The sequence below is a fragment of the Lineus longissimus genome, chromosome 17 (genome assembly GCF_910592395.1).
Source record: "Lineus longissimus chromosome 17, tnLinLong1.2, whole genome shotgun sequence".
Lineage (NCBI taxonomy): Eukaryota > Metazoa > Nemertea > Pilidiophora > Heteronemertea > Lineidae > Lineus > Lineus longissimus.
This window is the reverse complement of record NC_088324.1, coordinates 3,315,874-3,460,052: the sequence shown is the minus strand read 5'-3', so window position 1 is coordinate 3,460,052 and position 144,179 is coordinate 3,315,874. Positions and strand designations below refer to the sequence as shown.

At 41.4% G+C, this 144,179-nt stretch overlaps 6 protein-coding genes and 2 long non-coding RNA genes across 10 annotated transcripts; 3 read left to right on the top strand and 5 right to left on the bottom strand.

Annotated features, from left to right (window-relative positions):
- Window positions 1-1,393: 1,393 nt before the first annotated feature.
- LOC135501747 (uncharacterized) lies at window positions 1,394-2,186 on the bottom strand. The gene has a single exon (XM_064794021.1). It carries the CDS (start codon window positions 2,131-2,133, stop codon window positions 1,405-1,407), a length of 729 nt encoding a protein of 242 aa, XP_064650091.1. The 5' UTR covers window positions 2,134-2,186; the 3' UTR covers window positions 1,394-1,404.
- A 254-nt stretch (window positions 2,187-2,440) lies between these two features.
- On the top strand, window positions 2,441-5,386 carry LOC135501470 (uncharacterized). Its single transcript, XM_064793601.1, has 3 exons — window positions 2,441-3,004; window positions 3,268-3,457; window positions 3,569-5,386. Exons 1-3 carry the CDS (start codon window positions 2,737-2,739, stop codon window positions 4,020-4,022), a joined length of 912 nt encoding a protein of 303 aa, XP_064649671.1. The 5' UTR covers window positions 2,441-2,736; the 3' UTR covers window positions 4,023-5,386.
- A 22,861-nt stretch (window positions 5,387-28,247) lies between these two features.
- On the bottom strand, window positions 28,248-30,293 carry LOC135501677 (uncharacterized). The gene is made up of 3 exons (XR_010449624.1): window positions 30,161-30,293; window positions 29,775-29,897; window positions 28,248-29,167 (listed from the first exon to the last, which is right to left on the bottom strand). It is a non-coding gene; the product is annotated as an uncharacterized LOC135501677 (long non-coding RNA).
- Window positions 30,294-35,073: 4,780 nt separating this feature from the next.
- On the top strand, window positions 35,074-41,272 carry LOC135501577 (uncharacterized). Of its 2 annotated transcripts, none has more exons than XR_010449613.1 (5): window positions 35,074-35,170; window positions 38,038-38,106; window positions 39,787-39,827; window positions 40,237-40,390; window positions 40,912-41,272. It is a non-coding gene; the product is annotated as an uncharacterized LOC135501577 (long non-coding RNA). The 2 variants fall into 2 exon arrangements; XR_010449614.1 differs by lacking the exon at window positions 35,074-35,170 and adding an exon at window positions 37,612-37,694.
- A 2,319-nt stretch (window positions 41,273-43,591) lies between these two features.
- LOC135501780 (uncharacterized) lies at window positions 43,592-46,461 on the bottom strand. Of its 2 annotated transcripts, none has more exons than XM_064794084.1 (6): window positions 46,345-46,461; window positions 45,926-46,015; window positions 45,336-45,583; window positions 44,755-44,896; window positions 44,142-44,330; window positions 43,592-43,827 (listed from the first exon to the last, which is right to left on the bottom strand). In XM_064794084.1, the coding sequence occupies exons 3-6, from the start codon at window positions 45,375-45,377 to the stop codon at window positions 43,604-43,606; spliced, it is 597 nt and encodes a 198-aa protein (XP_064650154.1). In that variant the 5' UTR covers window positions 45,378-45,583; window positions 45,926-46,015; window positions 46,345-46,461; the 3' UTR covers window positions 43,592-43,603. The 2 variants fall into 2 exon arrangements, with proteins under 2 accessions (XP_064650154.1, XP_064650155.1); XM_064794085.1 differs by having other exon boundaries at window positions 45,421-45,583.
- Window positions 46,462-93,478: 47,017 nt separating this feature from the next.
- LOC135501820 (gastrin/cholecystokinin type B receptor-like) lies at window positions 93,479-120,091 on the bottom strand. The gene is made up of 10 exons (XM_064794148.1): window positions 119,960-120,091; window positions 111,916-111,968; window positions 110,936-111,421; window positions 105,628-105,749; window positions 104,111-104,235; window positions 99,062-99,185; window positions 98,329-98,579; window positions 97,503-97,554; window positions 96,773-97,005; window positions 93,479-96,298 (listed from the first exon to the last, which is right to left on the bottom strand). Exons 1-10 carry the CDS (start codon window positions 119,974-119,976, stop codon window positions 96,163-96,165), a joined length of 1,599 nt encoding a protein of 532 aa, XP_064650218.1. The 5' UTR covers window positions 119,977-120,091; the 3' UTR covers window positions 93,479-96,162.
- Window positions 100,262-101,703, bottom strand: LOC135501473 (uncharacterized). The gene is made up of 3 exons (XM_064793602.1): window positions 101,603-101,703; window positions 101,068-101,433; window positions 100,262-100,780 (listed from the first exon to the last, which is right to left on the bottom strand). Exons 2-3 carry the CDS (start codon window positions 101,373-101,375, stop codon window positions 100,738-100,740), a joined length of 351 nt encoding a protein of 116 aa, XP_064649672.1. The 5' UTR covers window positions 101,376-101,433; window positions 101,603-101,703; the 3' UTR covers window positions 100,262-100,737.
- An 11,414-nt stretch (window positions 120,092-131,505) lies between the features above and the next one.
- On the top strand, window positions 131,506-136,765 carry LOC135501287 (uncharacterized). Its single transcript, XM_064793319.1, has 4 exons — window positions 131,506-131,582; window positions 131,938-132,120; window positions 133,285-133,421; window positions 135,797-136,765. Exons 2-4 carry the CDS (start codon window positions 131,945-131,947, stop codon window positions 136,027-136,029), a joined length of 546 nt encoding a protein of 181 aa, XP_064649389.1. The 5' UTR covers window positions 131,506-131,582; window positions 131,938-131,944; the 3' UTR covers window positions 136,030-136,765.
- Window positions 136,766-144,179: the final 7,414 nt, after the last annotated feature.

Genomic DNA, 144,179 nt, shown 5'->3' with positions numbered 1-144,179 from the left:
GGCACATGTCAGTGGTAAATAATCCATGCCACAGTTACATAATGATGTTAGTTTCACTTGGTTTCCTGGTTGCACAGGTCTGGCACTTTGCCCATGTTGAAGAGAGGTTGAATTGGACTATGCGTAGATCTTTAGTGTAAGTCTGTCATCTGAGCAGTCATCATGGACGGAAAGGGGAAGAAACGCTTCCAGTGGACACTCGAGAAGAGGATGCAAACTCTTGAGTACATGATTGATCACCATGAGGCACTTTGTCGTGCCAAGAAGAATGCTCTGGTCCAGGAATTTTATGCAGCAGTAGGGAACCACGTTGGTACCCACGCCGAAGTGGTTGAAAATATGCTTAAGAACCTAGGGAAGGAATATCGAGATGCCATCAAGACACAGCAGGCTTCAGGGGCTGCAACAGATGATATGCACCCTGGTTTAAAACTCAAGGACTCTCGTGAATTATTTGAACTTTTTGACTCTTTCCATCGACTTTATTATCCGAAGGGCGGGGCAGCCAGACCTGCAATTGTTATGACACCAACCGGCATCACTAGGCCAGGATCTGCAACGAACTCCCGACCCCAAACCCCTAGCGATGAAAACTGCAGCATACCAGATGACCGCGGTGTTGTCATCAGCTCAGATAGGAGTACTCCATCCCCTTCGACATCAAGGTCTGGAACGCCAACTGTTCAGGCAGGAACCGATGCCAGTACCAGTGCCGGAAAAAAACGTCCTGCTTCACAAATGATGCCCCCGGTGACCACAGGAAAGAAGGCCAGGGACGAAAGTGATTTCATGAACTCTTCTGTGCAACATCAAGAGCAAACTTGTGACTTGATGAAAGAAATCAGGGATACGCTCCGTGAACTTGTGTACGAGATTCGTTTATTCCGTGCTGCTGTGTTGGAGGAGAGAGGAATAACCATTATTGAACAATTACCTGATACCGACTAAATTACAGTCCCTACTAACCCGCTCAATACCGGATTTTTCAAGCACCGAGTCCCGTCATACAGACAAGACTCTTTTTATGCAATTAATTACCATGATTGCTGAGTGAACAACATTTTATTGATGAAAACAGTTACAGAAACTGCGATTTGTCACGCTAACAGCAAGGAATTAGTTTTAGTTAATTTTATAGATGGCTCTTTATAGTGGTGGCTTGATCTATACTACACCCACAAAACAGAGAGGTACAATTGTTGTGTGATAACAGACTATTTTGTTTCTTCAGTTCTAGCCATGACTATTCCATAATATTTTTGGTTCAGGATTTGTTTACAAGTAGTGACATGCCACAGATTGGACAGCCAAGTAGGCTTCTCTTTCAGTTACTAAATTAAGGATACTAAGAAAAAGCAATCATTTTCAGTTATTTTACTTTTGTCTTTGTCTTTCACATATGGTTCAAGCCAAGAAATTGGTGTAAAGGTTGTGTAACACGCATGTTGCTACAGTGCATTTTGATGGAAAAACAGGGCCATATTTCGCAGCGTACCTATTCTCTTTTAGCTGATTGATCCTCCATATCAGTTCAGTACATCCGATAGACCTCTCAACTATTTGACGGAGTCGAGTGCATCTGTTGTTAAAATCTAGTTGTTCCTGTCGAAGATTATTTCCAGTAAAAGTAATCAGCACAGATCGGTGCAGGTTCCTGTAGGCAGGATCACCAAGCATAACATACTCCTCTGGAAGTTGATCAAGGAAGTCGAACAATTCTCGAGACCACTCGGCCGCTGTTTTGTCGTGCGTCGATCCAGGTACTCCGCTTATAACGTGTCTTACCCTGCCAAATCGATCTACAACGTACTGCACGTTGATGGAGTCGCAACATTTCCCCGGCCTCCCACAGTAATACGCATCACCAGCCCTATCAGGCTTTTGGATTTTCACAATAACGCCGTCTATGAAAAGAATCACTTGCCGCTCAACTCCGTCGATATCAACCAGAGGCTGGGCCAGTTGATCAAACTCATCCTGCTCAGGGAATGAAATATGACGCGCAGCTATGTCAAAGAAAAAGTCAGAAACCTCAGTCACATGTAATATTGCAGTTGGCTTAGCATAACCAACAGCATAACCGACCTGTCTGTGAAAGCCTCCTGAAGCGAGGTAGTGCAAAAAAGTTTTCATTCTTCTTGAAGATGTACTTGCGTTGACTTGGCCATTCCCCTGGTGATTAGCCTGCCTCCATCCATGAAAATAATCAACAAGGTGATCAAATTGTTCTTGGTTCAGCCTCATATGCCGCTCAATCGGTTCTCCACTGTAGGCAGGCGTTCGAATAAAGTTCTCTGCTCTTCTATTATGTCTTAGGGCAACAACTTGAAACATAGGAATCGCAAACATGGCTGCCTTTGTAACTCTGAGAATTGACCTCTCACAGGTGTTAACCTCCAGGGCCCATATTCATAAAAGTTCTTAACTTAAGTGCCAAAAAGTCCTAAGTTGTCCACTTGCCTAAGTCCCCTACCTAAAATGAGATTCATAAACCTGCTCAGTGCCCCACTTGGCCAGGTTGACCGCTTAAGTTTGAGTGCACCACTTATCTTTCTTGAAAAGACATTCCCAGGTACCCGTGTCACATTTCTTGTGGATTTGCGCTTGTTGTAACTGCATTGTTCATTGATCATGGGCATTCAAATGTGCATTCTGTAGGGCCTACACCATAGGAGATACAGATTAACAGGCAGACGAGACACATTTAGACAAAGTGCATGTACTTGCTCGTTAATTATGGGGAGGAAACCGAACTTTTCTGATGCGGAAAAAATCCGCCTCATTGAGGCGTACGATGCTCGGAAAGGGTTACTAGTGGGGAAGTTTTCGTCAAATGTTTCATCGAGGCGCAAACATGATGCTTGGCTTGAAATAACAGATAACGTAAATAGTCGAAATCCGCATGTTGTGCGAGAAATGACAGAACTACAGAAAAAGTGGCAGAATCTGACATCAGCTATGAAGGACGAATATAGGGAATACAAAAAAGCGCTAGGAAAGACAGGTTAGTAAATAACTGAATTTATTTCATTGAATACCTTTTCTATGCCAACTCTGCACACTCTCGCTATCCTAAAATTATGTATGTACATACATACAAACATAAAAACCATCGGCAAATTACCCGGTACTCTTATATGTGATGTCGTGAAAATTAAGATAAAAAATACCCCTTGATAAATGATCATAAATGAACACATTTTATGCTGAAAATCAAAATGGTGCCACAGGAATAACAATACATGACCGATTTCAAATTCATTTCAGGTGGTGGACCCCCTCCTAAGGAACCGTCGATAATTTCACAGAAAGTTGCAGCTGTTATTGGCGAAGATGATCCATCCGTGTATGGTATAGATGGCGGCTTTGATAGCGGTGCACCGAAACCTAAAATCGCTACATCAGTAAATACTGTCCCGCGCCTGAATATCACCCACAGCGTTGCAACCAACGACAGGTATGTGCAAAACGATTTTACACAGCAACTAATTCAATCAAACTTTAACATTTAGCCCATCTGCTTGAAATTAAGCATTATCGTTAGTAAAGTAAATGCATTTTCTTTCAGTTCTTTCAGCGAGAATGAGGAAGAGAATCAAACTGAGTCTTTTCTTCAAGAACCCAAGATGCGGACACAAAAACGAAAAGCTTCATCATCCCTTGGTTGTGCCTCGGCAGCCCTCGCCAGTACCTCAACTAAATTCCAAAGATTGGTGCAGCCTTCTCCTGTGAGGTCTTCATTGCCTAATCCTTGCCCACCGCTTCCCAAGAACACTGAAAAGGATAAAACCCTAAAGAATTTAGGAAATACGGACGAGATGGTAGTACTGCAGAAAGAACTGCTTGCTTCTGAGAAGGAAAGATGTGCGCTCGAGATGGATAAGCTTAAACTTGAAAAGGAAAAATTGGTTCTAGAAATTAAATTGTTGAAAATGAAAACAAGTAAGATGGAGAAGGAGATGGAAAATGCTTCTGTAAATTCATTTCAGGCAAACGATGAAAACATATTTACACAGTTGTAAATATTTGTCAAAAACCTTTGAAAACAAATAAATTGTGTGTATGAGCATATAATAGATACGTATTTGTTACACTTACTTGCCTTAGAAATGTTGCTGGACAATGTGATCTCTTGTAGCAGTTCCATTTACACCTGCAAATGCTACGATATTCCCTTCATCGTTCCCATCCTCATCGGGTTGTGGCCGATGTTCGATATCATCCATGTCTGCTGGATCGAAATCCGGTAGAGCTTTGTTGATAGCAATGTTTTGCAACATTGCACACGCAGTAATGATTGCACATGCTTTCTCCGGTGTATAACGCAGTTTTCCATGCAGACAGTGGAATCGCCTTTTCCATTGACCGATGCCCCTTTCAACCAAACACCGAGTTTTCTTGTGAGACCGATTGTATCGTCGTTGCCCGGGGGTGTTAGGGTTCAAAAATGGCGTCATCAGCCAAGGACTCAATGGATACCCACTGTCACCAAGGATGACCTCATCTCCTTGCCAACGTCTCATAATGTCGGTTACGGCGCTTTCTCGGAGCACAACGGAGTCATGGGTGCTACCGGGCCATCTAGCCACAACATTCATAAACCTAAAATGTGCATCAAAAACAACCTGTACATTGATGGAATACCAGTTTTTCCTGTTTACATATCTCCACTCATGAAACGAAGGTCCTAGAATCCAAATATGCGTTCCATCGACCACACCGATAACACCGGGAAATCGAGCTATCTCGTAAAAATCTGCAGATAATTGAGGTGTGTCCTCTTGTCTCGGAAATTTGATGATGTGTTTTAGAGAATTGTTCAGTGTGGTTGTTACCTCCGCGATCACTCGACTCATGGTTGGCTGCGAAATGTGGACAGTATCACCAGTAACCTGTTGGAATGATCCGCAAGCATAAAACCGAAGAGTCGCAAGCAACTTCAACTCAGCAGGCAGCGCGTAATTCCTCCTAGTTTTCGATTCTAGGTCATCCCTCACAAGATCAATCAATTGAAGAATTGTCTGCCGATCAAACCGATATCGCTGGTACAATTCCAAGTCATTGTAAGCGTCCAGTGGATGCAGCCGATCACGAAAAACCCTTTCCCTGCGAATTGCACGTCTGTGTGCAAATGCATGTTGCCAAGCTAACATCAACGCAGCCATCTCCGTTGAGCACCGTGCACAAAATGAACTGAAAGAACCAGTCCACTTAGAGCGGGACTTAGAGTTAAGACTGCTCCAGAGGTGTCTCAAATCTAAGACTCGATTTGAGTGGTCCACTTGACTTAAGTATGTTTACGAATATGACTTATTTTAAGTAAGTACCCCACTTAAACTTAAGATGCATATTAGGTGCCCCACTTTGACTTAAGTTGCTTTATGAATATGGGCCCAGGAGGTTAACACCTGATGTACACGATCTGTAATGCATTTTCTTAACACTTGGCCACTTCCTCAGATTAAGGGAACACCTGAGCGATCAAAGTGTTCCCTAGGTGTCTACCAAGTGTTAACTTAGTGTCAACTCGGTGTTAAGAAAGTGTTAACTAGGAGTCAAGTGAGGAGGTCAAATCTCGGGGTTTTGGAACACTTTCTTAACACCTGGTGTTAACACTTAGTAAACTCTGAGATTTGACCTCACCCATTGTCCTCCTGTAGGGACATCCTTCCCCTCCCTGAAGGACAATATTGTCCTTCCTAAGTAAGACGTCCTTTATGGCTATACAGACAAGCGTAGCTTGGGGTGTATTCAGAGAATTACCTTCTGTGTGAGGACACCTTTGAGAGAGGACAGCATTGTTTGGTCCCTTGGTCTAAATTGATATCGTATTATACCGCGGAGACACAATGTACCTCAAAAGTACGGCTCGCAGTATGTTTTGGCTAAACGATCGTACGTCTTGTGTTCGAGGACACAGGTGATCATAATCAGGACACCTCTTTATTTAGGACAGCGTCCCTGATGTCCTTGTTTGTATGCTCCCACCTGATATGACTGTTCACTAGAGGATCTAACAAATTTGCAATCAAATTACTGGAATGCCTACATTAATTTCAAACCTGGATGCCAACAAGACCAACCTCCACCCCACCCCACCCCCACCCCCAAGGTAGGAGAGGCCAAGACCACAGTAAACCCCCCACAAAATGCCCAACTTTTTTACATTAGACAATTAGATATAGGAAAGCTACCATCAGTAATAAACTTTGGGTGCAGGGAAACTGGACTCATGCAGTCATGATTAGCATGATCATCAAGTGAAAAATGAATTTTCAAACTTCATTTAAAATCTTGAGTGAAAAATTTAAATCTCAGTAGTATCAGAATGATGGTGTTTCACATTAGCATGAAACAAGCACGATTTAAAACTAGGTATATTGCATAGATCAACCCCCCAAGCTCCCTAGTGACCCCCTCGCAATGACCAATTCAATTTTTTGCTGTCACATCATTAAAACCTCCAATTTCGGCATGCAAGTGGACAAAGAAAAAAATGTTCCAAAACACCAGAAGCAGTGTTATTATGACTCTAGATGGTATTGCCCTCTCGCGGATCTATCGGCAACTAAAATATTATCGCTAGAAATGCCAGTTTTTGAGCCGTAAAAACGCCTCAAAGGCTTATTTTCCTGATTTTCCCTGTTTGAACTTCATCAATGCATGCAAAGCGGCGGTACAAAGGTGGACAAAGGATTTTTTTGACTAAATTCACTGAAATTTCGCACAGTATTAGCTAGACATTAGAGGAAACCAATGGGCTATCGGCAAAGTGAGTAATGCTCCCCACCGCCTGATTAACTCTGCTTTTGGAGATTGCCCTAAGCCAAGCGCACTACTGCGTTGATCAACCGAGATGGTAATTAGTGCGCATGCGCAAGTTCGAGGTCGGGGATTTCTGGTATTGGAAATACATTGTTTGGATCCAAGTTATCCTAGTCCCCAGCGCTTTTGAAGTACGGCGAATGAGTGGTCTACTGCATTGCGTATCAGCAGCGGGAACAAGGTTCTTTGACAGTGGGAGGCAAATAGAATGTCCGCAGGTGTGGCGCAAGGCATCATGGGCGGTTGTTCTAATTTACTCCCACTGAAACGATTGTCAAAATCTGTCGTCTGCTCCAAAATGTCGAGGCAACTGGACCATTTTGGAAACCGCACTCCCGCATTACCACTTGCCACAGAACGCAAGCGATCGGCAGAAACACCCCAGGCCCTTCCAAAAGATGCCAAGAAGGCATACGAGGAGACAAGACAGCGTTTAGTAAAGGATGATTGGAAAACGCACAATATTCACAAGTCAGATTAGCGTAAAACAGCCTACAAAACGCACGTGGTTTTGACTGGTCTTGGTAACATCTGCTTTTATATTAATTTCTCTTGGTCTAGCTCTGTTTGTGAATAAAAGATGATGTCACAATATGTAATAGGAAGATTTTGGCGCCAGTTCCCGTCAAAGCGGAGTAGAGTTGCTAAACTTTGTTTTCAAGTGGCAATATCTCGCAAGTTTTTATTCAAGACTAATATAAACTTATTGGTGTACTGTTACTTGATGTTAGTTTCAAATGAATAAATTGAAGAAAAACAGCATTCTCTCTATTTTTTCTTGTGATTCATTTATCATTTTCACCAGTTTCTGATAAATAAAGGCAAATAATAATGAAAGTAAGTCTTTTTTATTCATTTATTGAAATATCAACGCACGTTGGTCCGATGTGGGAAAAAGTTGCTATACATAGCTTCAAAACTGCTATACAAGTCAAGACCTTGTATAGCAACTTTGCTATACAAGTGAAAAAAAGTTATTTTGAGCCTTGTAATGGAAGTTTTGTTTTATTGAAATTGTTTCGCATGAAAGGTATCGCATGAATTGTATCGCATGAATTTTATGGCATGAATTGTATTGCATGATGTATTATCCGATGTAAGAATGATTTGAACGGGTACATAATGTGCCGTTCGGGCCTATTACGAAATTAGATTGTGTTAAGTTGGGTTTTTCTTGCCTTGGCCAGAACAACTTAAAGGGGTACTGACATCCCCAAAATGCTGATTATATTGCCCGATTCTTGTTTGTAACATTACTCTTGACAAAACTTATCAATTTCAGAGAGATCCCTCGGCCTAGTGCTAAGAAAAACGATGTTTTTGATTAGCTACCATTCAAAATTCCCGCCCTCGCGCACTTATCGCGTGACTTCACACCGGGAATCCGCGAGATAGCCAGTGCAATTATCATTACAATACAATCATCTCAATATCGTGAATTTCTATCAATTATGCCTCGGCGATGTGTCACAGTCTATTGTGGACACACGGATAATAGACTGTTCGAGTTTCCGAAGGATGTTGGAACGAGAAAACGTTGGATTTTGTTCGTGAAAGCCAAAAGAGCACAATGGGAAATCACAAAATCTAGCGTCTTGTACTACAAGCATTTCGAGGATGCGTGCTTTGAAAACTTGCTCGTTTTCCAACAACCATTTGCGAAAAAGTACGTCATTCCTTACAACCTCTGACTTCTTGTCTATCCGGGGTAAAATGTTGTGATCATATTTCGGCGCACTTATGCGCGATTAAGGCCTACAGGTAGGGCCCGTGTGGCGGCATGCACCACGGAGCCTGAGTTGACCTCATGCTCGCGATCAGCTGTTTCTTTGTTTTGATGATGGATGCATTGAGCTCCTTGCTAACATGGCTGATACTAAGTGATAGCCTAGGCCTCATGTCGTAGTGATGACGACAGATTGTGCTCAATTTGTAATTCTGTCCTTTGGATCCAGCCTATAAAATGTAGGCCTAGGCTACATGAAAGAATTGTCTTGGCCCCTTGCAGTCTTGGCAATTTGCCTTTTTGTATTCTATCTCGCGCTCATGATCTAATCCTAACGTTACACCAAAATGATTTGCCTAGGCCCATTTTTATGTATCATATTCATAGTATAGGGCCTACTATCTTTGAATGTTTTTATTTTTGTCTTCATAGGCTATTGTTGAAAAAGGATGCAGTCCCCACCATTCACGCACCAGCACCAAATGTGAAGGAAACGCCCTAACGGAAGTCGGGTGCTTATCAGAAGCGCGAAAGGCTAGTAAGCCCTCTTTTAACACCCCCTGCACGGATGGAACCTGATGTGCCAGCTGCTGCTCCTGAATCTGATGTAGATGATGACATTGACCTTGACATCGCACCTGAGAACTTCCCTGCAGCTGCAGAGGCAATGCCTGGCCCTTCTTTACCTCCGACAATGACAGAATCTAAAGGTAACAAAATTAGTTTCAGCTGCTCTCATGTCTACCGGTACTCTAATGCCGCGTTCACACTAGCGTTTTAATTCGCATTTAAACCGAATTTATTGCTTAATCCGGATTGAGCGTTCAGACTAGAGGCCCCTTAATGCGGATTATATGCGAATTAACAAATACGGTTTTAAATGCGTATTAATTAATTCGCACTTACTTAATCCGCATCAACATTTGCGGTATGAACGCCGTAGTGCGCATTAACGTGATTTACCGGGTAGTACAGCGTACGGGCATGCGCATTGCTGACTAGATCACTTCCTTCCGTTTTTTCCACTGGAGATCAGCACGAGGTTTCATCAGTCAATTCCAAAATTTCTGCCCCGATTTACATGATGAGTGATAACAGGTGATCATGGATGCAAAAACCATAGCGAACCCTTCATTTTCACGATTATTTGCGTTTACCTCATTCAGCAGATTATCATTTATGGGTGCAGCCATCTTGGAATGAATGACCTTGACCGCTAACTAGAGCAGTTTGATTCGTCTTTTGTAGATGGCGCTGTGGTAAATACGGACTAGTGAGATTATTGTCTGAACACGGCTAGTTCGGAATGAGGGCTTAATCCGCATTCCGAAGTGCGGACTACGGAATACGGTTTAAATCCGCATCTAGTGTGAACGCAGCATTAGTCAGTAGTTGTTAACTGTGCATCACTATGCCTAATTTATCATTTCTGGCATGTAACTATCATTGTCAAAATGTATGACAACATTGTTTATCCTTCATATGTTTTCAGCTGCACAAACGTAGCCGTGGGTGCCAGACACCGCTGATGCTGCAGTGCAGTGCACTGATGAAGATGAGCCTTTCCACAAAAAGTCAAAGATTGGCAATTCAGTTGGCGAGGTCCGACTTCGATGGAGATGAGGATGGCGAGATGGACTCTGATGATTCAGAGGAAGAATGGTTCGACGATCCAAAAGATGAAGATTATCGTCCATCAGAAGACCTCGACATTGGCGAAAGTGATGAGGAGGAGGAACTATCACACAAGGCTACATTTGATGAAATGAGGTAGGCATTGAACTCAATGAAGGGAGTCTAATGAGAGGAAATATGTGATGTTTCTTTCAGGCTGCTATCATCTTATCATATTGATAATCACTGTGTTTATCAGGATGAATTGCTTTGAAATACTGGTACCGTATTGCAAACATCCAAAAGATCATCTGTTTACAGTTTTGATGTTATCATTTTTCCAGAGCAGAGCCCAGAAAGTCCCCACTGGATGAAAACAAGTATATTGTTTTTGAGTCGGCAATCCTTGGGCTCCTTTCTGTTTGCATGAGATGTGGAGGGCCAAGCACATGCTTCAAGAGAGCGTTGGGCTCGATGCTGACAGTTCGGGCTGTATGTGACAAGTGTGGATGCACAAGGGACTGGGACAGCCAACCTAAAGTAGCAGGGAGGCCCATCTTCAATGTGCTGTTGAGTGGAGCCATCCTGTTCACAGGATCACTTCCAACCAAAGTCCTGCGAATGTTTCAGTAAGTAGAGAACCACATTTTCACTTGTGAATGTTATGAGTCTCAGATTGCTTTGGTTAATTGAGAAGAAATTTCAATTGTACTTGTCAACACATAATTCTTAGCAAATTTATGATTACCGGTAGTTTGAAACTTTCTGTTCTTCAGAACCCTCAAAATCCAGCGCCATGTCTCGAGGACATTCTACCGGCATCAAAAGAATCTGCTGCATGATGCCGTGCAGAAGACATGGGAGAAATGCCAGTCTGCCCTATTCGAGTCCATCAAAGATAGGGAATTGGTTATAGGAGGTGACGGGAGATGCGACTCCATGGGCAAAACAGCAAAGTTTGGATGCTATGTCATGATGGAGATGAACATGAATAAGGTTCTGTCAACGCAGCTTGTCCAGGTACTAAATCTGTTAGTTAGTATTCAATATAGAACTAGCTCTCTCATTTAGCATTCACAGTATTTCAACCTCTATTCATTTAAATTTCAGAAAAAATGAGGTTGCAAGTAGCTACCATATGGAGCTAGAAGGGTTGAAAAGAAGTGTTTCTTTGTTTGATGGCTACAACATCAAGGCCTTCATAACCGACCGGCACTCACAGATCCAGAAGTGGCTTCGTAAAACTGGGCTGTCACTCATTTGTTTGACTGTTGGCATGTTGTTAAAGGTAAGCTTTGTTTCATCATTCTCAGCTTATTTGCTGATTCCTTGCATAATGTACATTTCATACTAGAATACCTCTTTAAACATTTCATTGATTACAGGACTCTGCAAGAAATTGGATGAATTGGCCAAGAAGAAAGCCAGACGACCAATAAAGGATGGGATTAAAAGTATCCGTTATCATCTATACTGGTGCGTCATGTCATCTCGCTTTGGAGATAAGGAGGCGATCAAGAGGAAATGGTTGTCGTGTGTGGACCATATCCAAAACAAGCACGAGGGATGTAGCCATGGTCCACTAGAAAAACAGAAGGTGTGGTTACGAGAAGGTGAGCATCCATTGTTTTCATTTGGAGACAGCACTCTGACTACCAGGTACACCGACATGTAAATGACATGTTTTGTCTCGGGAGAATGATGCTTCTTATCTACTTTTTATTAATTACTTGTGCATCTGGGCAAAATTAATGTGTTCACTTTACTTTCCAGGTACAGAGGCATGTGACAAATGCGTGGATTTGTTGACAGAACCAAAACTGCTGAAGGACATAACAAAAATGTCCCCTCTTTGGCAGACCAGTGGTGTGGAATCCTTCAACAGCCTCCTGAATCATTTCGCAGCGAAGATGATTCACTTCTCCTACAATGGAATGATCAGTCGGTAGGTGCACATTCATTAAGTCAGTAGCAGTCTTCATTTCAAGGAGGCATTTCAGTTTGTTGCATGCAATTTCATTTCACTTTTCCTCACTGAATGGAATGCCCTTTTCTTTTAGGATACAACTTGCTGCTCTGCACTACAATGAAAATGCTGGCAGACTGCAAGCTGTTACTCAAGCCGGGAAGGAGCGGTACCGGATCGACTTTCCCAGAGGGAGATCGGGAAATTGCGTAGTACGGAAGATTCTAGTCGGAGCATCGTTTGGTGGGTACCTCAGTATAATGGGGGGGGGGGGGGGGCTGTATTGTAAAATTAAAAAAGAAAGTCAATTATGATTCATGTTGGAGCAGTTATAATTACATTGAAAATGTAAATACATTCCTTTCTTAACTTCTATTTCTAGGCTATGTCTCAGCGTGCTTCGAGAATCTAATGGAGGCTGTCGTTGCGAAAGAAAGCGGCACATCAAGGCGAGCTACACAGCCAGAACCGGTTTCCTCTCAATACGACAAACCATGCATCAAAGACGCTCTGAAAGGAATCCGGAGTAGATTTATTGTCTGTCCTCCAAGTGACGATTCGGACACAGAGTGTGTCACTTCTAATGATTCTACCAACATGACCGAGCCAGTAGACCTGGAGTTGGATGCAGCACCACAATCACAGCAAGGTGGTCACAGTTGCAAATGCAAGTCAGGGTGCACAACTATGCGTTGTGGATGCCGCCGCCAAGGACTTCAGTGTTCATTAGCTTGTTCCGGATGCAAGGGAGTTTGCCAAAATATCGTTTAGGACTTGAATGGCATGTGTACACAAAATGTTCTGTAGGGGCCATAAATAAAATATTGTACGTTCAACCCAACACTGGTGGTTTCTCTCATGGGGACTGAAAGTATGGGCATGCTCTAGTGACACAGGGTTATTGTGTGACTTTGATGTATACCAAGGAGGGACTGGAAAAAAACTGAACTGGGCATGGGTGGATATGTTGTGGTAAAACTCTGTGATACCCTTCCAAAACATGAAAACTACAAAGTCTTTGCTGATAACCTTTTCACCTCCATCGCTCTGGCAGAAAAGTTACTTCAGGATGGTATTCTGTATGTTGGGACTGTGCGAAAAAACCGTCTAGGGGGATGTCCCCTTGCTTCTGACAAGGCTATGGAAGCTAAGGGGCGTGGTTCCATTGATAGCTGTGTGGAGACCAAGTCAGATGCAGTGATTGTCAAGTGGTATGACAATAAGTCTGTTACATTACTATCAACCTACGCAGGAGAACAACCTATGGACACATGTACACGATGGGACAAAAAGAAAAAGGAAAAATTATAGTGGATCGTCCATTCATTGTAAAAGAATACAACCGTTTCATGGGCGGGATAGATCTGATAGATGCTTGTGTGGCAAGGTATAAGTACCATATGAGGTCACGGAGGTGGTACCTGTACTTATTTTGGCAAACAATCATCCTTGCCGTCGTAAATTCTTGGATGCTTTAGCGAAGGGCGTGTGCAAGTTTTGGAGTCAAAAAGGTCAAATCACAGCGCAAGTTTCAGGGTGAGATCGCTTCTAGCCTGATACTAATAAATGCAGCCCGGAGACCGGGACGGCCATCATTGGACTCTCCACCTGCTACACCAACACCAGCACCACCGAAGAGAGCGCGTGTTGCACCGCCTGCTGATGTTCAAAAGGATCAGTACGGACACTGGCCGGTAAAGAGTGAAAAGCGTGGCCGGTGCAAATTGTGCTCTGTGAACAATACGGACACACTCTGCGAGAAGTGTGATGTCCGCCTCTGCTTTACGCATGATCGCAATTGTTTCAAATCATACCATAACTAATTTTGCATCCAGAACAGTCAGTTGTGGTGAATAGAAGTATTCTAAAATCTGTGGGGAACCATCATTTGTGGTAGGGTTACCGTGGTTAGAGACATTCATAGATGTTGCCGTCTGCATGGAGGGACAGTAGTGAAGTATCCAGATCAATTCCACAGCATGATAAGACTAATTCTCAATGCATCAAAAGCTAATGAAGGGACCAGTTTCTCATACCTGAGAGCTCTGCTCAATGTTTTACCTAAGTTGTTTTCATGAATGATTACATCCATCAAAACCCGATGTTACATATGTGTAACAGGGTCCAAAAAGACCCCTTTTGATCAAAATAAAATGTTGATGCCAAAAATGTGTTTATTTATGTCCAAATAGCCAACACATTGCAGGAAATAATTTTAGGCAGGGTAAAAATACCCTTGGGTCTGAGAGGGTTATAAATTAGTAAGGGAGTATTGCTAAATTTGGTTTGTGGCAACTTGCCACAGGGGTTAAAAAAGGAGTACATCTGGTCGTATCACGCCATATTATATGTTGGTCAGAGCCAAGTCCTGATTGGGGTATTTTGGGGAAGATGGGATGACGTATGGTTGGTTACAAAGGGTGGTGGGCTTGTTGTGAAAAAGAGAGAGAGAGAGTTGGCTTGGCCCTGAATAGACATTCACCATCATCCACGAAAAGAAGACTAAGAGATATATTATATTCATCATAGTCACACAAATTCAGCTGTGGATCTTAGTTCTTATACTATTCAACCCCACATAGACCTAGGTAGGGCAAGCCTTACACGATCAACAATTTGGGCAACTCTTTTCGTCAAACTTTTTAATAAATTTTTTTAGAAGTCATTTCTCATTCTAAAATTACACTACAAGTTCAGCCAAACCGAATCGCCTCTCCACCTCAGATTTAACCAGTTAAGAGAAGAGACAAGCCACCCACAAAGAAGAGATTGGTGTTGGAAAAGCCAGAAACCGCGGCAGCGCAGAGAACCACCCTGTGCAAAAGGAGGACAACCCTGTTCAGTAAGGGATACGAGCTGTGGAGACGATGTCCAGAGGTGGAAGTCTTCGTAATGATAAAGTCTACCAACTGCAATGGAAAGACAAGTGTCCAGTACAGTGGGTCAGATAAATTAGTACACAAGTACGAACTTGAAGGCATAAAACGTGATTCTGGAAGTAAGCAAACTCTTGTTGACCTGTACGTCGGTCAACAAGACCAACTGTCGGACAGCATTCATATTGACGAGGCAACGATACCGAGTATATGTGCAGTTCCCTGCCCAAACAACTCCAGGCATACAAACCGATCGATGATTCACCTAGTAATAGGAAAATTACAGGGAAAAGGACAGTTAGCCCAGCAAAAGCCGGCCCAAAACGTGTTTTTTTAATTTTTTATACCTTCAGAAAGGCGACAGAGTCCAAACACAAGAAAATGCAAGATAAAATGTTTAAAAAGCATTGTTTTAGATAATTATGGTCCCACAGTCTCGTCAGAGCAGTGGGACCATATTGATATCACTCGGGTTCTGGTTTCTTTTTCTTCTTATAATACGCAAGAGGGAGGTGTAGAAAACAACCAGGGGTATGACTTAACATATGGGGGTGAAGATGATTTGATCATGCATTGCTAATTAGGTACCTTGGTTTCAGGGTCCCTTCAAAAGTCGCATTCTAACACCAGAAATATATTCTGGAACAAAAACTGGTCTGTTAAATCACAGATTAGCATTTGATCCATTTACAAAAAAAATACTATTAAAAAATAAGCAGTGGTTGAGGAGCAATCATTGACACAGGGTATTAAGCAAAAAAATCCAATATGGCTGCTGTTGCCATGGTAACAAGTTATATAATGATAAAAAACAGTATCTACTGAATGCTTAGTTCATATACTATTCAGATATTATAATGAATTCTGTCTGATTTAAGGAAAGTAGTTGGTATTTTAGTACATGTGGTCCCCTTTTTCTTGTTCCAACTTCAGGACCTTACCTATTGCCTCTCTGCAGCCATGGGAACCTTTTATGATAAGGAAGACCTGAGGAATTACAATTTATCGGGGGCTAATGGGAAGAAGAAATTGGATAACAGAATTATTTCTGCTATTGCTGGTAAGTACTGTATACTCTTGCAAAACATTTTTATGGAAGATCATCACATCTATCCCAAAATAAGCTGTTCAGACTGAGAGCAGTTCGTTAACCTTTTCAATCCTGGGCTGACCCTAACCAAGCACGTCTGCAAAACATCAGCGATTCAACTTATTCAACCATTTCAATTGCCCAGAGCGGGATACTATCCCGTATCTAGAGTTATCGAGGGTGGCGCCACAAGTCAGAACTTGAGTTAGCGATGCAGTATGTCATTCCGCTCAGGGCAGACCGGTCGGTATGAGATGAGGGATGTCGGATTGAAAAGGTTAACTGAAATGAATGCATATTATGTAAAGCATATCAGCTTGATATACCGCAAGCGCGACCTCTCTAGCTGGGTTTAGTAACTAATGAAGTGGGAAATAGTGTTAACAGAAGTAGGGCTTATTTCAAACACAGGTTTCAAAACCACACAGACCAATTTGAGCCATGACTTATACCTCATCAGAATTATCTGAGACCAAACATTTTTGAAGAAAAAAAATCTTTTCTATCTTCAGATACAGCCCATCATCTATTCCCAGAGGCGAAGGGAAAAGATGGAAAGCCCTTAACAGCTGCAAAAATTCGAAGCAGGTTGGTACAGAGGTGTCATGACACCAAGAAGGAAGAGAGAAAAGAGAGTAAAAAACCCAAAAAAAAAATTATCAAAACCAAGGAATATGTCATCGAGAGCGAGAGCGATGACAGTGTTGACAACAGGCACGACGAAGGAAATATCAGTGAAGCAGGGAGTGATGACGATAAAGTATCAACAAACTCTAAGGGGCATAGCTCCAGGGACTAAAAGTGCCTAAGCTTTTAACTGTTGAGGAGGCGCTCCGTTAAATATTTTTGGCAGAATAAAATTTGAAAAAAATTGCTAATGCGTCATTCAGTTTCATCCATTTTGCTTGTTTTTGGGCATCTAGGGTTCAGGCCACATCCAAGAATTGCCAAGAATACTTTCTTGCCAATTCTTGTGTTCATAGAAAAACCCAAGACACTTTCTTGGGTTCAGGACAAATCCAAGAATTGCCAAGATTTCTTTCTTGGCGAATCTTGGAATACAACCATCAATTCTTGCCAATTCTTGTGTTCATAGAAAGACCCAAGACGCTTTCTTGGGTTCATGACAAATCCAAGAATTGCCAAGAACTCTTTCTTGACAATTCTTGTGTTCATAGGAAGACCCAAGATACTGACCCGCACACAAGAATTTAAAAGAATTAACAAGAATTTGCAAGAGCCATCAAAGATATATTCTTGCAATTTCTTGTGTTTACTTTCGTACAATCCAAGAAATGCCAAGAATTATCCAAGAAAATACAAGACAAACAGAGGTCAATGGAATAAAATTTTCTAAGACAATACCAAGAAAACACAGGGATTTTTCGCTTCGCCAGGTGTTTTCTTGGGTATTAATACATTGATATACACAATTGTACAGGACCCAAGAAAACCCAAGATGCATGCAAGATTATGCAAGATGATCTTGGGTTTTTCTTGGATTTATTTTCCTAAGGGGAGAATACAAATGATGTGATTACAGGTCTGAGTGGGCAGCTGACACAAATCAGTGATTGCTTGGAGGACAGGTTTGGATCATTTAGGGAGGAGGTGTTCATGTCTAAGAGTTGGGTTGATCAGCTAATTGGAAAGATAGACCAGAGTCTGATCTCGTTGACATTGAGAAGCTTGCAGACTTCTTTCAGGAGCCCCTTCAGCACAGCTCTTTTGATAAGTCGAAGCTCCATCGTGAGTGGAAAGACTTCAGAATCTTGGCGCGCAACTTTTACAGTGGTTGCACATGTCGAGAACTTTGGAGGAAAGTCTTTCAGTTCCGACAAAAGTCGTTCCCAAACATCTGCATTCTTGCAGAACATGTCCTGTGCATTGGAGCCACCAATGGCCTAGTCGAGGCTGGCTTCAGTCACCTCACCGCTATGTTGTCTGATCGCCGCCTCAGCACCAGCCACAATACTATGGAAAACCTTCTCCTGATCAAAATCAATGATTTCAGTTGGTCTGACCAAGATAGGGATGAAATCATTGATTCTGCTCTGGAGAAGTACATGGAGAAAAGGCGGTTCCTGAGGACAGAGTCTTCCTCATTCAGCGCTGTAATGTCCAGGGGTTTTGTCTAAATTCCTTGTTCATAATATAATAAATTGCCATGCCCAACGTGCAGCATGACTTAGTCCTGCGACTTGCCCAGAAATTGTTTTACTCTGGAATTGTTTACAGGTGTCTCATGCAGCCGCAGGCGTGATCGCGCCCGTTTCATGGCAGTAGTTTGCGGGCGCAGGGGGCGTGATCACGGGGGCGGGCGTGATCACACCCGTTTACTGGCATGGCCCGCCCGCTGGACAGCTGGCGGGAGTGAAAAAAATAGTGCCCGTGGAAAGGGTTGCGGGAGTGACTGATGGTACCCATGGATTTTTCTCATGGCAGGCACTGATTTTTCATGTTGCCGTAAAAAATTAAAAGTGGCTCTATCTGCTGTAAACTTCCTCGCATTTTGCCCGAGGCAATAAGATCATGTTATGCAGCCATGATACCAATTGTTACCAGATCTAGGAATTTAGAGCTTGGGGGGTTAAGGGCCTAGCTTTATTTATTTTGGGTCATGTCAGGACATTGGTTCCGTACAGGGTAATTCAGTAGTAGGCCTATTTCCTTTGTGATTCTAATATTGGGTGTAGGCCTATGTGGGTTCTCCCTACCTGTGTTCTGGGCCATTTGACCAGTTCATGTCCGAGTGAGAGGTTTAAAATATATATCTATATCATTTACAGGTTAGTGCAGTTTCATTTGTTTTCTGTGTATTTTCATGTTTTGTCATCATTGTAAGTGCTTCATATTTTGTCATCATTGTAAAAGACATTTGACCAGTTTATGTCGGTGTGAGAGGTTTAAAATATATATCTATATCATTTACAGAAGTGTCATAAGTTATTGCTCTGAAGAAGAAAGTCTATTGTCATCCGGAAGAAGCAGTTTGTCTGTCCCCGGCTACACAATCATTGTGAAGGCTATTCATTTAAGGATCTATGTTTTATTTTTGAACTTTGGTACTGTTTCCATTTCCCCTGGTAAAAAATAATTTGCTCTATTTCACTCCTTGTTCAAGACATGGGGTGACAAGTAAACTGCTGACAGGCAATTGCTGCAGGCTATTTTGGAAATTTCAGATTAGGTTATCATAAGAAAAATTATTAAAATCTACTACTTTGGGTGCTATATATGCATAGCGAGAACATGACCTCAAAATACATTGATATGAAACGAAAGGGGTCAATCAACGCCATTTTTTGAAGACCTGTGGTCACCTGTGTGTGGGAGAGAGTCCTGTGCACTTAGGAAATATAATGCTATGTCGGTAATCATATCAAAATCTTCATTTGTATCTGACAGCAGAGATAGAAACAACAACAAGAACGCCGATGATAAAATTAAAGAAATTATGGACAAGATACGGAAACGCAAAGGAAACGTGAAATCAAGCTGTGGAAAAAAAGCGAGGGTAAGTTTGAGGAACCAACAACTTGTCTCTTAACAACTTGAAAATGATTGTTGAATTAACCCCTTGCCTACGGGGGCCCGTCATATGACGGCATGCATGGGAGTTTTAATAGAAAACGTGGCTCTCCGTGCTTTTAGTTATCTGGGCTTCTCGCAGATTGCTCTACTGGTCAGTGGTTTATAGTTTGCGTTGATCAATGTGCGCTCCAAGTTGATGCAAACCTGCAAGCTCCACCAGGTTTCAGTCGCAAGAGCCCTCCTTCAATGCTGTGGGACCTTGAAACCAACGCCATCTGCGAGGATAAGTTGTAATTATTTTAATGAAAATTTAATAAAGTATTTCAGTCACTAATGTGTACTGGTATCATACGAAATAATATTTAAAAGAAAAGAATTAGTTATGAGATGAATAGAACCAAGCGCGCCTCCGGCTGAACACCGAGAATACGCTGTCGTAAGTTTTTCGCCAGGATTGAATGCAGGCAGCAAAATTACACAGTGTTGCAGGGGATATTTATTTTTCTTCTCTTATTATTGCAGGAAGGCAGTGATGTGTCAGTCGAGGCAAGGATGACAAGGACAAAGAATCCCATTATCAGAGTTGGCTGGAAACATCACAAGCCCACTGGCTATAAGCAGGTATTTACATCTGATGGGGGCAAGGTGAGAAAAATTCCACAACATACGCTAGATTTGAGTGTGGAGGATATCATTGATGAAGCGAAGGTGTTGTTTTTTGAGGGTGGAAAATCAAAATTCGGATCACTTGCAGATATGGATTTAAGTCTGGGCGATAGGGAAGGAAACATACCGACTCACTTCGTGGACATTCAGTGTAACCCCTGTAATTATGGCCAATATCTTAAAGCACGTGGATTTTACACGACGGACTGTACACTTTATTTGATGTTAAGGAAAAAAGCTGTGGTTGAAGATGCCCCAATGACTAGTGCAAATCCCCCAACAGACCTTGGTGGCGCTTATTCAACTAAGTCCGAAGCCGGTGGTGAGGGTGTGCCAGCAACTGAGACCAGCAATGGAACGTCATTTGATAATCAGTCTCGAAAGGAACCATCTCGAACCGCGACCATGTACTCCAACAACTGGATTGTTCCTGATGATATTCTTCCAAAGAGACCCCGATTAATTGTCCAGCAGGACGCTGGTAAGGAAGATGAACAGGAGGCAGAAAGTAGCCAACGCGAAGCAGATCCAGAGAGATCAGGAGTAGAACGCGACGGTGAGGAGGATGAAGATATGGAAGACCAATGCCGTGGCAAATCGAGGTCAGAGAAAAAATGTTCCAAACACTTGGACAATGAGGGTAAAGACATTGATGAACGTTACGGAAGTGAGTCGGGGTCAAGGATGAAAGGTGCTGTAGACATAGGCAAGGACGGTGAATATATAGGAGAAGGTCGCATGGAGGGCAGGGCAACAAGAGAGGACAACAAAAGTCTACAAGAAGAAGACGTTGGTGAGGGCAGGAGATATCTTGGTTTTGCTGGAGGAAAAGGTGGGCTTGAGGGAGTTGCTAGAGAAGAGTTGTGGGCAAATAGACGGGAGGCTATTATAGGAGACAGAGATGAGGGATTGGAACAGATTGCAGATGACATTCCAATTAGTTATCAGACAGTAGAGGCTGCAATCGGAAAGGCCATTGACTTTGAACCTGAAATCCCCCAGCGAGCCACTTTTCGCATAACACAGGAACAGTGGGATACTATGCAAGAAGGGGCATCTAAAAACTACCTTAAAAGAGGAATGTGGTACAAATCGATCGTCAGGGGAATAAGGGAAAGTAACCCGTAATGTACCATCTGTTAACTGCACATCTCTATTGTGCGCGCTCTAAAACGGGGCTATGTTCAATCGACGCAGTCGTTAAACTCGATCGGAACCTAAATGTGAGGGTTATATACAGTGGAACAGTTTGTCACAAAATGCGTTGTATGGTTCCCATGGTACTAAGTACTCTTTAAATTTAGCGCCCAGTAGGTGCTGCCTCCTGGCGTTCTTTTATGTAACATACTTTGTACATGTGATTCAACGATGTTATGAACAATTGCTAGCCAATATAATAAGAAACTGAGAAACGTTGTTTAAATCCTTTATTTTCCCCACGAAACGAACCTGACGAGGCCGTAGACACTAAACATTGAGGAAGATCAATACATGCGTCAGTCCGTGGCCAAAAACGACGAGATCTCCAAAGAATTTTTGCATCTGGAGAGATGCCGCACAATGAATATCTTAAGCGCATCACTGAGAAGGGTGCAGACCTGTTGGAGGTGCATGGAAATTGTGATGATATTGGAAAGACTAGTCAGGTTTTCCGACAAATAGCACATGAGGCAAACATGCAACTTGCATTCGACAGAGATGAAATGACGAGTCTATTCAAGATGAAGTCCAAAATGGCGGCTGATAATAAAAATGCAAAAATACCTGGCTTCATTCAGTTAATCGCGTTAGACCCACAATTTGTCTTCTACTGGCGGGAAGATGGGATCCACCTTTTCCACGACCTAAGTCAGAGGGATGCAGCGGTAATCGATGCAACGGGGAAAGTAGCCCGAAAACCAAAGAAAGGGAAGAAGTATTTGTTCTATGAGGTTTGCATGCGGAATCCAGTGGCAGGCTCACCGCCAATCCCTCTGTTTTCAATGCTTAGCACAGTTCAATCTCTTCCCCTCATTCGATACTGGATATCAGAGTTCCGTCGGCATGAAACGTTGATATATGGTTATAATCGAGCAGCAATCCCATGTCAAATAAATATGGACAGGGCTATGGTGTTCATCTTGGCTATCCTCCAGGAGTTTAATGGAGAGACCCTAAAAGGGTTCCTTGAAAGATCATGGAGAATTGTTAAGGGGCAGGCAACAGGATAATGATTTGACGAAAAAAACACTTCCACACGCATGCTGCAGCCATGTCATGAAGGACGTCAAAGGTATATTCAAGAAATATTACTCAGAAGACATGGAATGTACTGCTTTAGCACCATATTAAATGCCGGTTTTCTTTATGAGGCTGAAGCAGCTTTGCTGGATTTGTTTATCATCGCACATGGAACTCACCTTACAACCACCGTCCGCGAGGCAGGCGAAAGAATGAGCAAAAGAATAAACAGCATCAAAAGAAGTGAAAAGAAACAAGCGGGGCAGAAATCTAAGGATACTTCAACCGATGAGTTCAGATCAGTTGATGAATTTCTTGTTGAATCGCTTGAAGACACTAATGATAGCGAAGAGGACTTCCTTAACTCTTTGACTGCCAAAGGACGTCGTTCGACGTTTTTGCTATAAATCACTTGACTGCCAAAGGACGTCGATCAACGTTTTTTTAGTTCAAGGTCTTATAGCAGATGGCGTGGCGATTTGAGCTCATAGAATCAATGTATGACTCATGTGGCATCAAGCAGACGATCGAAAGTGTGCGTAAGCATTACGAGGCGACGTCATTGGCCAAAAATGGCGGGCAGGAGAGGGAAAACTTTCACTGTGGAAGAAGTCGCTGAGATTTGCGCTGATTCTGGTTCGGAAAGCGATCCTTTTGGCGATGATTCAGACACTGAATATGATTGTGATGTTGAGGAAGGCCTTGATACAGGTGAGAGAGCTGTTGAGTCTGTTGATGGCGATTTTGGTGGCCCAGATGTTGACTCTGATAACGATAATGGTAGAGACAATGACTATGTGCCTGTGTATCAAAGTGACAGTGAAAGTGGCGATGCTCTCGGCAGTAATAGGCCTGATTTAGATATAGATATACATAGTGACGATGGTAGCACTGTTGATAATGAACCTTTACCAGGGCCTAGTACTACTACTAATGCAGCTAGGGGTCGTGGGGCTGTACGCCGTGGTGCTAGAATAAGGGCACGCCATGGCCATAGTCCAGCCCGCATGGACACTTCCGGGAGTGATGCAGGGAATGCCTCAGGTGATTCAGATAGTGATGGTGGGCCTCTAGCACCAGTTGCTACTCCTAGGGGACAGGGCAGGGGACGTAGACGAGGTAGAGGTCGACGAGGGAACCAAGGAAGGGGGAGAGGGGCCCAAGGTCAACAAAATCGAGGTAGAGGTCAACCAAATCATGCCCGGGGCCAACAGAATCGTGGAGGACCTGCAAGAGCCAGGAGAGGCAGAGGGAGACCACAAGTTCTTCCCCCTAATCCATTTGGGCCTGCTGGACGTCAGCCAGTGGTGCAGCCCTGTGACGGGAACCCTGGGCCTAGAGGGCCTGCACGCAACCTAGGGAATAACCCACTCGATCATTTCCGCCTGTTTTTTGATGACGATGTCTTGGAAGGTATCGTAAATGAAACAAACAGGTATGCAGATCAATACTTCACTGGTCTGAATGCTATTCCCTCCCCTCATTCACGAGTTCGAAAGTGGGATGCTATGACTATGGATGAGTTGAAAAAACTACTCGGGTTGCTCATGCTGACTGGTATCACGAAAAAGCCTGAGTTATCTATGTTCTGGTCTACTGATGAAGTGCTCGCCACCCCATTCTTCAATAACACTATGTCTAGAAACAGGTTTCAGCTGTTGATGAAGTTCCTGCATTTCAACGATAATGCAGCGATGCCTGCTGACAACGCAGACAAGCTTTATAAAATAAGGCCTGTCCTGGACGCATTACTTCCTAAGTTTCGTGCTTATTACACTCCGAATGAGCACATATCCATAGACGAAGGTATGCTCCGTTGGAAAGGGAGGCTAGCATTCAGGGTTTATAACCCTATGAAACCAATCAAGTACGGTATAAAGAGTTACATCCTTGCAGACTCTCATACAGCGTACTGCTGGAACTTGCAGATCTATGATGGAACTCGAAACACACTTCGGGAGATAGTAATGGCTCTTTGTGGCAGACTACTGGGACACTTCTTCTCACTCTATATGGATAACTTTTATAATTCAGTTGCTCTGAGTGAAACATTACTTGATAGGAACACCTATGTTGTTGGTACACTGAGGAAAAACCGTGGAGAGCCACTGGAGATTCGTGAAGCTGGGACTCGTGGACACGCTCTTCAGAAAGGAGATACTATTGCCAGAGACAATGGACGTTGCCTTATAATGGCTTGGCAGGACAATCGAACTGTGAGAGTTATAAGTACAAAGCATGACAATGCAATGAGAGAAATTCAGATCAGGGGAAGGGGTGGCGCTCGTACCAATGTGAACAAACCTGTGTGTGTCATAGATTATAATGAGAATATGAATGGGGTTGACCGCATTGACCAGATGCTTTCGTACTACCCCTCTGTGAGAAAAACAATCAAGTGGACCAAGAAACTTGTATTATATTTGTTAGAACTGTCCTTACACAATGCCCATGTCATTTACAATGACAATAACCCAAATGACAAGTTGTCATTACTGGACTTTCAGCTATCAATAATCAAAGAATTATGCAAAACTGATGAGGAAATGCCGTCCAGCTCAGATGATGAGAACCCCCCTCCAGCACCCCAACCACCCCGTAGAGCACCCATTCATGACCCCCAAGGTAGGCTCATTGGTGGGTTTAAAGTCCACAAGAAGGCTATGTTCCCTGCTGGGGAGGGAAAGAAGCATAAGCAGAAGAAATGTAGAGTATGTCAAAAAAAGGGAAAAAGGCGCGATTCTCGCTACTTTTGTGTAAAGTGCAAAGTTACCCTTTGTCCAGATGAATGTTTCAATGTATACCACTCAGAAAGAAAGTATTATTGAATTGTTTCATGAAGAGGAAGCATAGACAAAGAAAATAAGACATGTTTCATTGGTATATCTTCTTTATTTCTATTTCATTTTTATTTCACAAAAATGGTCAAAATACAGCAATTCCTGGCAAACTAGGGGTATTTATCGAAAAAATATCTGGCAGTGAAAGAGTTAATAGGGCAGAAGGAACTCGATTTACTGAGTGGGCTAAGGTCACAGTTCAAAAAAGGTGTGATATTGCCGGAGAAGATGAGGTCGTCGACGAACCGGAGAATGCCAGGTACAGCCCAAAGTTCATTGAGGAATTGGTAAGGCTCCTTTTACCAACAATCCCACTCTGGTCGGCACTCATGGTCGGTGATCTTTCACGACATGGAGTGTCTTATCCATACCAGGCTTGATGTCTTCTCTTCCAAATTGGAAGAAAGTACCAGAGTGCTTCACATGCTAACGATAAAGTCATGTCTGAAGGGAGCAGCAGGCAAAAAGGAAGACAAAACAACTAAACCTGTAGAGGAACAGTGGGATAAAAAGAGCAGGGAACCACCACAGGTGAAGGACAAGAAATTAGGAAAGTACCAGCAGCCTAAACATACCTAAAATCCGAATGTCGCAAGAAAAGGAGCCAGGTCCAAAAATTAAATCGCTGGCAAAGGATAAAAATGATGTTGGAAAGACAAGTGCCAAGCCTTTCAAGTTTTCTGACATGTCGGAAGAAAAGAAGCAAGTTCGAAACCTTAAAGCGAGGGCGAAGGCTACGACAGCGACCACACCAATCCGAGAGCCAGTGGTTAGACATGGTAGTGATTTCTTTTCAAGCCTTGGTATCAAACAGATGTTTAACCGCGATAATAACCGTTGGTTCAATGCAACAGTTCAGGCGGTTCTGGCTGTTCCGCCTGCAGTGAGAAAAAAAAATGATCGGATTTCCAGTAGAGCAGTTCAATGACATTGGTGAGGTACTACAGGAATTCCTGGACTATATGACCAGCAGTAAATGTCATAGTGTTTCTCACAACACACTAAAGAACAACTAAAAAAGGTGACCGAGAAATCAGGTGGCAGCCTCAGGTTTGGCTCACAAAATGATGCCCATGAGTTCATTTTGCAAGGCTTTGGGGCCATGATACAATCACTAGGGTTAAATGTGATGGTTACAGAGCAAGTGGTAAGGTGTGATGCCTGTGGGTTTGAAGGGCGACCAAAAATCATCGAAAATACCGAGGTTGTGGTGCCAGTCACTACAGCACCTACCATCAAATTGCAAGAGATACTTGACGAATATCCAAAGGAAGAATGGCTCACTGGATTTGAATGCCAGTGTCTGGATGATGTCAGCACGTACAAGCATACTGAAATACTCAGTCCACCAGACGTGCTTGTCTTTATCGTCTCAAGAAATCAAGGAAGTGGCATTGAAAAGATGCAAACACCAGTTGAACCATCTGACCAGCTTACGGTAACCGATAGAAAAGGCGTCACAACGTACACTCTGCGGTCTGCTATAGTTCACAAAACACATGCGAACAGACAACATCGGATTGGACACTTCGCTCTCCGTTTACGCAATCTGTTTACAGTCAAACCGCAAAGGTGCCCAAATGTTTTCTGTTTTATACTGTACGGGAAAACAATACACATAAATTTGGTGACCAATGGGGTGCTTGCCTGGGTCATATTTGATGTCTCAAAGTTTTTTTTCTCAATCAAATCTGTTTTTAACCCTTTCGCTGCACCGCTCAAAATTATTTCAATATTGATTCCTTGCTGCCCCCAAAATACTGTAAAAGCCAATTTTTACAGCCTGAAGGAGAAGAGATAGAGCTTTGGACTATTGGAAAAGGTTGTTGGGGACAGCATGGACTTTCAAATTATGCATTTGTCAATCACCTGAAATTATGTTAATTAACTAAATAACGCTAATTAGTAATCAACGAGGAGAAAAACACCATTTTTCATCTTGACCCAGGCTATCACTATCATCCCCCTCGGACCCTGAATCATGCACACTTTCAATCCCCATGCACGCTGTGTACATCGGCATTATGTTCAGAATCATAATCACTAATCAGACTCGTCTTCTAATGCCTCGAATTCACTATTTCATCAATTATTGATTCTGCAGTTCGTCGAACACGTGACTGAGGCATTTAAATTTGTTTACAAAACTTTGGACTCAAAATATCGCCTAAACTTTGAATAAAAACACCGAAGTTTTCACCTAGAAATCGGAAGTTTTAGCAGTAAACAACATGGCAGGACACCTAGCGACAAGTTCTTGTACTAATTTTCTATTGAAAACATCGTCTGATTCAGGTCTCTCCCAAGTCGCAGTTCTGCGTACATCCGCACAGATCGGAAATTTTTTTTGGTCGCAAAAATGCGTACATCCGCAGCAAAAGGGTTAATGTGTTTTGCGGAACATATTCCAAAGGGAAAAGGGTTTAAAAGTGTAAACTTCAGGGTTAACTCAACTCACAGTGGGAGGTCAAATTCAGGGATTAATGGAACTATTGTTAACAACTTGGCTTGCCACAGCTTTCTTTGATATTTGACCTCACCCAATGTAAGCCGTGATTGGGTTACAAGTACTCAATGAGAGGTACATTTGAAAAGCACAGTGATTGAGTAAATGTTTCTTCGGTCACATTGACCAAAACGTTTGTGAAGCTTTTAAATTGTAGAGTTGGCCTCCTTCACCATGAAAATTAGGTCTAGGTCAAAATGCTTCTTGCACAATGCTAGACTTGGTAAGAATAACTAAGGCCAGAGCCCTCTATTAAAACCTGTGTACATTACGTGTACATTGTTGTGCATAAGTTTTGGTAAACAAAAGTACACCTTGGACAATCCGCACAAAATTTTATATGTGTCAAGAAGAACCCTTTGCCAATAGCATAATGAAGTTTAAAAACATTCCAATACCCATTGCCTGAGAAAAAAAGATTTCCGTACACCATATCCATCAAAACGTCACTGGCGCATTGATATGGCCCTGTCAAAATACAAGTTCTAAACTGACCAGTGAGACCACATTTTCTTAAATATATTATCAAAAAGCATATTTCTGTGATGGCCTGACTCTGTAGATTAAGAATCAACCACAGATTGAGAATTAATTCCACTTTGGTCCATCCCAGCCATGTATTTACCACAACTTGACATTTTGATAAGCTCTATGTGCCACACTTCCGGTCGTGGATGAATACATGTCTCTGCCCTAAGGACATACAAGATGGCTACTTGTACTAGAGGGAAAAAGTCGATCAAATCGCAAAAAAAGATCAATACTAGGGTTTTGGTATTCTGCCCATAGCTACTACCATGCCATATTTCAGCCATCTAGCCCCAGCTGTTACATTTTGTGTTTTGCTAACGAAAGACGGAAGCCACATTATCGTCATATGTTCAAAGGCAGTATAATACCATAAGGTTCAGGATGCAGTATCATATAGGAAAGCTAAAGAGCTGTGTACATACATGAGTTCCTTGGATAATAAGTCCCATGATTCTCTGTCGATCGAATAAGTTTTTCCCAAGACATGAATATGGCAGCTTCGTGAGCAGCTGGGAGGCATGTCGTCCTTTTACTTCAGAAGGGAGGTCAATATCATTGGCAACGTCCGACTCGCTATCTTTATCTTCTTTTTCCTCCTCTGACTCTTCATCCTTATCTTCCACATCATCAACATAGCCTCTCCGACAATGTCTGCTGAGGTCAGTAACTTCTTTATCATCTTCTGAATGTGCTATACGACGACGTTTGCTTGATGCACGTGTCCATGGCTTATTGTCTACCTCCTCTTTTTCCTTGAACTCTCTCTTTTTAACCTAAAAATATGTCCAGTTTCAGGAAAATGGAATTTGCATTTACACTTCAAGCCCATGGCCATGGATAAGAATTCTACTAAGGATGAACTTACTCGCATCCAATCTTTCAAGATTGTATGCCCAGCTCTTTCTGATTACATATATATGTCAGAACTTGTGAATGAGGGAGTTGATACTCCACAAGTGGACGGCGGATCAAGATGGTCCGAATTTGCCAGCCAAAGGGTTAAGATTTAGCAGTGAACAGCTTTTTTAACACTTGACCTCATGCATTACCAGCTTCTTTATTGGTCTTTTACCATTCAAACATTTACAACTGCGGTTAGCTTATCCTAAAACATTGTCATGATCAATCTCATCGAAAATGCCCCGGATGTGTTTCATCCACCAAATCCAAGACTCCATGAACATGAGGAATACTGCTGCCTCAACTGACAGGAGACATTTTGCATTAGGATATGTTGACCAGACTTATTACGTTAACAATCAAAGTATATACATGTAGTTTGATGAAACGATGTTGTCAGTTTGACCTGTTCATACAGGTAACAAATGTATGCCTATATCCCGCTATATGTATCAGTCTCTGGTCTCATTGTCATCTTACCTCTGCCACAGTCACAACTGATATATACCAGGCTGGTTGTTAGTTTCCTGTGTCTTTTCACGGAGTAGATCAGGGATACTTTCAACTTTCTGCCCACATATCGCTGTAGTTGATCTTCCTTCACTGCAATAAACAAGCAATGGCACTTTTTAAAAATGCCTTTATTCTCATTCTCACACAATCAGAACAGTTGATACAATAAGAAAACCGATTGAGTGACCAGTCCGAGTCACCGGATCAGCACCACAATGCAAAAGACGCAAAAGAAAAAAATATCAGGAGCCAGACATGACGCAGAATCGTTGCTGGTTGACACTGTAAAATGTCAGATAGTTACAATAGATCACATTCACATAGATCTTCTTAGAATTCTAGAATGTACTTACTCAAATTGTATTCCAAAGATATCAGCCAACGACTGGAATAAACTGACAAAATTTCGTTCATTAGGTGCAATACCCATCGCTGAGCATCTCCGCAGCATCTTCTTCATTTGATCCAAAAATTTTATACTTCCGCCCATGCTGAAAAAAAAATTCATTTTAAAATTCATGATCTATCTCCTATTGGTAACAAATAACATGCTTTCCATTATCCTTATGATCATTGGTCATGTTGGTGTGGTCTAGATTACTCACTTTTCAGTGAACTGCAAAGTACGAAAAATGACCGATCAGTTTTTATTACCTCCTTATCTTTATACACCCAAATGTCATGAAATTTTCAAGAAAGGCGTCTTTGGTTTATTTATTTCGTTTGCGATTAATTTTGATGACTTTATATCCGACTTTAAACTTATTTTGATGACTTTATATCCGACTTTAATCTTGGTGGACGCTACTGGACACTGGTGCACGCTGTTTAGGATGACCGTTCAAAACCGACAAAAGTGTAGAACTTACCATGTATAGGCTACTAGTATGTTGTTAGGCTATCCGGGCCAAGTGAACCTGATCGAAGCATTGAGCGCTTACGAGTCACACTATGCAGTTGATCCGATAGAGACTTTTCAACTTGATCCAGGATGGACTTCTCATCTTCTTCAAGTTCAATACCGACAACATTTTTCGGACTCTCTAAAATTTCCATTGCAGTTTTAGAGGAGTTCCCAGCATGCCTTATGTCGAACAGAAACTGCCACGAGAAAACATCTTAGTTTCAGTTTCCTAAGGCTTGGTGGCAGAAACATTCCCATTTCATCGGCATTAATATCCGCAACTTTGAAAAATATATAGGGCCCAAGCGTAGTCCAAAAACATGTGAAAAATCCTTCAGTTTACAAAAATCATCAGGGACACATTTGCCGTCCAATACAGCAGGAGGAGTTAGATGTCCAGCATTGTCCAGTGGTCGCACTTTTCAAAACACTAATAGCACCGGTACTAGGCCTGCTAGTACTACATGAAGCGATATTACTGGCACTGGCAGTGCGGCTGCATACATGTGTATCATCATCCGGCGCAGGACGGCCATGTCCAGGAAATACACGAGGCTGCTGGACATGCACTGTAACTGTTGGGTGTGCTTTCAGAAATGGCCGGAGCCAAAGTATAAAAAAGCAGTATAGAATTTACATGTCTTTCTTTCCACCAAGAGCCACAGTGCGGCAATTTGACAGGGCTAACGGGTTTTCTTTCTTTACTGGCACTCTCATTTTCTTCGCAATAACCACTTGATTGAGACATTCTGTTCCTCAGCTCATCCTCAGTCCTGGATCCGCAAACCGAGCAGCCATGCACAACGATTTGGCAATTTACCGGTACCCGAAGTTTCATTGACTGTGTCGATGAATTGTATGTGGCTATTTTTAGCTCAGGCATCGTCAGAGGGATGTGTTGGGCGGGAAGTTTGAATTATTATAGTCTTCGCTAGTGCTTAAAGTGATGAAGACCACTGCCGTTTTTAGACGTTCCAATGAAATGTGGACGTTGCCGAGAGATATGCCTACGATAGGCGACATTACCAGGCCTACCCGGTATAAAACTAGGTAGGGCCTACCCTCTCAGATTCCACCGAAATTAACAGGGCCTAGGCCCTACCGGTAGATAAAACTATAGGTAACCAGATTCCATCGAAAGTAATCGAGACAAAGTCAAAATAAGCAGTAGGTCTATCGTAGGTTAAGGCCTATACACGGGGCTAGGGCCTACACTACTGTACACTACTGAGGTCTAGGCTACACTGGAGCTGGCCGGGCCTATTTCGTAACCATGGCTACTGAAATGAGCCAAATCGTCACCCCCCCCCCCCCCCCCCAATTCTTTGAAGAAATTGGCAAAGTAATTTATGCCAATTTGTGAAAACAAAGAGTAGGGGTATCCATTGCGGCCTTATGACGCCTTTTTTGAACCATAACATCCCCGGGCAACGATGATACAATTGTGTACAGAAAAAAAAAGATTTGTAATTTGCACTATTGAATAGGCCTACCCACGATCAATGAATGGTAGCAGAAATCAACAAGAAATATGACACGGGTACCTGATGTGCCTTTTGAAGAAAGATAAGTGTTACACTCAAACTTAAGCGGTCAAACTTAACCTGCATGGCTAAGTGGAGTGCTGAGTAGTTTTATGAATCCCATTTTAGGTGGGGAACTTTGGGAAGTTGACCACTTAGGATTTTATTGCACTTAAGTTAAGAACTTTTATGAATATTGCCCCAGTTTGAGACTTTTACTACACAAGGCACAGGAGGCGGCTGAGGACTTTCCTATCTCGTCATGGTGTGTATTCTTAACACTGGCGCCGACGGTCCTTTTGCGATCTTTAGGTCCATGTTTTGAGGTCTCTCTGTCTCGGCAACTGGCAGTGTGGTCCCTCAAAGACTGGAGTTGAGTCACCGGATCACATGCGATGTTGGCTTCTTTGGCTATGAATTTAGTATAAAATTCAGTGAACGGCGGGAATTTCGTTTCTCTTTCTAGTCTGCGACTATACGTGCCCAACGTGTCGCGATCCAATCGGGCAATTTTGTGAGTAACTTTCTGTTTTCTCGATCATCGTCCAGTAGGCCTATGCGTAATGTTCTATATTGGACCTCATGAGAGTTGCAAACTGACGAAGAAAGTCTGAGAGTTTTCGAAGGGCCTTCCCATCTCGTGGCGGTATACGGGGCCACGAGTCTAACTTGTCGCGAGATGCGTTTGACACGATAAAGGGATCTCCGAAACGCTTCTTAGCATCGTTGGCATGCGCAACCTACTTTTCGTTTTCTTTTCGTTGACTTTTCGTTTTCGTAAATCTTCCGATGTCCTTTCCAAGCCACCGTAGGAATGCAAAGTGTGTCCACGTGCGTTTATTTACATCACGTGACCTGCAATTATGGATTGAAAATAACATTGACCGTGGAAACCCACCTGTTCGCTGGTATTATTGCTCACAGTCTGCCGGTAAAGTCGAGGGGTTGGGACAGTGTCAGCAAATCACTGTCCGCCAAGCGCAAATTGTGCCTTAATTGTGTATTAATTCGGCAAAGAGCTACAAAAACACCGATTTATCTACTTTTTCAGGACAGCTTCATCAAACCTATCACTGAACAGGTGTGTTTCAGCTCTCATCTAGTAAAAGCAACCAGCAAATCAACGTCGAGTGTCATAGAACAGGAATATTCGCGGTTGAATCTGCCTGCTTTCAATTTATTTGCTGTCGTCTGGTAGCCCAACGTAGTCTCCTCCAAACAAACGTGGTATATGTACGATTGACATCTGGCCTTTATATCGTGGGCATTCTACAGCCAATCAGGAGTCCGTTATAGTGAAGGAGGTTAGGTTGTTGATCTTTTGTTTTAATATATGGTCACTGACCGCTCGTCCCCGCTCCCCGGGCGCCCGCCCGCCCCCCCCCCCCTCCGATTCCACCCTACCATAGACCCCGCATTTGCCCTACCCTTTTTACTGCAGGCAATGCTTTGAATTACCGAACATCTGGTTATGCGCTCCGACCGTGCGACCCGACCAGTACGAACTGCCGGTGTAAAAGTAGAAAATGTCCCCTGGAAAAAGTCTCCGGCCCTATTGTAGCCTATTCTGCTATAATAATAATATTTTTATGGTCCTATTATCTGGCATTACCAGCTATTGCGGGCCTAGCCAATTAAGCCAATTAGTGCACCTGCTTAATTGGTCCTGGCAAGCCTAATGGAAAATGCATAGGAAATATCAATAAAGTTGGCTTTTTGGGCGGGGTGTTAAAATAATCCCAACTCCCGACTTCTGACACAATTCTATATATGTCTAGGTATTTACTGGCAAAATTTGGAGTGATTTGGATGGAAATTCGATGTGTCCATCTATAGGTTGAAAATTTTGGTAAATCTGTAATGCTTCACTCGTAGCCCGTAGTGTAAATTCCTGAGAAAGTGGGTTTTGGGGGCTTTTCTAGCTGCGCTAGCTCCGAAACTATACATTTGATACAAACTCCCGACTTCAGACGTGGTTGATATAACTCTTAGGATTATCTTCCCAAGATTTCAGCTTTATTGGAGAAAAATTCATAGTGTCCATAGGGGGGTTGAAAATTGGAGGATTTTCAATTTTTTTCCCAACAAATATGCGAAAAATATTACTTTCCACCTAGAATTAATCAAAATTTCGCAAACTATCATAAAGTACTTCCTTGCAACAATCATTTGTGAAGCTTTCAAAACTTTTGGCTGATTTATTTGACCCTAAATCAGCAAAAACCAAACATTTTAGTGTTTGTATGCACCAATGCACAGGAGGCTAATTGCCAGATTAATTCACACCTTTCCAATCTCAAACAATAGGAATGATGGAGTCTCCCTCTATTCAAAACAGAGTGTGCTAGGCCCGCAATAGCTGGTAATGGTCTATCGAGACCATGACTAACAATGCAATAGCTCAGAGATTGAAGTGCATAATAGAATCCTTTGATTCCCGGACATTCTATCCTAGGACATTTTAAACTTCTACACCGGTCAAGTGTAATCGTTATTGTAGTCCTCTGAAGATATCAGCCCGAGTCAGCTTGCAAGCACAAGGAAAATAGTGGAAGAGTACCCTCCCCTGATCCCCACCCATAAACGTGCCCGCCCACGGACCCCAACCACCACCACGCCTTTGGCTGCACATTGATTTTTTTACTCTCTCCGCCTCACGTTTGATTGGAAATGCCCCCAAGCTCAGGATGATAGGCCTACTTTTTCCTATTCCGCTGGGTGATTAGTCAACCGAACGTAATCACGACGCCAACACTGTTGGCAACAGAGGTTCTACGAATGCATTGCGAAAGTGACGAAATCAGCGCCTCCAGTCTCAAGATTGCGAAATGCCCGGTTAGCAGAATTTCTTAAGAGTCGGACCTCAATTCATTTGTCGTAATATATCGCTTACCATCGGGACGAAATGGATTCTACCAGTAACAATAATGATACAGGTAATAGCATGGTTAATGAAGATTTAGCAGGTATCAATATTATTGTGAAGTTTTCTTTACATAATCGACATTGGCGGCGTTTGGCCAACCAAACCAGCCAGCCCCTTTCGGTACAGACTGCATACAATGTCAATAACATAGGCCTATGCACATGATGCATCGAATGTAACTGAAATGAAATGCATGAACAGCTGCTGTGCAGACTGACAGAGGTATAAAGTTATTTATGGACCCTTGACATTAATAAGCGGAATCTTGATTTGTTTGCTTGTTTCACCTATAGGAGATGGGTAGGCCTATTACTTAGTATTGGGATTATTGTTAATGTTATGTTAGGTGAGCACACTCACTGTTGACGCTCACACTCACGGGCCATCATGGCCATGGCCATGCAGACGCAGTGACAGTGTGGGCTATTATAAATCACATAAACTGTGAGATACAAACTTGTGATATCGCGATATGGGTAGGTAATCATTAAGTGCATCTCACGGTTTATTATTAGCCCACAGTGTGACGACAATCACAATTGAATAATGTCGATGCCAAAATCATGAAATGCGAGTATTGTATAGCGAGGCTATAGTTTTGTCCAAGTTGTTACGTAATCTTGGAAATCTGGACTTTTACTACAGCAAATACATTACACTTATTTACAGTCATAGGCTTACTCTGAAAAGGTTCCCCTCAAACTTGGTAAATGTGCAAACAAAATTGGCATTTGGATTGTGAAAAAAAAAGATGCAACTGTGACTCTTTCCCGTTTCCCTCTCTCTGCAACCAAACAATGGAGAGAATAAAGTTTTAATCCTTCTCGTATTGTTCTGGACACTCTCCACGCATGCGAGGAGTTTGGTCAGGGTCTTTCTCGAAACTGTCTATTGTACTGCCACATCGTGAGAAGATGATGGTATGGTACAAATGTAGATAGCCATGGTATCTAGCACTGCATTTACAGAAGCTTAGCAGCCCACCAGGCCAGGCGAGTGCGACTTTCATGCGAGTTGCGAGTTGCGAGTTACATTTGCGAGTTGCGAGTTACATCTGCGAGTTGCGAGTTGGATTTACCACAATTTGCTAATTTCAGCAGGCAACTAAGTTAGACATTCCTAGACCCAATCAATGACACTGGTAATGAACGACTGGTAATCAATGGCCAAAAAATGTTGAACTAGCCCAACTTGCAGAAAAGAAAACCCCCATGGTTATTCTTTTCTGCGAGTTGCCTGGCTGAAATTGCCAAATCATGGTAAATTCTGTTGAATTTGGTCATGTTTGGCCACACTGGTAGGATGCCTCATATCAGAGATGCCCTCTCTCATTTCAAGTGTCATTTATTGGGTCTAGAAATGCCTAACTAGCCCAACTCGCAGAAAAGAAAACCCCCAGGGTAATTCTTTTCTGCGAGTTGCCAGTTGAAATTGGCAATTTATGGTAAATTCTCTTGAATTTGGCTATGTTTGGCCACACTGATAGGCTGCCTCATATCAGAGATGCTTTCTGTTATTTCCAGTGTCATTTATTGGGTCTAGAAATGTTGCGCTAGTTTAACTCGCAGAAAAGAAAACCCCGGGGTAATTCTTTTCTGCGAGTTGCCTGCTGAAATTGGCAATTTATGGTAAATTCTCTTGAATTTGGCAGTGTTTGGCCACACTGGTAGGATGCCTCATATAAGAGATGCCCTCATTCATTCCCAGTACCATTCAATGGGCAAAACATGTTGAAATAGCCCAACTCGCAGAAAAGAAAATCCACAGGGGTAATTCTTTTCTGCGAGTTGTCTGCTGAAATTAGCCAACCATGGTAAATTTCAATTTCTAGACCCGATAAATGACATTGGAAATGAAAGAGGACATCTCTGCTATGAGGCTGCCTATCAGTGTGGCCATACATGACTAAATACAAGGGCATTTGGCCATGCTTTGCCAATTTCAGCTGGCAACTCGCAGAAAAGAATTACCCCAGGGTGTTTTCTTTTCTACGAGTTGGGCTAGTTAGCCATTTCTAGACCCGATAAATGACACTGGAAATGAGAGGGGGCATCTCTGATATGAGGCATCCTACCAGTGTGGCCATACATGACTAAATACAAGGGCATTTGGCCATGCTTTGCCAATTTCAGCTGGCAACTCGCAGAAAAGATTTACCCGGGGGTTTTCTTTTGCGATTTGGGCTAGTTTGACATTTTTAGACCCATTTAATGACACTGGAATTGAAAGAAGGCATCTGGCATTTTTAACTCGCAAATCCAACTCGCAACTCGCAAATGTAACTCACAACTCGCAAATCCAACTCGCAACTCGCAAATGTAACTCACAACTCGCAAATCCAACTCGCAACTCGCAACTCGCAGAAAAGAAACCCTCAGGCCAGGCCTACCGGTACATTAATTTAGTTAATGAATTATGAGTGACTTCCTCACGCACGCTGTTATTGTGACTGAACCACTGAGGACCAGGAATGGTTATTAAAAGTGGACCCACAATGATTATGATGACAGTACAGTACTGCCACTTTTTAAAGGGTAATTAAATTAGCGCCATGTCTGCATGACAGAAATAGTAAAATGGGGATACAAAGCAGACCTGGCGATATATTATCGTGCAATGTTAGCATCATTGGGAATTGCCATTCTAAATTTTAACTTCTTCATCTTTGCGAAAATTCTGGCTGCATAGCAGCCATCTTTGAAATCTTTTTTCCGATTCCATTGCCAATTGGTTGTATGCAGAGGTACAAATAATACCCAAAAGATTGAGAAGCAGATACACTGCCACTAAAAGTGACTGACAATAATCTTCAGATTGTCGCATGTGACCTCTTTGCTAGACCGTCTGACCCAGATGTGTTTGCCTTCTCTTTTACAGGCTGCACCAGCAAGTAGGCCTGAGGCAACTTCTCAACCTGTGAACAATGGGAAGTCAGTCAAAGCTAAGGTATGTGTGTGACCAAGTTTCCATCACCGAATTCTTTTTAGACCTTGAGATTGTTCAGACTTAACTTGTCATGTCCATCATGACTTTATGGGAAAACCTGTGGCATGTTTGTCAAGGTTCCGCAGCAAAACATCCCCATAGCATAATGCTGCCACCTCCGTGCTTCACAGTCGGTACGGTGTTCTTTGGATTACCACCCCCCCCCCCCCCCCCCGTTTTGCCAAACGTACTGCTGGTAGTTGTGGCCGAAGACTTCGCTTTTAGTCTCATCAGACCAAAGAACACTCCTCCAGAAGGCTCTGTATTTGCCCACATGTTCTCTCGCAAACTTCAGCCTTGCTTCCCGGTGGCGTTTTTGAAGTAAAGGCTTCTTTCTTGCCCTGCAGCCTCGTAGTCTACTACGATGCAAGACCTTCTGGACAGTGGACAGTGACACATTTGTCTCTGTAGCTTCTAATTCCTGGCAGAGGTGTTTCTTGGTCGTCTCAGGGTTAATGTGCACCTTTCTAACCAATGTGGGCTCATCTTTGGCTGTCAGCTTGCGCTTTCTTCCTGACCTTGGTAAGGCTGCTGTTGTCCCTGGGTCCCTGTACGTCCGCTTTATTGTCTGAACTGACGCCCGTGGCATATCAAGCTGCTTGAAAATGGCTCTAAGTGAAGTACCAGACTGGTTCAAGTGGACAGGCGACTCTATCAGATCTTGAGAGTACTCCTTTGACTTCCCCATGATGGCTCTAAGCTGGCAAATGACCTGAGCAGAAACCCAGTCCCTTTTATACTGCTACAGTGGCGCCACCTGAGCTATGACATAATCATGATGGTCAACAGGTAGTGGAGACAAGATAAAAGCCATTGCATAACATATTTGCCCACCTCAAGGCCAAACAACTAGTAGATAAGGTAGGTGTATGTAAACTTATGACACTCTGAAATATGCATTGTTCTCAAATAGAGCTCATAAAAACAATGAAATTAATGAAACAGAAGTATGTTTTTTAGTTGATGACGAGATGTGATGATAGACTTCCTGTAAACTATATACTATTCCCGCGTTCTGTAGTTGCAGAGAAAGAGACAAGGTTATATCATCCTTTGAATTGTATGTAAACTTTCGAGCACGACTGTACTCTCTAATTTTTGCCTTGGTCTCAAGAAATGATAGTGTATTTTCAAATTCTTTCTTACCAAACCTGAGTGTGTGTTATTATTGCACCACCAATATCCAATTTGATAACCAGTACGCATGTACCCAATGGTTTGGTTGTCTAATTTTCTAATTGTAATTTCTAATTCTAGTGTAAAAGTCAATAGTTCCCTTTTTTGTCATGGTAATGTTGTGGCATTTTCTATTCTTGGCTCACATGGGTGAGCTTATATCCTTACGATTTCATCTTGTCCAGCATTGTTGGCTTTGACTTTGTCTGTCGTTAAGCACTTTTATCATATACCCTAAGTGCAGTGATCTGGCAGACGTATATGATAAATAGAAAACTGCACGAGTGTCTGATCCGAGTATCCAGATTGCACTCGATGATTTTCTACGCAGGGTGAGAGCTTTTCAAGCCGTAGAAAATCATCTCGTGCAATCTGGATACTCGGATCAGACACTCGTGCGGTTTTCTTATTGTACATGTACATGTAAGAAGCACTATCAATGGAAACACGTACCACTTTTTTCAGAAAAGAAAAGCCCAGCAAGGGAAAAGCAAGCAAGGCGAAGGGTAAGAAATTTTTATTAGATTCAAGTTGCCGTGTTGGAAATAACAGTGGTCATAAGATATATAGAAAATGTAGCACTTGTCTTCATGGCATCATTGCATCACATCATCAGGAGGATAGGATTTTTGATAGAAATTTGCAACCATAAGCTGATTTAGAAATTTGCAACCATAAGCTGATTTAGAAATTTAATTTGCGGTGCAAAAACAAACAGTTATGTGATATTTCCATTGAAATAATGGACTCCTCGGAGTGCATGATGCAATGAGATTACAAAGAAACATTTAGCCAAATGTTCAGTTGTTGAAAGGTTTAATGAGGAACTGACCCCTGTATCCTCATATCCAATCGGGGGGGGGACAATTTGGTCGCATGGCCATCAAAATGAAATGTAATGGACTTATTTTGCAGGAGACTTATTGCGCAGCTGAGAGAATAGACAACTACGACCCCAAAAACAACACGTATTACATAAAGTGGCAAGGATATGATGCGTCCCACAACTCATGGGTGAAAGCGGAAGACGTAACTTCTCCTCTCATCTCTTCTTACAAAGAAAAATTAGGTAAATCATGATTGAAAGGATTATGGCTGTGTGCTCTATGCAGTTGATGTTGTAGTGGTTGTGAGTCAGGCTGATGCAGCAGTTTCTTAGAGGTAGTGCCCAATTCGAACAACTGTAGCTTATCACATAATTATCGTTTATCAGAATTGTGGAGTCAAAAGGAAGGATTGACAATCAATTTATTGAAATTCCTTCAGATGATACATTAAAAGATGTCATAAAACTCACCTGTCCATTCAAAAGGCTTTTGTATTGCAATTACAGAACGGTTTCTATTCAATAAAAACACTTCGCTGGTGAGAAAATTGTTGGGAACTCTTCAAAGCAGTGGAAGTCTTTGGTTCAAAGGCATCTCAAACTAGTATGAGGTTGCAGCATGAATGCAGTGTAATTGAGATTTGCTTGTTTTCTTCGCCTTAATTCCATATATTTTGGTAGTGTACCCTTGGAAGAAAATGATATGATGTCGTGTGATACTAATATCTGCATAATAGTGGTTCTTTTAATTTCCTCTATTTTAGGTTCAGGAACGCACAAGAAGTGATGCACCTCATGTCTTAGCCCTTTCGATTGTTGAAAAAATTTATGTGAATTTGTGCAAATCCTCCCACCTGTGTTTTTTTGTTCAGTGGAATTCACGTATTTCGGTATTCCTTCTTCACCTCCACGCATTATTCATTCTGACATAAACTCACATGATCACTTTTGATGAAAGATTACATAATGGATAATATTGAATTGGCACAAATATAGTAACAATGTAAACTTATCATATCTTTCAAAGGTCTCATTAAAAGTAAATGTAAGTTACATGTACATGTACTGTGGAATTATTGTTTTTTCAGACAATCTGTGGCTGTTGTATACATGTATCATTTAATAAACGTGGCGTTTTTCATACTATTAGATACATATAGTCTTGCCTTTATCTTTGCTACCTCACAGCGACTTGACTACATGTATTATAAGGGACCATCTCAAAAGTATTTTGAAGCCTAAAAGACTACGGGTAAGTCATTTAGTCTTTTTGAGTGTGGTCACACCCAAGACTAAGTGACTTGAGTCATTTTTGCTTCAAAAAACATGTACCTGCGAGATGGTCCCTGAATGCATACCTTGAGACAATATCCAGACCGGCACTTGATACCGAGTTTCTCTTGAATTGGCATCAATAGAGAAGTCTGGCTACATGTGCTAGGATTGCAAATTACAGCGTACTTTACATGTACATTGGACTTGGAGCCTCCCTCGGTGGATACCTCTCTAATAATTGTGGGTGGAATTCCACAACCAGGACGCCTTTCAATTGCGGACGATATTGGAGTGTCCTAACAGCAAGGTAACACTTTACTTTAGACAACGTCACGTCCAACAAGAATACACCTGCCACATACGGAAATACTGCCTTTGAAGACGTCATTCAGAATGTTTGGGTTACTTAAGGATTTGTCACACCCACCCAGAATATACACAAGATGTCATGGAAAATGCTTAAAAAAATGTCACATCCCACCTGAATACGCCGAACGTATGGAAATACCGTCTCTGAAGACATTATCCAGAATGGTCGGTTTACTTTCGACACAATGTCACATCCAACCTGAATAGGCCTGATCGTATGGAAATACCGTCTCTGAAGACGTCATCCAGAATGGTCGGTTTACTTTCAACACAATGTCACATCCAACCTGAATACGCCTGATCGTATGGAAATACCGTCTCTGAAGACGTCATCCAGAATGGTCGGTTTACTTTCGACACAATGTCACATCCAACCTGAATACGCCTGATCGTATGGAAATACCGTCTCTGAAGACATCATCCAGAATGGTCGGTTTACTTTCGACACAATGTCACATCCAACCTGAATACGCCTGATCGTATGGAAATACCGTCTCTGAAGACGTCATCCAGAATAGTCGGTTTACTTTCGACACAATGTCACATCCAACCTGAATACGCCTGATCGTATGGAAATACCGTCTCTGAAGACGTCATCCAGAATGGTCGGTTTACTTTCGACACAATGTCACATCCAACCTGAATACGCCTGATCGTATGGAAATAATGACTCTGATGATATCATTCAGAAGAGTTGGGTTTACCTACATGTACGATATAATGTCACTTCTAACCAAAATACTGCAGCTGCATATGGTATGTAATTCAGAATGATGGTTTACTTGAGACAATGTCACATCCAACCAGAATACACCTACCGCATACTGAAGTACGGTCTTTGAAGATGTCATTCAGAGTAGTTTGATTTTTCTCAGTAATCCAACAGCCCGCTACATGTATACATGTACATGCAGGACAATACAATGGTCAGACACTTCAAAGCGTGGCCTTCAGGGGATGACACAAGGACAAGGGCAACTTGAATACACAACCTTTCTCAGTCAAGATGAGGCAGATGCTACTTGACCATACACATCTTTGACACCTGTCTGCTAATTTCCGGCAAAAATTGATGTTTCTTTATACATGTAGGCAGCCTGATAGTATCAGCTGTGTTCACCCAAGGTGAGCAACAATGAAAACAAGTGCATGTATTTTGATGCAAGAATCATTTTATTGCTGCTGAAATTCACATTCAGCCAGTAATACAAATCTGCTTATACATAATTGGTGGATTCACAATATATCAGATTACACAAAAGGCATTTTCCAAGGTCCCTAGTGGTCCGGCAATAATTCTAAGTCGTTTTGGGAGTTGCAGGACATCAGCCTAGCCCCCTGTGGTCAGATAAAAAAATTAACCAGCAGCAGGTACCCCCCCCCCCTCATGGTTAAGTTCGTCCCGAGGGCCGGAACATCGCTGTATCGTCGAACAGTTGGCAGATTCCTGAGCGCCAGACGAGCAAAAAAAAACTCTCACTGAACAGTTTTGCCTCAGTTGACACTTTTTGCCATATGACGTCATTTTAGGGTCGTCACAACACCTGATTTGTGGCGTAGTTTCCCAATAAACTGCATTGGAAGTTCGAACTTTCACCAGAAAAAGTCACCTTATTCACAAACATGCTTCTTGAGAACCTCTGCAAGGGCCTTAAGAGATGCCACAGAGTTCCGAAAACATTAGCATCTCGTGGCATACTTTGTTAGCTTCGAGTGACATTTGGGGACACTATACCCTTTTAGACAAACTTAGACCAAATCAAGTCGAAAAATATCGGGATTTCTGAGATAAATCCGGCTTCAAAGGGTTAATTACACGTACTCAATGCCAATGTCATCACAATCCTCCTCCTCCTCAGAGCTAGACGCATCCTCCTCCGAATTTGATTCTTCACCAGGTTGCACCTCCCCTTCCTCAAAATCCACCACGATCTCTATGTCAGTGTCTATACATTCAAATACATCTGTTGCTTCTAGGAGAAGGTCTGTGTAGAATTCCTTTGATTCCAGCAGCAACATCACCAATCCATGGTTTTCTTAAATAGAAGGAGAGCTGGACATTAAAATTCGGAAGTCATCAACAAAGGTAATGCACATACATCTGCAAACCAATAGTTTATGTCTGTCCAGTTAGATTAATGAAAGGCATTCGGTTTGAATTAATTCAAAGCAGGGCGTAGTACATTTGTATTAGTAAACTGAACCTGAGCTGGGAAAGAACGAAGTTGCAATCAGATCCTGATCTGCATCCACAGCCCAGGTTAATTCAGAGGTAGTGCCACAGCAAGACAAGTACATGTATGCATCAACCACCACAAATGTTGGGTAAAAATAATTGCATGGCCACTACCTTGGTTTTTGATGGCCTCATTGTTCACGGTGTTGATTCTGTCTTCCAAGGTGTTGATTTTTTTCTTGAAGAAAAGAACAGTTGATACCATCTCTTGAATGAGCACAGGCAATTCCTCGATGTACCTGGTCATGTGTTCATGTATATCAACTATTTTCTTCTTCAAAGCAAATGTTTCTCCCTTGTTCCCTGAATTGAAGAAACAAATATTAGGACTACAGGCTAAAAGTTTCTTGCTCCATCCCTCCTACATGTACATACGAAACTCTGGTAAAAATACATGCTGGATATGTCAGAAATGTGACTATAAGATTGAGGCGCAACTTAACATTTTACTTGCAACCAATGCTACATTGCAACCAAATTGTGTTAAATGTACAAGGTAGAATGTACTTTACATCACTTGAAGACCAATGTACCAGTAAGCCTAGAGCAAAATGCCGACCCAGGCTTTAAACCTCAAATTGCTTGATAAACAACAGCTGGATCAATTTCTCTGAACAATCGAAAATGACTGCAGGACATTACCACTTGGAGTTATTTGTGTCCTGGACTTTGTGTTACATGTACTAAGTGAAGTTTGTGGGTAAATGAATATGAAGTGAATGCCAACCTGCAGGATTATGCCAAGGCAACAAATAGTCCTCTTGCGTGACTTCGTCCAAAGAAACATGACAGCAGACTAACACAATGCTGAAGTTGCTTTCTCTCCTTTTCAAGACACTTTCGTAGAGAAGCCCGACTCTTTGAAGCATCTGAAATGAAAATGATAAACTTTTAAACTGATCGATATAGCAGTGAACTCGACATGCATCGTAACTGCACAAACTGCTAATATGAAGAAAGCCCCTTTAATACTGTCGTGTTAATTGCTCTCTTTCAAATCATGTCATGTTATTTAAACCAATGAACTTTATAAGAATCTGAAAAGAATGAAAGTGTGTATATAATTAAATTGAAAAACTCCCGAAGATAGGGCAGAAGGCTGGAAAACCTGGTCAACAAACTGGGTTGACCATGGCACAAGGGAAAACCGTGGTGTTCTTGCAGCTTCTATCTTCAGCTCCAGACTCTGAATCACATTCTAGAGAAGAAATTGTGTTTTGAATAAATAGCTGTGTTCCTTCAGTTATTTTTAGTGCCTGTTACATGTACACTTTGAAAACAAATTTATCTCCTACAAATATGTCATACCTGATAACAGCTGACGACGCACATGAGACACAAACTGCACATGATGAACTACCGGGTATGTTTTCCCATTTTCCTAAGTATTGACCTCAATACTGGCTCCCGCACCTCCTCCCAACTCTCCTCTTGTCTTTGCTTCCGGTCAGCATGCGCAACAAAATGCCTTTTCTTCCATTCAGATTCAGTGCCTGGCACTTCAGTACTATTGGAAGCCCGAATCCCATTCAGAAGCTCCATAAGTTCAGCTCTCACTGTAAATTAAAAGTGCATTGATAAATACTACCGGGAAAGAAAAAAAAAGTTCCTAAGTGTTGATTCGAAAATACCATTATTTGCCTTAATCAGCAGCCAGTGTTGCCCAATTAACCTTTAAAAAAGAATAAATCATTTGCAAACTATAACCTGACTTGTGATCAACACAAAATTCAAAATTTAGATGAATCAGTTCACGTCGTTTGACCTCTGCAGCCGTAAAAAGTATGGTAGGTCAAATCGGAAACTTACTCCTTATAAAATACACAACTTGATTTGTGTCTTGGAATAGAGCCAACTAGCTGATGAATAAAAAGACCTTAAAAAGACAAATCACAAACCTTGCTGGAACACTTGAAAATCGAAAGGTGCATCGATTTCTACTTCATGATTACTTGGTAGCAATTCCTCAGGAATGTCCTTTAGTTTCTCTGGAAAAACAAGCAATTTTGAAATTACGGCCAAATGCAGATTACGCCAGAAAAGATGCAATTTCTTCCATGGAATTTCTTACATAAAAAGGGTGGAAAAGACTAATTTTTCTGGTTTGATTTTAAAGATTGGTGAGAAATTTTAAAGAGGTATAGCAGTGATAGGGTTGGATTTGTAGGCATAAACCATTTGTCCAGAACATGAAATTATCAGTTAATTGCACTAATGTAAGCCTAGTCTAGCAGCAATATTTTTCCATGTTTAAAGCCTAATTGAATATTGATGGCTCAGACGAGGTGAAGGCATTTGTCAACCAAAAACCATCTACCTGTCGTTGAGGTTTTCTTCCCTTTTCTTTCTCTTCTGGGAACTGATGGACCATCTATAGCACCATTGATGTCCCTGGATGGAGCCTTATCATATGGCTAAGTTCTTTTTAGGATAGGTGTTCCTCTTTCTCCTGCGATAGGAGGCAGCCAACTCTTTGATTCGTGCATAATGCCCTGCATTCTCACCAGAAGGATTGTCATCATTACCATTGGATGATGCTGAAAAACAAACACATAAAGTGCAAAAAATACTAATAGTCAAAACTATGAATTAGCATAGACAAAATACAGCCTCCATGCAGGCTACACTCGATCTATGATTTTAACGAACACGAGGCTTCAGAAGGCCTTAAGACAACTTCAGACAATGCCAATAGTTAAAGGGGAGGCGCCTGATTGGCCACATCCTTGCCAATGAACCTACATGTGGTGGCAAAACAGGAAGACACAAGGTTGGCCTCGGGATGAGCAGAGCCTAATCAACGATAGCCCATTTGAATACTCTCGATGTTCTACGCTCCAATCCGCCATTGAGTCGAGTATCTGCGCCAATCAAGGTAGGGAATTCCTGCGCAACGAGTTTAAGCTTACTACTATGCAGATACGGTCTATCACAGTGCTATTTTTAGGAATATCTAACGTCAGGGCTGTAGACGGGGGGGGGGGGATCAGGGGGGTTCGAACCAACCCCAGCTTGAGAAAAGGATCCGCTGAGGGCAGTCAAAAATACTTTTCTACTGAGTTTTGTAACACCATGATTCTATCCAAATGGGCCATTGTACGATAGAGTGACAGGCCTTTCAATAACGTGGAGACCTCTACACCCTGTATTTTTTTATCCTATTTTGGGGGACATGTTTTTTTGCTTTTTGGCTTAATTTGGAGACATTTTTTTTTTAAGAAGCACTTCTCTGAATGATGTTTTCGGTTTTGAACGGGGTGGCACCTTGATCAGGCTCATGGAAAGGCGCCGCCTATAAATGCTTTTCATTCATTCATTCATCACGCCAATTTGCCTGAACAGCGATGTCATAAATCAAAGTTAGTGACTGATATCACCACATACACCAGAAAAATCATAATTTTAGGGGAAAACTTTAAAATGAGGCCATTTGGATGAGATTTGGTTATGTTAGGGGTCAAAAAACGCTTCAGGGGGGTCATATTTAAAAAAAAAAGAAAAAAACCCACCTAATTTGGGGACATCCTGTACGGTAACGGTGTAGGAATCATGTAATTGAGAGGCCTGAGTGACCTTATACAGTCCTTCGTAACTTGGAGTGCTGACCTGCCAGATTTCGGTCTCATGTTCACGGGCTTAGCACTAGGCCTACCATTACATCAATGTGATATGTCAATGATTGATGACAAATAATGATGAAGATGTCCACGCATCGAGCATTTACATACATTTACGGCAGCAGCATGGGGATGCATCTCATTTATCAATACAGGTGGTAGGCCTAGCTTGGCACGTGCCCTGCTGGGCCTGGGCCGGGGCTGGGCGACGGCCATGCTTTTTTCTCAGATCGATTTAGGACAATTAGGTGACAAAAAAACAACACCTTTGGCGACCATCTGGCTATACTTACCACCAAATTCCATGGTCATGATATTTGATGCGGTCCTAACTATGACATGGTCTACGTTTCATAGCCTACCGGTACTTCAAACCGTAAATTAGCAATGGAATTGAGCAAAACTGAAATACTACAACACCATCCGATAAATCGAATGTCGCACGTTCTGTATCCCGCGAGATCTCGAAACTACTGCGCACAGGCGCGAGAAATTATATAATAGCTCAATTGCCCCCTACCCCTTCAATTCAGCTCAGGCCCCTCGACTGACTACCCCCAAATGTAAAATGATATCGTTTTTAGATTTGCTGTCGGTGTAGTTGGGGTTTGTTTGTCAGTCAAGGGGGCAACTATATGATTACTACAAACCTAATGCAAATCTAAAACATTTATAGGGGCTGGTTTTGCGAATAGATGGATACCTTTCTTTACAAAATGATGTCACTCTGACGTCACGCATACCTTAAAAGATACTTCGTTGCTATAGTTCATCATTATCCCACTGTAGCGCAATGTCTGTTTAGTTCCACCCCTAGCTGAAAGGTGGGGCAGCCTGATTTGGATCGTGGGATATGTACGTTATAAGCCACTAATACCAATCGTAGATATACCACTATTGTTTGCGGAGAATGCACTGGTACTGTAATCCTACACATCATGACATGGATGCCGAGTGAATGTCAGAGTCGATACATGTTTCACAGACATCAGGCAAATTATAGGCTCAAAATGCGCAATGCCTGTCGTGAAACAGAACGCATCGGAAGTACCACAGATTCTACGCTCTACGTCATCAATTTTGTGGTCACGTGCGTCTTGAATATGGTCACGTGAGTCTTGAATATATTTTGTTCAAGGTTGAATATATTTTGTTCAAGGTTGAATATATTTTGTTCAAGGTTGGACATATTTTATTCAAGGTTGAACATATTTTAGTCTTGAACATATATTTCCTTCTTGAACTTATATTTAACTTCTTGAATGGTAATTCTAAAGTCTTGAATAAATTCCGCTTTGGCTTGCCATACACGCCGATCTCGAAAGCCAACAGCGGGGGAATTCCAACGTTATGACGTACACAAGAGAGTAATGAATATGAAGTGAAGTGCAATCTGGTTACAATTATTGCATCGCTGATTACGCCCTATTGCTCGTGCAGTTATTCTTTCAAACTTTCTCCACATTTTATGTTTAAAAAATGTTTATTTTATTTTATTTTATATCCCACATTTTATGTTTAAAACATTAGTTTAAATGAGATTTTAACCCTTAAAGCACCGAATTAACGAAAATGAACCTTTCCAAGCGCACAATTAACGGGAGCAAAAATTCAAAAAGTGTAAAATGTGAGAGAACATGTTTTGTGATGATTTTACAATGTTATAATGTATATAAAACCTGGTCAGAATGGGCCAAACTGGTCATGTGTACAAAAACAATTTAAAAAAAAATCGAATTATGATTTTAATCACACCTTTCTAACAAAAACCCATAATTTTGCATAAATTCTCAACTACATGTGTCAAATTTACTGAAGGAGGAAAAAAATAACTGAACTGGTGCTTAATTTATATCAGCAGATAATTCATAGCAGTTAATATATAACAGTGCTTATTAGTCGAATAATATGGCCACAACAGCGTGACTCAGATGCCGTAACTCGACACTCTGCTAAGTGAAAAGTGTACGTGAAAAATCCTGGAAAATTGCTGGCAACAGGGAATTCTAAAATCAACTCCGCCTGCGGAAAGATCCTTCGACAACTTTCTGGTATTATTGTGAAATGCCGGCGTGATTTGTTGGGTACTGAAGAATGCATTTTCGCCGGTGTAGAAGTTTAAAATGTCCTAGGATAAAATATCCGGGAACAAAGGATTATATTATGCGCTGAGCTTTTGACGGTCATTGCCTCTATAGAACCATATGCCAAAATCTGTCAGAATACAATAGGCCCGGACACTTTTTCTAGGGGGGACACTTTTTACTTTTACACCGGGTTTAAGTTGGACTGTTGCCTCGGTGAATCGAGCTAGGCAAGATAGCAATTCAGGTCACCTATCACTCCTCATAGACTCCCTCAACATGTTCCAACTCGTCAATGCTCCGACCCACTTCACTTCTCACAACCAATCCCTCATTGATCCAATAATTGTAGGTCAGCCAGATTTCTTCTCCGATGTAAACGTCCTCCCTCAGGGCATCAGCGACCACTGTCCCGTGGTAGTCGACATACTCCAAACCAACCCCAAAGCAGCATTCAAGCGCCCGATCTGGTGGTTCAGCAAGGCAAACTGGAACAACCTCAGACAAGAAATGTCAAGCGTGGATTGGGACAACCTTCTACACACGGCCAACCTCAATGTAGCGGTAGAAGTCTTCACCACCACCCTACTTATGACAAGTAAAAGATACATCCCCTTCCAGCGGATAAAATTCTCTTCAAACGACAAGAACTGGATAACCGCCGAGATCAAAATAGAAATCAACAAAAGAAACAAGCTCTTTGGAAAAGCAAAGAAATCCGGTTCTAACATCGATTATGATATCTTCAAAAAACAACGCAACCACGTTATCTCACTGATCAAGAAGGCAAAGTATTCCCACCTTTCGTCGATAACGGACAAATTGAAGAATGGAAGAAAGGATAAAGACTGGTGGAAACTCGCCAAAAGCATCTGCGGTTCAAGCAAAGACAACACGACTCCTTCACTAAATGTCAATGGCTTGTCCGTAGACGACCCTACAACCAAGGCCAACATCCTCAACGCTCAGTTTGCCAAAATCTGCAACGTAGATGAGACCAACATACCCGCCCAAGGAGAACTCCCAAACCTCACCAACAACGAGCTCAACGACATCATAATCACAGAGCAGGATATCACCGATCAAATCGCCATCATGGACACTAACAAGGCCATCGGCCCAGGCGGCATCAGCCCTCGCATAGTTCATTCATTGAAGCTCCAATTGACCAAACCGCTCCACATCCTGTTCAAAGGATCTCTGAATGAAAACATATTCCTAGAAACATGGAAAAAAGCAAACATTACCCCCATATTCAAGAAGGTGACAGGCACGATAAATCCAACTACAGACCCATTTCCCTCCTCAATGTCATTGGAAAACTTTTCGAAAAAATTGTCCACATAAATGTCTACAACCATATCCGTTTGCTCATCTCGAAGAACCAATCTGGATTCCTGGCTAACCACTCGAAATAAACCATCAAATACTAATGGACCTCGATGAACAGAAGGAAGTTTTCTCACTATTCTGTGACATTTCCAAAGCTTTTGACAAGACTTCTCATAAAGGCATCGCATCGAAACTTTACCAGTTTGGCATCAGAGGAAACCTGCTATCATGGTTCAAGAGCTACCTCCAAGACAGGCAATAACGGGTAGTAATCAACGGAAAATCCTCAGAGTGGCTTCGAGTCAACGCTGGCGTCCCCCAAGGATCTATCCTAGGCCCACTGATGTTCCTGATCTACATAAACGACGTCACGGAGGAAACCAACGGCAGAACGAGACTGTTTGCCGACGACACTTCAAACGCATTCGCATCACGAAACCTCATAGCAAACACGCCCGAAATCCAGCAGGGTATAAACAATCTTTACGCATGGGCAATGAAATGGGCCATCACCTACAACGCAACAAAAACGCTGTATCTGATTACGAGCAGGCGGAGTCAGCCCTCTGTTATCCACTGTCATCTCAACAACGTCGCAATTGATCAAGCCAAGTCACACAAGCACCTCGGATTAACTTTCAACGACAAAGGAACCTGGGACGACCATATCCAGTCAATCGTTACGACCGCAAACCGCAGGCTTGGCATACTACAAAACATCAAATACAAAACGGATAAACAAACTTTACTAACGCTCTACAAGACATTTGTCAGAAGCAAGCTCGAATACGCAGACGTAGTATGGGACGGACTCCCCCAGAACTTAACAGCAAAACTGGAAAAAACTCAAATCAATGCAATGCGATGTATAACAGGATTAACAATCAGCTCTCACCACCGCGACCTTTACAGAGAATCTGGCCTTCTACCACTCGAAAAGCGCAGGAAATTCCATCGCCTCGTGATGTTCTACAAAATTTTAAACGGACTTGCACCAACCTACCTCAAAGACCTCATTCCAGAACTAACCGTCGATAGTCACTACCATAACACACGTTTAGCTACAAACAACAATATAACACCTTTCATTTGCCGCACTAATAGCGTCTACTCAAGCTTCTTCCCTTCTACAATCCGCGACTGGAATGCGACCTTTCTATACGTGCGAAACCAACTCTAAACTCTTACAAATATTCCCTAACCAAACTGCCAGAATTCTCTATCAAACCAATCCCCTCCTGGCTAAACATCGGCCCTCGCCCACTTAACATCATTCTCACACGTATGCGAAACAACTGCAGCGGACTAACATTTGACCTATACCTAAACCACGTTTCTGAAAACCCCACTTGCCTCATGTGCCCTATGCATGTTCCGGAAACCTCTTCACACTTTCTTCTCGACTGTCCTAAGTACGAAAACCAACGCAACTCCCTAATCGCCAATACCCTTCAAATAACACACTTCCATAATGCAACTCTAAACTCAAACATCCTTCTCAACGGCCATCCATCTTTCTCCAACCTCGAAAATGCTCTCCTTATCAAATCAACCCTAAAATTCATATCATCCACAAATCGTTTTCCAATCTAACTCAAAGAAAAATATCTAACCCCCCTCTTTTCCGTTTCCGCCAACCCCAAACTCGTATGATCATTCCTAACTCTGGCACCCCCGTCCCTCTGCACTTTCCGAACTATCTATCCTTTTTTTCTCATTTTTACAAAATTTACTACATTTCAACTTCACATGTTTTTCAATTATATATTTTGTATATCTCTCCAAATTATCGTTAAAAAACTTATGGCACTATTCGTATCTTTATAAACTTATGTAACTATTTGTATATATTTATATTTTGCAGTAGTTTAAGCCATTGGCTTTTAACTGTAAAATACATGTACAATATAAACCGAATAAACTCTTTGTAAAAAAAAAAAATCGTTTATTGGGCAGAGACATGTATTCATCCACGACCGGACGTGTGGCACATAGAGCTTATCAAAATGTCAAGTTGTGGTAAATACATGGCTGGGATGGACCAAAGTGGAATTAATTCTCAATCTGTGGTTGATTCTTAATCTACAGAATCAGGCCATCACAGAAATATGCTTTTTGATGATATATTTAAGAAAATGTGGTCTCACTGGTCAGTTTAGAACTTGTACTTTGACAGGGCCATATCAATGCGCCAGTGACGTTTTGATGGATATGGTGTACGGAAATCTCTTTTTCTGAGGCAATCGGTATTGGAATGTTTTTAAACTTTATTATGCTATTGGCAAAGGGTTCTTCTTGACACATATAAAATTTTGTGCAGATTGATTGGTCCAATGAGTACTTTTTTTACCAAAACTTATGCACAACAATGTACACGTAATGTACACAGGTTTTAATAGAGGACTCTGGCCTATTCCGCATTGTGGTCTACTACTAAGTAAAATGGTACCAGTAGTTCACTGACTCCAGCTAGATGTGCCGAAATAGACGTTTTAACGTTTTAAAATTCAAGAATACCATGTATACAGAATATACAATATCTTTGCATAGCGATATATGCTGAGCATCCGACTCGGTGCAGAAAAATATCATCACAGTTTTGTAACAGCAACCGTCCATTTGCTAATCTATACCCACTAAATACCTTTGAGCTTTTAGAAAACACAAATTTTCACCCACCCTGAGGAGGTTTCTTCGGAAAGGAAAAAAAACATTGGAGGATTTCACAGGCTGTAGGTCTTTCAGGGTTTTTTTTTCTTCACTTCTCTGAGAAACATCTACGAGGTGCCTATATAATTGTACCGGCTGAAAAACCTAAACGATTTTGAAAAGCAACAAATAACAACTTATTTTCAAGGGTGTGTGAACATTTGCATATTTTTTGGTTCTTTCTACCAAAATAAAGAAGCGAAAATTTGTCGTCTAAACTCAATCCCGTATAATTAATTAATCCGGGACGAAAATACTTATTAGTACTAATCATAAACTAGATTTCTTGGTATCACTTAACAAATAGCCACGGTTATGTTAAAATAATTCCTTTTCCCCAGCACAAGTTTTTGGAAATCATCAAAATATATTAATATGTTAAAACATGTGTGCACATTTGCATGCATAACATGTTCTTTTCATTATATATTTACCCTTCCGGCGTTTACTCTCTCCAAAACTGAAGAACTCCCGGTCCACCTATAACACTCCAAAACATAGAACACTCTCTGCCTACCCGTTTTTGAGAGACAATGCATGATTTTATTTTCATTGTTTTCCGATCCACTTTATACCGCTACAGCGAATACAGCCTACATGCGATTGATTAGCAAGCTCAATATGCGCGCAGTGACTAGCGTGCGGGTGTAGGGTTTTCATCATATTAAAATTGTAAGCTGCTCCATAGGTGTTGTTTGTTTCGGCAAATTCTTTGGGTTGGTGCAACTATCTTCCGGAAGGGAATGAGGTGAGTTCAGGAATATTCTAGTTACACTTGGAGTAAAAAATGATATCTCATGATTTTTGTTTCTGAAAATGCAATCCTTCCAAATGCCAGGTGACTTACATCAGGTGCACATCTCATCAGAGATCTTATACGTGTGCGGGGCTCAAATAGCATTCCGCGACGTTACTATTTATAGCTCACAAGGTCATTTGAATAAGATATTCATGACGTTTTAGTCACGTGACAGTCGGACATCGACACTTATTTCTAGGCATTTGAGCTTATTTTAAAGTCAATTATCTTTGACCCTGCATTGTTTTTAGCATGAATGATACCATAGAGTCAGAGAGAGAAATATTCAGAACAATTATGTAGTATTTCCAACACTCCGACATGTGCCAGATTGAATCTAACTGCCCTAGTTAGAAAGCCTGAATCCATTACGAAACCGCATGTTTGTCCGACATTGCCTGTAATTCAGCGATGGGGAAATAGAGGGCAGCAGCTGCAGTGACGTCATCATCGCGGAATGCTATTTGCCTATTTTTATTCATTGACTTCAACTTTAGTTTGGCGTACATCTCTCAACGATAATAACTACCAATTTCATAGGCCTATGGTGCGTTCTGCGGCTCAGCAAAACCGACTAAAGGGTGGTAAAATTACCAGTATTACCAGCGCGGTGGTAATAATTTCCACCGTGGTGGTAATTCGAGAAGAAATATCCATGACAAAAGGTAAAATGGGGTAATTGTAGCCCCTGACAATGTTTTTGATTTATATTCCGGTAACCATGGAATTATTCAGCCAACCCAAGCATGGATATGAAAGAATCACGACATAAATAGTTCTGGATTATGCAACATGTTACGTAAGAGCTTTGTCTATAAGAAGTAAACAACGCTGACACATGCACAAACAAGTTGGGATCGAACTTTTTGCAGGTCCGAACTTTCCACACTTTCAGAGCATTGATGTATTTGAAAATTGGTTTAGGTGATCCGTATTGAGTGTAGAGAATGTTGTATGCAGCATTTTATGTCATTATCAAAAGTAAATTGTTCAGAGATACTTTTCTGACCAAGGTACCCTCGGGGTATTTGTAGCCCATATAAGAAGCTCAATATATCCAGTCATGAATCGTGAAGATGCTTGGTTTCTTCATTCTGATACCTGAATTATATTTTTTGATCATAAATCTATTATTTAGATCCAATAGATACAATGGAAACTCTTTATGTACCAACAATGATACGTTGGAGGTTTCCTACTAGTTTTTCTCATATTATTTCAAAATAAAACATTTTCAAAGTTACTGGTATCTCTAGTTAAAGCCACAGCATTGACTAAATAGCAGCACTTTCATGGTACATGTACATTGCATTACCATTAAGTGTGCCAGCTATAATTGGGGTCGATACATGACCCATTAACTGAAACTAAAGTTTCTAACGGCGCACAACAAGACCGTCAGTCAATTCAGAATATCACAAGCTGTTGTCTGACACAAGGCAGGTACAACAGAGGGGATAAATAGGACTTTGTGTTTTTACACCAATTTAAGATCAGTCTGATTTGCGACGATATTCTTTAAATTGCTGGTAAGTGATTGATCGAACATCACTTAAAATGTGTTCAATAAATATCGTTTGATACCAGCAAAATCACGTCGTCAACCTAGATTGTAGTAATACTAAATGTTTTATTACCAATAAAGACAAAACACCTGTGAAAAAGTGTTCTTATGCATAAAAGACAGGTTATTTGAAATTTCCGTCAGGGGCTACACTTACCCCAAAGCCATGGGGTAATTGTAGCTCCTGACCACAAGTCTTGTATTGTCTCTCGGAAGCATTGTTTTAGATACGATGCTATGAATTACAAGCAATATTATTGGATCAGGTGCCACTACAAGATCCAGGCCGGTTTTTTGTGAATCTGCAGGGAAATCTCTTGCGTAACCTAAGTTATTGCTGAAAAAGGGGCTATAATTACCCCATTTTACCCTACATGTGTACAGGCCACCGTACGTTTACGTGTCAATGTTCACCAAACAATGAAGGGGACACAGGGGTTGTGAGAACTTGGTATACTCAAATATTGCAGCGGGTTTAATGCTTGCTTGCGGTGCTGGTGAGTGTGTAATTAGTCATTCTCAAGTATGCGATGTATTGATGATCACAGTATATTATATTTACAATGGTTTAACCCATAAAATGGATAACAGTATGTGAACAGCCCAGGTGCATGCATCGAAAAAACTGCCGCTGGTATTAGAATAAAAATTGAGGTATTGGGAAAACCTCAACCGTACTTCATCATGAGAGAAATATACCCAACAGTCTACTTTGCTTGCAAAGTGCGTTTTACACGAGTTCTGAAAAACGTGTGATCGTTTTGAAGTAATTGACCATTGCGCCAAAAAAATTGTTTCGGAGCTTCTGAAGCCAACATGAATAAGTATGAAAACCAAGATAGGGGCGTTTGATCATAATAACACAGTGGTGGGAGGGACTATCAGTGTAGTTCAGAACTATACACTAGGCAATCACAACTTGATGAATAAAAACAACCCAACGGCAAATGAAGCAGTTAATGAATTGAAACTTGATCTCGATCTTCATGATCCTTGGCGAGATAAAAACCCTGACACTCGCATGTACTCATGGCATAAACTCTAGGAATCAACTTAGTCGTCTTGATTACTTCCTCATATCAGACAGCATAAAAGTTAAAGGAGATAATGTTTGCATAAAACATGGCTATAGATCCGACCATTCAGTGGTGGAATTGACACTGACATTGACAACTCATTACTAAAGAATGAAGAATACACAGCGGAAATTAAAAAGATCATAAACGACGTTGCAGTACAAAACAATCATTTAAGCGGTCAAATTGCCTTCGAATTTCTAAATACCAATATAAGGGGAAAAACTATAGCATACTCAACTGCTAAAAAAAGGGAACGAGAAAAACAGGATAAATAATATTGGACAACAAAATGGACATATTATACATGAAGTATAATGCTAATCATAATGCAGAAAACTTAAAATTTAATGAAGTACAAAACAAACTAAAGACTTTTAAAGATAAAAAGATAGATGGAATTGTAACAAGAGCAAAAGCAAGATGGCAACTAGAGGGCGAGAAAAACTCGAAATATTTCTGCAATTGAAAAACAGACACTACGAAGAAAAAGCCTTTACTGCACTGATAGACAAAGACGGAAATGAGCTTAATGTAATAAAGGTCATTTAAAACAACAGCAGACATTCTATGAAAATCTTTACAAGCGTAAACAAACAATTACCACTAAGGAAAACTTGAGGACACAATACAGAAATTAACGGACGAACAAGCAATCGAACTAGAAAATGATATAAGTGAAGCAGAATGTGAAGCTGTGTTGAAGACAATGAAACTAAATAAATCGCCTGGCTCAGATGGTTTTACTGTGGAATTTGACATAATAATAGTATTAAAATAAACAACTAAACAATCTTCTACAATGATTGGTTCTTAATTACATGGCGTTTATTTAAATGATCTGGTGGATGAAGCTGGGAACTTCTATACATTGGGGCAATTCTCAAGAAAATATGGTATTCAAACGCGGACCTTTCAAACTAGTAGCTGTGCTACACGCAGTATCAAAAACTGGAAGAAAAGAATAAAGAATGTGAGTTCGAATTTGACAGAAGTTGTCAGTCTAAACATAAAAAAGATTAAAAATCTTTTAAAAAACCGGAATTTTTTTATTGGGCAAAATAGAAAAAGCACAAGCAAAAACCAGAAAAATCAGAAAACAAATGGGTGACTTTAACTGAATACAACCTCAATGATGATACTTGGAGTGGCATGTACTGCCTCCCACACCAGCCAACAATGGACACACAACTTAGAATGTTGCAATTCAAAATTTTACATGGAATATTACCTGGCTATACAAATGTGGCCTCACAAACACCAATACATGTAGTTTTTGTTTTATACATAATGAAACAAATACATACAACATTTATTTTGGGAATATAACATCACCAATACTCTCTGACTAACCCTCTGTCAGCAATTAAATATCCCACACTTTAACATCAAAGAAATCATTTTTGGAAATCCGTGGTAATCTTTTGCAATAGAACATACACTGTTGGGCAAAATGGTTGTCACCCCTATAGAAAATTGTGGGTTTCAGGTTTATATCCATATTTCTCCACAATCATGGTCAGGTTTCTTTCATTCTTAGATTGAAATTGACATGAGTGACCTAATTCAATTTCGTCACAGGGTATGGCAGTCGTGTGATGTAATAAGACACTGGAGTGTTTCTGCTGACCATGTACTTTCGGTCCTATGCCTAGTCCACAGCCGACTAGGTGTTGTGCATTCTCCTGGTTAACCAACGCAATCCTATTTGATTTTCTTGACCAGCCAATTCAGAACTTGTCATGCCCGGCCCGTACACCCAAATTCAGCGAGGTGAGGCCATTGGAAGGTGGCGCAGCAGGCAAGGTCCTGGCGCCATCGCCGAAGTGATGGGACTTTCGAAAAGGACGGTGCAAAGGTGGATTTCGAAGTGGCGACAGGACGGTAATGTTAACGTTGGGAAATCTACTGGTCGTCCTCGCATCTCTAATAAAAGAGACGACCGTCATCTCTTGCGTCGTTGCCGTGCAGATCGTAAGAAAACGACGACACAGCTGCGCAATGACTGGCACAACCTGAATAATGTTGACGCTAGTCGGACAACGGTAAACCGTAGGCTGATTGCTGCCGGGTATCATGCAAGAAGGCAGGTAGTCTGTCCAAAATTGACAGATGCGGCAAAACGTCGACGGCTTCTGTGGGCGAGAGCGCATGCTGACGTGCCGGACGAAATGTGGCGCCACATCGTCTTTGGTGACGAGTCCCGTTTCTTGCTGTTCCTTGTTGATGGCAGGGTCAGAGTTCGTCGATTACCAGGCGAGCAGCTTCGGGAAGACTGTGTAGGTCTGCGTGTTCCATTTGGAGGTGGTTCAGTCCATATCTGGGGCTCCATTCATTATCATGGAAAATCTGCAGTCCGCGTCCTAGAGCAAAATGTAAACGGTCTCCTCTACTTGGAGATCCTCCGAGATCACGTGCTGCCAGAAGCAAGGGCCCACTTCGGCAACAACTGGACACTAGCAGACGACAACGCCAGACCCCACCGAGCAGCAATAGTGAACAATTTCTTGCACGAACAAGACGTCAACCGTCTGGACTGGCCTCCTTACAGCCCGGACATGAACCCCATAGAGCACCTGTGGTACCATATCGGCAGAGAACTCGAAAATTTGGACCCTCAGCCACAAAACCTTGCCGACCTTGGTGATGCAATTGTCCGTATTTGGGGCGAAATCCCCCAACGAAGGATACAAAGCCTCGTTACAAGCATGTCCTGGCGAATTGCAGCGCTCATTGCAGCCCGTGGGGGCAATACGCGATATTAGGGATGCAAGCAGTGAGAAATTACCCAATTGTGCAATTCCTATCAATTTGGACAATCAAATCTGGTCAGATGGAGAGAACAGAGTGAAACAATGACAAAGATGTTTTCCATAGTTTAGGTCCCTGATGAGCCTCCGTAGATAAAATGTCAATTAATAAACAATTGATGGCAAACATGTGCAAGTTTGTGGTCCAAAAACACCCGCTAATACCATGTGTGTACAACTGCAAAGTTTCCACTTATTAATGTTTACCATATCAAAATAAATTAAAAATGGATATGAAATCATATCTGCCATCGCAGGGGTGACAACCATTTTGCCGAACAGTGTATTAAACTTATTACAAAAGAATTTATATACAAAACAAAATTAAATAGTACTATACCAAACTTTCAGCATCTTAAACAAACAATAAATCTTAAAATCAATATTAAAATATGTCACAAAAATGGAGCAGAATTTGGAGAAAAATGGGCAAACATTATAAATAGTTTCTAGGGGAAGACCAAGTCTCTTTTTGCACTTTTGCACTTCTGCACTTTGCACATTGCACTTCAGAAAAATAGAAAATATTGTAAAACAGAAATTATTCTTGAAATGTTCTTTGTGTAAAGACTCAGCGGATTTCAGACTTTTAAAATGTAAAAGAAATATTTTTCAGATGATGGCGCTTCGATATTTATGAAACCATCCAATCTGAGAACACTGGTCAATGGCCACACCACCAAAATACTGTAGAACAGTAAAATTTCCCGAGTAGAATATTCTTGCGCATTTCGCGAGTAGGCCATGCTCGCGAAAACACTCTGCCGGGATAATCTCTTGCTTATCAGCAAATATTCTATGTTATTGTTGGCGCATTTCCACAGACAGTCCAAATGATTCCCCATTTGGAAGCGCGTTTTTGTAAAGGCTATTACCGTATACACTCAGTAATGCTGCGTTTCTGTCAAGTGTCACATTATTGGTTAATACAAACTATTATGTTACCTGATTCACTAACACTATTATATATTCGTAGTCGTGATCATACCCGCCTCCATTATGTGTTAAAATACAAGTACGTCACCTTTATGGCTAACAGGTTAATTGCATGTCAGATTAAGTTTTTCCTGGATTGGTAATGCTCGAAACGTTGCATTATATCGGAGTTATGTCAGCTGGATTAGTAACGTTTTACCCTAATGCATGACACCTCATCATCTCAAAATTCTGCATGTTACTCCATGGTGCATTCGTTTGCATGCCGTGTTGGACAACATTCACCTTTGTTCAATCGGGATGGACAATTGGTGGGCGACACCAATTTGTCTCATGGTTATGCCATGAGCCTTTGCATCAATTTCATAATAAAAGTTTACAATGGCAGGCCCAAGAATTTCACTAAATTTCAATGCGATTTCTTTTATTGAAAATTCGTTGCCAATAGACCCGGGCTTACAGACCTCGGCTAATAGACAGGGAAATTGATCATAACTACAGTGGACAACGGTACACCCTTTACGTGACCGTACTTACCATAAACAACATTTCTGCGTTTATGCGGGTACGGCGACTTCGATTTGTTGAAAGTTTATGGTAAGTTTCTTCGTTCTTCTAATCGATTGAGACAAAATGTTAAACCTGTAAGTGGGATAATATGTCCGTGAACAGATTCGGCATGCCCGGGATTGCGAGCAAGTTGCAATGATATGATAAACATGGATAATTCGGCATTTTCGATACCCCTTTGAAAAGCTTGAATTTTACAGTGACCAGAGTACATTAAGGACCTCTTTAATAATCGGATGAATCATCAGGCCTTCGGCTTCTCTTATGTTCGTAGAAGTTGTCAAACATGTCTTCGATTCGTGAGATAATTATGTACAAATCTCGATACATGCAATGATTACGGTCATTAAAAACGACTCGGTATACTCCATTGACCACCGATCACAACGAAAGTGTACTCCTACTTGGCATTAACAACAAAAATAAAAAAATCCATTTGAAGGGTTTATTCCTCGGAAACTTTTTAATTTCTACCTAAAATGTCCACCAGATGAACGTTCCCGATATCGAGTTCCCCTCTGAAAAATGAGGACCAATCTGTGGTTTGAGTGGTGGTTATGGTTCAATGTCGGTAGATTCCTGTTCCAGCCGCCAGTAAATTGTCGTGAATATACTGTATTGTCTCAAACCAAAACAGCGCCACGGGCCGCGACGGCGAAAAGCGACGCACGTTGACCGCCGCGAAAATAATTTCAATGGAATTCCAATTAAAGGACCATACCGAAGACGCACAACAAAAAACGACGCGCAGTCGCAGCCGCGGTGCCGCCCGAAATAATTTCTTTAGTTTTTCGATGCTCTCGCCGGGACGGTTTTTTTCTCACTGCGCATGCTGAGTCAGTAGGCGAAGTGAAGAGAAGTTGTGATCATATACCGGAATATTCATCTGCACTCGGGTGGTTTTAGCCATTTCCACTACTGGAACCATGCAGAAAGCAAAACCAAGAGATTTGCCCAAGTGAGCCCTTCCGATGCAAACTTAGCAGTATATATTCTAGAGGTCGAGAAGAATCAGAATTTGAACGATAGAGCAAGCCAGATTACAAAAGAACCGATTTTAAGGAGGACGCATGGAAAATAATGGGAAAGCGCATTGGAACGGATGAAAATTATGGCTTTATTATCTCATCCAATGCGCCTTCCCCAACCTTTCACGCGTTATGTGTAGCGAACTGTTTGGCATTGCCCTATCAAGCATCGCCACATAATTAATTTAACAGGCTAACATAACTAATCAAAACGACTACTCCTCATCTCGCAGGCAGTCTCACGCACTACAAAGAGGGGCTGGTAACCTCCAGATGGTTAATGAGACGCCCGCACCTTCAAAATTAATAATATATGTTCCGTTGACTTACTAAAAGTATACCAGGGTTGATTTGATGGAAAACCGATAATTTCGTAAGTAAAATTAGTCATTGATAGGGCATGCGAATATGCTAGTTAAAAATAATAACTTCACCATAGTTTTACCTACTAGTAGTGAGAGAACTATCGCACTTTCCTCATTGTTAATGCGTATTCCCAATGTCGTTTATGCGTATTTTGGACGTTTTTAATTGGAATGCGGCCTTACGAGACAATCAGTTTGAAACATATCGTCTGCTACAGGAAATGTTGTTTATGGTAAGTACGGTCACGTTAATGGTGTACTCTTGTCCACTGTGATAACCACTGGCATGACTGGTAGAATTCTAGCGGTTAAGTCACACGTGATATGTTTATTCCCAATGCTAACCACTGTCGATCAACTTACCAAAACCTGAAGACCGACAACTTCAAGCTTAATCAGAATAAGAGGCAAGACCACCATGATTGATTTTAAAGCCGTTTAGCAGTTAATTTGTCAATGTTTCACCGCATCGCATCAATTACTGCGTGCGGTAATGAATATGAAATTTGGATATAATATTCCGAAAAGTCGAGTGAGTAAACTGCTGAGATTTGAACCGGTAGTTGTCAACGGAAAAAATTTATGACAATCGGACAAGTTGGAGAGGCGTTGTATTTCGACCCGTTTCAGCCAACTCAAAGAAACATCTTTAAAAAATAATTTTTCATAAATTAATTTCTTCTTATCATTAGACTTATAGCCACAGACTTTTGCATACCTTTCCAATTATTATAAGACCAGGTTGATAATACCGCCCAATACCAGCTTTTTGATGTTTATGGTAGCTCCTGCCTTTTAAAATCAGGATTTCAGAAAAATTTCATTTTTTTCAGAAAAGACTGTGAATATATACTTTAATGCATACTAAATACAAACCATCTATAAAAATAACAAAATTAATACTTAAATAGTATCTAATTAAACTTAATTGACACCGGAAGTTGATTGAAATGTTTGTTTACCCTTCCTAGCAACAATTTTGGGCCTTGGATACAGTATCTTTAACTTCATCATTTTCAAAAAAACCGCTGCCAAAGATTTTGTAGATGCCTATAGAGTCTCTCAAAATCAACCAATCAGAGGCCTCCTTATATACAGGTACGAAATGCCTGTTTGAATTCATGGTATGCCTGCATTGGTTCCACTGAAATTTAGTATACACGATTTTCATCTGCAATCATCCGCCTTATCTTTCATCATCAAGTTCTAAAAACGAATTTAATATAAAGATCAACTATTATACTTATTATAAATCGACATTATGGGAGATAAAAAAGGTATGGAAGGCGAAACAAACGTAAACTTGGTGGAGCTTGTGGCAAGCAGAAAATCCAAGATGGCGGCCCCCATGGGTTGAATGTTGACATTGACAACATGAACACTTCTGCATCCTCCAGAAAGTTGGATGGTGGTTTAAAGGGCAGTGACATTCAATCTAAGACTGTTGAAAAGTTTCAGGAAGGTTTTGTTTTGCTAGATGTTGGCATCCTGTGCGACTTTTTGTCGGGAACTATGTGTGTACAGAATGTACAGACTCTGTGCAGTGCTTCATGAGGGTCGTCTCTTCTCAAGGTTTTGCCCATGATATAGTGGCCACATGTGACTCGTGTGACTCTGAACAGTTACTTTTCACCACGTCAAAGAGATGTAAGAACACAGAGGTAGTCAGGGGGAAGAAAACCCCAATGGAAGTGAATGCAAGGATGGTGGCATTCACACGTGCAATTGGAAAGGGGCATACGGCTCTGCAGCTCTTCTCGAAGTACCTGAACTCGCCGCAATCATTGGCCTACTCCAGCTACAGAAAGTTGCTCAATCGTCAACATGATGCTGCAAAGACTGTAGCAGTGAATTCCATGAAGGCTGCTGCTGCAGAGGTCAAAGCAACCAAGGGGACCGATGTTGCTGTGTCCGTGGATGGGACGTGGCAAAGACGTGGCCATGCCAGCCATCATGGTGTTGTGTCTGCTATATCGGTGGGCACTGGAAAGTGTGTTGACGTGGAAGTGCTGTCCAACATTTGCAAAGGATGTCAGTCATAGGAGAGACGAGATAACGACTCGAGGAGTATAAGCGGTGGACGGTCGACCACAAGTGTAGCAGTAACCATACGGGAAGTGCAGGCGCGATGGAATCGGTCGGAAGTGTGCGGATGTTCTCTCGGTCTGAGGATCTTCGTGGTTTGAGATACACGGAATACCTTGGAGATGGAGATTCTTCCTCCTTTAAACGCGTCTGTGATGCTGAGCCATATGGGGAGAACGTTACAGTAACAAAGCTTGAATGTGTTGGCCATGTCCAAAAGCGAGTGGGCACACGTTTGCGGAAACTGAGAACCCAGTACAGGGGCAAGAAACTTGCTGATGGCAAGGGACTCTCTGGTGCTGGGCGTCAGAACAGAGGATTGACACTCTTCAGAACTACTTTGGGTTTGCCATCAGACAAAATAGTGGCAATCTGATTGAAATGCAGAAGGCTGTCCTAGCCAGCCTGTACCATGTCGGCAGTACGGACGCCAACCCCAATCATGGCATGTGTCCCGTGGGGGACGATTCATGGTGCAAATATGCGGCTGATCCAGCAGGGTTTAAACACAAGCATGGGTTACCTGAGATCATCATTGACCTGATAGAACCATTCTATCATGAAATCAGTGAAATCAGTGGTGCCTCCCTGCTGGGTAAATGCCTCCATGGAAAAACACAAAATAACAATGAATGCCTAAATAAACTTATCTGGGATCGATGCAGCAAGGAGGTCTTTGTTGGGCAAAAAACAATTGAAGATGCTGTGTATGGTGCTGTGGCACAGTTCAATGATGGCAATGTTAGTGTTCTGAAACTGTTAGAACTTCTGGGAATAGAGCCAGGACAGTTCACTGCAGAATGTTCAGCTACCGTGGACGCGAGGCGCATCAAACAGGCGAATAAAAAAACTGCAGAACCAGCGAAAAGCCGTCGTAAAGTCATCCGGGCACGTAGAAAAGACTTTCAGGACAAGAAAGAGCAAGAGGAGGGCAATGTGTATGAAGCAGGGGGACATTAGACCCATTTTAAGAGACTATGGGTGACATTTAATGTATGCTTGACCTGAACTTGAACTTTGCAAGCTATTTTCTCAGTTTCGCGTTTTCGACCAAATGGGGTGTGCTTAAAACACTATAAAATCTAAAATATTTAAGGAAACTCAATAAAACTTTCAGAAAAGTTACTTGACATAGTTATCTAAGCAATGACCGCAGGAATTTCAGATATCTTTATCAGAAGGTATATTATTCATTGCATAAATATATAATGAGGGGGTCACAAATCGCAATTTGTGAAAAAAGGGTGTAAATTGGTTTTAAAATCAAAACCAAAAAATCCGCTGCGGTCAGGACATTGGTTTATGTATAATCAAAGTAATATGTAATTTTGAAGACTCTGCTATGTATAGTTTTTGAGATATATTGTTTGAAAGGTTTTGCCAGTTGCGCGTTCCGGCGGCCATTTTGGATACTAATTAGCATAATTCATGCGAAATTAATTTTGAAAATTAATCGCGACTTAAGTTCACTTTCATGGTACAAAGGAAATTTCCCTGGCTTTAGGGTTGTCAAAATTGGGTTTAAAAGGCAGAATTATTCATAAGGATATTCATCCAGGTTAGGGGTGTTAGGCCCATAAAAATTCTCGTCTGACCTCATCGGTTGAAATTATGATTTTGGGTAATCCTACATGCATGATTAGCATGTAGGCCTGCCATCGAATTCATGGTTTGGCTTTCATGAAATCAACATGGATTTAACATGAATTCAAGGATGCCAGGAATGAATGGGTCCATTCATCGTTAAGGGTGATTTGAAGTCCTGGGAATGTGTGTGGTAACCTCCGGCATTGAAAAGAGACCCTGTTTAGGCAGGGTGTCGCGAAATTAATGTTTTTGTTTGTATTTATCAGGTTTTTAAAAAGTAAGAAAGTAAGAAAAATAAGGACGACCTGTTAACCCAATGATACCCTTTATTATGTTCGTAATTCATTGTGATACATGATGTTCTGTCACAGTTACTCCTGATCAGTTCGTCGTAGATGTCTACAAAGTAAGTCAATCCTCTTCCTCGTCGTCGTCGTCGTTGTCACCCATTGCTGGCCCGTTGTCTGTGTTCGGACGAACACAGGAAATTGACACATTTCCTCATCATCATGCATTTGGTATCACACGACATGTACCTTTTATTTTCTTTATATCTTTAACTTTGACTTTACGGTTCAAAACTTACTCACGTCTAATTGATAGGTATGGGACGACAATGTGCATACAATCTATAAGGGGCTTGGCTTGCATATTCAGATATGGCATGGATGTATGGCAAGCCAAAGCGGAATTAATTCAACACGCGAAAATATCTTGCAACTCTGTCAAATTTATCTCAACATTGAAAAATATACTTCAACAATTTATAAGTCCTCCGAAGATCCCGTAAAAGATCATCAAATTCGCTGACATTGGCCAGCCGCGACAGTTCATCCCGATTCATTTCGATATGGACAAGTACACAATCAAATAGAATTTAATATGACATGTATGAGATGACACTTGCACATGCGATTGGCGGGCCTCGTGTCAAATTTCACACTCGGTGATAGAACAGAAGTACCATACACCAACCTCGTCCCCGAACATTATTTCACTGGTACCCTGTCTCTAGCTGTTGGATCATGCCATGCGGTAGGACAAGTGACTTTGTTTGGTCACGTGAATGTTGCTTGATTTTTTTCAGTATTGAACAAAAAAAAATGTTGCGAGATATTTTTGAAAGATGTTGGATATTTTTTTTTAAATTGTTGAACCATAATTTTGAAATTGTTGAGATGTAATTTTTAAAAATGTTGCACGAATTTTTTGAAATTGTTGAACAATACTTTTGAAATTGTTGCCACATATTTAGAAAATGATGACTTGACTTATAAATCGTTGAAGTATATTTTTCAATGTTGAGATAAATTTGACAGAGTTGCAAGATATTTTTGCATGTTGAATTAATTCCGCTTTGGCTTGCCATATGGATGTACTATAACTTCCTTGGATACGGTCTTTGCTCGAGGATTGGAGCGTACTTGTATATCCTTCCAAGAAGTCATGAGTTAGGACTATGTGACGACACCGCTGTGTCCGTCATCGTCCGTCGTCGTCGTCGTCGTATCCTCTTTCAAAAATAGTGGCACCTTTCTTACCCGCTAAATATATGAACTTTAAACTTGGTACACATGACCCCCTAGGTCAGATGACCTCTGACACTGAATTTGGGTACGGTCTAATTCTTGACTTTACTACCAGGGAACAAAACCAAAAGCTTAAAAAGTGTTATATCTCGCTTATTACTGATTTGTTTTTGATAAATATGTTATTGTAGGTTCTCCTAGCAAGGATACATCACATATCATACGGGTTTGTGATTTGACTCAAATTCCAAGGTCACATAGGTCAAATGGGGCTAAATTGGCCTTAAGAGTGTAACTATTGCACGTTTCTTAACCACTGAACACATTTCTCCCTCTAAATTAGATAACCTATGACACCGAATTTCGGTCCGATCTGATTCTCAACTTGGCCACCAGGAGGCCAAAACTAAAACAGGTAAAAAAGTGCAATATCTCGCTTATTAGAGACTTGTTTTCAATGATATTATTATGGTAGGTACCCCAAGCAGCAACACATCACATGTCATACCCACTTTGGTTTGACCTATAAACTATACAGATTGTTTCAAAAAAAGGAAACTGATATTAATGTGTTAATTTCCTTGACATAGCTTTTGGAAATATATATATATATATGTTTATTTCGTACAGCGCAAGGGGTGCATTACAAATACTAGTGCATTACAACGCGATATTACAAATGGAAATTAAAGAGGAAGATAAACCGACATCATGTAAGACATGCAAAAACTACGTTCAAAGGTATAAGCAATTAAGAAACGCACAGTACAAATAATATGTCATCAATTTCCCCCCTCGTAAGTATACACATCCCTTTATCCCGGCCACATAATTATTCCCTAATCTGTCCCGCCAATCTTTTCTGCCCCTCTGTTACATTTGACCTCCCAATGTCCCGTGTCATAAAAAATACATTTGGCAAATTGCCCCTATCCCAACCATACTTTGCTAACAAGAAAATAAAACTTTCCCCAAGAGACGATCGACTTCCACCCTCAATGATACGTTTGCATAGTTCGAGATATACATTTTTAGATTTCCCAAGAGTTTTAAAAATGTTAACAAAACGCTTCTCTATTTGAGCCTGAATCGGAGAATCATGTATGATTAATGGAAGTAAAAACTTATGAGTGCGAAACTACATTTTATAGTGTAAAACAAACCTCATTCTAAACAATGCATGCTGTGTCACCTAAGGTAGAGATTGATTGCTAGTATATATACTATGCTTAATATATATAAAATTGTTAAGTGTAGCTAGGACTACTCTGACTAGAAGCATGGTTGATTTTTGAAAATAGTGACTTTGATGAAAAGAAATTTTACAAATATTATAAAAGTTATTTTGTTCTTAGGACGCTTTATGTTTGGGCCAATTTTGTTAGAACTTTGACAGAATGATTATTAGGTCTGTGACAACATGAATAAATGAGCAGTTTTTGTAGTGAAATATCTCATCCTACAAAAAAGAGGATTTGTAAGCATTCTCTTTGCATTAATCTACAAAAAATAGTGTGTTTCAATATTGGTCGAAGTCTTGCCTAAATTTTGTTGAAACAACTGCCAGATTGATGACTTTGATTGCCTGAACAAGAATATATATGCTATTTTTGTCTAGAGATAATTTACCTTTGTAGAAAAAAATGGTTTTATAAACCCCACTGTCACAAAGAAACCTAGAAAACTAGTGAAATGTCACAAACTTTATTCTGATGACGCTTTGTGTTTGGGCTAATCTTCTTCGAACTTTGACAGACTGATGATTGTGTTTCTGTGAACATGAATATATATTAGCACTTATAGTAGTGAAATGACTCATTTTACAAAAAAGAGGATTTGTAAACACTCTCTTTGCATAATCTACAAATAGAGAGCTACAAAAGTAAACAGGACATTCCGCATTCCTCATTGACATCACGGACATTCACCTTTCATGGAGTCCTAACAAAACTTCTCAAACCTCTTCTACAATAAAGCGCAACCAATGGACATTGTAATATAATAAACATAGCACAGTTGACATGTGACCCTCTTTTCAAAAATCGATGACATTTATTTTTGGATTAGATTCGTGAGGATAAGCCTTCTTCGTAAAATGCACTATTCCAGAACACTTGAAATTACATTTCAAGTATAAACACTGTAAATTTTACAAATAATTTCAATTTTACTGTTCCAAAATATTATGCACTATATACTCTAGAACAGAATAAATTCGCGTGCAGAATATTTTCGCGAATTTCGCAATTAGGTCAGGCTCGCGAAAATATTCTGCCGCGAAAATGTCTTGCTTTTAACTGGAAATCCATGTCATTCTTGCCATGTTTCCACAGAAGCACTGCGTGTATAACCCGCACAATTTGCACTTGTCATAATTATACCTAACTTTTGCTTAATTATTGCTCATATAATGTTCAGTAGGGGACATTTTACACTACAGTCCCCATACACTAAGAGCTTAGAGTCAAAATAGACAGTTTAAATTTTTTCAATAAAAAATACTTCACTCACGAAAATATTCGGCCGCGAATATTATGACATCGTGAGGCATTCGCGAAAATTATATGCCGCGGATATTTTCCGTTTTACAGTAACTATTGCGCACGGCAACTGAACACGAGGCGGGGTACGCTAACTGATCGGTAAAGCCGCGGCGATTCATCAAACGATGAGAACCAGGCGAGATCGACAAAAAACCCTTACTTTTACAGCTCTAAAATCGTTATTCTTTAGTCAATTTCAAAATTTAAAAGAGCTATTTGTGATAGAGATATATTAGCTGGCGAACTGTCTCGTGACCAAATGCGACGCTGCACAATCTTACATCTTTTATTTCTATAGTGGGGAGGAATTCCGGAGATACACAAACTGAACGGCTAATCCTTCATAATCCCTAGGCAATCTTGATAAACGGACCCACCAAAAAGGGCTAAAACGGGGCGGGGGGGGGAGTCCTCACTGAAAAATCATCATGGGCAGAGAATATGTATTTGTAACCCGATAAATCATATGTATACCTCATGTGCAGAGTAAATATTTTTCGTTGAATTTTGGTCGTTCCATCATTGTTTTGCACCTCAGCTCAGTTTGTAGCTGAATTAAAAAGGGCTTCATCATGGCTTCCAGTTAATTGCCCGAGAGAGCTGTGTTACTCTTTATATTTGAAACATTCTGCTTACGATTAGGACTTAGTACACTTCAGTACACTGACTGACAGAGGTAGCTCTGCTGACGTCAGCTGACCTCCGGGGTTCTCGGATTTGAGGATCAGATATAGACAATGTCTAGATCATCGACATCGATACCACCTTCAGGGAAGCCATCCACATCCAGAAAAATCAGCCGGGGGTCTCTAACTGTCCCAAAAATACGATCAGATCCTCAAATCCGAGAACCCCGGAGGTCAGCTGACGTCAGCAGAGCTACATCTGTCAGTCAGTGTACTGAAGAGGTCCTAAGTGTAAAGGACGAAATATTTACAAGGTAAATACTTCTGCTTGTGATAAAAGAACTTTTATCAAAATTAAAATTGTCTAAGTAAATTGATCATCATAATTATGCTAATGATGAAATGACATGTTATATCGAATGAGGTTATCGATTAATAAATTGTCATTTACTAATGAGAGAGCTTTTTCTTTAGATGTTTCCAGGGGTCAATAAGAGCACCACCAGTAGTGGGGAGCGCATTGACTGAGAATAGAGGTTGATCTACATGTGACATGAAGCAGCCACGCTGTAATACCGCTGTAATACGCAACTAATCATTCTGCCATCTATGTTTTTCAGGCTGAATCCGGAGAAGTATTTCGTGGTCATCGGGATCATGTTCGGAAGCTTCGTTTCCGTTCTGACCATCTACTACTGGCAGTTACTAACCCTCGATGATATAGTGGCTTTGAAGAAGATTGTCGCAAAACAGCACCGGCTAGCGTACCGGCACGATGACGTCATATCACAACAGAAGCATGTGACATCAAGACAGACAAAGTTGAGGCCACGGCAGTCAAATACAACTCCTAATGCATTAACGCTGAATGGCAACATCAGGCCCACGACCAAAGGCGTAGAGGCTCAGCATACGACATTGTCACCTGTGAATAGAAGTGTAAAGCCTAGGAAAAATGAGAGTAAAAAGGTTAAAAATACGACGCCGTCCATTACAATCAATACTACCTCGAAGTATATGCAATACTCGGGACAAATTGACTGCACTATAATAGGACCGAAGAATTCAAAAGACATGTGTAAAACGATAGAAAAACACCAGGTTACAGAGAAACACAAGAAGGTTTATATTGAAATCTTACAGTACATTCTGGAATTGGCAAAGAAGAACAAGTGGAGGGCTTTCACTTCTTATGGCACGCTCTTGGGTAGTTGGCGACATCATGGATTTATACCCTATGACGCCGATATGGACATGTATTTTGACTTAAAGGACAGGCGTGACATCATAATTGCTATAGAGGCGCAAACCGAATTCGTGGCTAAACAAGTATTAGACAAGGAAATAAAGTTATACTCGAAGTCCAAGTCCGACATCGACCATTATCACAAAGACATAGGACGTTGGAGGGGCCCATACATGGATCTGTTTTTCTACACGACAGACGAAACTCACGTTAGATGCGCAACATTTTCTCAATCCAAGTGGTTGAAAACAGATATCTTTCCCCTTCACGACCGTCCTTTTGGGGAGTTTACGGTACCAGCACCAAGGAATCCGCTAAGAGTTCTGCAAATTTTGTATGGTGCGACTTCGGACTGCAAGATTCGAGTGGCAAGGAAGTCGTACAGTTGCAAGGACCTGGACGGCATCCTCCCGTTTGTGCATCGGAAGCTTTCAAATAGAACTATCACCGAAACACTCAAGTTAGGCAGCAGAGTTATTCACGTCACGAACGTAACGGAGGGTATGGAAAATATGCCGGAGAGTCCATTCTCGTTGAAAATATGAATGTGTTTTCGAACGCTGACGCAAAACAAGTACGCAAATGCCAGGTTGTATAGAAACTCTCCCGTACGGATGGTCCTCATGCATCCATTTGTTTTTTTGCCACTATAAATATTACAACCATAACGTCTATTTTAGGTCTATCGAATCTCGTAAACGCTGTTTCGTGGGGTCGATGTTATCAAGACTGGCACTTTGATATTTAATGTTAGCACAGTGGAAAAATTAAAATGTATGCCTTGTTGCGAGAGGGTCTTGTTTAAAGACAAACATGTACACTGTGTATTGGGCTAGGCTTGAATTCTTCTATCTGCGAGATAAGGAGAAGAATAACGTAATGCGCTCGTTCTCAGGAAAATGTACATTTTGGGTTTGGTAATCTTTGAAAAAAAAAAAGTTCCTTTGGTCCCTCCAAAGGTTTATTCTTTGTTTTTTTGGTGGATAATTCCTGGCAGTTAGATTGTGCAAGCAGTGCTAAAAATGTGCGCATTATTTTTCTGTGGCCCCTTGAAAATTAACAGGCGACCCCTCTGATGTAGTCCTGTTACGGACACTATACCAATTTGATCTGATAATAATGCTTGTATTTACCAAATACAATTTATGCCTTAAATACTTGTTAGGTGTCCTAGAAAATAAAAAAACAACAACACTGAATGAAAATTCACTGAACTACTTTTGGTCAGTCCTGTTACTTTTTATTTGGTAACAGGATTGACAGTAACAGGATTTTGGTGTCCGAAACAGTTAAAACGTCATGAAGACAATTTCATTTATTCATTTGTATCATATTCCATTGAGATCGTCATCAGTCTTTTAAAGGACCTTTGGTATAACTAAGGGTAATATTACCCAGCTGTCGGCTGCCCAGTCACCTACTCTTCTACATTAGGTATTTTTCATCAACAAATTGCACAAAAAAAAGGAAAAAATCCAAATCAGACTTATGAGTTACCAAGTGTTTCCGATGTTGACTCCAACTTGACGATAGCTCTCAATGCGTCACAAAGAACATTTCCATGTGGAACGATAGTAAGGTGCTTCCTGGAGCCATGGCTCTACCCTGTGACGTCTTGGTGTAGATATCGATTTTTCCGACGTCACGGTGATGAAGCTCTTCAGGTCTCGTTAGGGAGTTTTTCCCAAATGTACGCAATGATGACGTGCCCCATAAACAGGACGTAACATCTATTTTAAAATGCGTTTCCAAAGTGAATGCATGAGGACAACCCATTTGTGTCGCATATCACTGGAAACGCCCGATTCCCGTGATTCTGCAGGATGTTAAATCGGGCATTTTATTTCTTTGAATAAATCATAAGCGTCGCATTTGCCCCTAGCTCTGTTCACCATCCCAAATGGCAATATTGCCAATTGGGCCGGACAATCACGAAAACCCCCAAATATTATACATTTCTTCCTGAATAATTCTTATAGTGACCATTCTCCCATGAAAGACAGTTGCTTACGCTACACAAAAATTAAAAAAAAATCGAGGGTCAACCATTGAACTTTTGAGATATGTTGAATTTTGCAAAAACGTACCAACTGGCACTGGACGGCATTTCAAAACGGGGCCGACGCACATCCCAAGTTCAGTGTACACATACGTCGGCAACAACAGTAAAATTCGTAGTTTCTTGTTAGCCGCCTATTGAGTAGCGCTCTAGGTTTCAGAAACTCCAAAAAAGCATGTCTTTGCCAAAACAACTGCTGAATCAACACTGACATACTGTGAGGACCGAGAAATCAATGATTTAATTTCATAAACCGTTAATAGATGTAATAATTGAATTTTGCTCCAGAATTCATCAGGTCAGCGGAAAACTTCGTTCCGGTCTCACCGAAACGAGTTGTCTTTTTCCTCTGACCCCATCCTCATCTTTTCTTCCGCTGCATTTCAAACTGGTCATGTCGTCGGAGGAAAGCTCGGGAAATATGCAAAAATCCACACATAGGGCCGTCGTGCCCGGTACTTCAGGTATAAATCTTGAAGATAAGGTGGAAAAGGGCGGCATCTGCCCGGTTTATTCTGCAAAAAGTGCTCTAACTGAGTACAAAATCCCGAAAACTAAAACGCGGGAGGACAAGCCTGCAAAAAATGCAAATCATGGCGGGCGTGATGCTGATGATGTACGTAATGTACACAGCGCACATGACACTGATTCGTCCGGAGAGGTCCGTGGGTTCAGTGATGAACTCAGCGGTCTAACGGATGGGGAATGTGATGATTCAATGTTCCGGGGCCTAGATGACCCATCAGATGGCCATGAGGCCATGGATACAGCTGGTTATGTCAGCCAGACTCTGGACCAAGTGCACATGCAGTAGGTCAAGGTCAGATTCCTACTCTGGGCGTGAGGACAGGTCACCACCATCATCATCTTCAGATGATCATGGTGATTCCTCAGAGTCCAGCTCTGACCATGATGCTAGGTCTAGACCCAAAAAGAGAAGGCGGCATAGCCAACGCCATCATCGTGGCAGTCGCGACTGTGCGAGATCAAGGTCCGGGTCAAGGTCCAAGTCTCGATGCAAACGGTCGGACAAAAAGGGGAGTTTTAAGCGCTTCGACCCTTGTGAGGACACTAAGAAAACTGAATGGTCTCTATCAGAAGACCAAGAATCATTCTTGGAAACCCACTTCACGACCTTTCACAAAGACGAGGTACTCAAGGAAAATGTACTCAAAACCACACCTGTCCCCACGAACCAGATCCTGGCGGTTCCAAAACTGGAAGAACAGATGCTTGAACTGCTGCCCTTCAAAATAAGGGATTCTGTACAGCACGCTGATGCTTCCCTGGCCAAAGTCATGCTACGTGTCACCCAAGTGATGGGACCACTTGGCAAGGCTTGGCGTAGGATCGAAAAGGCTCGGAAGCACCCAGACAAACCAATGGAGGTCAATGAGCTAATGGAGCTCCTAGAGAAAGGTTTTCTTTTGCTTTGGCAGGCATTCGTCTGGGGGAACTACGTGCGTCGCACGCAGTTCTTGACCAGATTTTTGACAAGCCACAAAAGGGCAGCCCACATCGTCAAAGAAAATGGGGAGCTGTTGTCTAAAAACCGAGCAAAATTATTTGGGAAGAAATTCTGCGCAATATTGCGCAAAGTCCAGTAAGCCCTGTCGTTCCACCACGGCTACTACCAAGCAAGTGATCCACGATCAATGCTCGTTGCGCAATGTCACTCGCGGCAGTTATAAAACGCGGATTTGCGCGGAAATCCTCGGAAAAATCACAAAGCCGCCAGTAAATACGCGCATAATATTTAATGATAATTATATTATACAAATAACAACATAAATCATAAATCGGAGGCAAGAACTACCAGTTATCTGCACATTTCATCGGTCATATTTTAATCCTCTGGAGCGCCATTCATGCCATTCCGATCGACTCTACATGTATGTTCGTTCATGGGAAATTACTAGTATAACCGATTCATGTGTGTATACCTTCCATGTTCATTTGACAAAATGTGGTGCGAACTTTTACAAGGACTAGGAAATTATTCGCCGACATGGTTGATGTGTGATTTAAGAAATTGATACATAACTAGAGATATTGGTTGTCTCACCTGCACCGCGAGGGTTGAGCTTGGCCATTATATTTTAGCTCCACCAAAGTGGTTTTGGTAAGACAATCAATACCGGCTTACTGGACTTTGCGCAACGAAACGAAACGAGCGAAATGGGGGAGCGACCATTATGTTTTACCGCGGTACTCTAGCCTGAATATTTGTTCGGACCTCGATCGAAGAAGGTACGACAAACAATTAATTAATCAACGTACATTGTATACATCAATCACACACACACGCAGTGCTTGCATGCATTGCAGAGAACGACTTTTGAGTGATGACCCACACCCACCCAGGCAGCTGAAACACATGTCTTGTTGGACATGCCTACCGATTTTTACTAAATAAAAGCATAACTTCATCACAATTTTCGGGGTTGAAAATGTACTCACGTAAATTACCAAAATTACATGCCAAATTCGCACATGACCTGTTATTTCTCAAAGCTTGGAAGCTCAAATGTCTGAATGTAATGTATGTGTTGAGGATTGTCTGGGTTCAGACTAGTTTACATTGGGCCGGTTTGCCCTTTACACCACCAGTGCTGCCACCTGCCCTAAGTTGTGCAAACCCTTTGTACTTGTTTGTCTCTCTTTTTATAATGAACCAGTCGACCATGTTTGTAGGAAGAAAGAAGTGTTGTTCCGTTTGCTGTCTTCAATAAATGAAGCCTAACTCCTCCTGTCCTATGTATAACCCGCCCCCAATCCGAAACAGTATGCGCGTAATGTATACTCTCAGCAAGCGAATAGTTGTGATCGTCGGTTTTTGATGCGAATCGTTTCCTGTATGGCCGTTACAAGCCGTTGTCTGAATATGATGTGAACCTGTTTACCGTTCAATGCTGCTCCCTGTGACGCTGTACCCGCAAATGTTCAATGAAAAAAATGCTGATAATGACTTACACGGCTTGTTCGCATCGTAAACATAGTGGTACCCGGGTTAACTGTCTTTGCGTTTGGCCTAATTTTACAACGATTACTCCCCATGTAACCACGATCTAGGATGGACAGGCTGTGTATTATGAATAGGAAAAGTCACCTAGGGACCGTTGCGTAGAATATTTTTTTGGCGAAATATTGCGCAAAGTTCAGTAAGCCATCAATACCGACAGTGAGGTATCAATTTCATTTCTAAAACATCACAAATTATGTAGCAAATATTAACATGGTTTAAATGATTTTGAAATGCTTTCATATTTTGTACCGCCCAAGCGGTTATGGGTGTGCCTGATTACACCATAACCGCTGAATTCAAAACTAGGATTTATTGGCGCATAGTGCATTTACACTATAATGTCACCCTTGGTGCAGGTATGTTTAGATGAGGTAGTTCAAGAACAACAAATTATTGGCCTAGATCAAGCATGGTACCCATCCTAGGACATGTTAGAGGAAAGTTTACCTCGAGGAGTGTTGAATTCTGGGCGGTGTTGATTGAATAGTGTGATGAATAGATGTTGGAAGAATTGATTACGAGGCAGTGATCTATACAGGATCCCATGTAGGACATGGTCAACAACCCCCCCCACACACATACTATCACAACCACAACTCAGTTAATGTCAGCATAACAGTGTTGTGTGAAAAGTTTGACCTGTTGTCATTACACCCCCCCCCCCCCCCATGTCCACCACCAGAAACAGGTCAAAGGCAACACGTTGGGTGGTATATATAAAACCACAGGCCCTTTCATATAGCAGCCCCCCCAAAAAAACAAAAAAAAACAAAATAACATAGGCCTCTGAATGGGAAGTAACCGGTGAAGAGCACTTTTGACACCATCCCCTCCCTCCAGTCCAGACTGGTGGAGAGCCCTTTTGTCACCACCCCGCTCCCTCTGGACTGGTGGCGAGCCCTTTTGACACGATCCCCCTACCCCCACCCAAGACAGGTGGAAAGCCCTAACACCACCCCCCCCCGACACACCCCCACACCCAGACAGATGGAGAGCCCTTTTGCACCATCCCAAACCCCCAATAATGTTAAACGAAACTGTTCAAATATAAAAAGGTCAGTTTAGAAATATCATGAAAATATGATTTTTCCAAAACACCATTTCCTTGCGCTAATAACTTAATAACTTGCTCTTTTCTTCAAAGGCCTTTTTCAAACACTCATTCATTCAAAACGTTTGTCCACGTAGGCAAATATGAGATCATTTTTCGATACGTTCCAGCGTACGCATACGCATACTGGTTCACCCGTTGTTAGGTGTGCACGAAAGAATTTCCGCGCAACGGGAATTCTCTTGTTATGCTCAAAGCAGTATCACGCACACCGTATTCTAGATATGTTCGAAAGAAGAATGCTTACTCACAAGATTTGAATAATATAATCGGTTTTGGGCTGCTGAGTTTTTCTTTTTACACTAAAAGGAAAAATAAGGCGAGTGCAATGCGATTGCTGCAGTGGGTGAATGAAATTAACAAGCTTAAACTACCCGCCAAGGGAGCTCAACCACCTTCTGGGATCATTCATCATATCATGCAGCTTAAAAGCCTGATGGTAACAAGTATATGAGCTCGACACTTTTACCAGCTATGTTAGAGGAATTGACTGCCATCTCAAAAACAAGGGTTATCCAGTGACAATAATTGAATTTGCAGAATTCAAATTAGCCAGAGATGTACATGTACTTACATCATCTAGAAAGGAACTAAAATGTAATGGCCTGGGACCTGTTTCATAAAACTTTTTAACAGACTTCCTTCAAGGTACCATAAAGGAAGGATATAACGTCTATTTAAAGCTGCGTATTAAACGCGTTTCATAACTCGTTTTTACTCTGCCATTACATTAACAGGTCTGCCATTAATAAATGATTGTATGGTGTACCTCATTGGTGAAAAAAAAAGTTATTCGAACGCAGAGTGATTTATTGTGTTGAGATTCGTAATACATGATCGGGCTGTGGCAAAATGTGTCAATTTCAGTGTTTTTGGTTACTACATATACACTATATGAATGCCTTTTCGTCCTACGAAACTTCCTTCCCATGCATTAACTCTGTGCCGGGAACATGGCCAAGAGACAGCGATCTCGCAATTGGACTGATACTGAATTTGATGTTTTAGTGCAGTTCTACTCAGAACTCAATTACAAGCTGGCGAATATGATTGCCGTTCACATCCATGTCTCGAGGAGGAAAGTCATCATCCCCTGCGTCATCATCAGAGTCCTCGTCATCATCGTCATCGTCATCTGAATCCTCCACTAGGGCAATCTATCCCGGACAGCAATGTTGTGGCGCAGGCAGCAGGACTGAATAATAATGCTTGCCTTTTGTGGTGTGTATTGAATCTCCTTGCGGAGGCATCTGAACCATTGCTTTAGGAGACCGTTGCAACGTTCTATGATGCATCTGGCTCTTATTTGCATCCGCTGGAATGCCCTTTCCTGTCTGGTTTGGGCAGTGGCAAGAGGTGTCAGAAGCCACCTCTTGCAAGGATACCCCGGCCGAGGCCCCCAACATCCAAATCTTGTGAGGCTTGCGTATACGACAATGGGTCCCATCCATCGATCCAATTACTCTTGGAAAACCCGTGTTATCAAAAAATTTGGTTTTGACCTTCTGGAGGTCCCTCTCGAAGTGAACGTGTTGGTCAATGCGTGCTGCAAACGCGGATGACACAGCGCCAATACACCTCGATGTTGTCGCAATGCTCACATGGTGAATATCACCGATACTAGATTGTTCATGCCCGGTTGCGAAATATCGTAATGCTATGCACACTTGCAATGATACTGGGAGGGCGTCATTTCTCTGAGTAGGATGCTCCAACTCCTTCGACACCTGACGACAAAAATCGAAACATATGTCCTTCGGGAAACGATATCTCTTGATGAATAAATCATCTCTCATGGAATCCAGCGGATTGAATCGATCCCTAAATACCCGTTCTCGTCGAAGATTTCGCCTATTCCGTTCCTGAATCAAGCGCAACATGATTCCACGTTTACCCTGGACGAAGTCCTCGCGACTAAAGGAACTCTAGACTACCTTGAGGTTTAAAGGAACCGAATAAAATAAAGACAGGATAAAACCACTACCTGAAACACTCTTAATGGTAACATTAACCTAGATATTCTAAAGGCACGTTTATGAAACGCGTTCTTCCTTGAAGGAGTGACTTTATCCTAGCATTAGGGCTAAAGGTACTTTATTAGGCTTTATGAAACAGGTCCGGCGACAAGCCCAACAAGGCAGATGCGTTGTAATCGAAAAATGAGCAGCAACTGGCATGCGGTCCTCCGGACAATTAGGTGTACATGATGGATATCCACTCAGAACATGATCTGGTACTACACGACAAAATTAATGGGACTTCGGGGGAGGGATGAGGCACGTCAATTTCAGTGGGGGGGGGGGGGGGGTTATGGTACTCAAGAGGGACAGCCAGGGGAATGCACTTCTATGCGTATCGAAGAGAAGTACAAAGACGAGAGATGGCAATAACAGGCACTGCAGGTTCTTCAATCCCAAAATAATTCCAAATCAAAGAGACCCAAGCAGGTGTCCAGTGGCTTGGTATAAGACGTTCCAGAGTGAGAGGCTTGAAAGCATGATGACACCCTCATCACCATTCTTTCTCGCAGTAAATTATAATGCCAAAGCAACTTCCAAGTGGTTCTGCGCCATGGCTTTGGGCGCCAACAACCTTGGCAAAATGCTTTCTCGAATGGCCAACAACGCTGGCCTGAAGGGTAAGAAACTTACAAACCACTCAGTCCACAAGACAACTTGATCGAGCTAATAGTGGTGTGGCGCCTACGGTATTACAGCATCTCACAGGCCACAAAAATGTACAGAGCATTAGTAATTACTAGCTTAATACCCATGGCGCGGGTTGTTTTAGGTTGTTGGCTTACTGTGGGGTTGGGGCAATTAGGGTGAAATGAAATGATATGTCTGGGGTTGTGATGTTGTCTTGATTTTGATGATTGGGGAAATCTGGGTGATATGCGTTGATTGGTCTGAGGAGCTGTGACCGGAAAAATCAAACTCCACTCCATTTTAACGAACTATTTCGCGAATGGTGAAGAGGCAATGGCGTGAAGTTATGAACTTAGTACAACAAATGCCGCGAGCATAGTGGGTGGCAGCACCAGACGGAGGAAGTAGTTCACCTAGGGTTTTCCGACACCCTCCGCACGGACTCCACTCGTTCCGGAACACTCACTTACTTGTTAATCTGCAGTGGTTAGCCTGTTTTTATTGCAGTAAAGAAACGTTAATCGGGTTTTATATTATATTTTATATTTGCCCTGGGTATTCATATAGGGAGCTGTGGTAATTATGCTGTCTGTGGCGAATGTTGACTCACAGAAAAAATTATGCAACATCATGTCAGGCGCTAAAGAAAACCTGGTACAAAACACTGTCAACCAGTCAAGTCCCCAACAGCCAAGACAACAGATTGAAGGAGAATGGGTAGCGATCCATGGTTATTCGCAGAGAGTAATGTCAGTTGTAACATTCATCCCATCTGGAAGAAGACATGCGACCTCAAGCTTGGGTTCTGCTGTGGAGTTTAAACTTTAACATTGATGAATCGTTTCAATTAATGTGTTTGATATAATCATATCAAAGATAGGGTATAACTTAGAAGTTCCTCTTTTCTTGCAATCTGTGGTCGGATTCACGTTGGCAGAGAGGCTGCACTTCCGATATTTTGATATTATGTTTTATATTCTAAGTTGAGCCAAAGATATGTGGATAAACATGATAAACATTCAAGCACTCTATAATTTACCAATATTGACAATATCGAGTAACGTCATCCGCCACCGAGGTTGATTGGGGGCTTCCTCGATTAAGCAACATGGAACAACCGATGTCAAAAGCGAGACGTCACAGTGTAGATCCATGGCTCCTGGCAACGCCTTGCTACTGCATCGGTCTACATGGAGTTGATTGACGCAAGGCCTAACTCGGGTCCTAATCAGAGTCAAAATCAGAATAATAATAATAATAATTGGTATTTATTACTCCCTTGAAAACTTGCATAATCATCAGGTTTGACAGTAATAAACAAGGCATATCAAAAATACATTTAAAATACATCACACGTGAATTAATCTAACATTTAGGTTGATAATTATGTCAGATTTTGAACATTTTCTTTTTTTGTGCAATTTGGAAACTACTTAATGTAGAATTGGAGGTGACTGGGCAGCCGGCAGCTTGGTAATATTGCCCTTAATAATGTTCCTAATCAAGATTATGGTTGGGTCTAAACTGGTCGAGCATGACATACATATTGGAAATAAAGTGAAAAAAACAATCCCTTCGGCGACAGAGATTCACTTGGTTGTATAGTTAGATATTACTCCGGTTGTGACCCCGACAACACTGGTATTTAGTTGCCTGCTTTCTGTGGCGACGAATCATCAAGGCCAATGGTTTTGTGTGATATTGGGAGATTCAGAAAGTACTGTCGATTAGTTATGCCCTAGATCAGGCAATGGTGGATTAGGAGGGTTGCGCATGAAGTACAAGTCCTTCCCCCCTCAGAATTGAAAGAGCAGGTCCTAGAGATGGCCAGAAAAACGCATTATCTGCACTTGTCGATTCCAAATTATTTCTCTGGCAGCGGCCTCGTACTGTAACAACCTGGTGTGTGTGCTCGATCTGTTACTAGGTTGGAAATAGGAGAGCGATTGTGCTTAAATATATAATAAGCGCACGTATCGGATGGAGTTCACGCATATTCTATACCCAAGAGACCGCTTTGAATGGACCGTTTCCGTGTCCATGGGACTCCATACAAACATGCTTAATAAAGTTTTAACAAACCTACGTCACACTACATTTTACCGTAAATGTTTTTATTACAAAATGCCTATCAATGCCTTACAGTACACATTCACGAACATAACAGAGTAGACCACAATGGCCATACCTCAAGCCTGATACAAGGTCAATACACTCACTATACAATCCTGCACATGGCAAAGACGCATCACACGCGTATGGCTATACTAATATCCATACGCGGCCCTAGGGGGCACCACCTTATGGAACCATTTCGTGTGACTGCAATCAAAAGTCGAGAGAGGAACGCGAACCCCGTAAATATGCAAATATGAATTTTAACTTAAAATGAGCCAGAGTCTTGAAAAGGTCAATGCCGAGCTTAGCCGAAAGCTGCACATCGTTACCGGACCAGCCTTCGTGCCAAGCAATTTTCACAAGGTGCGGCCAGTGCTATATACTTTGTCGACCATACCAGGTAACGAATCAACGGCCGACACGTATCATTGAACGCATCATCACTATGATTCTCCGTTCAAGCCTCTTGGCTACATAAATAGGTTGCGGATAATTCTACTTCGCATTTATGCACAATATAATAATATACAGTTGGTCAGGAATAAGGACGAAGCCTTCTAACCAACAGTTCAGTGCAATTGGAGTTTTTTGCGTCATGCCGTCCTGACTGTGTTGTATGCACGTCAACACGGATTACAGTGGGAGAATAAAAGCGGGAGAATTGACCGGGCGGCAAATACTGCATTAGATTGGTCCTAACTGCAAGTTTGAGCCGGCGTCACTCATGTGAGTGATCTCACAGGTTCTTTACCAATTGCTTTCCAGCTATATCAACTCTGGGAATAACTGTCCTTGGACAAAGGCGTGGGAGGGGAAACAACTAGCAGGTGTAGCTTTGTAACCCAGCCGGGCTCACACTGGGTGTTTTTTGCTCACATCTCAGTGACCCCTTTGATCTTTAAAGTACCATGGGCATTATTAAGGGCAATATTACCAAGATGTCGGCTGCCCAGTCAATGCTATTCTACATAAGTAGTTCCCACAAACAAATTGCACAAAAAATGAAACATGAAAAAAATCTAATTGAATTATCGCGCTTTTCCAATGTTGACTGCGATTTTACCAGTGCTAGCTCTCCGTGCATTGATCCTTTCAACGTGGAACGATGCACTAGTAAGGCGTTTCCTGGAGTTGGGATCTACCCTGTGACGTCTAGGTGAGGATATGGATTTTTCCGACGTCTCGCCTATGGCGGAAATTCACCGATAAATCAGGGCAAACTTAGATAAATCGTTTATTACTCGGAAAAAGCCTCCTACTGCGACGATAAAAGGAAATGACGTTGCGTCTTTGATAGCGGGGTGAAGATACAAGAAGTGGTATTTTCATGGTTCTCCAGAAAAAAAATCGGAAATTCACTGATAAATCAGGGCAAACTTAGATAAATCGTTTATTACTCGGAAAAAGCCCCTTTCTTAAGGAGAACTGTAATCCCGGGGGTCTTGTGGGTTTCCTGGCCGAGGAACTATTACTTATGTCACTGTGTTCCACCTTGTTACATATGACACACCTTTAATCGAGCGGGTTAATGCTCACTGTTACATGCAACACTCATGGAACAGAAGGTAATATAAAGTTCCCATGTTAAAAATCAAGATAATATTTGTATAGGGTTGTCAGTGAAGATCTTATTCTTGAAGGCATGTACATGTACAATCATTAAGAGTATTGTAAGATTCTTAGTTAATAATAGCGAGTTTCCGCAAATGTAACGAGTATGAATTACGAACTACGAACTTATAATTACACTGGAACTTGCGTTCCAATTGACAGTCAGCTTTATCTGGTGTTATGTATTAGAAGTGAATGCTTTCGTCAAGTTCCGGTCGTATTGAAAAACGGACACTGCGACAATCAAGAGTAAAGCCCGCAGCACACTAGCCGCCAACTTTGGCGACAAGAAGCGTTCAACTGACGCCTCTCGACGCCGAAGTTGGCGGCCAGTGGATCCCGGTCAGAGCACACCTGCCCTGAATCGGCGTCCAGTAGCGTCTTTTCCGCCACTTTAGGCTGCCATTTTGAAATCATATGACATCAAGACGCATACTAATTGGCCATAGCCTCGCCGCCGACGCCAATTCAGGCGGCAATCCGTAGCACACCTGGCTTCTTCTTGCGTTCAAACGCGGCGACACGCGTCAAAAATCAAACATGTTAGATATTTGGCGTTTAGCTGCGGCAAGTGGCGGCAAGTCGCGTTCGCCGACGCCGTTCGTAACAGACTAGGGATTTTTCAGGCGTTCAGGACTCCTGCGGCAAAAAACGCCTGTGAACGCCGAAGTTGGCGGCTAGTGTGCTACGGGCTTAACGACTAGAACAGTTTGTCACCACGAATTCAAAACTCGCTGCGACTAAGAAATTACAGTGAAGTGGTGAAAGAACTTTGGATCCCGAGTGACTCTTCTAAGGGTACGGCGCTGATCAGCTAAGAAACCAATGAACTTGTGGTCTCTTTCTCAGATAAATAGCAATTCGTAATTCGTAATTTGTAATTCGTGAGATTTGCGAAAACTCGCTAGTGTCTCTTAGGTGAATATTGGTTTACTTTAAAAATTTTTTAACACAGGTACTAAAGTGAAATGCATTATACTGAACAAATGAAATATCTCTGGCCGTAACGATTTTAAAAACCACAACAAACAAATACATGTATTTTGAAAAATAACATACTGGAGAGTACTGAAAGTTTGCGAATGACAAACGATGGACATATTCGCGGCAGAATATTTTCGCGAGATATAGAATTTTTTTCCAACAAAATTAAAACTGTCTATTTTGACATACAGATCTTTGTGTAGGGGCCTCGAGCGTAAATGTCATCGATATAATATACTCAATTTCATTTGTTAACACTGTCAAATGAATACGCTTATGGCACAAGAGATGAGCCTTAATTAGGCAAAAGTAAATAGTTGTTCGAGAGGTGTGTTTGTTAGGTGTAATTATGATACGTGCTAATTGCGCTCGGTATATACATGATTTTTTGTCACCTTTATCATCGTATGGTTTACTAAGCTGAAATCGACATGGGGCCAAGCTGTATGCAGTGTCTCTGTGCAAACATGGCAACAAAGACAGGAATCTAGCTAACAGCAAGAGATTTCGCGAAAATATTCTGCACGCGAATTTTTCCAGTCTACAGTAATTCCTCGTGAGTAATATATTATTATTATTAAAAACATTTTTATAGCGCTTAACGTTGTTAAAACTTCTAAGCGCTTTACAATTTATAATAAAACATAACATTAATACATGATAGAATAAAAGTCATGACTAAAGAAAACGTGCAAAGGATTCAAAAGAATTTCTTAAAAACATGAGTTTTTAGTGCAGTTTTAAAACGACCCAGGGTACTCTGGCCACGAACACTTTTTGGCAGCTCATTCCATAGCTTTGGTCCCGCCACTGCGAATGCAGAGGAGCCTATCAACCGGTTTGTGCGGACTTCCTTACACAGACCCATTGTACTTGACCGCAGGGAGCGTGAGGGTTTGTAAACTTCTAAGCAGTCTGCGAGATATTTTGGTGCGTAATCATGTAGACATTTGTAGACCATTAGATTAACCTTGTACTCAAGCCTTGCTATATTAAATGAATGACCTCTTGTCCGAAAAAAATAATCTTCGACCTGTGTATGCGACTCACGAATACCGGGTGAATCTTAATAATGATTGTGAATGTTGGGTAAATGGTTGAGTTTGGAGGGTCAATATACATGTTGGACTGCTGTTGAATGCCCATTTGAGACACCACATACGTCTTGTGATATAACGCCTCGGCCTCACTAAATGACCAGGACCAGGTTGGTCAATCGGCATTAGAGACAAACGCCAGCGTTAGTTCGACTAAGCGTTATCTTACAGGAAATTTAATTTACAGTAAAATAAGAATTAAATCCATCGTTACTGCTAACGACGATTGAGCAACCAGGTCCGGGACGACAGCGTTTATTTGACCTCCCTATCAATCAGAAGCTACATCATTGGCTTCGCAGCACCCTCACAGTATATTGTAGGTGAAAGACGCGCTAGCACTTATAAAAGTGATTTAAGCCAAAAATCTACAGATACTAATCTTTAACCAATCTGGATAATAAGCCTTTTACTATTGCTAACATCATGCAGTGTATATGGTGGCTGTGATGGATACTGTTCTGTTAGATAAACCAAACAAAATCCGACACTCACACAGTACCTACATACCTCTTTGAGGACCATCATTTTCTATCACATGCAGCAACGGAATATGTGAAAAGAGCTACAGTGAGATCAAGGTGGTACTTTGTTAAACAGTGCATGAAACACCTGACTAAAAGAATGTGAGTCCCTGCTCAGTATGGATATTCCACGGATTACATCATCCTGAGGAAATCAAGGGTTAGATGCTATGACTCTAGGTATTTTGCCATTTTTTTGGAAAACCGGTTATATACAGTACATTAACGAAAAAAGGAAAATCACAAAAACCGCGAGGGTGGAACTAAAATGTTAACCAAAACCGAGGCGGAGGTTTTGGTCAACATTCTAGTTCCACCCGAGTATTTTGGTATGACAATCAATACCGATAGTGAGTTATCAAATATCTTTTTTAAAACATATTAAATTAAATAACTGATAATGTAGTTTTAAATCCTTTTTAACTGCTTCCAATTCCATTTATGCACCAACACAAGCGGTTATGGTTGCCGAACCATATAACCGCTGAAATCAAAACGAGGCACAGTAGGCGCATAGTGCATTTTCACTGTAAACTGTGGTTCATTATAAATTTAGGTGTTTTAGAATAAGGAATTGATACTTCAATGGCGGTAAAGGTCGTCTCACCAAAACCGCGAGGGTGGAGCAAAAACTTAGACGAAAACAGAGGCGAGTCGAAGGTATGGCCAACACTTTCACTTCACCCGAGCGGTTTTGGTGAGACAAACAATACAGACAGTTGATGTATTAATTTCTGTTCTAAAACATCTCTGAATAATCAATGAACATTGTGACTTTAAATGCCTTTTGACTGCTTCCGTAATTTGCACTAACCCAGGCGGTTTTGGTTGCCTAACCATAACCGCTGAATTCAAAACGAGGCGTTGTAGGCGCTGTAAACTGCAAATCATTATAAATTAAGAGGACTTAGAATTATCGATAGAATCTCTGAAGACCTTGTATAGAGCTTGTTAAAGGACTTTGCGATTGCGTAGACTTGTGTGCCAAGACGTTACAAATGATTCCAGTTGTCATCAAAAAACGTTTTTGCAATATTTCATCGACTATCTTATAAATACATTCATATTGCTAAATAACGTTGTTAGCAATTCGACGACATAGTTGTTTCATGATTGAGTCGCTAACACGACAGCCTCATTCCTTTGTCCAATAATACTTAGTTTGGGTTCACTCTTTGTGTTGTTGATGACTGATTGTTAAATATATTGAATATCACTGTAGTCCCCACGCTATTTGATGATTAATATCGGTAATTGGTCAATTACATGACAAACCTTGTCGTACTCATATTCCCCGTAGTCTGTTTGTACTAAACGCTCGTGTAAGGCATTTCAACAGTTCTCCTAATGACAATAAAGTTGTAAGAGAGAAACCCTCCCCTACCCAAAGTTGGAATTGGCGAACAGATCGCGGGTCGGACAGATTATACATCGACTTTGATTGATGACAACGTGACTCCATGAGACTGGTGGCTGCCAAATCCAGAGTCGAATCCTAGTAATGAACAGGCGGCCACTATGTTGAAGACGTAAAGGTGTATTTTCGACCAAAACAGTCACATTAGGATAAAGTGTTTCCTGCCATGCCAGTACAAATAGCACCATAATCCGTAACCTTACACAGATAGAGTCCCCAGCCATGGTCTAAATTTAAGGAGGAGAAGCCGGTAGGTGCAGTGTACTATACAATGAGATTGTCTATGGCCAGCCGTTTGTCTGATGATTAATAAAACCTAGCTTCAGTACCAAAACCGTATTTTATTTCATAAAATATTTTTTTCTCAAGAAAATAAGGTTTAAAAAACAATTGGTGTTTTTGGATAAAGGAAAATTTTCTTGTTCTCTCATTAAAACCAATTTGTAAACAAAACAAAGCAATATTTTGAACCAGCCGTTTGTATTATAACTGAAACAACCAAGTGTATGGTTTCTATCACTAACCCTGGTTTTCATCCGCAAAAAATAGTTTTATTGAAGAAAGAAAAACACGTGATCTTCTTCCATGAAACTAAGTATTTCAAGAAAACAGGTTTTGACATCGAAAAGTACGTTCAATCAATTATTAGACGAATGACTAGCATTACACGGATCTCCAACCTCTCCGTAAAAATATCATCAGTGCTGAGGAGACGAGGTAAAAAACTAGGTTTTCTGCCGTATGGATTGAAAATCAAGTTTTAAAAGAATCACCTGGTCTTTTTTTCAATGACAAACTTGTTGGTTTTGATGAAAAATGCACCTAAACATGTCGTTGCTGTTGCTGTTGCTGATTGTTTCAAAGAATAAAACACGTTTATTGGCTAATTCCACGATTTCATCGAGCTGAAAGCTCGTTCCTAGGTCTTTCTCAATTGTTTTTATCCAGGTGGTTTAGGGTTTCCCCCTTGGTCTCTTTGATTTTCTGACGAATTCTTCCAAAGCCTGACGGACAGGTGTGGTCTCATCAAGCCGTAGAAGGTGTCCCAGCCATCTTAGGCGTCTTGTCTTGATTAGATGGCTCCAGGGTCTCGTATGGGTTTGCTCATATATATCTTCAATTGTGATTTAGCTTTGTTACTTTTAGGATTCTTCTGAGAAGGGTTTGTTGGAAAACATCAATTTTGCGTTCTTGCTCTTTGGTGAGGGCCTGTGTTCACTGATGTACAAGTATATGCTGTTTATGAAGGCTTGGAATATTTTTACTTTGGTTGAGATGGATGCTTTTGAGTTGGTAAAGAATCTGTTGAGGGTGTTGAAGGCGTCGATTGCCAGTCATTTCCTTCGTTTGATGTCATTATCTGTATCGAGTAGACTTCCTAGATATTCGCATTTCCTCCAGTCATCTTCTGATCTTGATATTGTATATTCTTCAGTTTTTTCGAGGTTTACATTCAGGTTTCGTTTCTTGAGTTTCACAGGGACTGCTTTCTTGGTCTTTTATTTGGTTGCCTTGTTGGTTGTCACATATCCGATATCATCTGCATATTGTTGGTTTATGTTTATGGCACTGTTTGGTAGGATCATGTGGTAGTTGTGATCATGTAGGTGTGTTGGTGTTAGTTCCTCTGTCCTCTCATTTGGTCTCGCATATCTGTGTTCTTCCTCATACGTTTTGATACTGTTTTGATATGTTTTGTTACTGTGTTTTATCAATTATTGGACAAATGGCTTACCATACGTTTCGTCACTTCCTCGGATCAATAAATAATAGATCAGAATTCGTAATTCTCTGAAATTTGCGAAGCGTTACCACCCCCCCACACCCCCCCCCCACACCCAAACCCACACCCCGTTCACAGCAACAACGTAGTATCTTCTTAGGGAATGTATCCCTGATCGAGATAAAACCTCCCAATGCGGAAAGGAATACCTGACTCGGTCGGAACTCAACTCACACAATACACACGGAATGCAATATACTAGATATCCTCCTCAACAGGTAAAATATTGAGTCGTCGTCTTATTGTCGTTTTACGAAACCATGTTAGGCGCCGGTTGGTGCGTGAAGTGACAGAAATATGAAAGACACTACCAACATGTCATCGAGCCAGGATGGGCTCACACCCACGGATATGGTGTCAAGCAACCTCTTAGCGGGAAGCGAGCAGTATCCCGACATGGTGTTAGCTCAAAGTATCGCAAGGACCTGGGCCCCTATGGCTGTGTCCGTTATCGGGATATTTGGAAATGTCATTTCCTTCTTCATAACTACAAAGAGGGAGTATCGCCACACCAGTACATGCCTGTACATGTCAGCCTTAGCGGTAGTGGATACAGTGTTTTTATTCTCATATATAACCTTCATCCCGTTTTTCCTTGGTCTGAAATTTCTTCACTACGAAACGGTTATCCGGTAAGGCCAACAGTAGCTCCTAATCCCCTCACTACTTTTTTTTAGATTCCGAATAATGCACTCTATTTTCTGTGGCCTGGCCTTTAATGCTAGACATGGGCCAGCTTGAGTATCAGACAAGACACATCAGGGAGTTTCTTAAGTATCCCAGCTTTGAGAATGATCCCGCTTCGAAATGATTCTCGTGACGTCATGGTTGTGCCGCAATTCCGCTCGCCTCATTGAAACATCTTCTGTCGGAAAGGTATGTGGCCTTGAAATAACGAAGAGAAAAATACGTGGATGACACAGGTAGACTGGTTGCACTGGTTTAAACTGTCAATTCTTCTCCAAACTCCTTGCATTTCCTTAAAACGTTATTTTATAAGAGCAGAGACGTAATAGCCTTTAGCGTGAGACTGAGGCACTCCTTCATTTGCAATGGAGGACGTTCATGGCATGTCTTCGCCTCTGCGTTTCACTGATAACAGCCGACCGACAATTGCAACATCACTGGATCCTATCACCCGTAAAGTCCTCCAATGCAGGCTATAGATTTGTGTTGTAGCAGCATGCAATTTTTGTTGCATGCGACAGAAATCATTAATCTGCATAGTTTATAGTTAACGAAACCTTCCAACATTGACATAAAGCTTTCCAGACCGATGGAAGAGTTATTTCATAGCCAATTAAATAGGGTGACGGCATCCAAAAAAGTTCTCATGAAGGCCAAAATGACGCCAGCTTTGTTTGAGTGTTGACGCCATTTTGGCATTCATGACGCATGTATAAATGAAAATCAGCGCGCCATCAATGCAATGCATCTCCCAATGAGGGAACTCGCTGTATTTGCCTCTTAAACCGAAAGAGACCAACCGAAAGAGGACAAATGTGCGTTAGTACACGGTGCAGGTATCACATGAGGCGGTGAGATCCTCATTCTAACTAAGTGACAACTCTGGCAAATATGAGTTAAGTGCATGTAACACTTCTGACAATGAATACCATATTCTGACAGGGGTTCGTTAATTTAGCTTCACAGAGTCGGCCCAATTCCATTTTCCTTTTCAGTGAAAAATCAGAAGTTGAGCACACAAAACCGACTCATTATTCTCAAAACTGGAATGTCACTTTGTTGTTTCTAGTTCTCTACGCCTCACTTAGCAACCGTTACCAATGGCCAGGCTAGGAGATTGCCATCGATGGCGATACAGTTAGTATCATTTTCTTGTTGGTGTTGCATTCTAATGTTACATTCACATGGTAGATAGTTTGTGCTCACGTTTTGACCAATGTCACATTCATATTTCTAATCCAGAGTTGTCAACTATTTCGTATATACAACTGCCGCTGCATCAAGGCTATCCCTCGCCGCCATGACTGCTGATCGCGCATGCGTAGTCATGTTTCCGCTGAGGGCTAAATCCGTGTGTACAGTGTCTCTTGCTAGAAAGGTGGTTGCGATGTCAATATGTATACCAGCAGCTATCAATATCAACATGCTATTCACGTACGAGGTCCAAGTAGTGGAGAACAACTTTGATACTGTTGCAATTAGCTTCGAAGATTATCCTTGGGTTGAAGTGATCGTGGCGGTTTACCAGTCAGCTTTAACCACAGTTATTCCATTCTGTGTTATCCTGATAGCCAATATCCTTATCCTAAGAGGGGTCAGGCGCGCCACCTTAAATCGAAAGAAACTTGGGCAAGACAAAAAATTAGGCTACTCTGAAAATAAACACTTGACGAGAATGCTGCTTTTGGTTTCGTTCGCTTTCGTGATATGCTGCGCACCGTACACACTCTACGAGATCGTGTTTCGAATCCCGGCCGCTGTCGCTGCGATCGGCACTGACATGCTTGGGATCCTGCGATTCGCCGTGATTGGCTGGACCACTGCTACGATCACTCAGATGAACCATGCCATCAACTTTTACCTTTACGTCCTCGGAGGAGGGAACAAGTTTAGAGCGGATGCAATCAATGTATTGACTTTGGCATGTCGGAAATCGGTTTAGAACCATCGAGCCTATCTACAAAACCCCAGTCATTGGAAAATGCATCCATTTTCAATGTAAAACTATGAAGTTTTTACTGTTAACCAGATTCAAATTGACTGGCGATAGACGACAGTGTCAACATTGTCCTCGTTAGTTCCTTCAGAACTAATGCTTCATTTGTACGTGCGATCACGCAACTTCCCCTGTGAAGACTGATGGCATTGTGCTCACGTTTCATGCAGTATGTTGACAATAATTCTAAAATAAATTTTAATCCAGTAAACAGATTGAACGTCAGTGTGTTATATTCTTAAAACGCCTGAATGACTGACAGCATACACCAGTATTTGAATCTCATCTAGTTTCTAGAAAATATGGAAACATTTGCAAAATTGCCCTCGATTCCTCGTACAAATAAGATTAGAAAGTGATACACGCGACGCATCAGTGACTTGATAACGCGATATACTTTCGTAGTTCGTCATTCGTATGAACTTCTGAATCTGCCAGCCTCACCACGCTTTTGGAACGATATTCTTTAAAAACTGAAATATTAACAGGCAAAGAAGATCTTAACTGTTTGGGTTTTATGATGAGTTTGTTGTTGTTTTGCAAAATGAGTGTTGGCGAACCTCCGAATTTTCATTCCAACCTTCATTTTGCTTCGTTTTGTTCTCGGTTGTACAACTGAACATTCAGGGACAACACAAGTTTCAGCGGAGTATCACTATTGCTGATGTTAACTGATGCTTCGTAAGTCATGTTGTTGGAACAATGAGTGATTTGACTGAATCTCAACTCGCATATTTATACAGTGCACTGTGTGGCAAAGGTGTGCTCAGAGATTGCAAACGACTATCAGTGCTATTTAGGGGAGATTTCGATGGGTCAATTTCAATTCTAAAATGACAATTCAAAAAATTCCACATTCACGAGTTTATTTTTCTAAATCATTGAAACCCAATCAGTCCAGTGGACAGTGGGATGATTTATCACGAACTCTAGCATACAGCAACTGAACATTATTTTTTTCAATCGTCCCTGTCAAATGTGAAAACATTAAGCAATCAATGAAGTGGATGTCAATTTTCTCCGAGTAACACAATCGGTATCAATAAAACTGTGGTCATAAAGTTGTGGAGATGATAAGACGCAGTGGAGATCATATCACCTTATTATTTAGTGAATCGGTTTCTCGTGTAATCGCTGTGAAATGAAAATCTCCGGAACATCGCACTAAAGTCGGTAAAAACACTTGACGAAACCATATCGCGAGCATGATTAATCGCGATAATAAGAACAAAAGGCTATAAAAAATAGCACCTAGTGTCCTGTATGCTCGCATTTCTTAAATTATCTATTAAGGTTAACGCATAGAACCTTACATCTTAGACTCTGCATATTAAAGCTGAACTGCATGCACAAAACCAGAGCACCCCATGCGGTAATAGTAAGAAATTCAAACGACCGAAAGACCCTTCTGAATACGGCCTGAAACATGATAGACCTCCAATGCTTCGATGCGCTTGATTTCAAAAACCAGCAAGCAACAGGACGATGCGGACAGTCTCGAAGAATTATGGAAGGGAAAAAATCAAAATCTTCTCCAGGGTTTCGAACCCGGGAACTCGGGCTCAGAATACGAACGCTCTAACCGTCTGAGCTAGGGAAGCTTTCTTGTAAACTGCTGCCAGCAAATAGATCTTATATGAATGGCGATTATGTTTTATTTTTGAGAGATGAACCAGAAATTTTCTCAAGTACGTGTAGTAGAAGAAGATACCAAGACAAAGGTGAACATTGCCAAGAGAAAACGTTGACTCCGCATACATAATCACGCACAGCAAAGAAAAAATGACTTTCTTCCTGCAGTTGCCCACTGGAAGCCGCTCAAAGATGTTGAACAAAGATTGCACACAAATGTTTGCACATTCTATAAAGGCGTATAAAACGACAGGCATTTTGAAGCAGGATAAGAGTGTTGGCAAATAAAACCAGATGTCTCGAGTTCGAGTCCCGATCCTTCCAGAATTCTCTGCGAAGGTCCGCATCATCCCACGGCTTGCTGGTTTGTAAAATCAAGCGCATCGAAGCATTGGAGGTCTATCGTGTTTCAGGCCGTATTCAGAAGGTTTTGTGCATGCAGTTCAGCTTTAAGGTCGATCAATATACGTTTGACTGAATGCAATTGTTACCTTTTCGCTCACATGGCCAACGATCGACTGTCGTTTATTTTGGATCAATGCAGGGCAGTTGAACACTTTTGTTTCTGCAGACACAAAAAATGCTGTGAGGCTCTGAAGTTGCAGTATCAATATAGTCAGTATTGACGTCATTCACATCTTCACAATATGATATAAAAAAGGATGTAATCCTAAGGTTTTCATTTAAACTGCTTTGAGCAGTGACCTGGATGAATATACATATAGCCTTATTATGATATTATTAAAGAAGAACCGGCAAAATTCATTATACAAAATGTTTCGATTCAGACAAACTAAATGTATCGTCAAATGAATCTACGATTATGTAGAACGTCCGTTCTTGGAGTCAAATGTCAGACTTAAGTTAGCAAAGTCCTGCGATCCTGCGTTCAATACGAGCGAACGTGAGGATACTTTGGACATTAATCCGTGTCATCTTAGGCTGCAGCAGAAGAGTCAGCAGCGCTTGAAGCAGCTCGCGTTGACATTGTATTTTTGGATGCTGCTGATGACATCCGGGGATCACGTCCTTTCCGACAACCGACGGCATAGAGGAAACCATCACGGAATGACCTGAAAGAAAAGAATTGAACTCAATTATCAATTAATTTATTATCATTTACTTAAATCGGTCTGATGGCTGAATCAAGTATTGGTTGTTGTCCCGATCCGCGATTAGCCCAAAAAATAATGCATCAACTTTAAAAATGTATAAATTATTTACATTCTTTAAACAAAATTTATGATAAAACTTGTTATGCCTGTTAATGCAGATGTCAGAATAGTAAATACATTTCGTTATGAGTGTAAAACGTCATTGACAATTTATTTCAAAGCGGCGCTACAAGTAAAATTCTTCAATTATTATTGTAACCGGCCCAGGTCGCAAATGCAGATAACTCCTATGATTCTTCTGTTTCGGGTTCATAAGCCTGAACACTAATTAAAAGATTCGGGTAAGATTATCAGTTAAGATTTTAATGAAGAATTGTATCAGGATATTTGACCCTGCCAGGTGACATTTCGATGTAAAAATCGTCAACTTACTTTGACATGAATAAGTAAATGAAAGGATTGACACAGCTATTAGCATAGGCTAGTCCATAGACGATAGATAGACCCAATTCGAAAGCTGCCCTATTGTGGAATGCAATCCAGTGTACAGCATTATCACTGAAGTCGCCTGCACTGGACGGGAAAATGTACATTACCATCCACACGATGTATGGTGCCCAGAATAGAGCGAATAACACTACTATCATTATAAGCATTTTAACAATCTGCAAAGAAAGAACGATTCGGTGAATATTTACCATAAGGATGGGTAGTTGACAATGTGATGCGGACTCGAAAGGGTTTATTTAACCCAACTGCCAACAAAGAGCGAACGCAGGCGTGACTCGCTCTATATATAATAATAAATAATATGAACACAAACTTTCAACAAATTCGTACATGTATTTCATAGAACCTGCACTACGGCATTGCGTATTAGTGGATTTTTATTTAACTTGACCACCAGTAATTATGAACGGTGTAGCCCTTAATTCTTAGTTGAGATCATATTCAGGCTTGTGTTCATGCGCATGTTCACTTCTGAAAAAAATCGTTCATACGCCATGTACTTCATGAACATAAAACTAAAAAAATATCTGAATTAAGAACCTAAATATTTATCAGAAGTTTATCTCTGGAACTTCTACCCGGGTCTAGTAAATTTCACATTTTGTCCTGCACTATGCTTCATCAGTTTCTTGTTTAAACAACCAAGACTCACCTTGAATCTCTTTTTAGCATCAGCATCATCGTCTGTCTTTCCTTGTTCATTGCTGGAAAATAAATGATATCGTCTTGTGATCTGCCTCATGATTTGACCTAACTCTATGACTTACACTAAAACCTCTTTATCAAAGACACCCTTTGGACGGACAAATGCATCCTTTAATGAGATATATCCTGATGAAGATCAAATTAAAAAAACAAAAAGTTCGGCACCAACAATTGCAAGGTCCGTTATAGACAGGGTGTCCTGATAGAGAGGCGCCCGCTAAAGGGGTTCTGCAGTATTCTAGCAGTCATCGCCTAAAGTCGGTTAAAACCCAGCGATTAAAGGGGTACGCCGTTCGTAAATACTGGTGGTCCAATTTAATTTCATAACATTTTTACAGTTAAAAATTAGCCTGATCTTTGTTATAACAAATTACCCACGCAAAATCGGCTGTGTTTCCGTGGTTAAGAGATGGATACTACTAAATACCCCCACATTATCGATTCAGAAAAATGTTTAAATTGGTACGCATGTTAATAAATTTCCTCACAGAACTCACAAAAACTCGAAGTTTTCATCTTGAATTACTCGAAGGACTGTGGTAAAGTTGTCCAGACAAAATATATAGCCTCACTTTCAATTTCTGAGCATGTGCAGAGTACATTCATTTTTATCATTTCCCTTGTAATTTCTATCAACTGTGTGTGTCTCAACTAATTTATAGTATTGACCAAAACAATAATATCAAAGTCAATAACTAGGGACAGAGTTTCATAGACTAGGCTTACCCAGTATATGATATTGCAGGAAGACATGTCAGTTTACTGCTACCTACCTTGCAGCTGCTTTCATTTCCCTGCCGGCTCTGATGCTCTTTATGAGTGAGACGCTCACAGCTCCATACGCACCGACCATAAAGGTCAGAGGAATTATATAGTTAAACATGATACACCCGACTATAACATATTGGATCGTATAGGCAATCTCGCCAAGCTTATAATAGAGCTGCTGCCGGGATGATGCATGATCACCGCATCCATACATTGGATAACAACTATTGACATCTTTAAGTATATCATATTCAACCTGATAAAAAAAACACATTCTGATTAGCGATCTGTAGTGAACAATTTCTTTCATCACATTGACAATTGGTCGCTTTGATATCACTTTGCGACAAGCAATGTCATACATAGCATTGCTATAAAACATTCCATTGAGTCTATCTTGTTTTTGGCCTTTTTGTGACATTTAACAAATACAACACTTACTTTGCTGTTAAACAATGTTTTTGGTGTTACTTATCAAAGAACCACTCTAACGAACAATTTGAATCACAGCGACGGGTGATTACAATTGCTGTTAAGTGCGACAGAAACATGTCTCGTATGCGCTTTAATCCGTACGAAGGAGTTTTCGCAACCCCCCCGAAACGCCAACTCTTTTTTATGCATACGTTGTAGTTTGACAAACAAATAACAAAATGCCTGGCGCTGGCGAACTGTTTTTACTCTCACCTCCGCCTTAAGAGAAGTGGTCGCGAAAGTGGACCAATGGCTCATACTTACGTAGAAAAAAGATGCTGGTATCGAGAAGACCAGCGCCAGAATCCACACTATAACTAGGATTATCTTCGTGGTGCTGGGAGTCGAGATGGTTTTCGACTTTAGAGGATAGCATATTGTAAGGAACCTGCAAGACAATACACGGGATACATGAATGCATGAGATCAATGGGATTGCATTGACAACTTAAGGTTGGGGTTCACATACAGCCAGCACTTGTGACAACCCGCGATCCTCTGAACTAATGCTTATATCACACCACCACCTGCAGATTTAATTCCCTTCGTCGACCAGATATACTCTTCTCGAAAATTTAATTCAATGCAGTTTTCGCCTTTCATGGTTCCTCAGTCTGAGATAGGTCCATTGACCTGGTTTACAATTGACCACAGCTGACCTCATAATATCCAAATAGCTATAGGGAGTGGCGAGAATGAAGTGAATTACAATAAAAAAGCTGTAACTGGCGGTCGGCACGCGATGTTTTCAGATTCATGTTTCAAGTTTTCTCTTTTATGGATGGACATAATACATCCATTATTTGAAAAAATATTTTTGTACGATATAGCCATCTGTACAATCCAGGTCCTACTGATCGCTTTTTCGAAATATTTTGGTGGAAATACTCTAATCTCCCACTTACCTGTCCCATTTCCAAACCCTATCGCAAGTGACTGAGTCCGAATATTGCTAATTTTGGTTGGGGCAGAGCTCAATTTATGGAACAGCCTGGAGTAGTGACATGACAATGGACACTGTAAGGCTTTACGACAATCTTGCCTAGTCACGTAGTCGTTTACGTGTACTGCGGCTGGGCGACCGGGGCAATTAGGGTCACGGTTTCGTAACAGCTCAAGATCACTGTGGCGATTCGTTCACCATTTAACACACTGTATTTACACAATGGGAGCTACTACAACCGATCAATTGCCCAATGGAATAAGGGTGATTATAGAAGAGTCCTGGCTATTCTGCAGTTAAGCAGTGAAGTGGTCTAGGAACACCCACAAGGAGTCTTTAAACTGTGATCGGGCCTGATCGTTGATTTCATCACCTGTAGTTAAAAAGAGTGGCCTCGTCTTTGACATGGAAGGGTAAAGTCACTAGATTGGAACTGGGACGAAAGAACAGGGTGATCTACTGCCTGATAATGGGCATTAAAGAAAAAATTGAACAGAAGATTAACATTCTGATAAGGTTTTATTCATCATGAAAGTCAACATCAGCGTCATCAGGGTCAAACTCAAGCTCATCATTAACCTCTTCAAGTTCCCCATCTGCTGGATGCGGGATCACTGGGTCGTCATTCCCGTCCGGAAGAAGTCCACTTAGTCTCCACCCACTGACTATCACTTGGAATGCCACTCTTTCCCAGGCGAGACTGATCATACGTACTACTTCCTGGCGGGAAATCTGATCACAGTGTCCATCATCTTCGGTATGTCCAATCTTCCAGGCTTTCCACACCAATCTGAGATGACATTTAAAACTGCGATTTACAGTTAAGTCCAAAGGTTGCAAAATTGAAGTGCATCGTCCAGGAATGAACGAATCCTGTCCATTTAGCCGCGGAATTTCCTCCGTAAACAGATGATGTCTATGGGCAGGGTAGCGATCCAAGATGAGGAGAAAGGTTGCTCCGGCAATAAATGGCACAACAATGGCTTGCAACCATTCGATCAATGACTGATGTCTTGCCCAGCCATTCGGAGTACCTGTAACCTAAGATTAAAACGTTTCGTTTAGAAATAAAGAATAAATCGGTGCAATTCATGAAAATGTATGACTCATTCTCCGATTGTATTGTTGCTCAGCCAGCTGATAGCTTTGGGAAATGGTTTCAAAGATCAACGTACTGCAATGATTCTAAAAATAGAACAGGATTCGTAAAAAGACCATTAAACACGAGGAGCAGGCAGATCATAGAGCTAGCTCCATTGGCAGTTGAAGATGATATGGTCATCTAACAGCTAATAAACCAGGATTAGTTAATGAAAAGGTTTACTTACTCGCACGTTCTGGGGAGCATGGGCTCGCAGTTCTGCAATAACTTCGCCTTCAGCATCCAAGCCCTAAAGTTGACCTCAGCTGGTAGTTTTCGTCCATCGCTGGAGACGGCCAAGGTTACCGTGCATCCAATCTTCCCGTTCCCTCTTGAGGATCTGATGTCGATCGAATGTGATCCTGTTGTAGCCATTGTGGTTTTCGGCACCATGTCAAAGTTGACAAATGTTTCATCCATGTTGATGATCACATGGAAATTTCCATTTTGGATTATTTGAGACGTTTCCCTACGATAGACGGCCGCTATTTCCATAGCGTTGTCGGGGAGGGTTCGCGTGTCCTTATTCTTTCTTCGATGGCTTATTCTTTTTCTGAAAGGAAAAGGAGACCACTTTTAGCTTTGAAAAACGTAGCTTACTCCCCCATTACTGTCCATTTCTTGGTCATTGGGCCCATTATTCCATTATGGCAGAACAAAAGTTGTGAGAGAACCCAACCCAAGTGAGATACCAATTTACGAAATGGCTTCGTTGTTTTTACCTTTCTTTGAATCGGGTCAGCCAGTGATCTGACGCTCGGAAATCCTGATTGCGAGGCCTTTGCGCTCTCGTCTGCTGCCTTTGTTCCTCCGTCAGATTAGTCCACCATTGTCTGTATTCCCTGGCTGCTTGTGACTGGAGATCGATCCCGGATACTGGAATTCCATGCTGGCGGCGTTGAATAAACCAGTCGTTGAGCTGATTTTCCATGTCTGCCCAAAACGCTGAAAAGGACAAACGGTAGGCCTATCAAGCAGACGGTGAAGGGATGAATCGGAGGGGGAGAAGAGTAGAGTATGCCTGAAATCTAAGAAGAGTCCCTGAATAATGTCGAACTATGGATAAAACCTCATTTCACAGTGAAAGCCTGAACTCACTGTCGCGCTTTTGCGCCGCGTTTTCACCGAGGCGCGGAAATCAATTGTTATTCATTAGGTGAACAAAGGATTCCCCGCCCGGCGGTGAAAATGCGGCGGAAAAACGCGTCAGTGAGTACAGGCCTTAATCTTATGGGCCTACTTCACTTAAAATTGTACATCTTTCGTAAATTCCTGACAAAAATGAGTTACCTTGTTCATCATTGCCATGCTGCCGAATCCTCCGCCGTCTCCTCTCAATTTGGGTGCACCTGTCGCGGCGTTCCGACATCTCTTCATACTGGTCTAGCCATCTTGAGAATGTCCTTGGATGGATGCGGTGATGTACGGCAAAAGAACGACAAGACCGGGCATGCGCAATGCCCATCGCATGGTGCAGCCTAAAAGTATCCACGTAGTCCAAACGCTGATTCAAGCTGTAGCCATGAAGATGTCTCCTTTCTTGGCCTTCGTTAGCCGCACCATTATTACCTCCGTCGTCACCACCATCACCATGCCCACCATTACCGCCAACATCACCGTCGTCACCGTTATCCATCGAATTCACGACCCAAAATCCAATGGCAAAGCAAAAATCCAAAACAAACGCATCTCGTCGATTAACAAATCGAACCTCTGACAAAAACATCAATGAGTACACAAGAACTGTCCAACTTCTCTTATACTGTTTTGGAGAATACGTAATTGTTATGTCACTGAGGTCATCCGTAACCTCACCCGATTAGGCCTAGTGTAATTCTTTGCCAGGCTCTGGGGTGTGACAAGGAAGTCGACAGAACAATTATAATATTGATCCAGGGCATTCTGTTTCCGACCATACCCCACCCCATTTTATTGGACTTAGGATTTTCTGATGATTTTCCGGGTTCAAGAATGGGACAGTTAAGTGGGAGATTAGAGTATATAGGCAATATTCAGAAAATTGTAAATCGAGACATTTTAGGGCATTAATTTGTTTATGCCATTTAAATGGAATGTATTTCTCAGAAAAACGGATCTTTAGCACCTGCACGCACCATGCCTCGATGTGAGAGTCCAAATTTGAAACGGATATGTCGCATCCTAAAGGTTGCAGGATTGTTCAAAACTCAAAGTATGACCTCTAAAAGCCAATTAACTCTATTCTAATCAGTCAAATTGATATATTTTTATGCAGAATTGGAAGATAAAGGTTGGAACTAAAACATACATTGAAATGAAAAGGTACCCATTTGCGATCAATATGGTATTGATATTTTTGTTGGAAGCGCACAATAGATGTGTCATAGGTGAACCCCAGCCTCAAATTCTTGTCAACTTTGTCTTATCTGTCACTACCTGAGGTTACAAAATTCCAAATACAATATTTATAACGTTCTAAGTAGGCCCTAAGGATCATTCAGTTTCGTATATATGGGCATGAACATTGATTTGTTACATGATTCTAAAGTGAGCTCACAACAAAGAATCTTGCAAGAAGTTGTAGCGAATGTACATAATGTATATACACGAAACTATATAGGAAATAAACAATCCTATCTGGACTCTTGACCTAGTTGGGTACCAAATTCTGACCACAGGGGCTTTTACAAGAACCATTAGCTATCGTTCCTGGTTGCTTGTTGGTGCTTCATGTGTGTAACAAAAGATTTAATTATACATGTACATCAATAGGAGGCCTTTTCCGACATCTTAACGGCTTCTTTAACTTTTTCCCGATTTATCCGACACAAGTCCGACATTGTCCCGACTTTTCCCTCAAGGTCAGATTAAAAAAAAATATGAGAAATACTAGGGCTACTTCCCAAAATAGGGCAATCAAGATCAATGGTCTCAGTTGAATGGAATGCATTATGGTGTGAACCAAACGCCCATATGGTGACCCTATTTGTAATTACTCAATAAGATCACTCCGAGTGTTTTGCTCACACTTCATCTACCCCATTCAACATAGACCTGTTATCTTTAATGCCCTATTTGGGGAAGTCTTAGTATTTTCACACGCTTTTTTTAGAACTCTGATCGATGTTTCAGTGAAAAGTCTGACAATGACGGACTTTTGTTGATAAATCAGGGAAAAGTATACTCGTAATCACTGCCAAAGATGTTGAAATGATGGTGGTTGTGGGAGGAGGGGGCTGGGTTGAACGTACCTTTCCAGAGCAATGACAACCAATGTATAGATGGATGCATGGTAGAACAACCACTGAAGGTAGTAAATAGCGGGACATCCAACAACTCCCAATGTCATTGCGTCTGGTTTTAGTCGCTGAAATATCTAGGTAAATGAAGAAATGTTTATTGTCTACAAATTCACATAAATCCTGAATTGTTTGAAATATATATTTTTTCGAACTCAACTTTCAATTCTTAAGATTATACAAGAATCATTTAATGGGTGGCTTTTCCAACCAGGGAATAATAATGACACTGGCATATATAAATAATGGTTGAAGTGATACTTTAATTTAATTTGAAGATTAAACGTTTTAATGGAATTAGAGCTCACTTTTCAAATAAACTTTCCCGAGTAAGACCGAAGCCGAGCTCTCGGGAATGATTGTGATGTGCATTTGGATTTTCTACTGAATATATCCATTCCCCCCAGTGCATTCTCTTCAGACACACCGTAGGAGAGAGTCCGGAGATCAGTATTTCAAATATTCGGACAAAAAAGTCTGAAAACTATTCGACCACTGACCACCGCACTGTTTCGGTTAGGCTTTCATTCAAAACATGGAAATGAAAAGATAAATACGACCAAACTATTTGTATCTTTAAAACAGATCAGCGCCAACATATCATTCTAAATTCTTCGGCTTATCATCAAGTTGGTGTCGAAATACATTCTAAAGTTTTTTGTTTGGCAATTTTGATGCCATAGTCTACTTTATTCAAATTTGATATTTCAATATCAATATTAGTTTTAAAGATAAAAATAGTTTGGTCAATTCTTTGCACTACCATTTTTAAAATGTAAGCCTTAGACAGTTCGGAGGACTTTAATTGAATCGAGTTCAGACTTTTTCTTCCAAATAGTTTATACACTGGATCCCTCTCACTCGATGTGCACCCTTTGGTGTTTGCAGAGTATGCCTCACTTTCGATTCGTACACTGGGGGTAATGGGTATATTCTGTAGAAGATCCAAAAACTCATCACGAACATTCCCGAAAGCATTGAGACTTACCCTGATAACCCATTGATAAGTCAGTACAACAATGGGGACTTGGGCCTATAGGCATTGTTTAAAGACAATAGACCGTGTATTGGGCTAGGCAATAACTCTTTTTACTGGGAGGTTTGGGGCAAAATAACGTAATGGAATTAAGGCAGGAATAACGTGAATTATGGGGTTTTGAGCTAGCAGACCCCCTTTGAGTCAAGGATGAAAACGGGAATTGAGTTATTTATAATATTTATATAATGCTTTTCCATGATTCCCTGTTCAAAGCGCAGACACCATACTATTTCCCCGGTTTCCACAGAAATCAATCGGGGGTTTTAGGGAGCAGACAAAAGGTGCACACTTGAACCCGACCAGTAGGGGAACAAAGTAGTGACTCTGCCGGGAGTCTAACCCACTACCTCTTGATCGTAAGGCCGACTCTCTTCCATTGTGCTACCGCTGCCCCAATTCTCGCCTACTAATTGATGAAATGGGTGCATACCTTGACAGGAACAGAGACAAACATCGTCAGGAGGTCTGTGGTAGCCAGGGCAGCCAGCAGAATGTTGGTCACCGTCCTCGTCTTAAGGTAGGAGAAGATGGTGAAGAGCACGAGCGAATTACCTAAAGAAACAATCAGGAGGATATCAGACGCATTTACGAATTCGGGGTAGCAGAAGAAGTAAGAAGTTCGGGGGTAAAGGTAAATGTCTCGGAAACAATAAGAAATACATGATAATTTTGCTTGATCATCTCTATGTTCATCAACTGTTGTGAGTAGAAATGTTTAGTGGAACGTATGCAGCGGTATGAGTACTAATCCCTTGGAGTTCATGCATGTTTTGGTTTCTTTTTATCATTTTTTGGTGCCTTGTCTTTCACAGCCTGTAGCTCAGAAATCACTGATCTGATTATTTTGGAGCAAAAGAAAGTTTGTTCAGTACATCACGGGTTTTCTTTTGAGTGCAGTTTGAAGCATATATCATCATCGTCATCATCATTCATTTTTGAATTCTTGGAAAAATGAAGATTTTGAGATTTTTCTGCCAGTTGGCTGAAAAGAGTGGAAATATCAACGTCTGTCCAATTTGTCGATTATCGAAAAATGTTCGTGGTCAACTACCAGTTTACTTTTCACCATTTACTTGCCCGCCTATCCGGAATGTCATATCAAAATTTCAGATTCACAACCGCACGCAGTATTTGATGCGACGCAGTCAAACATTGCTAAAAGGCTTAAAAAATCAATGGTGGTTTTGTCTCACGAGTATCCAGGGTCTATGGTGCAGCCATTTTGAATTGCTAATCAAGTAGACCCCGGATGTAGAGGTTGACCAATGGATCGTTCGCAGCACCAGCTATCCGATAAAAAATAACTAAACGGGGGATAAAACAACTGTGTATACAGGGTGTATCAATAAAAAAACGGAACAGTTACTATTTTCCCCCATAATTATATAACTCTAGGATAGATATGACAAATACATGTAGGTCATATTATGCGTATGGATACTTCAAATTGACACAATTCTTGTTTGAATAGCGTTGCGCATGGCTTGTTAGGTTATGTTTAAACAAAATGGCCCAAAATCCCATTTGTTGCAGGGTGAGGATTATGTTTGTATTTGACGTTCGGTGTCTTATTCATTGCATAACATTCTTAAGTAATGCCCAGATGGTAGGACATAATGTGATGCATTTGCATGATGATTGGAAAAATGGGGCAGCTTAGGCCACGGGAGATTGTCACTGAATATGCGCGCTTGGGAAGTTTGGAAGAGTGATAGAAGCCTTCGCCCGTCGGTTATCCTAACAGACCTGTCCCATCTAGGAAAATTATCCAACACTCACTTTCAAAAGGAATGTTTCGCGCCAAAAACAGACATTACGGCTCGGACTTTGCGGGGATGGACTGTTGATCGGGCCCGTAATCTAAAACGGAACGTAAACGGCGAACGTTACTTAATTGGAAATAATAAATCTTTATAGATCATTCCAGTGCTTGATGCTCATTTTAGGATAAATCAGGCTGGAAGTTTCGTGATCTTTGGTGGGCTCAGGATGTTGCCCCTTTTCAATACCTGAATCGAGTGACGACAATTTTCCAACCATCTGGGCATTACTTAAGAATGTTATGCAGTGAATAAGACACAGAGTATAAATTACAAACGTAATGCTCACCCTGCGACAAATGGGATTTAGGCCATTTGGTTTAAACAGTGACTAACCAGCCATACAGAACGCTATTCAAAATTTGAAGCTAAGGTCCACACGCATAATATGACCTACATGTATTTGTCATATCTATCCTGGAGTCGTAAATACAGTAGACTGGCGTATACCCGCCGTTAAAGCCAAGGACCTTCCGAAATTTTCTAAGTCCAGCGAAGTTGTCAATTTTTATTTCAATAATAGCGGGTTCGAGAGGGACATCAGTCACCTTTCGACTGGGAATACAGACGGAATTTGATCATAATTGGTCTAACTATTCCCGCACATTAATAGCAGGATAATTGATGGCTCAATAGTACCGATAATTGTCCGAGACTTGTGTGAAGCGTGTGTGAAGGCTTTTCTGCGAAGAGCTCCTATGGTTAACGTGCATACGTATCCAATGTAAACAATGTTTCTCAAGTACATGGGCTTAAATTTGACTTATTGAAGTATTGGCTCTCCATGTTGACAGTTGCGCGAGTTTAATAGAGCTTGCACTTACATAAGAATCTGCCACAGTGCCAGACTACGATAGTCCGGACACCTTTCGGGGGGGGGGACATTTTCCATTTCTTTGCCGGCTATTATGATGAAGGAGTTGAGTTACTGCTAAAGAGATACACGGAGAAAACTGTCTATCAAAACAAAAAATTGGCGGAAGGAACTATAGCAGGTTCCCAACCAGGGGTTTTGGGGGGTTTCCCCCCAACCTAAAGGCGCTGTTTCATGTGAAGTATTGGTGAATATAAAATTATCGCTCTTGTGATCAGTATTTGCTGTTCCTGAGCCGTTGTACAATCCTTCCAGTTTAAAAATATGTTAGAGATAAAATGAGATATTTGAATGCGGTTTTCAGCAGAGTATGATATATTTAGTTGGTCATATATCTGTTGTATTTGGATGCACTAATTCCATCCCTTCATTATGTAACAAACATTTCAAAAAAGGTCCAAAAATCACCATTTTTATTTCATGTGACTTTTCAAAAATTCAAATGAGCCCATGAACTGTGCTTTGTGACCATCATTTTTTGGCACTTGCAATTTCATAGAGTGTGTTCGATAGTGATGACAAATCCACATTTCTGCTTAGGATTTTTATGTAATTTTTTAAATCTCTTCCATAACCTTTGATAAAGGTCCCTAATCCTTCATGTTTGAGCCGAGTTGGCCATAAAGACCCTGACTGACTGCATTGCTGACTATGAGGGGTGTTCTCAAAGCTCACCAGCTGTCTGAAAAAGCAATCACCTGTAGCGAGCTAAAACTTATCTTCAAAATGAAAGAATTTAGCATGAATTTTCTAGTACTTATAGCAAAAACCTTTGTTGCATCATAGTTCACCCATACATTGTGAAAAAGAACGAAATAAAATAAAATAAAAAAGTTACTTTTTGGACATTTTTTGAATTGCCTGTTACATAATGAAGAGACAGGATTAGTTGGTTCCAAATACAACAGATACATGACCAACTAGATATACCATTCTCTGCTGAAAACCGCATTCAATTATCTTATTCTTTCTCTGTGATATTAAAAATAACCCGTGGACATTTACTTTCTGGAATGACTGTACATGTATGGCCACGATGACAGATGATGAAGATGGTGAAGGTGGGAATGCTGACATCGATTTGTATCCCGAGCCCAAGGCGACATCTCCATGCCTATTCATCAGCTCATGGATTCGATGTTTAGATGATTAAGCCTACAATCAGGCCCACCTTTTAGGCCATGCGTATGCGAGGACACCGTCGCAAAACGCGTGCCGATATCGAATCCATCCATGGACATTTTGCGATTGGTTAGCAAATGAAGATGACCTAGGCAATACGTATGAGGAGCTCGCAACATTGAATGGGCAACGGGCTGATGCAGACGGACCAGTCATTCAGGAATTACAAGTATCGTCAGGCACTGTCAGGGAAAACACAATGTTTTCTATTATACCAATATGAAAAGGACATTACTTCTTGATTGTATAAAGTGGCTCACAACAATCCCCTGTCTTTGTTGTCCAATTGCCATGAATAGGGGATTACCCATGGATTTCCTACGAACCACTTCCTTCTGATATCACGAAACTGAGCCTGCCTGAGAACATCGTTCATTGGGGTAATTGTCACAATGACTGCTTATAATTCAAGCAGCCTAGTTTCGGGTGAGATCATAAACAATTTTGATGACATAAAACCCCATATAAAGTCACCGCTTTGCTTCGACATAGGACTTGGCTGGAAGGAGGGAGTCTTGGGAGTGCACACGGAGGTTATTTTACTGGGGCCGGCAATTTTCTGGGGGGCAATGTCGGGAGGGAATTGACCGGGGGGGGGGGTGTCCTAGAACCCCTCTGAATATTAGCATCATGAAAGCTTTTAAATGCCAACTACCATGAGTACGAAAGTCCCCAAATCGAACTGCGAGAGGTCGTGAAAATGATCAGCTTGTCTTGGGAGAGGATCAGTGCTTTTGGAGCTGGAGATAGCCATCTGCTCAATTATTGACAACAATGAAGGTCAACAAGTAGAACTTGGACAATTAGCTGAAATTGAGCAGAGTGACAAGCATGATGATTTACAGTTTTTAGAGGAAGACACAGATTATCAAGAATTAACAAAATTGTTCTTTGCTTCATCAGATAATGTATCCATATCTCGGTGAAAGGAATGGCAAGTTGTCATTGAAATAATGCATCTGCCCTCCCTTCATTTACACATCAACCTTTAGTCCGTCGTAAGCATTCTACGGTTGCAACGCACTACCCATTTCTAAGGACAGTTTTAATTTTGCGTTTTGAGTGCTGCAGGATTTTAGGCGAACATGGATAGTCCACTATCAAGCCCAATGTTCTGAAGCTTTGACAACACATGTACAATGTTACATGTTTCAACATTGTTCGCAAACTCCAGGTAACCTCCAGGACTGACATAACTGAGTGTCCCGTAATAGTTCGGGTCATTAATGTTTATTGTTGGAGTAAAATGAACGTCATTGCTATTGTCAGAGTAAAAATTGACAACTTCGCTGGACTTAGAAAATTTCGGAATCGCGTTGGCTTTGACGACGGGGTATACGGGAGTCTGCTGTTTTAGAGAAAAGAGCAAATGTTCCGGTGTGACAGCGGATATAGTCCCCCTGGAGTCATAGTCCGGTAGCATTGTATTTGATCAATTAAGCAGCATGATCTATTGTACCGCTAACCCTAACCAAAACATTTAGCAATGCGGGCTATTGTTACACGGACTATCAGCCCTAGGACTACTATCCCTTGCACACCGGGTTTTTTTTATACCCCCTGTATATCAATGGGTTTTCAACGCACAATGTACTGGCGACATGTGGTCGACAGTGAACCTAAAGGGGGGGGGGGGGTCATTTCCTGGTCGACAATGACCTCCGAAGGGTTGAGCGTTATTGTTCCGTATTGGGACGCCGTAAAATCATGTTCCATATAAAGAACAAGGCATCTATTTTCATATATCCCTGTACAGTTACTGAATAATATAGTATGACTGCTTTTCAAGGGGACACAATTAACTATCACACCGGTTTGACAAACCATCATTCCTTCTAGTTATGAGCGTTGTTAGAACTTACCAATGACTCCCAAAATAAACGGGATAAGAAGTGACAAGACTTGTTTGTAGAATGCAAATAATCTGTACAGATTTGGATCAAAGTCATACCAAGCCACGGCACGGGTCCTTTGCCATGTTTCAATAGCTGTGATTGGTACATTCATGCACGTTTTTACTTGTTCACGCGTCGCATCAGCCTTGTCAACACATTTATAGTATGCCTGAGGAACGAGGTTTTGTGATGTTTTTACGCGCGAGTCGAGATAATCATAAACTTCGTCGATGTCGGCATAAAATCTCAGTTTGTCGTGCAGCTGAATGAAACAAGGTCGTGGCGGCTTCGGCCTCGGCGTGGTCGTCGCCAGTTTTATCGATGTTGTTGCTATGGTCTTGAGACTGCTGCCTTTCACTGTTGAAACGTATTCGGCATGGTTGGGTGGTTGAAGTGTAGACGAGGGAGCTTCTTCGGCTAGGTTGGTTGGTTCGAAGGTAGAGGCGCCGTCATCTGCAACGAATAAAAACATTGGTATTTCAACAGTTACAAACAATTATCTTATTTATTATCTATTATGATTATCTCTTTTTGTTGAAGTGTAGTGTCACCTACATCTGCAATGAATTATGTGGATACTTCATCAGTTACAAAAGTGTTAATAAGTTGAAATCCTTATATTTAGTTGGTTTTAGTTGGGGGTTTTTTTGGGGGGGGGGCGGTGAAAGGTAGAGGCACCTTATTTAGTCATGGATATTTTTTATGATTATTCTTCAAGTAGTCGATCAGCCAGACGAGTAATTTTTAGGGGAGTGTGTTTGGATATAGATATAGCTTTACTTGAGAGTAATGTGGGGGGAAATTGTGTTGAAGAGGTGATTTAATTTGAATCATTGAATGTGAGACAAAAGTAGGCCTAAGTCAAAATTGACAGAGAAATATGGTGATTCAATGTTTCTTGCCAAGAGGATAGCCTATACTTACTTCGTAACGTATCTGATACTTACTGCGAGGGGACTGTGAATATACCGCTAACACTACTGCTGCCAGTCCAATGAAACTAAACGATAAAAATGTGCGATTAGCAAAGCCCCGCCGCCCGGGATCGAGTCCTCAGCAGATACTGCCCATTTTTGCTGTTCACCAAATATAAGCTAGTCGAGCATTCAGGCCAGAAACATATCAAAACTATATGTTTACAAACAGTCGAATAACCTGAAAAAAGAACTCACAGTCAGGGCAGCAAATGTCGAAAATTCAGATGAGATTCAATAAATGAATATTCTTAGTTCGATCGAATCTCAATATAGTTCCGTTTTCATTTGCATGCACATTCGTTCAATGTTTTGGAGAGATTCTTTGTATGATCTTATAGCGAAGTTCGTACGAGCCTCAGTCGGTATCAAAGCAGTTGATGCATCATCAAGTCATACGTAAGTTTCAGAACGGAAACCTATTTCAGGCTATTGTCCACATGTTCATCAGGCCGTATCTCACTAACTGATCTGCACCGGACCTATAAACAGGAAATGAGATCGTTCATTTTCGCCGCCCGAGAAAATATAAAAAGTATAGGCCGAAACGTTGGTTTGGCGAAATAATCCCCTAAAGAAAAACTCTTACATGAAACTTGGAATGAATACATGTACATGTACAGGATACTGAATAAGATGAAAACTGATAATCCTATCAGTTTGTTTGACCTGGGAGCGCTCGATTAATTCTACCGAGTGACGATTGTAGTGTGCATGTACCAAGGTCGAAACTTCCGAATAAAATCTTACAATATTCTTATCTAAATAGAATTATGTTTAGTTTGTTAAAGGTTCTAGATTCAAGATTTTGAACAAGAATCGTAGAAGATTTTTCAAGCTTTTGATCTGAACGGATATGGCCGAGACTCATTTGATCGTATAAAAGGACAAAAGGTCGTGGGATGCAGATAAAATTGCGCTGTCCTTGTAAAATTCTAACTGGTAAAGTTGCTTACCCAGTTCATATCTATGAACATTTTGATGGTCATTAAGTCTACTGTGTTGTCATGTGTCTCATGTGTTTCTTGTTTTTTTTGTGCCCTTACACTTCTTTCCGTGGTATTCTCTTGTCCTCTCTCCAACGTTCAAGTATGGTTAGTTAGCGTCATTCTACTCTCACACATGAAATAGCGGTCGCTAACTTACCATACTTGAACGTTGGAAAGAGGACACGAGAATACCACGGAAAAAAGGTAAGGGCACAACAAACACAAGAACTCATGAGACACATGAAACACATTAAAACACATGAAAACACGGTATGACTACCATAATGTACATAAATAAGCTAATGTATACCCGAGCTTTCACTCAAAATAAATAAAAAGACTAGTTGTCAAGATATTTTAAACTAACCATGTCTAATTATTATCCCCCCCCCCCCCGCCATAGTGGGGGCATTATGTACTTGGGTGGTTTCCGGCCGCCGCCGCCGCACTGAATTCCGGACTATAACTCAAGAACCCCTTGTTCGGCTGACTTGAATTTTTAGGAGGTGTTGGCCTAGTGTGTCAAAGGGTCCCTATTGAATTTGGGCGCGTTCCAAAATCCAATATGGCCGCCAGCCGTCATCTTAGGTTTTCGCATTCCGCTCGTTAACTGAAGAACTAGAGGTCCGACAGACTTCAAACTTTTGTGGTGTAATGGTCTATGGTAGGGGAGGTTCCCTATCGATTTTGGGCGCGTTCCAAAATCCAATTGGGCCGCCAACCGCCATCCTAGGTTTTCGCATTCCGCTCCTTAATTGAAGAACCAGATGTCCGACAGACTTCAAACTTTTGTGGTGTAATGGCCTATGGTAGGGGAGGTTCCCTACTGATTTCGGGCGCGATCCAAAATCCAATTATGCCCACCAGCCGCCAACTTAGATTTTTGTTTTCCGATCGTTAACTGAAGAACTAGAGGTCCGACGGACTTCAAACTTTTGTGGTGTAATGGTCTTCGGTAGGGGAGGTTCCTGATAGATTTTGGGCGCGTTAAAAAATCCAATATGGCCGCCATCTTAGATTTGTGCATTCCGCTCGTTAACTGAAGAACCACATGTCTGACAGACTTCAAGCTTTTTTGGTGTAGTGGCCTTCAGTTGAGGAGGTTCCCTATCGATTTCGGGCGCGTTCAAAAATCCAATATGGCCGCCAGCCGCCATCTTAGATTTGTGCATTCCGCTCGTTAATTGAAGAACCACATGTCCGACAGACTTCAAGCTTTTATGGTGTAATGGCCTATGGTAGGGGAGTTTCCCTACAGATTTTGGGCGCAATCCGAAATCCAAGATGGCCTTCTGTTGGCATCTTTGATTTTTAGCATTCCGACCTATAACTCCAAAAGCACTTGTGTGAGGGAGTTGATATTTCTGTGGTATGACCGCCTAGGGTAAGGAAGGTGCTGTATAATTCTCTGGCCCCACCTGATATCCAATATGGCCCCCCAGGCCGCCATCTTGTTATGTATTAATCATGAATCAAAAATGGGCTTGCCAGCTGCTGTTGGTTGAAGACCAAAGACCTTTCTCCACATTTGGATTTCATGCCGCGTAATCACCAATATGCAAAAGGCATTTCATCATCATCATCATCATTATGTCCCAGCTCAACGAGGTGGGGCATTATGTTTTCAGCTGGCTCCGTGTCCGCCGCCGCCGCGTTCGTCGCAACCAATTCCGGACTATAACTCAAGAACTGGTGACCAGATTGATCTGTAATTTCTATAGTGAATTGGGGTGGATGGGGCAAGGGTCCTTATCGATTTTGGTCGCGCTCCGAAATTCAATATGACCACCAATAGGCCATCTTGGATTTCCCATTTCGGATTATAACTCAAGAACAGGTATCCCGATTGATCTCTAAATTCAATGGTTTAATAGGGTGGATTGGGGGAGGTTCCCTATCGATGTTGGTCGCGCTCCGAAATTCAATATGGCCAGCAAGAGGCCATCTTTCCTTTACACCCTATAACTTCAAAACCAGTTTAGCGACAGGCCTGTGGACACTGGTGCCCACGGAGCGGGGACATACATTGCGATTCGCCTCGATCGCGTTATATCTTGTTATATTTATGTGATGAAGTCGTAAGTCATAATAAGAATTCATCAAATGACAGAAGTTCTCATGCTCTCAGGCTTTTTCCGAGTTCTCACCTATGTTAACGGTCTCTCTTTACCTTTGTCTGATTGATGATTTATCCGACAAAAGTCTGACATCGTCCGATTTTTCCTTAAAAATTCTGATTTCTAGAATACCTTGGGGGCTTCGAGAAATAAGGCATTAAAGATCAAAGGCCTATGTTGATTGGGGTTAATGAGGTCAAATAAATAGTCCGGGAGCTGAGCGACTATTAGGCTGCAAATGATTTTAATGTGTTGTGAGATAGAGTATGCCTACCTGACCATAGAAACCCAATTCTTAAGTTTTTCCAGTTGTGGGTGTAGGAGATAGAGAGGTTAGAATTGTTGTTAATAACTTCATCATCGGACCACGAATAGAGCTCTGTACAGGAGAACAAGAATCAATGTACACTTAAATCTTGAACGGTTGGACTTATACCCTATTAGATGTACATGTATTACCAACGGTGTATCGCCATTTTGCCTACAATCATTTCGCCTACAGCCATTTCGCCTACAATCATTTCGCCTATAACCATTTCGCCTACAGCCATTTCGCCTATAACCATTTTGCCTATTAGCCATTTCGCCTACTAGCCATTTCGCCTACTTGTCTTTTCGCCTACTAGCCATTTCGCCTACTTTTACTTCTATTTTTGTTTTTTTATGAATTGGAAGGAAAGTAGAACTTTCTGGATATTTGTATTGAACAGAGGTGGTTTGAGGCGAATTTTTAGCTGGCAGATAGGAGTACGGTCACTATACATTAGCAGAAAATTAGTTAGTTTGCTGATGTTGTGTGACACACTTAATAGTGATCCAATTAATCCAGTAATTAATCCAGTAACCAAATTAGAGCTTCAACAACAACAAATTAGTGTATGATGATTGGGACTCTCAAAGGGAAATGGGATACAATCCTCTGCTACAGTAGGCCTACATAGGGCCAAACATATGTTTTTGACAGATACCAAATAAATGTGGTGGATTTGCAAATCCTCTGCAACAGTAGGTATAAGGCCTGATAACTTATATTTTTTACTGATACTGGTATCAATACCGAGGATTTAAAACAAATATATTCAGAATTATGTGAAATGGCATTTTCTGTATGTAGGCAAAATGGCAGTAGGCGAAATGGCGAGTAGGCGAAATGGCGGGTAGACGAAATTGCAGGTAGGCGAAATGGCAAGTAGGCGAAATGAGAAATAGGCAAAATGACAGGTAGGCGAAATGGCTGTAGGCGAAATGGCATTTTTTGGTAGGCGAAATGGCTGTAGGCGAAATGATTGTAGGCGAAATGGCGATAAACCATTACCAACACATAGAAACATGATGCCTCTAAGTGAGATGAGCATGTTTTCAAAAATCTCCTTTTGATATGTTATAGGAAATGACATTTTAAATCGGTTTCTATGGAAATCAAGGCAAAATACATAAAATGTCATTTCCAACCACACTGCTACTTAAAAACAAATAAAAACATGCTTATCTCACTCAGAGGCACCATATTCCTACATGTTGGTAATACATTTATAGGGTCTAAAGCTCTCTTTCGGGCAATTTACTGGAAGCCATGATAAAGCCAAATTTAATTCAGCTACAAACTGAGCTGAGGTTCAAAACAAAATAGTGTTCGTGGCCAGAGTACCCTGGGTCGTTTTAAAACTGCACTAAAAACTCATATTTTTAAGAAATTCTTTTGAATCCTTTTTTTTTAAATCCCACTTGCACGTTTTCTTTAGTAATGACTTTTATTCTATACTGTCATGTATTAATGTTTTATTGTTTTATTATAAATTGTAAAACGCTTAGAACGTTAAGCGCTATAAAAATGTTTTTAATAATAATAATAATAGTAATAATTATAATACGTTACATTAAAGGCCATATATCAAGGTTTTTTGCCATTTTCTGCTGTAAGACGATTTCAAAAGTGTACCTAACACTTTATACAATACAGAAAACCAAATGCAATTAGCTCCATCCATTTTGAAGATATAGCCAATTATGTGTTTGACAACTTGATTACCTAATCAGGCTAGCAACTGGCTTGTTAGAGCCAGGCGGCGGGTTCAGCAAAAGTTGTGATGTAGATCAGGTTATCTGTACATGTCATGCAATCATAAAAGCAGGAGGGCCTTAATTAATTATGCACACCTGGAAGTAATGTGTTTCATTCACTATGGTGTATTGTGTGGCTCCGAATTGTGTCAAGGATAGCACAAAGAACAATCGAATGACGGATGGGACCCATTTTCATGAATTTCCAAAGCCAGTTGAACGAGAGAGGAGGAAGCTGTGGATTCGGAAGTGCAAACGTTTGGAGTGTTGGAAGCCTGGGCCTTCGGCCAAACTTTGCAGTGATCACTTTATCGATACGGATTATCACATGAAGCCGGATATCTGCATCCAACTGAATATTAAATGCTAAAAACAGCTGTTCCAACCATGTCAATTGCATTTAATGCCCGAGGATGCTGAGGTCGGTTGTTATACATAATGTGTAGGCCCTATTGGGGCCTGTGATACCGCATAGTGTCTTCTTGTGTTCCAGCCATAGCAAGGTGACAGCGACACAGGTCAGTGTCAGTGACAGCCACTGTCAAAGACAGATTATTGTCATCTGACATCTAGGCCTATCTAACGTTGCACGGCATTATATCGTCACGTCAAGATGATTGTGCATAATACCGTCACTTTTCAATAGTAGTTCAGCGTCATGACATAACTGGCGATACAACACTGACGAGGCGAAACAATATTGTGCAACATTAGTCTGTTCAAAAATCATACATGTTATGCATCTGCAACCGTCTATCAATGTCTTCTTTGCTATATCGGCAGGTCTGCCATGCAAATTGATTAACCACAAATTCTAATCACTTTCGTCCGAATGATCACTCTCATTATGATCTAGTGATATCAATGGCTCGAACATGTATGGCTCAACATTTAAATATCCTTCTGTATCGACCAAAACATCCTCAAATTCACTGCTCTCACTCTCGGAACTGTATGCGGAAGCCATCTTGCTTTGTTCTGACTGACCTGACCTACGTCATCAAAAAATCCCTAGCGGCCACATGTGGAACTAATCTAAAGTTGTGTGTGGTGGGAAATTCAAATAGTTTAAAATTGAAAATTGAAATAACTAAATAAGGACTCTATTATTAGAATTTTTTTAATGTCTGGAATCTTGTTTTTTTAACCCTCAACATATTTCATGAGTATCAAGGATGTTTTCAAACCTTGATATATGGCCTTTAAATTTAATTTTTTTTTTACAAAACTGAAATCCGTTTAAAAATGTAAAACTTTTTACCACAAAAACTGAGACATTTTTTTCAGATTTATTTCGTTTTTTACCGCGAACGCGAAAAAAAACCTCCTATAAAACTCGTTGTAGTCTGTCAAAATTCATAAGATATAAATATCCCATTCGCTGACAAAAAATGGAACCATACGATACACTTAGATGGTCCATTACGCACCGACAACATACTAAACTTCTAACTACAAAAATACCTGTTGATGTTCGAAAATTATTCTCAAATCAGTCCCATCACTATTTCTCAAAACTGTCGAAAAGTAACAGACGAAACATATCGCTTTTCATATCAATGTTGTCTTTGACACTATATCAGTGAATGTGAAGCTGGCGTTTGCTTTAAAACGGAGCGTTTGTAATGGCTATGATCAGCTGATCGAAGAATTGTTCGAGTTCCAGAAGTGCGGAATTAGCTTGGTCGATCAACGCGTGACCCGAGAGAGCTCTGTCCCAAGGCGCGTCTTTCGGAACGGGCGTTGGCTTTGATGTCGAATTCTAAACCACCCGAGTGAGAATATTTCATTTTCATAATGCATAATGCATATAGCCTCGTTTTCACCACATGTGTTAGGGTAAGATAACACAAACCGCTTGGGTTGGTTCAAAATGTGGAAGCATTTCAAAAGCATGTAAACCACATTATTCGATATTTAATTTGAGATGTTTTAGAATAAAATTTATACTTCACTGTCGGTATTGATTGTCTCACCAAAACCGCTCGGGTGGAGCTTAAATATTGGCCAAAATTGGTCTGCATTTTAGCTCCACCCTCGCGGTTTGGGTGAGACAACCAATACCTCCTGTTCGGTATCAATCCCTTAAACCATACGATTCCTAGGTGCCTGACTCTTTATTTAAAATACACTGTGTGAACCAAACACTGAGAATGACCCTAGAAATAATGGGAAATAATTTAGCTCCTCTCAGTGGACCCTTCGTATGTCACAGTTGAGTGCATCAGGTTTAGCCCACACTGGGCTCAAGCGGGGGAGACTTTTACGAAAAGCCCTTGCATATGTTTTCTGGAAATCCGACCTTTCAGTGAAAAGGCAGACGTCGTACCTTTGTGGGATAAATCAGGTAAAACGTAGCGAACCGTTAAGAAGTCGGTAAAAAGCCTCATAATAGTGGAACATTTTCCATCCGCGTGATGAATGCGCTGTATAACTCTTGTCATTATTTCTGTCGAAATATGCCTTATCTAAATGGCAAAAAACCAAACCCACCTAACAAGATTGGAAAGATTACATTATATTGTCAGCCTAGCTAATCTGACTAATGCAGAGTAGGTAATGACTCAGCTTTCATCGACCCCTATGAAATTTCGTGGGGGTCGATTTTCTCACGATTTTGCCCTTTGATGAGATACAGCGGTGAGAAATGTAAATTTAGGTTTAGGTGTGGGCCGTGTATTTTTCTACAAATATGGATGAAAGGTTCAGTCTATTTTTGGTGTGTCCATCTACTTATCTGCCAACAATCAATGAAAAATATCCAGAAACAAAATCTGGTCTAGCCACGGCGGACCCCCAAATGAAAATGTAATGCCGAGGGTTTAAAAAAGCAAGAGTTTTTTGTCTTACCTCAGAGCCCCAGCCATAACGATTTGTCCCTCATGAAATTATGTCTTAATCCGTTAATCCGTTACTATGCGAGCGCCAGTATCATGATCATATCGCGAAAAGAGCTGATCGTGATATAAAACAAAACACAAGTGGCAGGATCGGCTCATCGGAAGGTGTGGTTCTCCGGTCATAAATTGATAATGAGATTACTTATGCTCAAGTGTAGTTTTCATCGCCACTTAAGGACAATCAAAGCTAAGCCCTATTAGACAGGTAATTGGTAGAAAACATCATTCTTTTTAATCAATGAAACCCTCGGAATTCTATCCCAAAATGTATCAGCTTAAAACGGTGACTCCTCATTATTTTATTAATATATATGGAAGGGGTTAGTTCTTCACTGGAACGTGATTTGCAAACAGGCAAATCTAAAAAAAAATCGAGAAAGCCCAAATACAATGTACGCTCTAACCGACCATTAATTGCATCGCTTGAGTTTGCATTGCCAACAACGGCAGGCCTAACACACTCCGTTTTGAATAGAGGGCGACTCAGTGATTTCTATTGTTTAAGTCAGGACGTGTGAATTTATCGGACAATTTAGTGCCCTGTACATTGATGCATGGCAGACAACAAAATGTAGGGTTTTTGATAATCTAGGGTCAAATGAATCAGCCAAAATTTACTAAAACCTCACAAATGTATGTGCACCTTGTGTATTTTACTGCAATTTACTGGCGCTGTACGAGATGGGATATGGGACCTGTATCTCTCTGGGGTCTTTGTCACGAAGGAAACTCAACCGAAATTTAATCCGATTTCTGACGACCAAGCCGTGGAACACGACAACATAACTGGTAAGATTGCTGGTGGTCTGATTGGGATAACACGATCAGATATTGCGAGGGATCTGTATTGTATCAGCTACAATGAGCGCGCACAGTTCGGGATACTAAAGAAATGTTCAATACAACGGCCGAAAGATCTGAAGATTACATATTAAACACAAAGAAAGACCTAGGAACAAAGCATTTGAAGACGGACAAACAAGAAATGAGAAAAACAGTAGACGAATTCGAGAAGTTCGGCACCTTCAGCTGCGAAGCCCATGAATTAGTATCCTTGGCCACAGGGGATGTTGCTCCTTGCGATGTTCAAGGGGTTCTGCTGACCGCACATGGCAGAGGAGTGAAGATTGTTCATGAATTTGTTGCAAACCGACTCGTAAAGAAAACGAAGAAATTGCGATTACCATCAAGTAAAGCCGACCTTCGACATATCCTGGAACAGGGCCTGCAGAAAGCGACATCAAAACAACCGAACCGAAAAGTCCATCATGCACAATATCGGATGGAATGGCCATAGTTCAAGCACATAGAAAGCGGTCTTCTTCAACCACCTTTGGACAATGGTATGAAAACTTCTTGGCACAAATTGTTTCATACTTCTCCAGCAGCTGTACAAGGGTCGACGTCGTATTTGACCGGTACATCAATAGTTCCATAAAACACAACACGTAATAAAAGATATGGCCCAAAGAGAGGTATTCGAAAGCTGATTGAAAGTCCTAGTTAGCGGATCAGCAATTGGGACACGTTCCTGGCCTTCCCACAGAACAAGGCTAGTCTCGCGCCCAGTTCATCTGCACAAATTTAGAGAAAGATGGTGCGAATAGCATCAAGGATGAAAACTAACTTATAAACAGTGGTGGATTCGAACAGATTGAAAAGCTTGGCCTTCCGACGGCCGTGAGATAGTCGATCTGATGTCTGATCACGAAGAAGCTGACACGCAGATGGTCTTCCATGCCAAAAAAGCAACACCACCAAGTTAGGGTTTGTACTCGAGTGTACGTAATCAACCGAGACACGGATTTTATAGTTCTACTCCTTGCAAACAGGCACCTACTATGCGAAGAGATTGATGCAGTGGGAGACAAGGAAAGTCCCACACTTTATCCCGTCCACAAGATACTTTTAAATGACGATATCTTGGAAAATATTCTTGCCTATCATGCACTAACCGGATGTGATACCACGAGTCAGTCCAAGGAATTGGCAAAATCACTTCCTGGAAGATCGTTCCTGATTTATTATAAACATTTGGCCCAAGTAACTCACTACCTGGGTGATGGAGAAATATCCAATTCTGGAATGTTTGTATGCAAGCTGTATGCCCCAAACCGGGAATTCAAAAAGATGCAAGACGTTGGAGTATCGTCCGATCGTCCGTCTGCCAAGGAAATATATTGATTACCTTCCACCAACTCAAGATGCCCTTCATATCACATTCGAAGGGCCCACTACCAGACGGTCATATGGAAGAAGAGAATTCAGCCCAAACCATGTCTACCAGAAATTGGTGAATGTGGATGGCATAAGACCAGCGGAGGGCTTTGGCAACAAACGCTTGTTACTAAAACCTCAGTTACGTATCCGGAGCTCACACATTGTGGATGCCCACCTTGTGGCAAGGAGTGCAAAACTAATCAATGTGTTTGCATGCGTCTCCATCACGGATGCTCTAGAGCCTGCCCCTGTGAAGTTTACTGTATAAACCCTCACGGAAAACAAACAACTAGCTCTTCAATACCTTAAAGACTGTGCGGAGTCATTGAGAACATCTTCATTGCCCAGTGTCGACTATACGCTGTACATCGAGACTGTGTGTCGTCATAAAACAGTTGGAAAACCAACGGTAATGACAATGTAGTCTATTGCGCATGGAAACCCCGACGATCCAAGCGTTGTTTTTGGCGATTATCTGGCGGTAACCACGGGTATACAATATGCACTAGTCCATGTTTTTGAGTGTTTCTGTTTTTGAGTGTTCCCCTCATTGTTTGGGAACGCTCAAAAATAGATTGACAAGTTTTTCTGTGTATCCCCCTATTGAAAAGTCGTGGTCTCTCTAGCTGCCTATTGTTTGGAAACACTGACACATGGGGAACAACCACAGATGTTACACCGGTTGTAAGATACCTCACAAAGGAGAAAACTAAATTCCGCCCAAGTTTTTATTATGCATTTGTGTTGAATATTCTTTTGTGCAAACTGGCCTACAGGGAATGTCTGAAGACCAAGTTGGTATTGGCCGACGTTGCTGTCAGTGGTATGTTCATTTCGCACTTCTTCCGATATTGAGTCTGGTCAGTTAGGCCTGGATAGTTAAGAACCTTACAGACCATGAAGTCGAATAAACCTGACGGTGAAAATTGGGAGTTTTCGCAACCACCCGGTTTGGGATGATTTACGTCCGTTTAATGTTGTGCAAGTAGGCCAATGGCGAAAAACAATCGGAAGGAATCCTTTGACGAAACGTTGCTCTCCGGGTTTAGGGCAGGTAAACATGTTTCTCGTCCTAAATTTTTCTGAAACTTGGCAAGGTGCACTGTGTGCATTCGCGAAATTTTCTCTGCGCTGTGTTCTTTGCGTGAAATTTAAATTAAATGTAATTCAAAAATTAATAAGATTAGGTGCAGCGCGATATTTCGGCACGTGCTTGGTCTAATCAGGCCTGTTGGAGAAGCAACTAATAATAGGGGTTATAGTGACTTTGTTTTAGTGCAATGTCGTAACAATCTTCGTCCTGTTGGCTGTATAAGGCCTGCGTTGTCTTCTTCCACTGTTAGTGTCAGTTGTACTCGACAGAATGCAGGCTTAAGCGCTGCACAAGCGTTGACAAAACGAAAGCAAAGTTACAGCGTGAACGAAAAGCTTGCGCACCTTTGAGATCTTGACAATGCCCTTCAAAATGGTACTGTCGCTAGCAAGAAAGAATTTGCCGATAACTACCGAATATCATTTGAAACGTTTAGGAAAGGGAACGAAACCAGCTAAAACTTGCAGCCGAAGAAAATTACGGAGAAGCACGAAAGGTGAAAGTGAAACTCATCGGAACCTGGATTGACGTTGAAAACGACCTTCTTGAGTGGTTCACGGATTTAAGGAACAAACGCTTACCAGTGGGCGTCCATGACATGCAAGAGCAAGCACTGCAGTTATTCGAAAATTGGTGGGATAATCTCCCTGAAGAAAGACGCTATAACATTGTTGACGCGAAACCCATCCGCCACGATTTTCATGCATCAAATTAATGGATGGGCTTATGAATTTATGAAAAAGAAGGATATAACGGTGCGAAAATGCAACAAAACACCAAAACTATTCCAATTGATGTACTGCAGCGAGTTGCAGTTTTCCGGGATGCGATGACGGGGACAATAACTGACCAGTTTGTATTGAATTTCATTTCATTTTTAACATGGACGAAACGTTCCTCCTTCTGGACTGTCTTCCTCTCTACACCTGCTCAGCCGAAGGGGCCAAGTCAGTTGATATCAACACTTCCCGTGCTAAGCTTGGATGCACGATAACACTGGGCATCAATGCTGTTGGGGGAAAGAGTCCTGCCCACGCGACATTTTCAAGACGAGGTTTCGTGAGACAGTTAAATGCCCTTCTGGTAAACGACTTCCCTCATAATGCTATGGTGACCTCATCCCAAACAGGGTGGATGAGCCAAGAGACAATAGAACATTGGCTTGATGAAGTGTTTCGTCCCCATGTGGCGGCATAAAACTGTGAGCAGTTCCTAATTATCATGAACAGATATCGGGTACACAGGACTGAAATGTTCGGACATGCAATGACAGAACTTGGTGGGATTGTTGATTTCATTCCAGCCGATTGTACATCAGTCGCTCAACCACTGGATGTAGCATTTAAGTCATTTAAGTCACATGCTAAGAAACAATGGAAGAACTGCAAGACTGTAAACACAGCTGATGATGGGCAATGTCCTGAAATTGCATTACTTGATGTTGTAAATATCGTGAGCCAGGCTTGGGAAGCTGTTAATTCGGCAGTCATCATAAACGGTTTCGAAGCAGTTTTTCATGACGGGGAGAATGACGTGGGGCCACTGCCAATGGATGAAGGAGAACTGGACGATAATGTTGAGTTCATGGACGGAAGAATAACTCGGTCTGGGTGGCAACAAGCAGGAAAGGGGTTGCAGCTCTGTTGAGACACTCTATACATGCTTCCCGAAATTGGTGGCTTGCATTGGAACTAATTTTTCCCCCCTTGTCTGTCATCAAAGGCATTCAAGTGAGTTGGTCAACCATGGCTATCTCCTTTGTCCCTCCACCATGAGGCCTAGTTTCCCCTTATGACATCATTATTTCGAACACTCAGCGCCCCATTTCTGGAAAGGTGTATATAGGTCACTCTGTTTTGATTGTTCGAACGAAGATTTTTCGCGTGAAGATTAGTGTGTCAAAATTACGATCCTTTCAATGAAATATTAAAATCTTAGTTCATACGAGTGCTCATGTTTGTTTCATAAAGCTCACTAGGCCGCGCTAATCCATGCGTGGCACGCCAATACAAGCCGCCCATTGATCACTTCCCGAGGAAGGTGTTCCAATTAGGAATCATGAAGAGTAATCGTACCATTTTGGATGAATAACGAATCATCCTACGTGGGCGGAGTCATGGTGTCTTAATTAGGACCGGTGTGACAGCGGATATAGTCCCCCTGGAGTCATAGTCCGGTAGCATTGTATTTGACCAATTAAGCAGCATGATCTATTGTACCGCTAACCCTAACCAAAACATTTAGCAATGCGGACTATTGTTACACGGACTATCAGACCTAGGACTACTATCCCCGTCACGCCGGGACTAGCGTACTCTATTCTCGGTTTTAAACGATCCGTCCGTTGGCCATGCCCCAATCCACGATTATAATACTGCATAGCCAGATTCATGAATGGAGGCATGTTTTCAAGCGCGAGTTCTGTCTGGATTGGCTAGTTCAGCAATGAATGACAGATTTGTCGTAACCGGCTGGTCATCATTCTGGTATTCTGACCAATCACTAGTAATCAACACAATTTCTTCAATAAGCAGCAAAGATAAGATTGCACACTGCGGGCCTATGCTCGGGATTGGCCTGAGCGTTATAGCAATGCTAAATTATGGCCGCCTCATTGTTGAAAAGGGGCTGGGCATACCTACGGTGGCCCACAGAGGACATGCGTTTATTTTCAATATAATAGAAAATTTTTCTTTTTACAATGCGTTTTTTTTCTCTCGAATTACAACCGCCGTCGGATTTATTTCTCACCGCCGAAAAAATAATTTCCACCGCCGGGTAAAAAATAATAATTCCCACCACCGCGGTGGAAATTAATATCGACCGCGGTGGAAATTAATATCCACCGCGGTGGAAATAATATCCACCCGGTGTCAAAAACGCATTGTAAAAAAAATTTTTTTCTATTATATTGAAAATAAACGCATGTCCTCTATGGGCCACCGTACATACCACATGCTGACCAGGTCGTTTAAAACCGAGAATAAAGTATTTTAATTCCTCACTTGGGGATACATGTAAAACATTGTTTACTATCGGCTTGCGAATGAAAGCATTTTATTGGTCTAAAATGAGGTTTACTGTTTTGTCTCAGGGTCAAGGTACGACGGACGATTTTGCCGTAAGGCACCAATACTGGACCTTTTTAATGTGTATCTGTATGTACTTTTATTATTATTGATATCATGAATCCGTGCTTCCTTTGTATTTCATGTTTAAAAACTGCAGTTATTCTCTGGTAAAGATCTACCCCCAAAATTTGGCAGACATGTTAGATTTACCATGATGTGGTAATTTCCGAAATAGCTTAAAGGACCATTGGCATTATCAAGGGCAATATTACCCAGCTTTCGGCTGCCCAATCACCTCCTATTCTGCATAAGTAGTTTCCGTCAACAACTAGATTACGATAAATGGAAATGACATTGCCTCTTAACAGCGGGATGATGTGAACTCGGATCTCGGCGTGCACTCACGTGGCGGGAAAGGTCTTTCGCGCCTTGCGCGTACTGAAAATAACAAAAATAGCGCGTTTTTCTATTATCTAAGGTGCCTTTAAAGTGTTTCCGTGGATTCATCCGCCTTGCAACATGTAAGCGTAGTTCCTAAAAAATGTTGGATTTCCTGCTCCCTATTATATCCAGTTATATCTGTACTAGTTGGGACATGTCATGCAGAGTTTCTGAAACCGGGCGCACTGTTCAATACATTGGTATGAGAGTGAGAACATTATCGTAATGATGGCAGCGTAGCCGTTCACTGGATTGAACTGTGCGTGTCGGGCGGAAGATTAGGTGTTGCACTGTCCAGTTTTGTATGAACTCGGATCTCTGCGTGCACCCACGCGGTGGGAAAGGTCTTTCACGCCTGGACTTGCACGTACCGAAAAAAACGCGTTATTCTAGTATGTCAGACTGAAACAAAATTGGAAAAGCATCAAACTCGTTCAGAAAAATAGTTTACTGATGAACCAGAAGAAGAACAAACATACTGCAATAAAAAGCTGACCATTCCTAGCTATAGATGTAAATTTTTCCTTGACCCCTAACATCCATGGCCAGACAATAAATTACCGACCTATGTTTGATATTGACCGAGTTATGCATTCTGAACCATCTGGGGTTGGTGTAACGGAGTCAGGGTGCGCTCCAAGGCTTGAGGGTCAAGATGGAGTTATGGCCCATGATACTGTAAACTCAAGAAAACAACACCACTTCATTAACATCCGGTGTCGCCACCCCTGACTCATAGGGTGGGGAACAGAGCTGTTGAGAAGGCCGATCATTGGCTGGGATTCCAGAGAGGGTTGTCCAGGCCTCATAATTATCCAATATGCTTCAGTTTCGAGTCCAATCCTTATTGTTTGGGTTGTTGAAACCGAGTCGGAGGTCTCCTATGAGTGGGATAATGGGATCAGGGCCCTCGGCCATTGTACTGAGTGTCCCAGAACATTTTCAACTAATCGTCATTGGTAGTGTAAAGGGTGTCCCAGTGCTAATGGCTGATAGTGTACAGGGTGTCAATGAAAAAAGTCCAACTGACTTATTGGCTTTTGCTGGTTTTAGGGACTGACCTGCCCTTTCAAAGTGAGACACTGTTCAGGTAGGTAATGGGGCATGCCTTCGGGTCTTACCAGCCTCGGACTTCCAAATATACTTTGCAGTGCGAAATTGGTAAGAATGAGAAGTTGTGCCGTACTCTTGAGACAAAACTGAACATCCTTCTGAATGTACAGTCTTGTCCGAAGTGACCAGTGAAGGACTAAAAAAGAACGATGCAAATCCTGATTCAATTTTTTTTCAAAGCTAAAGATACACATTATTAGATTGTCCAGCGTTTAGAATCGTACCCACAATCATTCACAACACCCACAGTCAATTCTAGTCCATCACAATGTCTTCCTCGACTACATTCACGAACTCTGGCCCATCCACGGCAGCCTCCTCTTCTTCCTCCAAGATAGCCTGCGGTCCAGCTTCGATTGGCCTTGGTCGAAACGATGCTTCAACGCCGTTGAAGATAACGTCCTCATCAGCACCATCCCAGACATCTCTGATGATGTTGGTCACGTCTCTCAGGCCGATGTGAAGGCAGTCTCCTCGTTGATCCGTGTGGTCCTTCTTCCACGATTTCCATTGTCGCCGTACGTGACATTTGAAGGACTTCATGACTGCAACGTCTACCGGTTGTACGAGGGATGTGCAACCAGCAGGTTCGTAATCCAGGCTGCCTCTTATATCACGGACTTTCGTCCGGAAGTTCTCTGTCCGGTGGACCCGATAATGATGGACGATTAACAGGAACTGGTCGGCCTCGTTGTCGGTGACGTGGGATGATAGGGCTTCATCTAACCAGTGGTGCGCCGTTTCCTCCCTCATCCAACCAGTTTCCGATTGGGTAATCTTTATATCTGCTGGTGGGTTGTCTTGGAGGGCTGCAAACACCCGGACAAAACCTGGGGAAGGTGATGTGCGCCAGCAACTTTGTTCCAGAGGCTGCGATGCAGAGGGTGACGGTGCATCCCAGCTTGGTATTGGACCTGGATGATCGGACGTCTATGGCCTTCTCCCCCGTGGTGTTGACCGTGTACATGATTCTTATGTCAAACAGGACAAAGGTTTGAACCATGTTAAAGAAGAACCGCATCTGTATATAAAGACGATCGATGGTCCCAGTAACCGCATCTCGGAAGGTCTGGATCCTTGCAGCAGCATCAGTGGGGACGGTCGTTGTATTCTTGGTCACCTCCGTAGGGACACGTTGCGTCTCTTCATCAAGCGCTCAACCTAGCATATGGATGCGTTGAAATCCCATAGCTGAGGGCAACAATGCTGAATCCCTTCTCTGACATCTTGGGTCAACTCATTCCACCAGCTTTGCCACACTACCAACGCTTTATCGTGAATGCCGAGAACGGAGACTGCGAGGCGACGCTCTCTTATCTGCTGCAGCCATTGGTAAAGCTGGTCGATTTCCTCGAGATTCCACCTTCTAAACGTCTACCAGGGGATGTTATAGTGAGCGGCGAACTCTCTCATACTGCGCACGGTACCGTTCACCAGTGCCTCCTCCAGGTCTCTCAGATAGGCAAGTTTTTCTGTCACGGTGTAGCGTCGGCGTCGTTTTCTCAGCAGATCTACAGCATCTATTGTCGCACAGGTTGTCTGAAATGTGGGTACCCTAAGTGGGACTTCATTTATAGGCCTAAGAGGCCCTAGAATTACACAAGAAAACCACAAATCCTAAAAACTTCGGTTCTCTTTTCTACCACGTAGGCCTAGGGAGTCTGAATCTACCAAGTGCAACAAAAATGAGGGTTGTAGAAAAACAGAGGATGAGCTCCTCGTTTTTCTTCGGAATTTCGTGACTACTATCATTGCCTGAATCTCATTTTGCTTTACTAATGCAAGCGTTTGTAGATTTTCCTTCAGCGTTTCAATAAGGACTTTTTTTGTTTTGAGGGTTCGGATCAATCTAAAAAGTGCTTCAGTTTTATGAGACAACCTGTCGGCGATTTTCCTGAACATTTACGTCATTCCACATGCGCCCTCATCGACCAGTAGGCCCACAACACTTCGAGTCAATAGGGCTGCGGTAATAAGTTGTTTAGCTTAACCGTGACAGCTCGGCTGAGCCGTCACTAGTTATCGATCGACTGCAAGGGCCAGCGAAGTCACTCATCGGTTACCTCTGGTGAATAGACTCAGGAGAAGAGGCCGGGCCTTGAATATCCCGAAGTGGTGTTATTTTCCCGAACATACAGTATATCGCTCGGGGGCTACCATGGCGGCCATCTTGAATTTTCCATCATGCAATTTCAAATGCAATTTAAATAGCAATGCAATGCAATGCAATTTAAAAACGGCCTCAAGCGATTATTTGACCCCGGAAACCTACGGCTAGACACCAAAATTATTATTTGAAGTTTATTATCAACTGAATTATGGCCGAAAACATAATTGGTTTTTTTTGAGAGGGGGAGGGGCAACACTGGCGGCCATCTTTAATTTCCCATAATGCAACACCAGATCATCCTTATAAACAGTCCTGATAGATTCCTTGACCCCAAAACCCCCAATTTTGCCACCAAAATTATCATCGTGAGTCAAATATGAAGTGAGATATAGCCAAGAATAGGATTTGACAGCCAGCCGAAAGACGTCAAAATAAAGCGTGTCATCCATCAATAGACGGTTAGGACAAAGGGTCGCGCAATACTTACAGGATTTTTTATGCTTGTCTCTGAATATATTTTCTAAATCCTAAAAGTTTGGTTGTAAATGGACGATTATAAAGTTGGTTAGAATAAAGAGTTGAATGGACGTCAAAATCTCGGTTGGTTCTACAATGGTGTCACACCGTACGATAGCTCAATGGGCAGAGCAGTGGACCTGCAATCCAAAGACCTGTTGTGCGAATCCCAGTCAAATCAACTTGACTTTTCTGTATAAATTTCTTTCTTTCCTGGTTTAAAATGTACATTTACCTTCCAGGCCCATTATCATTTTGTAGACACTGCATGAGTCTAAATTTCAGGTTGACAATTACCTTTGACCCTGACTTTGACCTTGAAAATTTTTCAAAAAGTGACTTACGGGTAGCCGACCTAATATATCATAGGAATACACATTTATACCAAGTTTAGTAATTAACATTGACAAATATACATGTACACGAATACAAATTTCTGTGGTCAGTTAAAAATCCTAGCACTGACGACAAACAATATGTTGACCTGACATCAAATCTCGAAGAATTATTCCTTTGATAGACATTTGATATTATCCAGTAAATTCCAAAAGATATATGGGACTTCATAATGTAGTATCTGATCGGAACTGTTGATTTTAATCGCAATTCGCTCGTCGTCACGAACAACTAATTAACTCCGCATCTAGCGATTTTCAAAAAATCACGTACATTTACAATTTGTTAATGAAACAAACGTGATAACACATGACAGGTGCTATAATTTCGTCGGAATACTTTTACTCTTGAGAAACGATCCCCACTTATTGTTGTGCGTTTATTACTATTTATCTTTGCAAGGAAATAATTGAAACGGCGTTCACAATTATTCGCAATTAATATCGAATTGTTGATTTTGATTAAATGGCTGTCAACCTTACCGTAATTGGTTTTTCCTTAAGATAATGAAAATGTTATGAAAACCTCATAAAACCTCTCTCGTTTGTATTTATAAGCACCGCTTATATGGCTGGTATTTCAGTCGCTTGAACCAACGATCCGGGACTTCAAGGTAGGTAAAAACATGTAGATCTCTCTTTCCATTTAATTTTTCTGCTGTTTCTTTCTCGCTCGTGTGATGCCTGAACCATCTTATCCAAGTACTGAAGGCATCATGATCAGTGCCCTACTTTGACATGTTTTACTTCTTCTATATGGTGGTTTTCTGGTTACGGCTCGGAATGATTTCTTCTTCTTCAGCGTTCACTCTGCACTTTGAGATTATTTTCTTGAGGGAGTCTTCCCCCTCCGAGGCGGGATGAGCGTTTTTGCGCGCCACTATGCTTTAGCAACAATTGGATTTATTGGCCTAGTGACTTCGCGTTCTGTCGCTTTGACACCACCTCATAATTCTATCATTATTTCAGCAAAATTATGGAATTAGCTGCGTGGGCTTGCGTGTTGAGCATGGCTTGGATGGCTGTTCAGGCCCAGTGCCCTACTGGACCAAGAGATGTATGCTGTGGCCCTCAAAAGTATGAAGACTGGGATAACTGTCTGTGCACGATGTCAATGGATCCTTCCACAGATTCATATATACCTTTTTGCGGGTAAGTCAATAACAGGGCATTCACAAAAATCCTTCGAAACGTCCACGCGATCGCCTATCCCATGGTTCGACTTCGTTATCAGGAGGCCGTACAATGACAGGCGTTCACGAAGGCGTTTTTGGGGATTTGCGAAAACTCACTAGTGGCAGCCAATATCTAGTGGGTATTAGACTTTTAGCCTTTTTATACCTGAAATTGCTTACAAGTGGGCGGGTTGAGGGATTTGCGACTTATTGCAATCAGGTTTCTTCAGATAGCTTCCGAACGGGGGACTGTCTGATCTCAGCCCCAGGTTGTAATAAAAAGTGGAATTTATAGTTCCAGGAACAGAAAACTTGGTGGGATGAAAAAGGCACCTAAGATTGAAAAAAATAGAAATATAGTCCAAAATATGGACCCCATCTATTTAGCTTTGTGCAACTTAATAAGTGTCATGTTTTGGTTGATTGTTATTGCTACAATACACATAACCTTTGTAATCTATGTCTCAATTTTTAGTCCAAAAATAATTCAAAAACAAATGCAACCCATGTACATATATGTATTATATTCTAAAATACCTTGATACCGTAAAGTCAACTTTTAAATGGAAAATGCATAAGCCTCGTTCTGAGAGTGGAGTGTTTTGGACACGCAACCAAGATGCTCTACCAAAGTTCCCTCGGGTTGCACTAAAATGTGGAAACCATGCACACAGCTCACTTCAGAATTTTGAGGCTCTCAAAACACTGCTTCAAACACAAATCAGCCAAGGAAGCATCAACCACCCTAAGTTTTTTAATGAGCACTACACATATTTGCCGAGACAAACGCTCAAAATAGCCCATTTGCGCGGATTTTAGCATCACTTGAGCGAGCCGATGCGGACTTCCTATGCGCGCTGTACAAAATGTACATGTCTCATTTTCTGTAACGTTGCCGTAACATAATGTAAACAACGGCGATGGATGGAATTTGCCAAATTCGCACATATTCAAGTTATTTTCGTGGCTTATCTTTTTAAGTTTGAGGTATTTTAGAATAGAAATTGAAACCTCGGCTTCGGACCTTGGTTGAGTTCCTCCGCCTCGGGTTCAATTCCTTAATTCATAATCGTTAATCTTATAATTTTTAACATTTGTTTGCAACATTCAATCATTAAGAATCGTCTTTCTTACACAACAGTTGCTCTGAAAACGTTGGATCCTGGTGCTGCTCTGGTAATTCCGGTAGCAGGAGGAGTCTGGAAAGGTTTGAGAGACACAGCCACAGATATGCCGCTGCTGACGTGGTGAATGCGACGTTGGTCGACATGTTAGAAAGTAAGCAAACACAAAAAATAGTATTATGCGCGTGGGTGTCTTCGGAAGAGATGGTTCAAACTCTTTTTCATGTTTTCATTCTATGGGTTAATCATTGATGGAAGTGATAGTTACCGTTATGCTAAAAGATAATGTTACTGCGCTAACACAAGTCACCATCTCCGAATTTGTTTATATTTTACAGTTTTGAAGAACTGTGGCTTGAATAGAAAAATCACCATTCAACCTCAGCCATGGTAGTAGTTCTCTATACACAACTGCGAAAACCATGCGCCAACAGTTTTGCTAGAAAAATGCAATCGAAATGCTATGGTTATAAATGATCCAAAAAAGTGGGTGTGGCTCACTCGGAAGGAAAGGGGTTAATCGGAACTGAGATGGGTGATTTTCTGTTCCAGTCGCAGTACTTCAAAACTGTGAAATATTAACATGATGGTGAGTTTCAATCTCTCTGCTGATCTTTAAAAAATGCCTCTTAAACTCGACCAACAATACATGTATTTGTTTTATTTACAATCGGATGGCCTTTTGAAAAAAGGAAAGATAACTGGATGATTGTAGGTCCTTTTATTTAATTGCTCTATCACTAGTAGGAGGGTTTTCTTCTTAATGGTTTCTCTTACTTCTTCCTGATTTATCCGACAAATAAAATGCCAATATGCAAATGTGGCCGGACGTGCGGACAAAGACAGTTATAAAACTATAGGCTCTGTTCCGAATCTTATAAATCTTACAAACAAATATAATTGCCACGAATATCTGAATGATTATTTTGAATCTGATACATGTAGCTTTCCAGATAAAGGTACGAAAGATTTGTGTTGGACTGCCAAGAAAATGGTCATCAGAGAAGTTTAAATCTTGAAAAATCTCTTGACTTTCCGTCCATGCTTTGGATTTGCTCAAAGAACGATCCGAACGGAGCTTCCAATTATGCCTATCTGGCTAAACTTTGCACATTGCGCATCGAACCAACTGAAAAAACCTGCGAACAATGCAACTGATTGTACACGGACCCACACATCCACTTTTTCTGTGAATGCACTGCCTTTAGTAGTAATAGATAATGTTTCTGGGACAGTAAAGAACAAAAGTGTTATGTGTATGTTATATAGTAGTAAACTGTGGAACATGACAGACACTGAACTGGTAGAAACATTGCTGGGGAAGCAAAAAGATGGCCTGGATTTTGTTGTAATGTCACAAGTTCTTGGTGTCACTGCCGCCACCTGGCGGCCTTGAGGAAGAATGTTCAGGGGAATAATTCACAGACACTTTTTTTTTGCAAGTTGTTGTTTTTGTAAATATACCTAGTTGTTTTGTAGTCTTCTAGTAAGGAGAAAATAAAGAAATATATATCTCAAAATATGGCATTGAAGATCAAAGGCCTTGCATGTTGATCGAATTGGGTATTAAAATGATTTTGTGAACCAAACATTCAGAGTGATCTAATTGTGTGAGCTAATTTAGTATTCACATTCTAAAATACCTTGGTACCGTAAAGTCAACTTTTAAATGGAAAATGCATAAGCCTCGTTCTGAGAGTGGAGTGTTTTGGACACGCAACCAAGATGCTCTACCAAAGTTCCCTCGGGTTGCACTAAAATGTGGAACCATGCACACAGCTCACTTCAGAAGTTTGAGGCTCTCAAAACACTGCTTCAAACACAAATCAGCCAAGGAAGCATCAACCACCCTAAGTTTTTTAATGAGCACTACACATATTTGCTGAGAAAAACGCTCCAAATAGCCCATTTGCGCGGATTTTAGCGTCACTTGAGCGAGCCGATCCGGACTTCCTATACGGGCTGCCGTAACATAATGTAAACAACGGCGCTACCGGCGCTCCGGGCAGGCGATGGATGGAATTTGCCAAATTCGCACATATTCAAGTTATTTCGTGGCCTATCTTTTTAAGTTTGAGGTATTTTAGAATAGAAATTGAACCCTCGGCTTCGGACCTTGGTTGAGTTACCAAGACACTCTCGGGTGGAGCTAAAATTTCGTCCAAACCCTCGCCTGTCGGCTCGGGTTTGGACTGTATTTTAGCTCCACCCTCGAGTGTCTTGGTAACTCAACCAAGGTCCTCCGCCTCGGGTTCAATTCCTTAATCCTATTTTCGGAAGCCATTGTATTTTTTTGTATTTTTGCAGGTTTTTTTAATTAATACGACCTTTCAGAGAAAAGTCGGCCAATGTCAGACTTTAGTCGGATTGATCAGGAAGAAATTAGACAAACCGTTTAGAAGTCGAAAACGCCTCCTACTAGTATATTAGCCTACCAGCAACATTAAAGAATTTCTTTATTTCGAATAAGACGAAAGTAACAAAATCCTGCTCTCCTAAGTCTAATTCCTTATTTCATTTCTCCTTCAGAGGTTGATGAATGTCGCGATAAAGACAGGGGTCTAGTTGCAATAGTTTACAAAATCATCACGGGCCTATTGTCTCGCTGCTCTCGAGCTATCCATTTCAATGAAGGAGCTATAGAGGAGGCCTGTGCAATTTTCATTGACAGAGAATTATTCATAACCCAGCCAACGGATTGCCACAGTTGTATTTACATGCCTTTTATACACTCCAAGCGGCAAACAACGTCCATATCTTAAGGCGGAAGCTAATGAAGCTATACATGCAATTTAAATGACATACGGACCGGAGTTTCTGCTAATTGGAATAATGAATCAAGATTAACCAAACATTTTAAGTTATTGCCAAGTGCACCACAACGTTTTCATATACTTGTATCATTTCAATATGTTTTCCATCTAAACCTTTCAAAAATATTCGCTCTAAAAACATAACTAACACAATCTTAATGCTGACTAAATGTACTAGTATGTACAACGTTTTCATATCATTCGCCAGCAGTATTCAGCGTAAATATTCGGGTTTGCTTGACCTTTTCATTAAATTCTTTTTTAATTGCAATTTTCTAACAAGACAATAGTGAGTTTTCGCAAATCCCGAAACGCCAACGTGAACGCCTATCCCATTGCTCAAGCTCCTCAGCACGATGTCGAACTCACTATTATATTTACACCACGCGCAATATGGACTACGGCATTTAACCATGGACTGACTGCTTTAGCATTCTGACCTCACCCAATTAAAAGTTTGTCTAAGACAAAGATAGGCTACCAGCTATCCAGGGATAGTAAATTGTGTGATGGATAACTTTGCTAAAGACAATAAACGGATCGGAATTTGGACTGATATCACGATGACGACTTGGCTTACGACATGGACAAAAGGCTTCGTAGCTTTTTTTTATATTACGATGATGGTTGTGTACATAATGTGTATTTAAAATAAAACACTTGTCCCCAGGTGAAATATACGGTACGTTTCAGTTCTTATTATTATTTATCGTTCGGTGTCTATAATTCCTTACACGTCTTATACTACCAACATCAAGGTCAGAGAGATGGTTGTTCAGCACATAGGAAGACAAGACAGCCTGTGGAATGGTTTGGCCAGGTGACAAGAGCCAATGGAACCATTGAGAACGTCAGAATGCATAGGGCACAGTAGAAGGCAACCGAAGACGCGGTCGTCCATAGTGGTTTTTGAAGGACGATGTGAAATAATGGACAGGGAAAAAGACCGGAGACCTGATCCGCCTCGCGGAGGAAGGACAACTATGGTGCCACCTAATCAGCCGTACAGGTTCGCTTAAATGGCCTCGGTACAGATAGATACGTAGACGAAGTTGTTTTGTCGGCAAGACCTTACACCCTCGAGCAACCAGGAAATTATCAGTTGTAATTCACGCATGTCTGCATCAATCAAGTGTATTCAAGAGGGTGTGCTGACAATGATGTATCTAATTGATTTGCACACGCGCTTGCTCTTATCATAGAAGTTGCGCTTTAATTTTCATCTCGCTGAACCTCGCCCATCCACATTATCGCATATGCCAATTTACCACACCCAGGAAAGATAATGATTCGTGTTTGGCACACATGTAAGCTTGTGTGAAGGAGCCAATAAGCATCATCGAGATGGGCGGTGAAAGTTGTTGACCACACGCTACTCGTCCCTTCAGCTGCCATGCCTCAGCAAGCAAGCCAGGGTGGAGTGCCGCGCCTGATTCAAGTCCCGGCTTGAACCATGCATGATTAAAACCGCAAGGCAATGGACCATGCCATTTTAATTTTCCTGATACCACCTCGTTCTCTTTCTCGGATTACAACCTGAAATTTTAAAAATCTGTCAATTTCAAAAGTTTGTATCACAACTCATAACTGTCTAAAGCAATTAGCTAATTTAAAAGCAATTGGGTCGTTTACACTCATAAGCATATTTGAATTTCGTTAGAATACTTCATAATGATAATATAATTATAATCATACAGTATTAGAAAATTTATGTAGCGCTCGATTTATACAAGCATACTCTCAAGCGATTCACAATGAAAAACACTCCCTAAAAAGGTGGCACTAAAGTAGTGTCTTGAATTGACCGATGTTTCCTGCCGTTCTTACAGTACTTGGAAGACTATTCCGCAATTTGGAGGCAGCCGAGCAAAACGCAAGGTCACCAAAAGTTACGCACGTGGTACGGGGCACCACAAGTAGCAACTGGGAGTCGCAACATAACCGACGGCCTGAAACATGATGGACCTCCAATGCTTCGATGCGCTTGATTTCACAAACCAGCAAGCCGTGGGACGATGCGGACCTTCGCAGAGAATTCTGGAAGGAAAAAAATAAAAAGGTCCTCTCATCGGGACTCGAACTCGAGACATCTGGTTTTATTTGCCAACACTCTAATCCTCAAGGCCACTGGGCTGCTTCAAAATACCTGTCGTTTTATACGCCTTTATAGAATGTGCAAACATTTGTGTGTAATCTTTGTTCAACATCTTTGAGCGGCTTCCAGTGGGCAACTGCAGAAAGAAAGTAATTTTTTCTTTGCTGTGCGTGATTATGTATACGGAGTCTACGTTTTCTCTCAGCAATCTTCACCTTTGTCTTGGTATCTTCTTCTATTACATGTACTTGAGAAAATTTCTGGTTCATCTCTCAAAAATAAAGTACAATCGCCATTCATATAAGATATATTTGCTGGCAGCAGTTCACAAGAAAGTCCCCCTGGCTCATTTACAGCGTTCGTATTCTGAGCCCGAGTTCCCGGTTTCGAATCCCTGGAGAAGCTTTTGATTTTTTTCTCTTCCATAATTATCCGAGACCGTCCGCATCGTCCTGTGGCTTGCTGCTTTGTGAAATCAAGCGCATCGAAGCATTAGAGGTCTATCATGTTTCAGGCCGTATTCAGAAGGACCTTTCGATCGTTTAAATTTCTTACTATTACCGCATGGGACGCTCTGGTTTTGTGCATGCAGTTCACCTTTAACCCTTTCTGATGTCGCGCGATTCGGTAGAAATATGCTCCACCACAGGCGTCAGCTGCGCGTGCCCTAAACTTCTAACGGTGGGCTAACGGAGCGGCCGATAATGCTTCAGTGTCAATTAGTTGCTCAATTAGCAAGTGGCGGTTAAGTAATTGTCTTACTGAGGAGATGATGTAAGCGGTAAGACTCCATTGTTAGAAACCTAACGCAAACTGAGAAGCTGGTCAGGGAATGGTGATGGACTTGCGAGTGTAAGCAGGTTGTAAGGGTGCTATTCAGATAGCGCTACATCTTGACAACTCACTCCAACACGCCGCTCCAAAAACTTTCAGCTCTTTCATTTTCGTCCTTTTTCATTTTTTTTTAAAATCTTTTCAGTTTATTTTATTTTATTTTATTTTTTTTTCTTAGTTTTCAAGAAGGTGGCCAACGATGGCTTCCCCCGATGGGCCAGGCGTTTACTGCTGGTTCTCATCATCTGGCGGGTTTACAAACTGCAGACCATGCTCGTCATCGTCTTCATCATCGTCGAGAACTGGCTGAGGACCTGCGGCGTCGATGTTCAGTGGGCGGAAGGCAACCTCAAAACCATTCACTATGACTTCGGGACTGACAGATTCCAAGGCATTGCTGATTATCTGCACAACATCCCTAAGGCCGATCTGATCACATTGCCCAGCTTCATCCGTATTTTCTTTCTTCCAAGCCTTCCATGCATTTTGTGCGTGACTTTTAAAAAAGATCTCATGACTGTAAGATCTAAGGGTTGTACCAAAGAAGTGCACCCAGCAGGGATGAATTCAAGGATTCCGCCATCTTCAGTGACGCGTAATCCAAAGTTCTCAGTGCGGTGTACCCGGTAGCGATCCACCAACAGGGCAAAGTGTTCAGCCTGTGCTGCCTGGACGTACGGTGCGAAGACCTCGTCAAACCAATAGATCGAGACCTTTGGCAGTACGTTTTACGTGTACGTGAACGCGCACAAAGCGCGCGGACTTAATAGCCCGCGTTAGTGGATATTTTTGGATTTGGTAGGGCGTTTGGCACCTGGAACGTCCATGTGGTTCCGCATGACGTTTCCACGCAGTTCAACGCGTGTCTCGTGTAAGTCGTTCTACGTGGTTTTCTTACCTAAATAAAACAGTAAGGCAACTTACATTTATCTTTATTTTCGATTAAGGAGGGTAATTACTTTTCGACTTCAAAATAATCTAGTGCATTTTTGTAAAAAATATACCATAGCCTACCATACCATAGTGGCCTAAATTGGACAGTTTGGAAAGAGTGCGTCTAAGTGATCATTTTGACCAATAGACATAAATTATGTTCACTCTTCGTTACACTTGAATACCCTCTATAAAAATTTCTGAGGCAGACAATACCATTGAAATTCCCAATTTTTGGGATATACGTTACATAATTGGCATTATCGTATAGCTCAGTAAGAAATGCTTTGCTTGATGGAGCTAGTTTTGCGAATAACGTTCTTTAAGACGGGTATGAAAGACAAATACAACCAAACCTTATCAAAATGATTTTCGTCCGCCATTGCTTGGATGCTTGGTCTCATTCCAGGATATGGCTGTCCCATTCCTGGAGCTCTTTGCTGTTCGAAGGGGATACAACTTCATATTGTTTTGTTTCCATTAGCAGATCACAGAACATGCCTTGCTTTAATTGAAAATGCCTCGTTTTCGTGGGATGTTCGGTCCCATTACCCCCAACCCCAGGTGTTCATTGACAAATACCTTACAAGTTCTCAAAAACTAGTAACCCAAGGCCAAATTCTAAATATATTCTAGCCCGGAACTATACATGCTTCCCGAAATTGGTGGCTTGCATTGGAACTAACTTTTTTCCCCTTGTCAGTCATTAAAGGCTATCAAGTGTGTTGGTCAACCATGACTATCTCCTTTGTCCCTCCACCATAAGGCCTAGTTTCCCCTTATGACATCACTATTTCGGACACTCAGCGCCCCATTTCTGGAAAGGTGGATTACACCGAGACAGAGAAAAGCACTTCGCCCACCTTAATGGTGAGTATTCATGACCCCAACAAAAACCTATTATAGAGCAAGGCCAGCTATCAGTCATATCTGGTCAAATAGCAGAAGCTGAGGTCTAGGCCTGGGCTGGTCCGTGTTGATTACGACAGCCTTTTTACATCTTATTTCATGCATCAACCAACGAGAAATAAGCAGGTCATAACTGTAAGGCATGGCAAATATTAATTGACCGGTGTAACATCTGTGGTTGTTTCCCATGTGTCGGTGTTTCCAAACAATAGGCAGCTAGAGAGACCATGACTTTTCAATAGGGGGAAACACAGAAAAACTTGTCAATCTATCTTTTAGCGTTCCCAAACAATGAGGGGAAACACTCAAAAATAGAAACACTCAAAAACATTACACCGGTATTGACTTGGCATTGGACCTTGACGTTCTGACGTCTACAGCATTTGCGCCTTTTTCATTGAGGGTGTAGAGTGGCCGAAAGTCAAACAGTGCGAACGTTTGGTCCTTGTTAGATACAAGGCGGAAGGGTATCCCGAAACGCAGCCACTGGATGTGTGAACATCGTGGAGCTGCGGTTTTGTTTTACGTCTTGTCTGCGGTATTCAGGTAGCCTATCCCACCAGGAACGAAACAGCTTCATGGCCTTTTCCTGTACATCTTCAATGGCAACGGGTAGACGTCTGTCTCGCAAATCCTGAAACCAGTTGGCGAGATCGTCCTCCACCTCGGGCCACGTGCCAATGGGCCTCTGCTTCATCTTACGGTCGTTTCCCCTATTTCCCGCAAATTCCCGTGAAATCTTCAAAATTTTCATTAGTTAATGTAAAATGGGGTATTTGTAGCCCCTGGCAATGTTTTTGATTCATATTCCGGTAACCATGGAATTATTCAGCCAACCCAAGCATGGATATGAAAGAGGTGACTCTTGAGTATCACAGCATAAACAGTTTTGGATTATGAAACATGTAATATAAGAGCTTTGGTTATAAGAAGTAAACAAAGCAGACACATGCACAAAAAAGTTGGGATCGAACTTTTTACAGGTCTGAATTTTCAACACTTGCAGAGCATTGTTATATTTGAAACCTGGTTCAGGTGATCAGTATTGAGTGAATGTTGTATGCGGCATTTGATGTCATTATTAAAAGTAAATTTTTCAGAGACACTTTTCTGACCAAGGTACCCTCGGGGTATTTGTAGCCCGTTGGTTCGGGCTATTTGCATCCCCTATAAATAGCTCAATATATCCTGTCAAAAAACATGCAGATGCTAGGTTTTCTTAATCCTATACCCCATTTATATCATTTGATCATAAATCAATTCGATTTAGATACAATGTTAACCCTTTGTGTACCAACAATGATACATTTGTGGTTTCATACTAGTTTATCTAAAATTATTTCGAAATAATGTTAATATTTTCAAAGTTACTTTTGTCTCTAGTTAAAGACAAACCGTTGACTAGATAGCAGCATTTCTCATGGTACATTGCATTACCATTAAGTGGTGCCAGTTGGAGTTGATACAAGACCCATAAACTGAAACTACAGTTTTTAATGGCGCACGACAGGACCGTCAGTCAATTCAGAATATCACAGGCTGTTGTCAGAAACAAGGTCTAATGTACAACAGATGTGATAAATAGAACTTCGTGTTTTTACACCAGTTTTGCGACAATATTGTTTGAATTGTTGGTAAGTGATTGCATCGAACATCACTTAATGTGTTCAATGAATATCGTTTGATACCAGCAAAATCTCGTCGTCAACCTGGATTGGAATAATATTGAAAGTTTTATTACCAAAAAAGACAATAAACCTGTGAAGGAATTGTTACCATACATAAAAAAACCTGCAGTTTTAAATTTTAGTCAAGGGCTACAAATACCGTAAGGCCACGGGGTATTTGTAGCCTCCGACTACGCGTCTTGTACTGTCTCTCAGAGGCATTGTTTTAGATTAAGTGCCCTAAATTGCAGACTGTGAAATTCGAAGAGGTGCCACTACAAGATCCCGGCCGGTTTTAGTGATTCTGCCTGTAAATCTCTTGCGTAACCAAAATTATAGGTGAAAAAGGTGTTACAATTATCCCATTTTACCTTACATTTTCATGGAAAATGCAATATAGACCTACGTCAGTTTACGCACGACACTGCAATAATGATGAAGCAATGATACGTTATTGAATGACTGAAACCTACAATAAACTAGGCCCATTCGTATTGACGGGCAGCTACCATTGTTTATCGCTATACAAAGGCCTCTACATAACCATTATGAAGGGGTTCGGCCTGAGTATAAGGAGGTGAAAAGACAGTATGTATAATAGTTGCACACGGCGGGATCTCATGAAAGTTTCACAAAAATGCGGAATCGGATGCTAGTTTACTCCTGTGACTTCTAATAAGAGTACTTCCGTACACGTGGGTTCTGTTTCATATATTCCTTCCTGTTGCCAATTAGTTAATAATACTCACTTGCAATACGACAAGTTGCTGGTGCTAATCCACACTATGCAAGCACACACAGCTGAAATACAAATATACTACACATTATTGATTGCATGTGGTTATTGGAAAAAAGATCACTAACTTGTTGGCAGATTGTATCAACTACAGGTGTTTTGAGCTATGATTTAGCCCAAATTCAGACATACATGTATTCTGCAAATACAATTCACAAGATCGTGAAATATTTGGGACCCGACCGCAAATTTTTTGGGTGTCCCCCATGACACTTTTTGCAGACGACTTCCAAGATGGTGGATTGCCCACTCCCGTCAGGTTAAATGGGTTTTATTCTATATCTGAGTAATAATATTCAATGGATTTTTCTCATGGAATATAAAGAAACGTGAGTATTTCTGTAGAAATTTTTTTCAAGCCATTAGTTCCTGGAGTTTGGATTCAAAATGGGACGAATGTGTTACTTTGTACTACATGAACTAGCACCATGCCATGTGCATCGACTGCGTTTCAAATTTTTCCGTTGTGTTCTCACTGTTGTGAGGCCAACCAGGAACTACTTTGCCAGGTCGTTTACGAAGTCTCTCTCGGAGCTCTTACAGAGTCATCCACTTCGCACACTCTCCCCGCGTCAAGAGCAAAATAGAAGCACGTATTTCACTTCAATATCGGTATCATACCAAAATGCACACAAAAAATCGTCCTAATTTCGACGATATCATTTCATTTCTATGATTTCGTTTCATTTTGACGAAATCATTTCATTCTTGGTTTTGTCACCAGCCATTTCCGACACCGCGTTTTCAGTGAAAATAGAGAGTTTGAGATCCGCAACTTATAGCAAAACGTATGTGTATATTTGTTGGTTTAAATGTATTATTTTCAAACTACTATGTAAATTAAAAGAATTAAGAGACACTCACC

Excerpts from the sequence above, each read along its gene's own strand:
- LOC135501780 (XM_064794084.1), bottom strand. The coding sequence starts at position 45,377 with ATGTGCAGTTTGTGTCTCATGTGCGTCGTCAGCTGTTATCAG. Across the intron at positions 44,897-45,335 it reads GCGTCGTCAGCTGTTATCAG|ATGCTTCAAAGAGTCGGGCT; the intron begins GTATGACATATT and ends TTTTCATTTCAG. Across the intron at positions 44,331-44,754 it reads GCCTTGGCATAATCCTGCAG|GGAACAAGGGAGAAACATTT; the intron begins GTTGGCATTCAC and ends TCTTCAATTCAG.
- LOC135501820 (XM_064794148.1), bottom strand. Across the intron at positions 111,422-111,915 it reads ATATTCACAGTCCCCTCGCA|ATGACGGCGCCTCTACCTTC; the intron begins GTAAGTATCAGA and ends TATTCGTTGCAG. Across the intron at positions 97,555-98,328 it reads GAAATGAAAGCAGCTGCAAG|CAATGAACAAGGAAAGACAG; the intron begins GTAGGTAGCAGT and ends TTTATTTTCCAG.
- LOC135501287 (XM_064793319.1), top strand. The coding sequence starts at position 131,945 with ATGGAATTAGCTGCGTGGGCTTGCGTGTTGAGCATGGCTTGGATGGCT. Across the intron at positions 132,121-133,284 it reads TCATATATACCTTTTTGCGG|TTGCTCTGAAAACGTTGGAT; the intron begins GTAAGTCAATAA and ends CTTACACAACAG. Across the intron at positions 133,422-135,796 it reads GTTGGTCGACATGTTAGAAA|AGGTTGATGAATGTCGCGAT; the intron begins GTAAGCAAACAC and ends TTTCTCCTTCAG.
- LOC135501747 (XM_064794021.1), bottom strand. The coding sequence starts at position 2,133 with ATGAAAACTTTTTTGCACTACCTCGCTTCAGGAGGCTTTCACAGACAG.
- LOC135501470 (XM_064793601.1), top strand. The coding sequence starts at position 2,737 with ATGGGGAGGAAACCGAACTTTTCTGATGCGGAAAAAATCCGCCTCATT. Across the intron at positions 3,005-3,267 it reads AAAAGCGCTAGGAAAGACAG|GTGGTGGACCCCCTCCTAAG; the intron begins GTTAGTAAATAA and ends AATTCATTTCAG. Across the intron at positions 3,458-3,568 it reads AGCGTTGCAACCAACGACAG|TTCTTTCAGCGAGAATGAGG; the intron begins GTATGTGCAAAA and ends ATTTTCTTTCAG.
- LOC135501473 (XM_064793602.1), bottom strand. The coding sequence starts at position 101,375 with ATGGAAATAGCGGCCGTCTATCGTAGGGAAACGTCTCAAATAATCCAA. Across the intron at positions 100,781-101,067 it reads ATGCTCCCCAGAACGTGCGA|GTTACAGGTACTCCGAATGG; the intron begins GTAAGTAAACCT and ends TTTTAATCTTAG.